Source organism: Anolis carolinensis, chromosome 5, assembly GCF_035594765.1.
Source record: "Anolis carolinensis isolate JA03-04 chromosome 5, rAnoCar3.1.pri, whole genome shotgun sequence".
Lineage (NCBI taxonomy): Eukaryota > Metazoa > Chordata > Lepidosauria > Squamata > Dactyloidae > Anolis > Anolis carolinensis.
The window spans coordinates 125,793,500-125,937,678 of NC_085845.1; the positions used below are offsets into that span (position 1 = coordinate 125,793,500).

The 144,179-nt window shown below is 41.9% G+C and overlaps 1 protein-coding gene and 1 long non-coding RNA gene across 4 annotated transcripts; one reads left to right on the forward strand and one right to left on the reverse strand.

The window, feature by feature from the left end:
* Positions 1 to 3,381: 3,381 nt before the first annotated feature.
* Positions 3,382 to 66,701, forward strand: fam114a1 (family with sequence similarity 114 member A1). 2 transcript variants are annotated; one of them, XM_062982227.1, is made up of 14 exons: positions 3,382 to 3,610; positions 18,252 to 18,571; positions 29,319 to 29,405; positions 39,224 to 39,338; positions 39,814 to 39,923; positions 41,361 to 41,495; positions 43,998 to 44,150; positions 48,385 to 48,508; positions 51,100 to 51,182; positions 52,822 to 52,995; positions 56,308 to 56,447; positions 57,702 to 57,774; positions 61,413 to 61,466; positions 63,437 to 66,701. In XM_062982227.1, exons 1-14 carry the CDS (start codon positions 3,397 to 3,399, stop codon positions 63,536 to 63,538), a joined length of 1,884 nt encoding a protein of 627 aa, XP_062838297.1. In that variant the 5' UTR covers positions 3,382 to 3,396; the 3' UTR covers positions 63,539 to 66,701. The 2 variants fall into 2 exon arrangements, with proteins under 2 accessions (XP_062838297.1, XP_062838298.1); XM_062982228.1 differs by lacking the exon at positions 3,382 to 3,610 and having other exon boundaries at positions 18,431 to 18,571; positions 39,225 to 39,338.
* Positions 66,702 to 108,764: 42,063 nt separating this feature from the next.
* LOC134299435 (uncharacterized) lies at positions 108,765 to 122,933 on the reverse strand. Of its 2 annotated transcripts, none has more exons than XR_010006650.1 (2): positions 122,043 to 122,933; positions 108,765 to 110,884 (listed from the first exon to the last, which is right to left on the reverse strand). It is a non-coding gene; the product is annotated as an uncharacterized LOC134299435 (long non-coding RNA). The 2 variants fall into 2 exon arrangements; XR_010006649.1 differs by lacking the exon at positions 108,765 to 110,884 and adding an exon at positions 120,959 to 121,944.
* Between the last annotated feature and the right edge of the window lie 21,246 nt (positions 122,934 to 144,179).

Consider the following 144,179-nt stretch of genomic DNA (forward strand, 5'->3'; position numbering starts at 1 on the left):
TGCAAAGCTGAGTGGTGCATCATTCTGCAGGGTGACCCTGGGTTCATGGGCATACGTAAGAGCTTCTATCTATCAACCACAATCCCCAACACAACTCATTATTACTTCCCAAGTGTCTAGGACTGTGTGATGTATCGGCGAATAATGTGAGCAGATCCCAGTAAGGTGGCCTTCTGCAGCTGGGAGGTGGTAATTTTGTCAGCGCCGATTGTGTTTAAGTGCAGGCCAAGGCCTTGAGGCACTGCACCCAGTGTGCCATTCACCACTGGGACCACCTTGACTGGCTTGTGCCAGAGTCTTTGCAATTCGATCTTTAAGTCCTCATATCGTGTCAGTTTTTCCAGTTGTTTTTCCTCAATCCTGCCATCACCTGGGATTGTGACATCGACAGTCCATACTTTGTCTTTTAACATGATCATGAGGTCAGGAGTATTGTGCTCCAAAACCCTGTCTGTCTGAATTTGGAAGTCCCAGAGTAACTTGACATGTTCATTCTCCGTAACTTTTTCCGGCTTGTGATCCCACCAGTTCTTTGTCGCAAGCAGATGGTATTTGTGGCACAAGTTCCAATGAATTATCTGAGCAACGGTGTTATGCCTCTGCTTGTAATCTGTCTGTGCGATCTTCTTGCAGCAGCTGAGGATGTGATCTATTGTTTCATATGCTTCCTTGTAGAGTCTACATTTGGGATCTGTTGTGGACTTTTCAATTTTGGCTTTGATGGCATTGGTTCTAATGGCTTGTTCTTGGGCTGCCAGAATCAGGCCCTCCGTCTCCTATTATTATTATTATTATTATTATTATTATTATTATTATTACAGTAGAGTCTCACTTATCCAAGCTAAACGGGCCGGCAGAATCTTGGATAAGCGAATATCTTGGATAATAAGGAGGGATTAAGGAAAAGCCTATTAAACGTCAAATTAGGTTATGATTTTACAAATTAAGCACCAAAACATCATGTTATACAACAAATTTGACAGAAAAAGTAGTTCAATACGCAGTAATGTTATGTTGTAATTACTGTATTTATTAATTTAGCACCAAAATATCACGATATATTGAAAACATTGACTACAAAAATGCCTTGGATAATCCAGAACCTTGAATAAGCGAGTCTTGGATAAGTGAGACTCTAGTGCAGTGATTCCCAAAGTGGGCGCTACCACCCCCTGGTGGGCGCTGGAGCGATCCAGGGGGGCGGTGATGGTACCTATTAGGACACAGGGGCGGGCCCAGGGGAGGGTCGGGGCCTCTTCCCAAGTGCTGGAGACAGAGCTGAGCACCAGAGGCGCCTGTTAAGATACACAGGGGGCGGAGCTAAAGGTGTGGGCGTGGCTTCTTCCCAAGAGCCCGAGACAGGACTGAGAATCTATACCTCTCCTGAGGCTCTTGTTTGGACACAGAGAGCGGAGCTAGGGAACAAGGTGGGGCATCCTTCCAAGAGCCCAAGACAGGGCTGAGCCTCTATACCAGGGGTCCTCAAACTTTTTAAGCCGAGGGCCGGTCCACAATCCTTCAGACTGCTGAGGGGCCGGATTTTCATTTGAAGAAAACAAACAAACAAATTCCGATGCACACTGCACATGTCTTATTTGTAGTGCAAAAACAATAACAACAACAATGAAAGAACAATACAATATTAAAAAATAAAAATAATTTTAACCAACATACATTTATCAGGATTTCAATGGGAAGTGTGGTCCTGCTTCTGGCCAATGAGATAGTCAAGTTAATTAGGGTTGTTGTTGTTGTTGTTGTTGTTGTGTGCCTTCAAGTCATTTCAAACTTTGGGCGAGCCTAAGTCTAAAATGTATTTATTTATTTATTATTTATTTACTGCATTTATTTACTACATTTGTATCACACCCTTCTCACCCCAAAGGGGACTCAGAGTGGCTTACAAATTATATTATATTATTGGCATAGCACAATATTAGCATTATGTATTACTATATTGAACTATACCACTATACTGTAATATTATTAGTAATATTATATGTAATATAGAATATATAATTAATATTATTATATGGTATTATTATCAGTGTTATATTGTATTATATTATAATATTACTAGCTATGCCCAGCCACGCGTTGCTGTGGCATTGTCTGGTGGTGTTGGTGAGAACTTGTTGAGGTAGTGGTGGTATTGAATGTCTGTTGTATGGTTGTCCTTATGTTGAGTATGCATTTGGTTGTTTGTGTACTGTGAAAGTGGTGAGGGTAGAGGGGGTCTATGTCCCTGTGTAGTATTGTATAATATTTATACGTTGTCCATGTGTTCCGAATGCTTGGATTGTGTCCTGCTGCATAGTAGAAAGGGTTGGGCTGGATGGCCCTTAGGGGTCTCTCCAAACTCTTGTGCCTGTCCCCTGGGCTGAGTGGGTTGCTAGGAGACCAAGTGGGTGGAATTTAGCCTTGTAACTGGCAACAATTGGATAAAAACAATTATTGCTCTCCCTCTAATTAGGACTTTATTTTTCTTTTCTTTTTGTTGTATCAACCTAGAGCCGTGGATGATGGGTTGTGTTGTCAAATTTCAAGGTTGGGGGGCCTGTAGTTTTGTTGTTTTGTCCGCTGCCCTGATGCCATCACTCTTTTATATATATAGATTATCAATATTATATGTATATACAATATATTCTATTATAAAACTGAGGGCGGGGGCCAGGTAAATGACCCCGGAGGGCCGCATCCGGCCCCCGGGCCTTAGTTTGGGGACCCCTGCTCTATACCTCTCCTGAGAGGCCTTTTAGGACTAAAGGGCAGGGCTAGGGGTGGGGGCGGGGCCTCTTCCCAAGAGCACGAGACAGGGCTGAGCCTCTGTATACCTCCCCTGAGGCACTTGTTAGAACACAGGGCGGGGTATAGAGGTTCAGTCCCCTCAGGCACTTGGGAAGAGCCCCCCCCCCTCCTGTTTCCTGGCAGGCGCTGCAGGACAGGGATAGAAGCTCAGCCCTGCCTCAGAGCTCGTAACTCCGCCCATCCCAGTCCTGGCCACCCATGTGTGGCCCCACTCACTTCTTCTCGCAGCCTTGCATCTTGGACTAGGGGAGAGGCTCAGCCCCACCCTCTTAAGCAAGAGCCACGCCCACCCCTCTAAGCCACACCCCCTTTCCAGGGGGCGCTGAGTCATATTTTTTCTGGAAAGGGGGCGGCAAGCCAAATAAGTTTGGGAACCACTGCTCTACTGTATCATTATTATTACTGTATTACCCTAGGCCAAGAGCTCGGGGAAACAGCCGAAGAACCTGATATTTCCCAAACGCTTGGTGCTGCCACATGTTTTGGACTCCATCTCCCAGAATTCCTCGCAGTTGGCCGAACTGGGCAGGGCTTCTGGGAGATGAAGTCCAAAACAGGCAGGACTGGAGTTTGGTCTCCCGGCAATGAATGAGGGAGGACTCCCCGCGGGTGCCTGGATGGGAGGGCCTAGGCCGAAGAGGGAGGCAGGGAAGGCGGGCCTGGCCCAGTCCCCGCCCTCGCTGCCGACGTGGCCGGAGGAAAGAGGGAGGGCAAGAGGGGGCGAAGTGCCGGGCGCGCCGCCGCTGCTCCCCTCAGACTCTTCTTCTCCCCGGAAGAGGGACGTCACAACTTTCCTTCAGAGGTAATGGGGTTTTTAAATCACAAAGAGCCAGGGGCAGGTTCTCATGGTGCAGCTTCAGAAGTTTTCACTTTACTTTCCCGCCCTGGGACGATTGTTGTGAAAGCAAGAATTGGTGACAAAGCTTCAGTGGATGGAGACCCCTTTCCCTCAGAATCACTCTTTCAAGAATAGGAGGCAGGTCTCTCTCACTTCCTGTTGTCTCACCCTTGTTCTTAACTAGGTGTATCTGCACTGAACTGGATTATATGAGTCTACACCAGGGTTATAGCCAAGGGGGGGGGGGGGGGTTAGGGCTTCAACCCCCCCCCCCTGAAAAAAAATTCAGTTGTTTTAAAACCTGGTTTACTCGACTTGATCTGGAATAAAGGTTTTTGTACAAGGTCTGGTGGACGAATGGCATAAGCACTTTGCATTATTTTAAATTTTGTATATTGTATATTATAATTCTTTTAACTGTTTTAATGTTTATTTTATTGTGCTATGGTGTATTGGCATAAATTGCCAGTCTGTAAGCCGCTCTGAGTTCCTGCAGGTAAGAAGGGCGGGGTAATAATAATAATAATAATAATAATAATAATAATCATCTTTATTTATATACCGCCCTATCTCCCGGATGGGACTCAGGGCGGTTTACAGTCATAAAAGCAACACAAAAATTACATAACAACATAATACACATTATTAAACAAAGTAAAATAATACAATTATAACAATAAATCACACATGACCAGATCAAGGGGACGGAAAATGATAGAAATAAATAAATAAATAAAACAAAACTCATTACAGTAGAGTCTCACTTATCCAACATAAACGGGCCAGCAGAATGTTGGATAAGCGAATATCTTGGATAATAAGGAGGGATTAAGGAAAAGCCTATTTAACATCAAATTAGGTTATGATTTTACAAATGAAGCACCAAAACATCATGTTAGACAACAAATTTGGCAGAAAAAGTAGTTCAATATGCAGTAGTGCTATGTAGTAATTACTGTATTTATGAATTTAGCACCAAAATATCACAATGTATTGAAAACATTGACTACAAAAATGCGTTGGATAATCCAGAACGTTGGATGAGACTCTACTGTAGTTTTAACTTTTTTTTCGTGTCAGGAGCAACCGGAGTTGCTTCTGGAGTGAAAGAATTGGCCATCTGCAAGGATGTTGCCCAGGGGACACCCGCATGTTTTTGATGTTTTACCATCCTTGTGGGAGGCTTCTCTCATGTCCCCGCATGGAGCTGGAGCTGATAGAGGGAGCTCATCCGCGCTCTCCCCAGGTGGGATTTGGACCTGGCAGCCTTCAGGTCAGCAACCCAACCTTCAAGTTACGAGGCTTTTATCCCCTAGGCCACCGGAGACTCCTAATTTTAACTAATTTTAACTGATTAACCCAACCCCCATGAGTGTCCACTGAGGTTTATCTGTCTTGAGTGTCCACTGAAGGTTATCAATGGAACGTGATTTCTAAATTATTTTGTCTTATAGAATTACTCTTCATGATTCGCTAACCACCCCCCCCCCCCCCCGAAATTTTTATTCTGGTCTTCACAGCCATATAATCCAGTTCAAAGCAGATCATTTGGATTTTCTATGGCACTGTAAATGGAGCCACATACACACTTGATTTGGGTGTGCACCGGCCCTAATTGGTACTAGAATGCATGTTAAGTCTGAAGAGCATTGCATGAAAGGCTATGCAGTCAGCAGATTTGTGGTCGAAGGTTTTCATGGCAGGAATCACTGGGTTGCTGTGATTTTTCCAGGCTGTATGGCCATATTCCTGAAGCATTCTCTCCTGATGTTTCGCCCACATCTATGGCAGTCATCCTCAGAGGTTGTGAGGTCTGTTGTAAACTAGGGGCCCTTCCATACAGCCCTATATCTCAAAATATCAAGGCAGAAAAGCCCACAATATATCTGCTTTGAGCTGGAATATTTGGCGGTGTGGACTCAGATAACCCAGTTCAAAGCAGATAGTGTGATATTCTGGGATATAGGGCTGTGTGGAAGGGCCCTAGGAAGTGAGATTTATATATCTGTGGAAGGTCTAAGGTGGGGGAAGAACTCTTGTCTGCTTATGGCAGGTGTGAATATTGCGATTGGCCACCTTGATTAGCATTGAATGGCCTTGCAGCTTCAAAGACTGGCTGATCCCTGCCTGGGGAAACTCTAAAATCAGGACAGTAAATAAAGAGCAACACTCAAAAAACAGGGACATTCCAAACATGAAACAATCAGGGCCAGCTAATCACCTCCCAACAAAGGATCCCCCCAGGCAGGAAGGAGCCAGGTGTTGATGCTGCAAGGTCATTCAATGCTAATCAAGGTGGCCAAGTGCACCATTCACATTTGACTCAAACAGACAAAAGTTCTTTTTCCCACCCTGGACATTTCATAGATATATAAACCTAACTTGCCTAGTTTCTAACAGACTTCACAACCTCCGAGGATGCCTGCCATAGATGTGGGAGAAACATTAGGAGAGAATGCTTCTGGAACATGGCCATACAGCCCAGAAAACTCATAGTAACCCAGTCAATGGATTTATTTATCTTGTCAGAAGCAAATTAACAAAACAGTTATAATGTGTAAAAAAACCCACAAAGTTAAAAACTTGGCATTATACTAAATTTCCTTTGACCAGAAGTTGGCCATTTCGAGTGCCTCTGATGTCGCTGTAAGGAGGTGCTCCATTGTGCATGTGGCAGGGCTCAGGTTGCATTGTAATAAGTGGTCTGTGGTTTGCTCTTCTCCGCACTCGCATGTTGTGGGCTCCACTTTGTGGACACATTTCTTAAGATTGGCTCTGCATCTCTTGGTGCTAGAGCACAGTCTGTTCAGTACTTTCCAAGTCACCCAGTCTTCTGTGTGCCTAAGAGGAGTTTCTCATGTGGTGTCAGTCCTGGTTTTAAACTTCCACTTTTGGACTCTCGCTTGATGATGTGTTTCTAAGAGTATCTCTGTAGATCTTAGAAAGCCATTTCTTGATTTAAGACGTTGGCAGATACAGAGGATGGGACAGAGATGTCAATGCCTTGGTCCTTCCATTACTGGCTGCTACTTCCCCACGGATATCAAGTGGTGCAATACCAGCTAGTCAGCAGATGTCAGTATAATACAAGTAACACACTCTTGTTAAATTGTGGTGCTTCTAGGCACAGATTTGATTATGTTGTCATCCTGTGTTTCACATAATCCCCACCTCTGCATTCTCAACATGAATTATGTTATTTATACAGTGCTATAAATACCACTTCTGGAGGTGTGGGATGTGTGGAATTGGTTATATTATCTGTAACTATTACATTGTTTGCAATCTTAAAATATCACTATGTAACAAAGTTTGGAAAAATATTCCTGGTTTGAAAGTGTTATTTCCTACTTAATTGTGTGGTACTTACTTGGAAAGTAATTGTTATACCCCAGAAACTTGGCTTTTGTGGCTGCCACAAACTATGTCGAATTGATTGAGACTCTGTAAGATATTCATTGACAAACTATAGCTAAATGTGCTGCAGGATGTCCCACAACAAACAAAGTTGTTGCAGTTTAATAAAAAAAAATTACATGTTTTTTATGATAGAACCAACTACAGGCCCCCTAACCTCAAAATTTGACAACACAACCCATCATCCACGGCTCTAGGTTGATACAACAAAAAGAAAAGAAAAATAAAGTCCTAATTACAGGGAGAGCAATAATTGTTTTTATCCAATTGCTGCCAGTTTAGAGGGCTAATCTCTGCCCACTTGGTCTCCTAGCAACCGTCTCAGCCCATGGGACAGGCAGAGTTAGGCTTCGCTTAGGCCTCTTCCACAGATTATCTAATTTGCACTGGATTATATGGCAGTGTAGACTCTACTTCCCTCCAACAGACAAAAAAAACCAATCAGAAATATTGTATATTCACAAGCTTTACAAAATAATATCCCCTGAAGGTATACGGGAAGGTAACAGCGCTCCATGCAGTCATGCCGGCCACATGACCTTGGAGGAGTCTATGGAGAACGCCGGCTCTTCGGCTTAGAAATGGAGATGAGCACCAACCCCCGGAGTCAGACACGACTGGACTTAATGTCAGGGGAAAACCTTTACCCTTGACCTTAACTACCACCAATTCCTCAATACTTTATTTCCCATACCACTAGACTTCGCCACAGCAACGCGTGGCCGGGCACAGCTAGTTACTTTATAAAAACTTCCCATTTCCAACTTCTACTCTTCTTTTTAGGGTTTCGTAAATGGGGAGGATGTGCAAATAGAGAAGCACAACTCATACATCTCATATCTTACATCACCATATTGCTTTGGGTACTTTTCTTCACTTACCATAAGTATTGGAACTACAGTAGAGTCTCACTAATCCAAGCCTCGCTTGTCCAAGCCTCTGGATAATCCAAACCATTTTTGTAGTCAGTGTTTCCAATATATCGTGATATTTTGGTGCTAAATTCGTAAATACAGTAATTACAACATAACATTACTGCGTATTGAACTACTTTTTCTGTCAAATTTGTTGTATAACATGAAGTTTTGGTGCTTAATTTGTAAAATCATAACCTAATTTGATGTTTAATAGGCTTTTCCTTGATCAGTCCTTATAATCCAAGATATTCGCTTATCCAAGCTTCTGCCGGCCCGTTTAGCTTGGATTAGTGAGACTCTACTGTACTTAGGACCTTTCAATGATAAAACCAGGGCAACGTTTGGAAAAGTATTTTTTTTCAGCTCCCAGAATCCCTCCGCTCATATGGCCACCGGGATTCTGGGAAGTGTAGTTTTCAAAAGTAACTATTGCTGAGCTTGAAGGACAAGAGATAGGATCTAGCTCTTATCATTTACATATACCTTTTATTGTAAAATGCATTTCTCTGGCTCAATCTCTTTCATATGAACAAGGCAGATTTGAATATCTCTTTCCTGTCTAGTTGGATCCTCGGAACACTGCTATATGCAACTGAATGCTCATAAATCTGATTTTTTTGTGTTGGAATTTGTGCTATGACATGGTGAGATGTTCCAGAAAGCAACATCTTATAGCACATTGCATTTATTATGGCATACATCTTTGTGGATCAGAGTCCATTTCGTGATAAGATACAATTCGTGTCACAACAGGTTAAACTTGTAAACAACTTTGAAAAAAAACCAGTTTAATCAAAAGTCAGGCATTCTGTGAACTTCATTTCAAACATAGTCTATCTGGTTAAGCCACAGTCTATACAGCTTTTTATGGTAGTGCTTTCTCAGTTTATATTCAGATCAATGTATATATAGGGATTGGAAAATGCGATGGGTCTGGCAGTAAATTTGTTACTTTTGGGCCTGTATGGACTGCTAAATATCCCTTTCCCCCTAAAAAATAATCATAATCAGAGTTTAATCCATTGTTGGTTTTGACAAGTATTGAAAGGGGGAATTGAATGAGCTTTAAATAAATCTATTATTATACAGTGCAGGGAGCTCTGCGACATGCCTTATTTAAAAGTTAATTCTTATTCCTGGGGGTTTACAAGAGAGGTCGTTTCTGAATCCATGCCCTCTTTTTTGGACAGAAAAGGGGCATATGAGATGGTAAGGGCTTCAAAAACATTTTTAGTGATTGTATGCGACCCCCGAAAGTGAGATGCAGAATCTCTTTAGATGTACATCATTTCTGTCCTCCCAAACTATGTTTATGTTTTATTCCACTGATTAACCCAGTCATTATCATTATTATATACATTGTGAATGATGTATTTATTTATTTACAGTATTTATATTCTGCCCATCTCACCCCAAAGGGGACTCAGGGCGAATTACAGAACACATATACGGCAAACATTCAATGCCATTATACAAAGACAGGACAGATGATAGTACAGATAGAGGTATATAGGCATTTCCTGGAGGTTGTGCTCGATTCCAGCTATTTTGGGGGGGGGGGGGGCTGCTGTTGTTCCATCCTCCATGTCAAAGAGCTCTGTTCACAGACTTCTTCCTTTTTTTTGTTTGCTGGCATTTTGCTGGCATTTCCTTATGGTGCCATTAAATTGCCTCCCTGCTTAAGTGGTACCTATCTATCTACTCATAGCTGTTTTTGATCTGCTAGATAGACAGTGAGCTGAGCTGAAAGTTGGGTGCTCACCCCCGACCCAGAATTCAAATTGCCAGCTTTTCGCTTAGCAAGATTTATTGCAGCTGGTGGTTAACCTGCTGTGCTAAAGCCCTGCAGCTGTTTGTGTGTAGTTAATTTGTATGATGAAAGCAAGGCCATATCATTAAAGGTTCTGAGAGCAGTGTTCACATTGAAGTAGGATGTCATCCATTTATTTTCAGTTCAGTGAAATTGCATTTGATCTGACATTCCACTCACTTCCTTCTCCCACTTCAAAATATTTTTTTCTCCCTTCCTTCTTGTTTGGAGACTCACTTAAAACATGTTCGTGTTTCTAATGTTCTATGTGACTGTTGTGACTGCGCCTTCGGGGATTATGGTTGATGGTGATGGAATTCGAAGAGGAAGAAAAAACCCTCGTGATGAGGGTTCACTGGAGGAGTTGCGCAGGAAGCGACTTAGAGAGCTATATGGGGGATCTTCTGAGGAAGATTCAGATGGGGAGATGGATGCTGAGGAACAGGTGGTGGCTGGGGAAGCGGGCACTGAATGGGCACAGCCACCGGAGATGTCTGGGGATTTGGGGCCTATGGATACTTCTGAACCTGGGGTTTCTGCAGGAGCTGATCCCAATTGGGATGCTTGGAGAAGGGAGGATGGTTCTTTAAGTGTTCATGGGGCTAAGTGTGGACAGGATGATTGTGTCAGGACCCAGGCTGCAAGGCACCAATAACCATACACAGAGACCAGAATCTATCTACTATCTTTATTGAAGGAGTATATAAAGTTGGTAAAAACAAATGTAAAAGTTAGTCCAGAAGCAGACCTTTCAGGAAAGGTCAAAATTAGTCCAAGAAACAATGTCCAATATGCAATATTAAGGGCCAAAGTTGTAATCCAGTAACCGAAACACTCACCTTGCCAGGCAAGGTGAGGGGAGATGACGAGGTCCTTTAGTCCATGAACTTGAGCAAGGCTAGGAATTAACTTGATACTTGAAAACAAGGCTTGAATCGTGACACAAGGTAACGAGGAACAAGAACAAGGTCCGTGGAATTACTTGGGAAAATCCGTGAAACAAGGCAAGGTTTAGTCCTGGAAGGCGAGGCAAGGTCCGAAGGTAAACAAGGCTGGGAAGCAGGAGCGAAGGCTTGAGAACAAGGACAAGGCTTGAACAGGAACGAGGCTTCGAACGGAGCGCGCTGTCCAGACACAACTCGCTCCGGAGGCTGACGAATTGACTCCGCGAAGTTACTTCGCGGTTAAAACACCTATATAGAGTCTAACTTTCCCGCCGAGAGCAGTTCTCTGGGAACCAGAAACAAAGCTAATCTCTGAGACCAGATGTTTGACTCCTTAAAGATTCTCACGGAAAGCAGGCTTAATTGGCTAAATTCTTAGCAGCTATTCTAGCACTCCTGCGCGAGGCCGCTTCCAAACCTCTCTGTTGTTTACAAAACTCATGGCGAGAAAACACAGGAGATGTAGGCTCTGGGTTTGTTTGACATACTTCTGGAACACAACTCTCTTGCAGGTGCAAGGTTCCCAGATCTGGCTGGGAAGAATCCAGTTCTGACTGGGAAGGTAAAAAACCCAAGTTTTCTTCTTCATCAGGCATCACAATGTCATGAGCAGGACTACAAGGCCCATGAGTCATCACACTATCCCCCTCCTCAAGCCCCCTCCCAAACCGGGACTCTCTCCCCGAGGCGCGAGGTCGTGGCTTGGCGGGATAGGTCTGATGAAAGCGACGGGTTAGATCAGGAGCATGGACTGTGGAGGCGTCTTCCCAAGAGCGTTCCTCAGGGCCAAAACCCACCCAGTCAATGAGATATTGCAGGCGGCGGCGGTGAAAGCGAGAATCCAAAATGTCCTGAACCTCGAACTCGTCCTCCCCATCCACCAAAACAGGGACGGGGGCCGGCCGGTTTACATCTGGCCGCACACCATCCGCCGGAAGGAGCAGGGAGCGGTGAAACACTGGGTGAATGCGCATTGAACGTGGAAGTTGGAGTTTGAAAGTCACGGGGTTTAATTGCGCCACCACTGGATAGGGGCCAATGAAACGGGCATCTAACTTCCGGCAAGGGCGATGGGAGGGCAGAAAGCGAGTGGACAGAAAAACCCGATCTCCTACCTTGATTTCGGGGCCCGGCTGGCGATGTTTGTCCGCGTGACGTTTATAATCCTCCTTGGCTTGGTCCAGTTGCTGGAGCAAAAGTTGTTGCACCGCTGTGAGTTCCTGCAGCCAATCCTCTGCTGCGGGAACTTCTGAAGTTTCAATGACAGGGGGAAAGAAACGTGGATGGAAACCGTAGTTTGCAAAGAACGGCGTTTCTTTTGTAGAAGCCTGGACTGCATTGTTGTAGGCAAACTCCGACAGTGGTAACAGAGAAGCCCAATTGTCCTGTTGGTAGTTTACATAACAGCGAAGGTACTGTTCCAAAGTGGCATTAGTGCGCTCCGTTTGCCCATCTGTTTGGGGATGATGAGCGGAAGATAAACGAGAGTCTATGCCCAATAGTTTTTGTAGTGCCTTCCAGAAACGAGAGGTGAATTGGGATCCACGGTCTGTGATCAAACTCTTGGGCAATCCATGTAATCTGAAAACATGTTGGAGGAATAGATCTGCAGTCTCTTTGGCCGTGGGAAGGCCTTCACAGGGAATGAAATGGGTTAACTTGGTGAAAAGGTCCACCACCACTAGGATCGTGGTAAATTCACAGGAAGGTGGTAAGTCAGTGATAAAATCCGCAGAAATTATTTCCCATGGGCGAGATGGGGTAGGAAGGGGGTGTAAAAGCCCTGAGGGCTTCTCCCTTCTTGTCTTGGAGCGCTGGCACACTGGGCAGGTGTTGACATATTTTTCCACATCCTTACGGATCTTGGGCCACCAGAAGTCTCTTAGGATCAAATGCATGGTTTTAAACAGTCCGAAATGCCCTGCTGGCTTGCAGTCATGACACAGACGAAGTGCTTTTTCCCTGCCCGGTCCTGGTGGGATATAAACATGATTTCTATAGCAAAGCAGTCCATCCTTAAGCGAAAAGGGAAAATGCAGTCCTTGACGAAGTTGGTCCTGCGCCCAGGCATCTGCTTGCTGACTAGCCCTGATTTCTTGAGCACAGAGGGGCCCTGGAGTAGAGGGAGTTGAATCAATGAGAGTGGATTTGGTGTTCCCCACTGTGAGCGTGGCAAAGTTCTCGGGTTGTAGTAGTTGGGATTCAAAGGTCTCCTTGCGTCCTGCAGCGTATTCCGGTTTACGTGACAGGGCGTCTGCTTGCTTGGTTTGGGCTGGGGTTACATAATGAATCTGGAAGTTAAAACGTTCAAAGAATAAAGCCCAACGTTGTTGCCTCTGATTTAGCTTGCGGGCAGTTCTTAGATGTTCTAGATTCCGATGATCAGTATGGACTTCAATGGGAAATTTGGCCCCTTCTAGCCAATGTCTCCAAGTTTCAAAAGCTGCCTTTATGGCTAATAGTTCTTTTTCCCAAATGGTATAGTTTCTTTCTGGTGCGGTTAGTTGACGAGAATAAAAGGCACAAGGATGAAGGTGATCTCCCACCGGTTGTAGGAGTACAGCTCCAATTGCCACATCAGAGGCGTCCGCTTGCACAACAAAAAGGGTTTCAGGATCTGGATGCTGAAGGATTGGCTGGGACGTGAATAATTTCTTTAGTTGCTGGAACCCTTTCTCTGCTTGATCAGTCCAGCGGAAGGGCTGTTTCCCACGGATGCAGCTGGTGATTGGGTCAGACCAGCGGGCAAAATCTGGAATGAACTTGCGGTAATAGTTCGCGAACCCCAAGAATCGCTGCACCTCTTTCTTGTTGGTTGGCGCCCGCCATTCCAATACTGCTGAAACTTTTGCCGGGTCCATGGAGAGCCCTAGAGGCGAGATGCGGTACCCCAGGAAATCTACCTCTTGTAGATCAAAAGCGCATTTTTCCAGCTTGGCATAAAGCCTATGATCCCGCAATCGTTGTAACACCATTTTAACGTGGTTCTCATGTTCTGATTGTGATCTAGAAAACACCAAAAAATCGTCCAGGTAGATGATCAAGAACCGATCTAGATAATCCTGAAAGATGTCATTGACAAAATGCTGGAACGTTGCGGGAGCTCCGCATAAACCATAATTCATAACTCGGGACTCGAATAATCCGAATTTAGTCTGGAAGGCGGTCTTCCACTCGTCCCCTTCTCTGATGCGAACTAGGTTATAAGCCCCCCGTAGGTCCAGCTTGGTGTAGACCTTGGCTCCTCGAAGTCGGTCTAGTAGATCCGAGATTAAGGGCAGGGGATAGCTGTTCCGCTTAGTGATATTGTTCAATGCTCTGTAGTCCACCACCAAGCGTAATTCCCCTGACTTCTTCTTCACAAACATCACTGGGGAGGCGGCTGGGGATTGAGAGGGTCTGATGAATCCCTTGCGAAGGTTTGTCTCTATGAATTCCCTGAGAGCTTCTTGCTCCGGTTCAGTCAGGGAGTAGAGATGCCCTCGCGGGATCGGGGCCCCCTCCACCAAGTCAATGGCACAGTCATAAGGTCTATGTGGGGGTAATTTTTCAGCTTCTTTTTCATTGAATACATCCCAATACTCGGAGTACTTCTTTGGCAAGGTGATAATGGGCTCGGTGTCTGTGGCATGGCAGACCTTGGCTACGAGGCAATGGTTTTGGCAGTACTTTGAAGCAAACTGCAGTTCTCTGTTGGACCAGGAGATGCTTGGGTCGTGAAGTGTCAGCCATGGAATCCCCAAAATCACAGGGAAATGGGGAACCTCAGTAACAAAGAAGGAAATCTCTTCCATATGTTCCCTTATCCACATCCTGGTGGGTTCCGACCACTGGCTTACGGGGCCCGTCTTGAGAGGGCGGCCATCGATGGCTTGCACCACACGGGCATTCTTGAAGTCATGATATTGTAATCCCAGAGAGTCGGCATACTCTCTATCAATGAAATTGTTGGTGGCTCCTGAGTCTATCATGGCGTGGATCATGACGGGTCCCTTTTTTGCTGACCATAAGGTGACCACTAGAAGGAACAGGACCCCGGTTGGCGGCTCTTGAATGGGTTTTTTGACCGGGTTGGCGAGCCTCTCTACGCCCGGTCGTTGGCTTCCCCCGCTGGCTGTGTGCCAGCCGCCTCAGACGCCTTCGTCTCTGTGGAGGACGCCGCCGCAAGACGGGCGGCGGGCTTCCCTTTGGCTGGGCACTCTCTAGCGAAGTGGCCCCCATTCCCACAATACCAACAGAGGTTTAGGCGTTGGCGGCGGGCCTTCTCGGCGGCATCTAATCTGGGACGCACATTGCCCAATTGCATCGGTACCTCCTCGCTCCCTCTGGGGTATGGGGATGGTGGTGGGGGTCTCCACACTGGACGTGGCTGAACGCTGGCGGGAGCGAGGGGTTTTGCCCCAGCTCTACCGCTCTGGCCTCGTACCCACTGTTTCCTGTTGGCAATCATGACTTCAGCCCGTAAACATTGATCAATGAGTGCTTCAAGAGTGTGGGGAGGATCCACCTTGGAGATTTCCTCCAGCATTTCAATGTTGAGACCCTCCCGAAATTGTCCTCTGAGGGCTACATCGTTCCAGCCGGTGTTGTGGGCCAGCACTCGGAACTCGGCTATGTACTGAGACATGGGTCTGTCTCCTTGAAAGAGGCGGCGGAGTTTGTGACCGGCTGCCTCCAAATTGTCCTCAATTCCCCAGGTCTCCTTAAGGTGGTCCAAGAAGTGTTGCGCTGATCTTAGGTGTGGAGAGGCTTGGTCGAACAGTGCCGTCGCCCAGTTGGCCGCTGGCCCGTCTAGAAGACTGTAAACCCACGCCACCTTGATGTCTTCTTGGGGAAACTCGGCGGCACGGGCCTCTAGGTAGGCCTGGCACTGGCGGCGGAAAACTTGGACCTTGGAGGCTTCTCCAGAAAACTTGGTTGGCAACGCCATGGCCGGGAGGCGGATTCCGCGCTCTCTCAACCCTTTTATTTCTCCATCCTGCGCGTTGAGTCTGTCACGGATGCGGTCCACTTCGTCCTTGCTGATGGTGTAGCTAAATGGCTGTCCACCCGGCGCGGCTCCGGTAGACATTCTGGCCTTGGTTAATTGGTGCTTATGGTGGCGGAGTCAAACTGTCAGGACCCAGGCTGCAAGGCACCAATAACCATACACAGAGACCAGAATCTATCTACTATCTTTATTGAAGGAGTATATAAAGTTGGTAAAAACAAATGTAAAAGTTAGTCCAGAAGCAGACCTTTCAGGAAAGGTCAAAATTAGTCCAAGAAACAATGTCCAATATGCAATATTAAGGGCCAAAGTTGTAATCCAGTAACCGAAACACTCACCTTGCCAGGCAAGGTGAGGGGAGATGACGAGGTCCTTTAGTCCATGAACTTGAGCAAGGCTAGGAATTAACTTGATACTTGAAAACAAGGCTTGAATCGTGACACAAGGTAACGAGGAACAAGAACAAGGTTCGTGGAATTACTTGGGAAAATCCGTGAAACAAGGCAAGGTTTAGTCCTGGAAGGCGAGGCAAGGTCCGAAGGTAAACAAGGCTGGGAAGCAGGAGCGAAGGCTTGAGAACAAGGACAAGGCTTGAACAGGAACGAGGCTTCGAACGGAGCGCGCTGTCCAGACACAACTCGCTCCGGAGGCTGACGAATTGACTCCGCGAAGTTACTTCGCGGTTAAAACACCTATATAGAGTCTAACTTTCCCGCCGAGAGCAGTTCTCTGGGAACCAGAAACAAAGCTAATCTCTGAGACCAGATGTTTGACTCCTTAAAGATTCTCACGGAAAGCAGGCTTAATTGGCTAAATTCTTAGCAGCTATTCTAGCACTCCTGCGCGAGGCCGCTTCCAAACCTCTCTGTTGTTTACAAAACTCATGGCGAGAAAACACAGGAGATGTAGGCTCTGGGTTTGTTTGACATACTTCTGGAACACAACTCTCTTGCAGGTGCAAGGTTCCCAGATCTGGCTGGGAAGAATCCAGTTCTGACTGGGAAGGTAAAAAACCCAAGTTTTCTTCTTCATCAGGCATCACAATGTCATGAGCAGGACTACAAGGCCCATGAGTCATCACAGATTGGGACTCCGACGAATTGCTAGGTACTCCAGATCCACGAGCTCTAGCTGTGTGGAGTTCAGACTCTGAGTAGATTTGGGACACCTGGTGTTTGGGTGTGAGTGTTTGGTCACCCAGGAGGAAGGGGAATAAAATGGGAATGTTTAGCCACTGCACTTTGCGTGTGGCAAGGTGTTGCTGAGGCGCCATTGGGATCTCTGTGTTTCCATGCTGACTGGACTTGGACTATGATTTGAATCTGCTGATATCACCTAGCTTGGCTCTCGCTGTGTCTTATCGTGGACCTGTTTTGGAAGACTGCACCCTCTTCGGACTTTGGATTGAATTTGACCTGGCTTCTGTCTACGCCCTCTGACTGACGGCTACTCCCGGCTTCTGACTATTGGTTTGTCTTTCGGAATTTCTGCTGCCTCCTGACCTGACCTTGGATTCTTCTGACGACGGCTATTCATCATCCCTTTGAGGCTTTCGGCTTATCTGCACCGTGGAAACAGCTTTATTGCTTTTCTAGTTTGTTTATTTTCCAGCAATTAACTCTATTTGTTTTCCAAAGCTGAATTGAAGCGTTATTTAGTTTTTTATTGAATGCCAGCATGGGAAATTAGCGTGGCTCGTTTTTGAGTTATTATTGTCCAATCTACTCTCGAAACACTGAAAAGTGAAGTGTTTCAAGGATATTTTCTGTGTTTATGTTATTTTCTGGCTTATCTTCGGAATAAACTCTGTTTTGTATGTTAACTGGCGTCTGACTCTTGACAGTGACAGAGTGAAACTCTCTGCCTCTGTGCCAAATAGTTTATTAGATAGATAGATAGATAGATAGGAACAGAAAAGGAAAATTTCTTAATATGTCAGACAGCAGCATCACCTTTTGTCATATTACACTGCAATAGTTGAAACAATTAAAAATCTACTCTGAACAGTTACTATCTTGCAAAGTACAGTAATGCTAATGTGAGAACTAGCTCAAACAAGTGGAGTATAATTTCTTTGCATAGTCAGCCTTTGCACTCCTTCCTTTGTTATGTTTAAACTCTAATTAATTGTAATTACTGATTTTGCATTCACTATGAAACTAGAGTAACCAGCTTCAGAAAAGTAACAGCAAGCCACAATCTGGAGTTGGTTTAACATCATGGCTTGACCCAGAGTTAGTAACTATAGTTTCCTGGTTTAGACAAGAGAAGAACTATATTTAGATATTTCCTGGTTTATTTTTTTAATAAGTGGTGAAGGGAGGGTGGAGTTGTGTGTGGAAACTTAGCACATATCTCAGTATATTATGCCGAATATAATAATGTCTTACAAACACAGCCTGTATAATTCTGAAATATTCCTTATTAGCTAAGATTGTAAGAGATGCACGAAGTAGGATAATTTTGTTTTGTTTTTATTTCAAATAGACTGCTAAAAATCTTTTGATTTCTTTTTGCCCCCCTGTAGAATTAAAAATGTCGGGTGCCACAAGCGACGGGTTAGTTGAAGAGAAAAATGAATTACTGAAACCTGGCAGTAATGTTTCCGCTTCTGATACAGTGATGCACAGTGAACCGACAGAACTAATGTCATCACAAGATGATGAGAGACAAGTTCCTAAACACTGCAAGAATGAACAGGAAGAGGATCTGATAGCTTTAGGGAATCTTTCAAATGAGGAACCCTCCAGTGGAGATGTAGCTGAGAGTGTTCTTCCTGAATTCAGCGAATCTGTGAGCCTTGAAACAGAACCTGGATCTGAGGGGCCAAATGAAGAGAGTGACTTGGTAAGAAACAGTCTTTTCTGCTGACAATTCATGTTGCTTATTTATGGCATCCAAGGTGTCCCAGTTATAATTGTCCTGCACATTTCTCAGATACAGAAAGAAGGTGGTTTTATCTCCTATTGCTATTCATTGAATTTGGCTGGCAGTTGAAAAACAAAAGTATGATCTCAAAGTACTCCCCCCCCCCATATTTCTGCATTCAGAGAATAAAAATGCTTATCTGTGTATCAAATGAATGTGCATTGCCATCTCTTAGTGAGGGTGCCATGAAGTTGTATAAAAGTTTTAATAGAAACAACAAACATATGTTTAACCCCCTTAACCCATAATACTGTAATATTATGTGGTTCTGCACAGTCACATAATGTGAGCCAACAGGGACACCCTGAGCTGCCTCTTTGATAAAAAGGCATCCCTATTGCCCAGCTACACTGAATCCAGTTTGGCACCACCATGCAGGGCCCAATTGCCACCCCCTCTTCCTCCCAGCTGCAGTGGTACCAGGGCTTCCTACCTCCCAATTGGGAATCTTTTTTCCTCCTTCTGTGCCAAGTGATTGGCAAAGGAACCTGAATGGAGCAAGGGGAGTGTGTTCACCTCTCCTTTCTCCCAGGCTCCTTTGGTAGTCACATGGCATGGGCAGAGAAATTGGGACTGTCAACAATGAGGTTGGAAACCTAGTTTCTACTGTCTCTGGCAGTGACAAAGAAAGAGAGAGAGGGATGGGACAGCCGTTCCATGCCCCCAGGCCATATGAGCTCAGGGAAAGTGGGCTAGCTGTTGCGACTGCAGGTGCCTACTGTTGGAAACCAATCTCACACTGCTCAAGTCTGCAGTTCTCAATGAGGAATAGTTTGCATTAGAATAAGCAGTGGGACTCCCTTTCTCCCTGACTCCTGAATGTCAGTTGAATTGTATCTACAGTGGAGTCCCCGTTATCCGACTTCCACTCATCTGACACTCTGGATTATCCAACGAGTCTTAGCAAGGAGGAGTGAGAGGGAAAAAGAGGGTGGGTGAATGAGTGTGTGAGAGATGGAGGGAGGCAGGCTGCAGAGGTGACAGCCATGGTAAAAGCAAAAGCCTGGCCACCACTTCCAGGCTCCTCTTTTTGCCGTCGCTGTCACCTTTGCAGCCTACCCTCTCTCACTCACTCATTCACCTGCCTTCTTTTCCCTCTATTTGCTAAGACCCCACCGATGAGTGAGAGAGGGAGGGAGGCAGGCTGCAAAGGTGACAGCTAGAAGCAGGAGCTGATAGATGGAAGCTCACCCTGCTCCCCGGATTCGAACCACCAACCTTTCAGTCAGCAGTCCTGCCAGCACAAGGGTTTAACCCATTGTGCCATCGGGGTTACAATCGAGGCACCTAATTTCACCACATCCAGGTGTCCCCTAGACAATGTCCTTGCAGATGGCCGATTCTCTCACACGAGAAGCAACTTGTAGTTTCTCAAGTCACTCCTGACACGATAAGAAGGTGCCTTGGCTTATATTTGGGTTGGCTTATACTCGAGTATATACAGTAAACCTTTTTGGTAACTTTAAAGATTGAACTCTGCATCTTTGCCTGCGAAGCTCAAAATTCCTTTGCAGCCACACAGCACTTCACCTTTCTGCTTGCTGTGAGCTGACTGCTCAATTAAGTATCCTGTTTGTATTTTTGGATGCTTTACTATTTTGGGAGAATTTCCTAACACCCACACTTGGTTCTTCATAAGAACCAGCTGCAAGTGCCTGCACTGCCAGAGTATTTAACACATACAAATGCACCTCTACTGTCACAGTGGCTGTGCCTAGCTATGTGCACATTCCCTTGTGTGTTTACCAGGGCCGGCCCAAGGTAATTTTCAGGTGTAAGCGAACAGAATTTTGGCGCCCCCCCAAAACAATCGGATATCGAATTGTTGGCAGTTGTGAGGCTACCCTGAGTCCTCTTCAGGGTGAGAAGGGCGGGACACAAGTATGGGAAATAAATAAATAAATAAATAAAATCAGGACAGTAAAAAAGAACACTCAAAAACAGGGGAATTTCAGACATGAAACAATCAGGGCCAGCTAACACCACCCAACAAAGATTCCCTCAGGCAGGAAGCAGCCAGGTTTTGAATATGTGAGGGACATTCAATGCTAATCAAGGTGGCCAACTGCAACATTCACACTTGCCTCAAAGAGTTCTTTATCCCACCCTGGACATCATTCCACAGATATATAAACCCCACTTGCCTAATTTCCAACAGACCTCACAACCTCTGAGGATGCCTGCCATAGATGTGGGTGAAATGTCAGGAGAGAATGCTTCTGGAGCATGGCCAGACAGCCCAGAAAACGCACAGCAACTCAATAATGATAATGATAATGATAATTTTATTTCTTACCCGCTCAAGACGGTTGACAACATTGCTAGAACACATAATAATTTAAAAACACTCCGTAAAATATACATATGGAAACATATTTCCATAAAATACACAAAACAAAAAGGAGCCCCGGTAGCGAAGTGTGTTAAAGCACTGAGCTGCTGAACTTGCAGACCGAAAGGTCCCAGGTTCAAATCCCGGGAGCGAAATGAGCGCCCGCTGTTAGCTCCAGCTTTTGCCAACCTAGTAGTTCGAAAACATGCCAATGTGAGTAGATCAATAGGTACCACTTCCGGCGGGAAGGTAACGGTGCTCCATGCAGTCATGCTGGCCACATGACCTTGGAGGTGTCTACGGACAACACTGGCTCTTTGGCTTAGAAATGGAGATGAGCACCAACCCCCAGAGTCAGACATGACTGGACTTAACGTCAGGGGAAACCTTTACCTTTACCTTACACAAAACAAAAATTAGACATAGAGTGGAAGTTTAAACAATATCATGAAAAGGGCGAGAAATCTGCCCCTCTCCATATGGTATGAATCAGGGGTCCCCAAACTAAGGCCCGGGGGCCGGATGCGGCCCATCAAAGCCATTTATCCAGCCCCACGGCACAAGGGCAGAAGGGGGTTGGGCTAAGTAACCCAAGGGGTCTCTTCTTCTCTTACAACCATTATTATTATTATTATTATTATTATTATTATTATTATTATTATTATTATTATTATTGAGGCTGGGTGGCCATCTATCAGGGATGCTTTGCTTGTGCTTTTGGTGCACAGAGGCAGAAGGTAGTTGGACTAAATGGCCCAAGGGGTCTCTTCCAATCCTATTATTATTATTATTATTATTATTATTATTATTATTATTATTGAGGCTGGGTGGCCATCTATCAGGGATGCTTTGCTTGTGCTTTTGGTGCACACAGGCAGAAGGGGGTTGGACTAAATGGCCCAAGGGGTCTCTTCCAAACCTCTTTCTTCTTCTTCTTCTTCTTCTTCTTCTTCTTCTTCTTCTTCACATTGACGCTGGGTGATCATCTGTCAGGGGTGCTTTGCTTGTGCTTTCGATGCACAAAGCAGAAGGGGATTGGTGACTCTGGGGGTTGGTGCTCATCTCAATTTCTAAGCCAATGGCCCAAAGGGTGTCTTCCAACCCTCTTTTTTATTGTTATTATTATTTATTTATATATTTATTTATTATTGCTCAGTGGCCAACTATAGTCTGGCCCTCCAACGGTCCAAAGGATCGTTAAAAAGTTTGTGGACCCCTGGTATGAATAAAGAAATCCACTGGACTTAACTGGCACTTGTATCTTTATTTCTCCATTGGAAGAAGTGAGGCACCGTGGAATTAACATAGTTTGGCTCCACTTTCACTGCCACGGCTCAATGCTATGGAATCCTGGGAGTTATAGTTCGGTGAGGCATCTAAACTATTTGGCAGAGAAGGTTTAAAGACCTTATAAAACTACAATTCCCAGGGTTTCATAGCATTGAGCCATGGCAATGAAATTGGAGTCAAACTGCATTAATTCCAAAGTGCAGCTGCCCTTTGGTGAGATATATGCATCCCTCTGAAGTACACCACTACAATATACACTACAATATACTCTTAGGCCCTTTCTGTATTGCCATATAAAATGCAGGTTATCTGCTTTGAACTGGATTATATGGCAGTGTAGACTCAGATAACCCAGTTCAAGGCAGATAATGTGGATTATCTGCGTTGATAATCTGAATTATATGGTTATGTAGAAGAACCCATACCCTGCCATATAAGATCCAGACTATCTGCTTTGAACTGGATTATATGGCTGTGTAGATGCATATAATCCGGTTCAGTGCATATGACCTGGATTATCTGCCTTCATAATCTCAATTATATGGTTATGTAGAAGAACCCATACCCTGCCATATAAAATCCAGACTATCTGCTCTGAACTGGATTATATGGCTGTGTGGATGCATATAATCTGGTTCAAAGCAGAAAATGTGGATTATCTGCCTTGATAATCTGTCTTCTATGGCTGTGAAGAAGGGGCCTTAGAAAACTATAAATCCTAGGAGTAGGCCCACATGTCCCAGCTTCTGGAACATGGCCAGGCAGCTGAAAAACCTACAGCAACCCAGCCTCAGGCCCCTCCATTTCCCCCTCAGTTGCCAAGTTGGCCCAGGCCTGCCCTGGAGACATGCCTGGCGAAATGCTAGGAACAGGGACGGGTTCCTACCTGCCCCGTCTTCATGGCTGAGAGGGTCCCCAAGGAGGTGCATGGCAGGGGCACAGGCCTGCTCGACCTGCCAGAGCTCCTTCCAGCCACGGAGGGCTGCCGGGCGTTGCGGGAGGAATCCAGGAAGGGTGCAGGTGGAGCAGCAGGCCCAGAGGCCTGGCCTCAGGTCTTGTTCAGGGGCAAGAGGGCTGCAAGGGCGAGAGGGCCGAGTGCGAGAGAGGCGTGAGTGGGCCGAGTGCGAGAGGGGCGTGAGTGGGCCAAGTGCGAGAGAGGCGTGAGTGGGCCGAGTGCGAGAGGGGCGCGAGTGGGCCGAGTGCAAGAGGGGTGTGAGTGGGCCGAGTGCGAGAGAGGCGCGAGTGGGCCGAGTGAGAGAGAGGTGCGAGTGGGCCGAGTGCGAGAGAGGCGTGAGTGGGCCGAGTGCGAGAGGGGTGTGAGTGGGCCGAGTGCGAGAGGGGCATGAGTGGGCCGAGTGCAAGAGGGGTGTGAGTGGGCCGAGTGCGAGAGAGGCGCGAGTGGGCCGAGTGAGAGAGAGGTGCGAGTGGGCCGAGTGCGAGAGAGGCGTGAGTGGGCCGAGTGCGAGAGGGGCGTGAGTGGGCCGAGTGAGAGAGATGCGTGAGTGGGCCGAGTGCGAGAGGGGCGCGAGTGGGCCGAGTGAGAGAGATGCGTGAGTGGGCCGAGTGCGAGAGAGGCGTGAGTGGGCCAAGTGAGAGAGAGGTGCGAGTGGGCCGAGTGCGAGAGAGGCGTGAGTGGGCCGAGTGCGAGAGGGGCGTGAGTGGGCCGAGTGAGAGAGATGCGTGAGTGGGCCGAGTGCGAGAGGGGCGCGAGTGGGCCGAGTGAGAGAGATGCGTGAGTGGGCCGAGTGCGAGAGAGGCGCGATTGAGCCGAGTGCGAGAGGGGCGCGATTGAGCCGAGTGCAAGAGGGCCGCGAGTGGGCCGAGTGCGAGAGATGCGCGAGTGGGCCGAGGAGTGCGAGAGGGAGCCTCAACAGCGCCCCCCTTGACGTGCGCCCGAAGCGGCCGCTTAAACGGCCTCCATTGTTGGACCGGCCCTGGTGTTTACTCACTCGCCTGTGTGGGCAGAAATAGAGGACAGGACAGAGGAGCAGGAGGAGCGAGGGCTATTGTTGCCCAGGTTTTGGGGACAGATAGAGGGAATGCCACTGCCATAAGAATAACTGCCTCTCCTCCTCTGTCTCACTCTTTCCCTCTGCCTCAGAGGCCCACACTATTCAGTTCTCCCCCCTCATGCTCCCCATACCATCCCCTTTCTATACCTCCCAACAAATGAATGCACATGGGAAGACTCCCTCATGTATGCCCCCCCTCATCTCTCAGCCCGTCTCACCCCCACCTGCATGACTGATCTGTGAGGAAACACACAACTTTCTCTGTGCTTCCGTTTCCCCATCCCATCACTTTTCCCCACTGCCCACCCATGCAAGCAAGAAAATGTGCAGAGGAACACATGCACCTCCCCTCCTTCCTTGCACTCTCTCATTCTATCCCCCACTACCCACATGAGGGAATTTATGCACCTCTTTGATTTCCTCACAGCAACTAAAAGATTTGCCCACTGATTAAACCTGAGTATCCAGGTAAAGCAAAGCTTTCCCCTGATGTTAAGTCCAGTCATGTCTGACTCTGGGGGTTGGTGCTCATCTCCATTTCTAAGCCGAAGAGCTGGCGTTGTCCGTAGACACCTCCAAGGTCATGTGGCCGGCATGACTTCATGGAGCACCGTTACCTTCCCGCCGGAGCGGTACCTATTGATCTACTCACATTGGCATGTTTTCGAACTGCTAGGTTGGCATAAGCTGGAGCTAACAGTGGGCGCTTACCCCGCTCCCGGGATTTGAACCTGCGACCTGAATATTCAGACCCAACCCAATATGGATACCGATGTTATCCAAGTCCCTATTAAAAATTATCTAGGATATCAGTGGAGGCGGCAGTGAATAAATCTGCAAATAGTCCAATCCATGAAGGCTAAACTGGAAAATGTGGATGACTGCTGTATGCGTCTGCATAATGTTCTTGCATTCTTCTAAGTGTGGGTTATTGTATGCCCTCGGTTTCTCTGAATAAGAATGTTTGGGAATAAACAATGAACACGCTCTGGTTATGATCTGTGAAGCTTTATGCAGTGCAGGTTTAGACTAAATGCATGACTATATTCTCTGATATGGGCCCATCCATATCCATACCTTCAAGCTAAAGGCTATTTGGTATACCGTATCTCCCTGTATGGATATGCCCAGACTCTGAGATCCTCATGAGATGACCTTTCTCTCAAGTACAGTTGATATGGATGTGAAAGAGGGCTTCCTCAGTGGTTGCTCCTCGGCTTTGAGTGGACTTTTCCCTGTTGGCAGGCTAAAATCTTCTTATTCAGGCAGGGTTTTAAAGAGGAGCCAGGGGGAAACTATAGGATTTTTAAAAGTAATTTTGACAGATTTATTTTAATGTTTTAAGTGTTTTAAGGGATTTTAAAAAACCGTTTTGTTTAATTCTATTTTGATATTTATATGTCATGGATTTTAAACTGCACTGTTTTTTAAACTTGTGAGCTGTCTTTGCATGTCAACTGAGTTAAAAGCGGGATAAGAATTTCAAAATGATGAACCCAGATTCAAAGCAGCATATTTCACAATGGCAACATGTTGCAATTACACAAGAAATTACCAACAGTTTATCAAGTTATCCAATTGTTTCGTTTTACTAACCATTTTGAGCAAGAAAAAAAATCTAAAAAATGATAAGAGTTGTATGCATGGGCAGTTCGTGGTTGGAGAGCTATATAGCAATTTTTAAACACCATGTATTATAAATACTCTGTATTAATATTATTAATATTATTATTATTATCATCGTCGTCGTCATCATCATCATCTGAGATCTTTGGGGGAGGGCCTTCTCTTGTCCCTGGTACTCCATAGTTACACCTGGTGCGGAACCAAGAGAAGGCCTTCTCAATGTCTGCTCTTATCTCCCGCAGCTTCATTCCTAGGGAAGCTAGATGAGCTCACTCTGTTTTCCTTCTGTCACCAATAGATTCTTTATCTATATATATCTTTAAACAGTATATTCTGCCTTTGCCTTTTAAAGAATATGATTTTTAGTTCAACACGTAATTTAATTGCATTTTTAGCATTACTTTTGTAATTCTATCTACCTACCTACCTATATCTCAAAGAAGAGATATGTGAATTTTATAAGCCATTTTGGGGGAAAGCCAAGGCATAAATAAATAAATCCAATATAATACACCATTAAGTACTTCTTTAGGAATAATCCTTACAAAGAAAGAAAAAGGATCATAAACAGCTGTTTTACTTAATTTAATTATTGTACAAATACATAATTTGGGAAATATTTATGAACTAACTAGAATTTTATTTCTCTAAATGCAGGGATGCAACCACACACCAAGACAAAGCAAGATACCTATTTATTTATTCAGATTAGGATAGGATAGATGTGTAGTCTATCCCCCTCATGGGTCTCAAAGCTGTTTAAATAATAGTATTTAATACATAATAATTGTTACCAGCCTTGCTTCAAAGCTCGAGGTAGAAATATAATAAATATAAATAAAACATAAGACCATTAGTATAAATAGGCCTGAGATTATAACATCTAGAGGAGCCCCCGGAGTGCAGTGGATTAAACCCCTGAGCTGCTGAATTTACTGACCAAAAGATTGGCGGGTCGAATATGGGAAGCGGGATGAGCTCCCGCTGTTAGCCCCAGCTTCTGCCAACTTAGCAGTTCAAAAACATGCAAATGTAAGAAGATCAATAGTACTGCTCTGGCAGGAAGGTAACGGCGCTCCATTCAGTCATGACCTTGGAGGTGTCTAATGACAAGGCTGGCTCTTCGGCTTAGAAACGGAGATGAGCGCCAACCCCCAGAGTCGGACACAACTAGACTTAATGTCAGGGAAAACCTTTACCTTAAAATCTAGAGAGGAAAAACCTTTAAAAGTATTTCATTGTTTGTATGTGTGTACTCCCTGCTTGCACCAAAAGTTAAGGAAGAAGAAAAATGCCCCTAGACTTTTCTAGCTAGCGGAAACTCATCTTCCTTCCATTGTAGTAGCCTGCTTTATCCTTTCACACCTTATGAAGTGATAATGTGGTTTGCCACTAGTTTGAATTAAAGCAATGTATTTCTGCATACTTCATTTCCAGAGATACATTGGTTAACATCAGGTTTGTAGTCACAACTAGATTAGGCCCATTGAATTAGAAGCTGAATGGAAAACCAACAGTTAATGTGTATCCCATTCCCCCCCCCCCCCCTAAATATATTTGACACTGGCAATTAAATTATCTCCCCATCTCACACTCAAACTCTGTGTCTCCTATGTAGGTATAGTTGGAACTTGAAAAGTTAACTTTTTGGATTACAAGTCCCTATTTCCCCCAACTGGGAATCTGGAAATTGCAGTCTCAGAAAAGTAACTTTTCTGAGTTGTTCAGGACTTTTCTTGGACTACACATCAAGAATCCATGTTGCACTTAGAGTCAAGAGTGGTCCAAAGGTGAAAAATAATAGCTTTAATTTATCTAGAACTGATGCTAGGATCTCATGAAAAGTAAAAATTTGCCAAGAGGTGGGCGCATAGGACTGGCAGCTTCATATAATTATTGCTTGAGCCTATCATAAATAATACAACTCTAGCCGCAATTGGTGTTTTTTTCTGGTCATCAGAATTTAATCAATTTTCAATCAGGCTGCATCCAGCTAATTTTTCATGTTAGAATGCAAGCTGAAAAGAAGCCTGATTGATTTCAAAGGGAAAGGGATATAAGCAAAGGCTTCGGGAAGAGGCCATTTATTTGCTCCATCTGACAGTGGGTGAAGAGAATCATGCACATAAATAACTAATAAATCAGCTTCTTTTCAAGCCAAAGTATCCAGCACCTATGAAAACTGGAGTTATAAAAAAAGGAACAAGTGGATGAAGGTTTTTTAAAGGCATCTGAATTTTTAGGCTCTGTAATAACATGTCTCAACAACTTTAAAACTTCTGTATATGTTTTCTCTGTTGGTATGTCTGCCAAGTAGACCCTGCATATTTCAATGGATTGCAGGAAGTGTTCTGGGCAGCACTTCTGCACAATGAAAGACACAAACCAGATCCATTGGGTTTTTTCAACTTGAGTGTTTGGCATAACAAAGTCTCTTCCAATTTGCTGCCCCCCTGATTATAATTTCAACCAACCTTCAATCACCATGGCTCCCTATATTGAAGTATCCTCCATATCCATGGGTTCAAATATTTTCCCCAAAATTAATCTGGGGTAAAACATCCTCAAGCTCTTTCTACCATGCATTTGAGTTGCTTTCCATGTTCTATAATGTACTAGCTGTACCTGGCCATGCGTTGCTGTGGCCTAGTCTGGTTAAATGTGAAAGAAAAGATTGAGAAAGAGCAGGTTTCAGATATATGTGATTTCACAATGCTTGTGGGTAGGCAATATTTGTGGTTGTTCCATTATTTTCCTGGCGGGAGAGGCCATAGGTCCCTCCCAGGGAGCAATTCCAGTGTTCCCTCCTCCCTATTATTGCTGTTGTAGTTCTTGTTAGTGGTTGGGTGGGGCCCCAAAGACATCCCCCCTCCCCAAGCATAAGGGGGGTTGGAGAATTCTAAAGATTGCCTCTGACTGTAAAGATAGATAGATAGATAGATAGATAGATAGATAGATAGATGGATATAGATCTCTTTCTTTCTCTGCCCCCCCCCCCCCTTGGGGAGAATGACAAGGGACATGGCTTCCTCATGGGCCACGTTCCCGTTTTATTTTCCTTTGCCCTCTCCTAGGGAGTGACCCCAGAGCCTCCTCCTAGGTATGTGAATACCTTAAAACCCTCACCAATTCAAATGTTAAACTGTGTCCAAATTTCAAAGCAATCAGTGAAATAGTTTGGGAGATGTGAGGTCCCTCATAAATGGACGTTATATTTTTATTTATATAGATTATGTTATCCTCCTGTATCTCATGGGGCTTTAGCATCCACAGATTTTGATATCTGGGACCAAACCTCAGTGGATACCAAGATCCCACTGTATTTGAATTGTTCTGTTCCAACAGCTGTCTATAACTTTATATGAAAAATACAAAATGACTAACATATAGTGTCCTTTTTTAACAGGGTACAGAGTCGGCACCTAAGGGAAGTGGATGGACAACTTGGGGATCGTGGGGCAAGTCTCTATTTTCAACAGCATCTGCCACAGTTGTTAAGTATCCAAATTGTGTCACTATGTAAAAATAATTAAATATGGTATCTTCTTGCTGTGAAAATCTCCTTAGGGTCGACAGTTTTCACACCGGCAGGTCCCATAAGATATATCCATCATTTTCTTTACAGCCAAACTAAAATTATAATGAAATTGTGTATAACATTGGTTTAGCAAGTTGGTTAACCTTTTTCATGCCACCTCATTTCTTACTAAGACGTCCTTTCAACCACACCGTTTACTTCTGTTATTGTTGTGTTCCTTCAAGGTGTTTCTGACTTGTAGCAACCCTAAGTTGAACCTTTCATGGGGATTTCTTGGCAAGATTTGTTTAGATAGAGATTGACTTTCCTTTCCTCTTTGGCTGAGAGAATGTGTCTTTCCCAAGGCGGCCCAGTGGGTTTCCAATTTCCAATTTAGCAGGGATTCCAACCTTGATCTCCAGAGCCATAGTACAGGTCTCAAACCAATACACCACATTACTCTCCTTTTCTTCTGTACACATTTTTACAGGTGGAATGAACTAAATCGGCAAAGTGTTGAACCTATTTTGGGAATCAGTTATAGCACATTGGATAGCTGCTTTTATATTCTGATTGCAACTGGAGTGGTGGGTTCACTGCCCAGTTGACATCAGAGCCACCAACCTCCTTGGAAGCAACTCCAAACGTTTATTTATCATGTACCCTGCCTATAGGGCCCCTGGTGGCCCTGGTGTGTTAAAGCGTTGAGCTGCTGAACTTGCGGACCAAGAGGTCCCAGGTTCAAATCCCGGGAGCGGAATGAGCGCCCACTGTTAGCCCCAGCTCCTGCCAACCTAGCAGTTAGAAAACATGCAAATGTGAGTAGATCAATAGGTACTGCTCTGGCGGGAAGGTAACGGTGCTCCATGCAGTCATACCGGCCACATGAACTTGGAGGTGTCTACGGACAACACCGGCTCTTCGGCTTAGAAGTGGAGATGAGCACCAACCCCCAGAGTCGGTCACGACTGGACTTAACGTCAGGGGAAAACCTTTACCTTTACTACCATGCCTATAAAGTGTAAAGAATTGTAAAAAGTAGTAGATGTATTTAGAGCAGTGGTTCTCAATTTCTGGGAGTTGAAGGTCAAAACATCTGGGGACCCACAGGTTGGGAACCACTGATTTAGAGGAAGGGCATGGGCGACTACTGTGCTAAATGATATAATATGCCCAATGTAACATCATATAAAAGTTAATGAAAATGCTTAGATTACTAAAATCATAACTAAGGCACTGGAGACCAAGGTTTGAATTCCTACTCAGCCATGAAACCCATTGGCAAACATTGGGCAAAGCACTCACTTAGCCTCAGAAGAAAGCAATGAGAAACCTCTTCTAAAGAAATACTGCCAAAAAAACCTCCTATGACAGGGTCGCCATAGGTCAAAAACAATCTAGAAGCCTTATATACTTTGTTTGAAAACATTTATTGCAATTTGCACCTCTATATACAACAGTTACTGCCATGTTGTCCTCGATAGTTTAATTTAGTAATCACTGCAACGATGTCTAGATTACAACATTATCACAACAGTGCTGCAACATTATCATAGCACTGCTACTTGCATACAAATGTTTACAGTTTCTTGCGTCATTTGTTAAAATTACACATGATGATCTGCCACTGTGCTCAACAATTAAAATTTGAAGGATACAAACAGAAAAAGAGAAGCTTGAATTTCATACAGATAAAACTGAAATGCAATGCAATAGCTTCATTAGCAATGCAGCAGTTTGTTTTCTCCCAGTTATCTTTCTCTGTTTAACTGTCTTTATTATGCACACTAAACAAATAAATCTTTTTCAGTGAAAGAACAAGCAGGTTTTCCCAAGGTAGTACTTAACCAAATTAGATGCATGCTTTTAGAAATTTGAGATGTCAGGAAAATGATCTATACGCTATACTATGTGCATATAAACTTTCTGGAATTAAGGACATTCATGGCAACTTTGTAGAGATCCCATTCTTTCTGAAAAAACTTGTGGGAGGAAAATTGCCCTGAGGATATGCTGGAAAAGCAGAGTTTTATAACATCTTGTTTTTCTCTTTTGTGTGTATGTTTATAGAAAGAGAGAATGAATATTACATTGTAGGAATGGGTAAGAAATCTTAGCTTGGGGACCCGGCGGTGTCGGGGTGATTTGAAAAAGGGATCACTTTAATTGCCCAAAATGCACGAGGGTATTCAACTGACATCATGCCGGGTTAACCCCGAGAAACTGCATCACTACTTAAAGTTTATGTTGGGCAAGTTTGCTCTAGATCTACCATCAGTGGGGTTCAGTGTACTCTCTAACTGTAGGATAAATTACAACTCCCACTATGGTGAGTCAGTCCCCTCAAACCCCTCCAGTAGGTTAGGTTCTTGGCAGGGGATTGGACTGGATGGCCCATGAAGTCTCTTCCAACTCTACTATTCTATGATTCTAGGTTAGTCATGGGGGTTCAGTGTGCCATTTTTGGTCCAGGTCCATCATCGGTGAAGGTCACGGTTTCTCTGGTTGTGGGTGAACTGCAACTCCCAGAAAGGAAGCCAGTTCCTATCCAAACAGCTCCAGTAATCAAATTTTAGCATATCAGGTATGTGTGCCAAATTTGATCCCGATCCATCCGTGTTTGGGTTCACAGTGCTTTCTGGATGTAGGTGAACTGCAACCCCCTCAAATCAAGGTGAATTTCCCCCAAAGACCTCTAGTATTTTTTGCTGGTCATGGGGGCTCTGTGTGGCAAGTTTGGTCCAATTCCATCTTTGGTGAAGTTCAGATTGCAGGTGAACTATAAATCCCAGTACCTACAACTCCAAAATGTCCAGGCCATTTCCCCTCAAACCCCACCAGTATTCAAATTTGGGCATATCGGGTATGCATGCCAAATTTGGTCCAGATCCACCATTGTTTGGGTTCATAGTGTGCACTCTGGATGTAGGTGAACTACAATTCCTATAAATCCCTCCAAAGACTTCCAGTATTTTTTGTTGGTCATGATGGTTCCATGTGCCAAATTAGTTCCAGGTCCATTTTTGGTGGAGTTTGGAATGCCCTTAGATTGCAGATGAACTGTAAATCCTAGTAACTACCACTCCTATAAATCAAGGTGAATTCCCCCGAAACCTCTCTGGTATGTTCAGTTACTGATCAATTCCTTTCTGTTTGCTGTGTGCCATAGAAAATAATAGGAAAGGGTTAAGGGAGAGGCAGTGGGCAGGATCATGCAAATTCCACACCAATGGAGAGAGTCAGAAACACTGGGATGTTTGAGGTGGAGGAAAAACAAATTCTAGGATGAAATTGTCCCTGTATGAAAGCCTTCACTTATGTGGTGGGCAGTATGGTGTTTATAGAGGACATTGGCAGGGCTCTTGGATATGTTCACGGCTCTCGCTATAGCCTGCAATGTCATTGAGGGAAGGGCTATTGGTATCTCCTGAGTAGTGGGAGTTATAGCCATTTGTGGAAGTGGGAGCTTGTCTACATAAGTAGTCACCCTAGCCACACACATATTTTCACTTTTATTATGTATATAGATGTGTCCATGAGGCAGGGCTTGAGTAAGGGGCTAGGGTTAATGGAACCATTCCTATCAATAGAATTAGGAAGGCTGTATAGGCCTTCATCCCCAAACCCAGAAGCACAGTTTTGGATTTGGGCATGTGTGTTTGTATGCAGAGAAACACACACACATATACTCATCATTTTGTGACCAATTAAGGATTTGTGCTTTTGCTAATGACTTATTCATCTTCTTTTAAAGTTTTGAAAGAATCTAATGCATGTATTAAGAAAAGATATTCCCCAGGGAAAATAAATAGATTATCATTTCAAAGGATACTCAAGATTATTGGAAATCAGTGGGGAATATCAATGGCAAATAATGAGCTCTTTTGAAGCGTTTGAAAGTCCAGAGAGGAGCAAACATTGAGATGACTTTTTTTGGTAGATGATTCAAAGTATCTTCAAGAAAAGAATTAAAAATAATCTGAGGGAATCCAGAACATTTTCATTGCACCTGGGACCAACAAATAATAATTTTAGAATTTAGTGGGTTGTAACTAGATTGTTATCTGAATTTAGGCCTTTTGAGTTCAGCCAAACTCCTTTGGTATACTTCTCCTGAATTCTCTGCTTCCATTAGAATTAGTACCCTCCTCTAGCCTTCCCCATGCACCCTCAAACTCTTCTCTAGAAATCTAGGAAACATACAGACTTGTCATAGGAGAGGATACAGAAGAAAGTCCCAATTCTTCAGGCATTGAATATTGAAGTATTTATTTGAAACATGGCTTCAACTTTTGTAAAAAAAAAAGTGAAAACAACAAAAGACAGTGGGAGCAAGGAAGTAGGAGAGGAGGAAGTGGAAGGGTGAAAATGACAATGACATGGATGAAGATTTAATTATCAAACAGTTCATGTGCTCAAAACAGTGTCCCTGTAAAAAGAACACATATAGGATATACACCCAGTATTCTTCAGAACATTGAGGGCTAGAGCTTTCCAGCCATAAACTGTCTTTGCAAGTATTATGGATGAGATAATCTATTTGTGTTGTCCTTCTCTTAAGACTTCACAGTGCTTGAATGGACATTAGCTGCATGTCAACATTGGGAAATTTCAAATGTTTGTTTCAACAAAACATGAGTCATTCCTTCCAGCTACAAAGAAGCCACCATAGGACACAACCACATAGAAGCATTATCTGTGTTTTATTATTTCACTATTTTATTTATTTACAATATTTATACCCTGCCTTTCTCACCCCAAAGGGGACTCAGGACAGTGAGAGTCTTTACGGAGGCACGACAGTGAAAGTTAGCAAAAAAACCTGTATACATTCTGCAAAACTGAATCCACAATTTAGAATGGACAAATATGATCTTGAATCACTTTGAGATAAAAATCAAGATAGGAAAGCCCCCTTCCCAGATTTCCTAAACACAACCTTTAAAAGACCTTGAGGAAGAAAATAAAAAGTACTATAAAGAATTAATGGCAAAAGATTAATCTTGATATGATGACTATCTCAAATGTCTGACTGATGTCTGCTTCTCTCTATCTAGAATTATTTCTGCCAACAATACGCCTCAAGCTCAGTTTGATCATTTCAAAATATACCTGGGGAGCAATATACATATGTAATAACATCTGGTCCCCAACAAAATTGCCGGCTAGTGAATAAAATGGATGACTTAATAGCACCTACAGGCATAACATTGGATAAAGACTAACTGAAAGCCAGAAAGTGCCTCTAAAGTATTAATTAGTTTTAAGACTTCTAGTACGGAAATTCACGCCTCCTGATAAATAGCAACAGGTCATTCAAATACAGAACTGTCCTGCTTTCAGCTTGTTTGTGTACAAAACTGAATCATGAGAGCACATAATAAAGATCCTCAACATACATTCAGTACCAGAATGGACAACCCTGTTTCGTGCAGTTCACTAAATGGTAGGAAATAGATAATTCCATTTTGTGAAGCCTTTTGATGTAGAAGAGAGATGCAGACTCTGAACCCATTCAAGGACTGGGAGAAGGAAACCATATTTTCCCAAATAACTGAAATGAAGCCAATGTTGTCTAGTGCTTTTTTAAAATGTTAGTTGTCAGCTAGCAACCTGTTAATAAGCATTCACAGACATACATTTACCCTATGCCTGTCTATGTCTATTTTGGATTCTGAAGCACCTGGGAAAGAACGCTAGGATCACAGAAACATCTGGCTATTTCAGTATAGCTAGATGCAAAATGATTACACCCCTGGGGGATCCCAGTGGAGCTCAGCAGATTAGGTAAGCATATCATGCCCAGCTACGGGGATATAGCAAGATGCTTCTGAGATCCTCCTCACTCTCTTCAAGATGAGGAATACCCACAGCAGAGGGCTTTATTAACTCTTTGGTGGGTCCAGAGGTGGTGAATGGCATTAGGGAAATTCCCCATAAGAGCAGAGTATTTAAAAATACAAAAACAGGATACTTAATAGAGTGTTCAGTTCACAGCAAGCAGCAGCGATAGCATGGCTGTAAGAATTCTTGAGGTTAAGGAAGCGAGATACAGAGTTCAGGTTTCAAAAGCTTTCTTAAAACATAAGAACTACATTGCTTGATAGAAAATATGGGTCTACGCCTTCTCTAATTCAGTGGTTCCCAACCAGTGGTCAGTGGACCACATGTGGTCCGTAAGAAACTTAAAAGTGGTCTATGCGGGTGGGGGGGGGGGGTCTTTCCCAGAAAACCTGTTCAGGAAGTGGCCCCACAGGTATAACCTCCCCCCCCCCCAAACACACACTCTTCTTCTGCTGACCCTCCCCTTCTTCTTCTTCCCAGAGCCCTGCCTCTTGTTAGCATTTGGGCTTAGAGCATTCCTCTCCCCTGGCACAAAGAGAGGCGAGAGCACCCACATGTTCCCTTCCATTGCTTCCTCACGAGGAACCAGTGATGATGGAGCTATTCCTGCCCCCATCTTCACTTCCTGAGGACTTTAACTGCCTCTTCCTCCTTGCAATCCAGTCTAAGAAAGGGGCTTCCTCCCTTGCCACAAGAGCAAGTAAGGAATCAAAAATACAACCCCTTCCCTTTTTCCCAATTTTCTTTCCTTCCTTCTCTGCTCTTGAGGAGGGTGCTGCCATCAGAACCCCCTTTGCAGTCTCCTCCTTGCAACCCAGCCCCCTGCCATCTGGGCTTGTAAGGAAAGATCCAACATCGGGCAAAGGGAGGAGGCAAGAATGGAAGTGCTGAATCCTTCCTTCCTTGCCTGGACTTGAAACTGCTGTTGCCAGAGCCCAGGTGGCAGGGGGCTGGGTTACAAGGAGATTGCAAATAGGATTCTGGCAGTAGTCTCCTTAAACGCAGGTAGAGAAGGATCCAACACTGAGTAAAGGGAGGGAGCAAGAATGGTGACATTGAATCCTTCATTCCTTACCTGCATTTGAGGCTAGGAAGCCCTGTTCACAGGCAGGATTGCAAGGAGGAGGAGGCAGTTCAGTGAAGGTGGGGGCCGAGGGAAGCTCCATCACTGGCTCCTCATGAGTAAGCAAGGGAAATGAAGGGAGCAAGTAGATCTGCTTTCTCCCTTTGTCTGAACAAGTTGAAGAGCTCTCAGGAGTCCATTCTCCCATACTGGATCTTGGAGCCCAAGAACAGGAGCCTAATATTTGGACTTCAAAAGCTAGTCTGGGAGTCTACTACTGTCAAGATCCTGTCTACTATTATTCAATGTCATGACATATGCATGGCATTGAGCAATATTATGGATCCAAGGATTCCCCATTTAGTGAAAGAAATGCAAACTCAAATATCCCATTCATTTTTTTTCATTAAGATTCATTATGGTGTTTTGTCTTTATTCTTCTTCTTCATTCACGCAGTCGTCTCCGACTCTTTGTGACCTCATGGACCAGTCCACACCAGAGCTTCCTGTTGGCCGTTGCTGCCCCCAGTTCCTTCAAGGTCAAGCCAGTCACTTCACTGATACCATCCGTCCATCTTGCCCTTGGTCGACCTTTCTTCCTTTTCCCTTACATTTTCCCCAGCATCATGATCTTTTCCAAGCTTTCCTGTCTTTTCATGATGTGGCCAAAATACTTCATCTTTGCCTCTAATATCCTTCCCTCCAGTGAGCAGCCGGGCATTATTTACTGGAGGATGGACTGGTTGGATCTTCTTGCGGTCCAAGGCACTCTCAGGATTTTCCTCCAGTTCAAAAGCATCTATCTTCCTTCGCTCAGCCTTCCTTATGGTCCAGCTCTCGCATCCATAGGTTACTATGGGGAATACCATTGCTTTAACTATACGGACCTTCGTTGCCAGTGTGATGTCTCTGCTTTTCACTATTTTATCGAGGTTGGCCGTTACTCTCCTCACAAGAAGTAAACGCCTTCTGGTTTCTTTTATATCACAAAATAAAAATATATGTGTGATTAATATGATTAAGACATTTTAGTTATTTAAAAACAAAAAAATATTTTTGTCCAAGTGGTGGGGAGAGGGGTTGATTGATCTTGATGGTCCACAATGTATCCAAATTTTTGTCTCAGTGGTCCATGGTCTCTCAACGGTTGGGAACCACTGTTCTAACTCCATTACCGCTAAGTTCAAACAAAAAAAAATATCTAAAGACTTCATTCTTGCATTCACACAGACTAGAGAGAGATCAGAATGAAAAGGAGGTCAATCAAGGAATTAATGACCACAAAGGGAACATGCATCCTGAAGAATTCCATTGGGATGGGAGGAGAAAGGTCAGAGAGTAAGAGAAAACAAAACAACTTGAATGGGATTCCCTCAGCCTAGCTTAATGATATCTATCTGCTTCTCATTGAGGACTGTTGACTTGAGCAGTTTAGGGTTGAAATCCAACAAATGATTCAGCATAATGTAGTTTCCCATGTAGAACTACGATGGTATTCTGAGCTAAACAGAATTGCTGCCCTTACATCCCATTGATTTAAATGTCAACTAGATCCAGAACCATGTCAACTCAATCCAGATTGCCATCTCCTGTGATTCTGTCTATTACACTGGAAAAAGACAGAGATTTACAACTTCTGACAGCCCCAGAACAACCAGTAGCCATCTGGAAATCCTTGCTATACACCAAAATTCTACAACCCTTCAGTGTACCATGCTGCTTATTAATTCCTGCTGCTGCTCTTGTTTTCTGCCAGAGTCAGTAGAAGGCGTTATCTGGGATTCTTTATTGTAGCCCATTTATTTTATTACATGAAACCTCTTTTGCTGCCAAAGCACTGGTATTGGGAGTAGGACCAACTCTAATAGAACATAATATCTGAGCACTGAACTCTACTCGTTCTGGCGACATTTTCCAATCCACTCAGTTTTGACTCCCTCGCATTGCTGTAGTGTTAAGGATGCAATGGTTTGCCCAGCATGCAGTCAGGAGTAGGATGAGAACACAATTCTTTCAGTCAGAAAGGTAAAGCCACATTTGTTACGCTGCATTTGGGTCCCGTCCTTCCCTCTCTCACGTTTTTGTCTGTGCACATTCTTTCTCAACCATGCTATTTCACAGCCTTACAGTATCTTATGTGGTATTACAGTCTTTGGTGACCAGTGATTATTGAAATCATGAGCATTTCAGATTGTGATCACAGAACCTTGAAGCTCTATGAGAAGTTCTTCTCATCCATATTCCATGTACTTTATTGCTTCTTGTTTAATTGAATATCACTGAAGCATAAAAAGATAAATAGTTTGCTCCGAATTAATATCCATCTATTTTAGCCCGGTAGCAGTTTCTCATAAAATGCTTATTTATTTTTTGATATATAAACTACACTAAATTAGCTACATTTTTCTGATTACAATAAAGGGGATGATCCAACTAAATTTAGAAATAACAACGTTCAAGGCAATTCTCAACATATTTATTCAGTTTTGTTCCTAGTAAGTCCATAGGATTGCTCGCAAAGAGCCTGCGGCTAATTTAGATTCTTCTAGATATAGATAAAGCTGGGTGGACAGAAATAATTCTGCATTAAGTAATCAAAGCAAATGTGTAAAATACCTTGAAAGATAAAGCTGAAAATGAAAATGCATAATCTTACTAAATAGATCAATACATACATTATCTTAGGGTAATATTTATAACAATCCAAACCAGTATTATTACTATACTGCAGACAGGGAGCAGGATCAACTGACGCTGAAAGGGAAGTGAAATATCTTGGCAGGTTTTTCACTGTTGCTCCTGGCCCGCTGGTGAACACTGCGTTGCTCTTTTAAAATAATCAATGTATGCAGAAGTGTTTCATATAAACCATATATGTTCTGCTGCAGGTCAAGGATTAACTGCAGTTAAAGAGAAAGCAGCCACCCTCAGAATTCATGTTCCTTCCTCTGGGCCATCAGAAGACCCACATCCCAGCACATCTGAAAACCTTGTCGCAAGTGGTAAGTGAGGCATTATCCTTCAAAATCTTTTGTCAATAGAAACATGAAATGGCTAGTCTTATATCAGTGCAAATCTTTAATCTGTGATCATGCTCTGACATTACTTACACCTGGGATTTTGGGGTTCTTTTTGTTGCACCCCAGCCGGAGTGCACCTTGCCCTCAGCACCAACTAGGAATCCAAAAATAATAGTAAAACAGTTTATTGATAAAAACACATATCAAAAGGGAAAATCACCACAGAAAAAAGGAAAGGCAAAATCCAAGGGATAATGATGAAAAATAGTCATACAAGCAATAAGCCAGACCAAACTGGCAATAGGAAAACAATCCAAAGGTAATCTCTGGCCCCTTTTCACAGGCAGAACCTTGTTCTAAAATCTCCTCATTTTCATCACTGGAAAACCCATCAGTCCTCACAACCATCCCCTCATCATCAGCTTCTGACTGAACTACAATTCTTTTTTCCTTTCAGACATGGAAGAGACCCTGCAACAAAACTCCCCAGAAGATGCAGCTTCACCTTCATCGCCGTCTGGGTCACGTGGAATGTTTTCAACCATTTCTAGCGCTGTACAAAATACGGTAAGCAATTCTCATGACAAAAAGAGCCTGGAAGAAGTCCAGTACAGAAAAAGCAAGGAAAACAGGTACACATAAAGAAAAGAAACCAAATAAACAAATAAATGAAAACACAGTTGAAAAGTATGAAATGCTTTATCTGCTCACGGGAAAATGAAATGCAGTTATCATTTAAAAAAATATACTCCAAAGGAATTATCACCAGTATATGGAGAAGCCATTTTTTTTCTTTGTATGACATATCAAACTGTCTCCATTTGCCTTGTAGACAGTTTTGGACTTTTGTATCAAAAGCTGAAAGCAGCTGGACCCCAGCTTCTCATCCTGAGTAGCAGATGCTACAGCTTTGTTGTGATAGATGATGTGTTGAAATGCTCCAGGCGCATACAGGGATTCATAAACTCCCAAACCATATTGACAGCAAGACAAGCTGTCAACATTTGTGAATAATTCAAATTTACTGCATGGTGGCAAGACTGTGGCGTGACCATGTCCAGAGCCTTAGGGCAGTAAGTGGGTTATTGCACTCGCTCCCTGCTTGCCTATAGGATTCCTGCAAAAAAGGACAGTTGTGTGTGAGCAGTTAATCTTCTTGGTGCAATGCAGTAAACTAAAATCAAAGAGCACATCCACAACATAGCTGTGTAAATTCCATGGAATCTTACGGTTTATTTGCTGCTTGTTGTTATTGTTTTGTTTATATTTTGCCATCTGCTGTGATTCAACTAAAGAAGAAAACATGATAGTATATACAGTATTTAGTCCCAAATGTATCCCCTAAGAATCGTATCCTTTCAGTATCCAACCTGTCAGCCAAGAAATGTCATCACATTTTCCTCAGAAGTTCTGCATTTTACGCAAAGTTTGTAGAGATGTGAGTGTTTTGGGACATACCTTCAGTTTGCAAGAAATGTTTTTACAAGTGTGATGGGTGCCTCACGCAAATTAAGCTACTTTCCTAGATAACCACTGCTCACTTGTGCTTTGGGAGGGATATTAATTCACATTGTCTGAGAAGATTTACCTCAGTTGCTGAATTTATTGCCAAAAAAATCAAGTGGAACCCCAGGGTGAAAAATACCTGCCCTAATACAAAATACTAAGAAAATTGTATATTTGTGTTGTTGACACTGACTTGTTTTTGTTTTGTTTTGTTTCAATTGATCTATTTCCTTTTAATTAACTGGAATCTGTGTATGATCTGATGAGTGAAGCCATAAGTCTGACATAAATCTGAAAAAAAAACAAGTATCTATAAATGATACATACAGTGCTCCTGTATAGCTTTGGCTACTAAGAGTTATAAAAAAAAAACAGCTGGAATCCAAAGCAAATTATTTCCAACCAAGGACTATTGAAATTGATGCGATTTTCTAACAGTTCAGTATATTTAGCTTTGTGATGCAAGTCCATAACAACATTGTTCTCTGAATTGCCTAGGGCAAAAGTGTCTTAACTGGTGGCCTCGGTGCTTTGGAGTTCATTGGCAAGAAAACCATGAATGTCCTTGCAGAAAATGATCCTGGATTTAAGAAAACAAAAATACTGATGGAGCGAACAGTTTCTTTATCTCAGGTAAAAATAGCCAATTCTGATAATATGATAATAAAAATGATGAAAGGAATACAACAGGGCTGCATAGTTGACCATGACAATAGTTTTCTAGAGCTTTCAGGGTATTCTTTCATTTCAAGTACATGGGGCATTCTTTCATTTCACACACCCCTCGCCCACCACAAGAAATCTTGGTATCTTGGTTTTTAGGCCTGTTCCTGGGGTTCTTTGAGGCATTGATTAAGAAAATTGAATTGGATAGACCACATCAACTGTAGTTTCTTAGATATGGTTACTATGGTTTTCTGTGGGCAAGCAGATGGCAACTGGTAGATGGCATATGTTCTGTGTCTCATAAACTAGCGCTCATAGGGGAAAACTGGAGCCACAGTTATAATCAGCAATTCAGAAACAGGTCTAACATTTGAGGCACCAAGATGTGTGTTAGCCAGTGTTATGTATTTAAAATGTTTATATACTGTAATAGGTTTGTGTGACTCAGCAAAACCCATGCTGTTTTCAGTCCCGTTTTTGGCTCCCCCCCCCCCCCAAATTCTGTTTACTGGGAAGTTCCCGAAATCGGGTGGGGGGGGGGGTTCTGTTTTCATTCTGGTAAGATTTAGTCCATTGGTGCCAACGGGGAAACTTTCAAGCCCGTTTCTCTGTCTTTTTTAGGCCTATCAGCATGAAACACACTTGTAGCCCACTTTTATGACTGTAAGTCTTCCAAGTTTCAGAATGTCTCACCAGTCCACTAATTCTTGAGATGTTTTTTAAAGTTTTTACCATAACATTAAAAAAAACACAGAAGAGGGGGTTCTGGGAATGAACACAGTCAGCCAGGTCTCTGATTTGCTGTGAAAGAAAGTAAGAAACACACAGAGAGAAAAACCTCAACTCCCATCATGCCCCGGGAGGAAGCCCAGAGGCTCCTTCAATGCCCACACCACACAAAGTGCTACTGGGAAAGCGAGTTCCCATTTGCCTCAAGCAGGAGCTGGGAGGGGGTCCTTCAGGAAGTGATGGAGGAGGCTGCTGGGGAAGAAAGAAGAGGAAAATCTGCAGCTTGCTTGATTTGCAAGTCTGTCCTGCCCACAGGCCATTGCCTCCACCTCGGGTAGAGTGCCGCTCAGCCCCATTAGCCAAAAAGATCCAACTTCAGTGATCCATGTCAGGCTTGTTTTCATGGATTTGGCAGCCGAATCACCCAAATCCAGTACACCAGAACGATATACAGTAGAGCTCCAGCAAGGGCCTATCCCTCCAAGAAACGAGGAGCATGCCACGGGTTTTCCTCAGCCAGGCCCTTGCTGGAGGAAACTCTTTCCTCCAGTAAGGGCCTGGCCGAGGGAGATCTGGGGAGGCATCCCTCGGCAAGCCCTCGCCCTATCCGAGCCGTTCGGTTATCCGATATTTGGCCCGCCCCTTTATCTCAGATAACCGGGGCTCTACTGTAATGCATATCCTTATTATATAATTCTGTCAAGAACCCTTCCTATATGATTTCTATTGGAATGAATGAAAGAAGCCAAAGCCTTATTCTAATAATAATGACCAGTGTACAAAAAGAGACCCTTTTATTTTACAGGTGACATTTTCATTTGAACTATTGTTTATGCTTGAACACCTAGCTTGAAGAACTGGCCCAAATGCCCTAAAGGCAGCTGATCCCATTTCAACTTAGAAGCAAAGCAGGGCAAACCCACAGTGGCACAATGAGTTAAACCATTGAGCTGCTGAACTTGCTGACCAAAAGGCTGGCAGTTAGAATCAGTGGGATGGGGTGAGCTCCCGCTGTTAACCCAAGCTTCTCCCAACCTAGCAGTTTGAAAACATTCAAATGTGAATAGATCAATAGGTACCGTCTCAACGGGAAGGTAAACAAGCTCCATGCAGTCATGCCAGCCACATAACCTAGGAGCTGTCTATGTGGGCTTAGAAATGGAAATGAGCACCACTCCTCAGAGCTGGAAGAGGAAGCCTTTACCTTTATCTCTGTTTCACTCTTTCTAGGCATTGAATGTCTGCCTTTGTGTTTGTGTATGCTGGAACCCCCTGACTTTCCTTGGGGAGATAGGGTGGAAAACAAATAATAATAATAATAATAATAATAATAATAATTATTATTATTATTATTATTATTATTATTATTATTATTATTATACTTGGATGGTAGAGCATCAGTGAATACCAGGTTCCATAGGATATATTTCCAATTAAGGCAAAAACTACCTTGATGTTTCCTTCCTACGAAATTTATGTTGCCACCATAATTTAAGAGCCAAGTTCAAAGCACAACAGTCCAAATGCCACTAATTGGAAAATATACATAGAGAATCTTGCGTAACATCTTTTACTAAAATTATTGTAATAGAATTATGAAAAACTTCACCTCTGCTAGTTTGATGTAACCCCAAATTTTACTGTTATTGCTTAGAAAAAGAGCTGAGTCGAAAGGTAATAAACTCTGTCAAATCTGCCACGCAACTAATAAACCTGTAGCAATGATCTATATTCCCACAGCTGTTGCGAGAAGCCAAAGAGAAGGAGAAGCAGAGGCTGGCGCAGCAAGTGTCATTTGAAAAGACGGCACATTATGGGCTGCTTTTTGATGAGTTTCAGGGTCTGTCTCATCTGGAAGCTCTGGAAATTCTATCTAATGAAAGTGAAGCCAAGGTACGGTAAATGGACTGCATAAATCAAGATAACAAGAAGTCTTCGTGTGGGATAGATTTCTCAAGAATAGCTCCCAGAAAGATTGAAACCCTACCTCTAAGAAAGTGCTTTGCCTCAGCAGGCACAACCCTTTGCCCTTATTTATTTGACTATTTGAATTTATATTTTACCCTAACTTGTAGACTCACTGACTTACACCATGTGAATCTTTTTCCATCATCTTTTGGTCACAGCTCCAAGGATCACTCCAGGAAAATAAATTTCCTGGTTGTATCTCTTTTTCAAAATAGTGTCCTCCTTGTTTACATGACATGCTTTAAAAATAATATTTAAAACAGGTTCTCATTGTTTCCTGCATTAATACATATCACATCAGTTAAGCTCTTCTCATTTTCATAATCATCCTTTAACTTGCCCCAGTTTTGTCTCTTCCTCATCCAATATATTTTCTCTCATTGAACGTTTGAAAACTAGAAAGAAAATAAACTTTCATGGCCCTAGATTCCCTGTCCATGGGCTAAAATATTTTGGCTTTGGTATTCAGTGATTGCCCAAAAAGTTTTTCTTGCAATATGTTTTGTGTAAATACACTGACTAGAACCAGATTTGTATGTACTTTACACATCCCTTCTGCTGATATCAGACCTATGTGAACTAAGAAATGGTAACATTTAAAGGCAGGCATATCTACAATGGATGTCAAATTATTTTTAAAAAGCAAAGATATGAGAAATATGGAATATGTGAGAAATTAATGCATTGCTATTTCCACACTAACAAAAACAAGAAAAGAAACTTCTGGTTTGGAAAAGCAAGAGTCTTCATTATCTGATGTTCATTGACCCAGCACATGCATTAATTTAATCTACATCATTTCAGAATTTTATGATAACCATTTAACACCTATACACATAATAAAAGTGAAAATATGTATGTGTGTGTGTGACTGGGGTATCCACTTACCCAGACAAGCTCTCACTTCCAAAAATAGCTATAGCTCCCACAGCTCAGGAGACACTAATGGCCTTCCCTCCAATGACATTACAGGTTGTAGAGAGTGCCATAAACACGTCCAAGAGCCCTGCCAATGTCTTCCACAAACACCATATTGCCCACCACTCAAGTGAAGGCTTTCATACGGGGACAATTTTATCATAGATTTTCTGCTTTTCCCCCACCACAGACATCCTAGTGTTTCTGACTCTCTCAATTGGTGTGGAATTTACATGACCCCGCCCACATCCTCTCTCATAACTCTTTCCTATTCCTTTCTATTGCGCATAGCTAACAGAGGAATTGATCAGCAACTGAACATACTAGAGAGGGTTGGGGATGATTTATAGGAGTTGTAGTTTACTGGGATGTATAGTTCACCTGCAGACTAAGAGCACCCTGAACTCCACCAACAATAGACCTGGAACAAACTTGGCACACAGAATTCTCATGGCCAACAAAAAATGCTGGAGGTCTTTGGAGGGATTTATAGGAGTTGTAGTTCACCTACATCCAGAGTGCACTATGAACCCAAACAATGATGGATCTGGACCAAATTTGGCAAGCATACCCAATATGACCAAATTTGAATACTGGTGGGTTTTGAGAGGAATTGGCCTGGAAATTTTGGAGTTGTAGGTATTGGGATGTATAGTTCAATTGCAATCAGTGAGCATTCTGGACTCCACCAGAGATGGAATTGGATCAAACTTGGCACACAGAGTCCCCACGACCAGCAAAAAATACTGAAGGTCTTCGTGGAAAATGCACCTTGATTTGGGGGAGTTGTAGTTCACCTACACCCAGAGAGCACTGTGAACCCAAACACCGATGGATCTGGACCAAACTTGGCACACAGAACCCCCATGACTAACTTAACCTACTGGAGGTGTTTGAGGGGTCTGACTCACCATAGTGGGAATTGAAGTTTACCCTACAGCCAGAGAGCACACAACCCCACCGATGATGCATCTAGAGCAAACTTGCCCAACTTTAAGTACTGATGGAGCTTCTCGGGGTTAACCTGGCATGATGTCAGTTGTAGTTAATCCACAGCCTTACACATTTTGTACAATTATAAATGGACTTTCTCAAATAACCCGGGCAATGCTGGATACCCAAGCTAGTTAATAGACTAAAATAGCTTTTATGAGATCTTCTAGATATTTTGTCCTATACTGAACTGACCTTTATTATACTGTCCCGCTATTCTTTATCATGTGTAGGTTTTGTACAGCTTTTGGTTTCACCCTATAAGATATTTTTGGATTTAAAAGGTTTATATGGCGAGTAACTCTCATCTCAGGGAGTTTATTAATCTAAGTAATCAGTAGTCACTCAGAACACTCAGCCATAAAAGAAAGCATGGAAACAACAACATGTACCCACTTTCCTTGAAGTAACTTCACTGAAATTGGTAAAACTTACAGATAAGATGTTACTGTAAGCACCATTGAACCCAGTTGGGATTACTTCCAGGAAAATACAAACCAGATTGTGCTACAAGTCATTTTTATAAGTTCACTACTTGAAATGAAATTGTATTTCTCTTCTGCAATCTTGAACTTGTAAATTGTTTTCCCCCTTCACTGCAAGCTCAAGAGCTTGGATATATCAGAGAGTGTGCCCTTTAACCAATACGTGTGTGTGTGTGTTTATATATGGTATTTGCTTTTCTCTCTCTTTTTTTTCTCTTTCTCCTCTGCAAATAACTAAATGTAGGCATGATTAAAATAGAAAGTCCTACTGCCATAATAATTGAATCAAAGAAATTAAAATTGAGATAATTTTCCCTGGAAACATAGCTGTATTAATGGAATGTAAGCATCAGCATAGGGTCCATCTGCACAGGCCACATGATGCACAGGGTTCATTCAGCCTAATGCTCCAGAGCTTACCTTAACTTTGTGACAGTGTTAGCAGTTGGGCTACTTTCCCCATGCTCAGGCAGCCCAGGAATTTGGGGGGGGGGGCACTTACTTCTCCCCTCTTGTCCTCAGCTTAGCAGCGGTTGCCAGGGACTAAACCAATGGTGATCACTATTCAGCATATCAACTAATGCTGACCAGAGTGAGAAAGTTATTGGAGAAGGGGAAGAGGAAGCAATTACCCCTTTCCTCCTCTCCTTCTCATGTCACTACTTACTCCTGACAGTGGATGTGACCAGTGATGGCCACTATCAGTTTCATGCCCAGTGGTTGCCACTAAGCCGAGGACAAGAGGGGGAAGGTAAGGATGGCAGTCCAGGCTGTGTGGACACCATCCAGCTACTAGAAGCTCAGTACCTTGCAGTGTGGACATCTGTCAGCTGCTGAGCAGGGTGGGAACTCCAGTAGTACGGATCAGTATCAATGTATGTGGCCCATGTAGATAGTCCCATAATTGTAGTCTGCAACTAGAATCCTTTACACATTCATCTCAGAGTGAGTGCTGTTGAATACAGTTATTATTATTATTATTATCATTATTATTATTACTATATTTCTTACCCAGCCTCTCCTTGTAGAACTTAATGCTGAGTCAACCTATGTAAGATTATTCAGGTTGATGAAATAAGTACAACTGAGATTGATTGTGATATGTAATTCTGAAGTTGCAGGGACTTTGCCTATAAAGTGCAACACATGATTTTTGGATTAAAAAGGTTCATATGACAGGTAGCTCTCCTCTCAGTTAGTTCGTAAGTAGTTAGTACGTAGTCACTTAGAACACTCAGCTATAAAATAAAGCATGGAAACAACAATCTTATGCTCACAAATGTAGCCCTGTGCCTTTATATTGGCGTGGGTGAAACCAGTGCAGTTGGCTAAATAGCAAAATACTTTTTAGTTGATTTAAAAAGTTGATTCTTTGATTCTTATCAAAGAATCAAAGAAGTTGATTCTTAGTTGATTCTTTGCCACACCATTTAAAGTATTTTTACTCAATAGAGATTCACATCAGGATCATAATGGATGTGCTATAACTCTGCTATTAAAGTTCGGCAAGTCTGACCCCAATTGGGAGACCCCTGTGATCTATTTGGAGAATGAGACACATGTAACGAAAAGCCATAAAATATTAAATCAAACTTAGATGTCTTATGATGTGGTATTCACTTCTCAATATAGGATTGTAACAAGTGTAGACTTGGAGAAAGATGTGCCTAATTTATTTCACACATGATGTGCTAAAGCTAAATTGGAATGCTCTGTCCCAGTTATTCATATCTTGTAATTTCAGTAATTGCTTCTTGTTTCAGATACAGTCATATTTGTCCTCACTTGAAGGAGAAGAATTGGAAACGATAAAAAATGCCTTAATTGCTATTAAGGCGATCTTCGTTCAACAGGAATCAGACAGTGAAGACAGTGAAGTGATGAAAGGTAGTTTCACAATTATCACTATACGGAGAATGTTGAGAGACTATGTTTAATTCAAAATAGTAAATTGGTTGGTTTCTATTTGTTCCGAATGACTTAATCTTCAAGTAATCTTTTTGAAGATTTTTCCATTAAAAACGTATCTGCCAGAGTTACTTCTAAAATGTGGACATCATTTTAATGTATGGAATGGTTTTCATAAAGGAACTTTCTCTTATGAATGTATCACTATAAAATGTTATCTGTAAGAGGTACAACATTTTAAAATTGGGTATGGTACCCAAGGTTAAAAATCACAAAATTACAATGACAGTACTCCACATTTGCAGTTTTGACTTTTGTCAAATTGATTATTCATGGATTTGATTTAAAGGTTCACCATAGGGATCTCCAGATTGTCCTCTGGAAGAATGGTGGCGGTGACCAAATTAAAACTTTTATGGGGAAATTTGACTTGGCCAGAGTAGTACACTACACACACTGGTTACATCCCGTTTAGACTACTGCAAGGTGCTCTACGTGGGACTGCCCTTAAAAAGTATCAGGAAACTGCAATTAGTCCAGCGTATGGTAGCTAGACTGATGATGGGAGCTGACTCCAGGGAGCACAACACCCCCCTGGTGAGACAGCTCCACTGGCTCCCGATTGCCTTCTGGGCCCAATTTGAGATGCTGGTTTTAACCTATAAAGCCCTGCACGGTTTCAGTCCAGGATACTTGAGACATTATGTCTTATCATACAAGCTGGCTAGATTATTAAGATCAAGTAATGAAGTGTTCCTCTCCACTCAGCTCAGGGACAGTCATCACTTAAAATTGGCTAGAGATGGCACATTCTTGAGTGTGGCACCAAAACTTTGAACCACTTTGCCAGAAGCGATAAGAGCAGCCCCCATCTTCTTGGCCTTTAGGAAAAACTTGAAAACTTTCCTGTGTGGTATAGTTTTTAACTAGGAGCCCCGGTGGCGAAGTGCGTTAAAGCACTGAGCTGGAGACCGAAAGGTCCCAGGTTCAAACCCTGGGAGCGGCATGAGCAGCCGCTGTTAGCTCCAGCTCCTACCAGCCTAGCAGTTCGAAACATGCCAATGTGAGTAGATCAATAGGTACCGCTCCGGCGGGAAGGTAATGGCGCTCCATGCAGTCATGCCGGCCATATGACCTTGGAGGTGTCTACAGACAACGCTGGCTCTTCGGCTTAGAAATGGAGATGAGCACCAACCCCCAGAGTCAGACATGACTGGACTTAACATCAGGGGAAACCTTTACCTTACCTATAGTTTTTAACTAAAGGTGACAGAAGCCTAGGACCTGCACTTTATAATTACATTTTATGTCTCTGGGTATGTTAGACTGTTTAATTAATTTTGATAATTTTACGCCTGCTATGGAGCCCCCAGTGGTGCAGCAGATTAAACCACTGAGCTGTTGAACTTTCTGACCGAAAGGTAAGTGGTTCAAATCTGGGGAGCGGCATGAGCAGCCGCTGTTTACTCCAGCTTCTGCCAACCTAGCAGTTCGAAAACTTGCAAATATGAGATCAATAGGTACCATTCCTACAGGAAGGTAACAGGGCTCCATGCAGTCATGCCAGCCACATGACCTTGGAGGTGTCTATGGACAATGCCGGCTCTTCAGCTTAGAAATTGAGATGAGCACCAATCCCCAGAGTTGGACATAACTAGACTTAATAGCAGAGGAAAACCTTTATCTTTACTTTATGGACCGACTTGGGGTTATTTTAATGGCTTATTTTATATTGTTATGTTTTAACTATGGTTGTAAACCATTTTGATTCCTTGCAGGAAGGCAATATAGAAATGTCCCAAATAATAAATAATATCACAGAATTACACTGGAAGACTTAGAGATTTCTAGAAAAGTATTCATCAGGTATAAAAACAACATTTTTATTCATGTTCATTATTTTCATAGGGATCCTGGGCCCCTAACCTTAATGAATATAGAGTACATTCATTAGATTTATTTGTATGTTGACTTACCATTCAGTAAATTATTAAATTAGTCATCTCCAGATGGAAATAACCAACAGGATGCTAGTCCTCATCTTCATAGCTGACTTGGGGACAAATAGAAAATAGAAAAAGTTGACAAATCTATTAATTATCGCAAGATCTGAAATTTGTTGTCATAGGCTTTCATGGCCAGGATTACAGGGTTGTTGTATGTTTTCCGGGCTGTATGGCCATGTTCCAGAAGTATTATCTCCTGACGTTTCACCCACATCTATGGCAGGCGCACCTCACAACCTCTGAGGATGCCTGCCATAGATGTGGGCGAAACGTCAGGAGAGAATACTTCTGGAACATGGCAATACAGCCTGGAAAACATACAACAACCAAGATCTGAAATTGCTTTGAAGTGCAAAATGACAACTGTTATCTAATGAAGAATGGCTAAACAACTGAAGATGTATAACAGGGAATCTTAACTCATTTGATAAAAATGGGGGAAAGGGAATGAAGCATTCAAAAATACATAAATAATTACAATCTGTGTTTTTAGGAATGGGAGATGCAGTTGAACGTTTCAAGAGATACTTTTCTCTTGATTTTTTCCCACTTTCTTTTCGGCAGATATGGGAGATGAATTTGTGACCATTCTTACTGAACTGCTGTTTGAACTGCATGTTGCTGCGGCTCCTGACAAACTTAACAAAGTGAGTGGCTTTGTTTACTAAATTACATAGGAAATCACAATTTTCCTTGTCATCTAGATTAGCAGATGAGCATGTAATATTTTTAGCAATTGAGATATGAAAGTTTGAAAAATCATAGTAGCAGACAACAAGGGTAGTGAATACAACTGTGGTTAAGCAATATCAATAGAGAGAGATGTGGTGAAAAATAGCCAGACCAGATTGGAAAACAGAGTTAGCCCTCCACATTCTTAACATGTCAGTTGATTATTCATAACCAAAAAAATCTGTTTAAAATGGCCTATGAAAGGTTAAAAATGGCACATTGAAAGATTAAAAATAGCAGCCACAAAAAAATCTCTGGAGTATAACAACTACTTTCAAAGTATGTGGCACACAATTAATCAGGAAATAACATTTTCAAACCAGGAACATAAAATGTTTCAAATTTTGTTACACAGTGCAATTTTTTCTCTTCCAAAATAGCTGAAACACTGTACGCAATTATTCATATAATGAGTGCTGAAAATGAAAGAAACAAAAAACAATGGAGCTAATTGAGAGGAAAATGCAAGCACTATTCTGTATACAATAGGCATGCATTACTATAGTTCTTATTACCTGGGACAGTGAAAATAATGGGCAGCTTCTTTATGCATGACTATAGATTAGGCTTGTGCATTTCGGGTGAATCGCTATCCGTTTCTGCTTGCCAGATACTGGAAGCCCCCATATCCATTTTCTAGAATCTCCTGAAAACGCACCTAAAAAAACTGTTATTTTTGTCCCATTGGTGGCAATGGGGAACTTACGAGGCTCCCCTTTCCACTGGGAGTCTTTTCTTTCTTTCCTTCAATGGAGCCTGGGTGTCAGCAATGGAATTAAGAAACTCTATCTAGCCCATTATTGGGGGGGGGGGGGACTTCCCACAGCCTTCCCTTCCATATTCTTCATTAAGCCTTGGATTTAAAAAAGCATCAGAGTTACCACTCTTTCTAGGGTCCTTTGTCCTTATATCTTTCATTAAGAACTCAATCTAAAGCATCAGGGTTAAGATACCATTCTTAGAGTTACCACTTTTTCTGTGGTCCTTTGTCCTTATATATTTAATTAAGAACTCAATTTAAAGCATCAGGGTTAAGATACCATTCTTAGAGTTACCCCTTTTTCTGTGGTCCTTTGTCGTTATATATTTAATTAAGAACTCAATTTAAAGCATCAGAGTTAAGATACCATTCTTAGAGTTACCACTCTTTCGGGTGTCCTTATATCTTTCATTAAGAACTCAATTTAAAGCATCAGAGTTAAGATACCATTCTTTCTGGGATTGTTAGATTGTATATCCTTCTTTAAGACATAGATTAAGAGCATCAGAGTTCAGCTCTCAAGGAAACCCTGTGCAAAGAGCACATGGAGCTCCCGAAAAGGAGCGGAAATTGGCTCCCGCTCGCTTTCGTGTTGAGCAGGTTTTCGTACTGGGAAGGCTCTTCCCATTACATGCTCCCAAAGGTACCAAAGGAAACAAGGGTACCAAAGGAAAACAGATCCACACACAACCCTACTGTAGATGTGCAGTTCTTATACATTACATATGGGAAGTCTGTATGGTACTCCATGCCAGAATACTAACCTTGTGTTTTTTGTTGGGATTTTCTCACAGGCTAGAAAGAAAGCATATGACAGCTTGGAGAAAGCTAGTCTCCCTGCATCAATAGAACCAGAAGAGAACCAAGCAGAAAAAAATGGAGAAAATGAAGAAAAACAAAAAGCTGAAGAAGAGTCTCACATAGATGAACCTGGAAACAGAGAAGAAATGAAGAAGAAAAATCTAGAGGTCAGAGATGAGCAGATTTCTGTTTGACTGTTTGTTGGGTTTCCTGTATTTGGTGCTGGGCCTGCCTTGATCACTTGTATCAGGAGAGAGATGTGGCGGGTCCTGTCAATGCTCCCTGGGCTCCTCACAACACTTATGGCATTCTTCTCAACTAGCTGAGTTAGGAGTCCTGATTGTACTATTTCAAGATAGAGGGGGTTGGGTTTTGGTCCTGTGGGACTAGTATGTGGTTTGCCAGGGTCCTGTCTTATCCCTTGTACCCATTAACATCTTCATCAGAGTTGGAAAAATGTTGGCCCTTCAGATGTTTCAGGTTGTAGCTCCCACGGTCCCTTACCATTGGCTGCGATGCTTGGGGTTTCTGGTAACACTGGTAACACTAATTTTGTTCCTGGGTTATAAATATCATTTCCTTTTTTAAAAAAATAATCTTTATTGAGTTGTTTTTTTTACACATAATAAAAATCGAAAGATAAATACGCACATGGGGAGGAAGGGGGAGTGAGTGGGGCTCTAACAAAGGAGGTGGGATGGTAGAAGAAAGAAGAGGGGGGGGGGAGAGGATGGGAAGGAAAAAAAGAAAGAAAAAAAGGGGGGGAGAAAAAGGAAGAGGGGAAGGGATCCACGCACACATAAAGGTTAAGGGGATAAATATCATTTCCTAATTGGTTCTGTCATAAAAACATGGAAAAGGTTTTTCTACCTTGCAACATTGTGTAACACATTTTACTATAGTTTTTCAAAAAATAGTTTATGGGAGCCACAAAAACAAAGTTTCTGAGTATAACAACTACAGTACTTTCAAAGTAAGTACAATTAAGCAGGAAATAACACTATACCAGGAACAGGAAAAAAAAATCAATTTTTTAAATATACTGTAATTGAAGTCCCAAACATCTGGAAGGCCAGGATTCCCTTATCCAGTTTATTGCCATTTGCTAATGGCTCGTCCTTCTAGGTAGAGAGGATGCACCATGTTCTGGGTGAGATTGAACTTCCCTAGAAAGGTCAAGTACACAGCCCTGGATATCTCTTTGATCCTTCTCTGTCAGCAGAGGATGGCTCGATGGCAATGGTTGTTTTGTAAATCTCTAAGTAACGTTTCTGCAATACATTGTACACTGGGCTATCCTTGAAGATGATTCAGAAATTGTAAATAGTGGAAAATGCAGCAGGGAGATTATAAACCGAGACAAGGCATTTTAAATACTTCCCTCTGTTCCCAGTTCAGCTATGCTGATTTTTTTGTTTGCTTCCAAACCCAAACTGTGTGGTTTTCATCTGAACCACCAATATTTCAAGAACATCAGCCTTAGAACCTCTGCTGCTGGCAGTTTGGGAACATTTTTTTTCTGAGATGATAAGACCATTTTTCTAGATGGTGTTCACAAGGAAATTTACATTGTATCAATAGTGTTCTCTTCTGAATGCCCAGGAAATATGCATTTATTTTGTAAGACTGTTGAAGTGTAAAGTATCAAAGGTGTTGTAAATTATTGTTTTCATTGTGATTATGGATTGGAAGGGTCTGTTGAATTTAGATGTGATACCTATATGTGAACACCTTTAGCATTGCAGATAAAAGCTTGTTAAACATGTTTTACTGATTATGTCTTTGTGTTTCTAAAATACCAAAATACTATATATTCTGAATTGGGGGTGGGGGAGCAAGAACTGTACACATTTAGCAAATAAATGACTAAATTGTGACTCCCAGACTAAGGTTGCAAACTTTGCACAGCATTTCTCTTCCCACATTTCATTATGGTACCAATGACCAATGCTGAGGATGCATTTTCAGTGTGTCAATCTTCTCAAAAGTTTTTTTAAAAAAAATCCTTAGTCCTTATACTTTGGAAATTTCTGGCACAGCAGGTTAAACCGCGAAGCTGCGGAACTTGCTGACCAGAAGGTCGGTGGTTTGAATTTGTGAGATGGGGTGAGCTCCCGTTGTTAGCCACAGCGTCTGCCAACCTATCAGTTTGTTAAAAATGCAAATTTGAGTAAGATAAATAGGTAGGCAGGAAAGTAATGGCACTCCATGCAGTCATGCCGGCCACATAACCTAGAAGACATCTACGGACAACCCCGGCTCTTTGGCCTAGAAATGGAGATGAGCACCACCCAGAGTTGGACTCAACTAGACTTAATATCAAGGGGAAACCTTTACCTTTACCAATGACTAATGCTGAAGATGGCCATTTGAATGTGTCAATATTCTCAAAAGATTTTTTAAATCCTTAGCCCTTATACTTTGGAAATTTCTAGAAACATATTCCTTAAAAATATCAAGCCGATCTGATTTCATCAGGAAGGTAGTACAACATGGTGCCTTCAAATGGGATACTTTTGGGGATTGTAGGTAAAGGTAAAGGTTTCCTCTGACATTAAGTTTAGTCGTGTCCAACTTAGAGGTTGGTGCTCATCTCCATTTCTAAGCTGAAGAGCCAGTGTTGTCCATGGACACTTCCAAGGTCATGTGGCCAGCATGACTGCATGGAGCGCCATTACCTTTCCGCAGAAGCGGTACCTTTTGATCTACTCATATTTGTATGTTTTCGAACTGCTAGGTTAGCAGAAGCTGGGGTTAATAGCAAGAGCTCACTCCACTCCTCGGATTCAAACTGCCAACCTTTTGGTCAGGCAGTTCAGCAGCTCAGCAGTTTAACCCGCTGCACCAGCGGAAGCTCCCATGGGAGCTCATCTGGGAGTTGTAGATGAGCATATACAGAGGGCACTATGTTACAGGAATCTGTCTTGCAATATATGAAGGTGTATATAAGTGATAATTCAGATTTGCTAAGTTTTTGGCGTGTTGAATGGTTCATGAGACCTATCTATCTATCAATCTATACGTGTGTGTGTGCGCGCGCGCATGCATATCAAGCTTGGGTCCACCGTTACTTGCAATTTCTGTCTTAGATCAAGACTTTATGATGAAAAAATGAAGGTGTTTGCATTTAAGGAGACATTTCTGTAATTTTGGGTAAATAATGTTATTTAAATCTGACTTTGGGTTCTAATATTGTGTAGGCCACCTTCAGATTATAAGAAGAATATAAATCATAAATGTACTAATAACAAGAAGAATGATTTCTTACCATTACCTGTAGGCTAAAATATATTTTATTACAATGTGCCGAAAGGATGGCTTTTTAATTATTAAAACAGAATGTTCTTATTTCGAGATGTGTAATAAATTATATTTGCAAGGCATTTACAATGATATTACAGTATCAGTATATTGCTTCTCTTAGAATTCATATCAACTGTAATAAACTCTAGTGCTGAGTCTTAAGTATTTCTTTCCAGGAAATATACATGCTGTCTATTGAAAGCCTTGCTGAGGTAACGGCCCGTTGCATCGAACAGCTTCATAAATTAGCAGAATTAATTCTTCATGGACAAGAAGTTGAAAAGCCTGCCTTGGATCAAGCAAAAGTTCTAACAAAGTGAATATATTTTTGTCCTCATTCCTTTAATGTGTGTGTACAGTCGGCCCTCCATATTTGCTGGGGTTAAGGGCACAGGATCCTGTGACAGTGAAAAACCACAAATAAAAAATAGAAAATATTGTATAACATTGTACACTGATGCAGACATTGATCCTATCTTAAGACCTTCAGCTTGTACAGCAGGTCACTGAATCATGTAACCCAAATTTCAAGCCCTATGTACACTACAGATTTGCTGCAGTTTATATCCCGGGAAGTGTTGAAATTGTAGTAGAAATACATATTTCCATTTCCTCTTAGACAAATTCTTGTCCATTTAAAATATAGGAACAAGGGAAGTTGTCTTATTTATTCTGACAGAGACTGTATGTCTATAGTGTTTTCTTATTGTGCCTTTTCAAGTTTTCTGATGAGACTTTAAAAATGATGGCACGAGTAAAACCTGGCATCTTTTCCATGCAATGCACATGTAATTATTATATGAGTTGTGTTGGATGTTGTAGATGTAAATAAATAGAAGCTTTACCACGGCTTCTGAACCAAAGTTTACCTTGCAGTGTAATAACGTGCCACTAAGGTTTGTGAAATAAGTAACAGCAACTTTACTTCAGTTCAATAAGTCAAACAGAACAACAATACATACAGTAGTCTCGCTGGCTTCTTACAGAGAACTGAGGGAATAAACAGTTCTTTTAAAACAGTCTTTAAATATGCCTCATTGTCTTATAAATGATCAGGCTTCGGAAAGTCAGCCGCCATTAATTCCCTGGCTGTTGCCTCTTTGCTCTCAGAGGTAAAAATTCCTGCTCAAACTGTTTCTCTCAGCAGCAAGCCAGAGACAGTAGCCAAGCAAAATGTTGGCTCCTGGCACGCTTAGCCAATCAGTTGCTGACACATGTCTTGCCAGACAACCCATTACATCATGGTGTCTTTTACAAATCCCCACAAGTTGTACCCAGTATAGCATGTTTCTTGATGTTGCAGAAGTGATTTTCATATTCCCTTACCATTATTATTTTATAACAACAAAATATGTGGCTAACAATTTCTTGACATAGCCTTGCTAATATGTAATACCCTCATGAAGATGCCAATTGTTGTGAGCTCTGATTAAATCAGTTAGTTACTTGCTACTCATCTATATACAATTAGTGAAATATTCACCAAAATGTTTGAGAATAGGCAAATGTGTATGTAAATGCATGCATGTATGTATGAGAAGGCATTGATTGTCCCATTTTTTCCCAACAGCTTAACCCATACAATGTGTAACGAAGTCTCCTCCTTATCAGAGAAATTTTCTGGTGTCTTAACTTCACTTGGGGTAAGCTCTTATTTATGTCACATCAAGCAAGTAAACTGGAATCCTGTTTCCTATGTGTATAACATAAAAAGTGTCTCCAACAAATCCAAAACTCTGCAACCATCTGATATATTTCAGGCTAATAATCCCTTTCTTTATACAGTGGATGGGTTTGCAGGAGGCTACAGAGATGTTACCATTAGTCAGCAGTCAACCTGAGGTGGTTAAACTATGATAGAAGTTGTGGAGAACGGATCCTAAAAAGATACCTGTGCTCTACATTGAATTCCAGTATCACTGGGATTACAGCAAGACAAGAGCATTTTTGTCTTAGACTTATGACACTTCCTTGCCTTCTGCTCCCCTGCTGGAAAACAGCCTGGAAAGTGTTTCCTTTCTGAAATCATCCATCCTTTTGTAAAAGAAATGGCTTCCAATAGTCTCCCACCAGAAGAGCTATGGAAAAGGAGCAAAGTTCTGTGATAAGTCCAAACAAAGACACTGTTATCCTTCCGTAATTGCCATTTTCCTGCCTCAACAGTTGTGAGGAAAGGCAACTGTTGATGGCAACAATGCTAAGGGGGAAAAGGTGAATCTTGGGAATGGATTGAAGAAATGTTAAGTTCACTAAAACAAAACAAAAAAAACCAAGGAAGTGCAAGCAACTAAGACTGGACCTAAAGTAAATATGGTTCAGATGTATAATGCCAACAGGATAAGGACTGAGCAAATGAGCTATCCCTCAAAAAAGAAAAAGAAAAAAAAGACTACCCCCCCTCCCCCGAAAATATACCGAGTAAAGAGCTGAAAAAATGTACAGCGGAACCTCGATTTAAGAGTGTCCCAAATTAAGAGTGTTTTGAGTTAAGAGCCATTGCTTGGCCTTGGTTTTGCTTTTACATACGAGTGAAGTTTTAAGTTAAGCGCAAATACCAGAGGGAGCATGAGCTCCAGAGTACAGGCTTTAGGGCTTCCATGCCTCGTGTTCTTGTCTGCTTTGGGAGAATACTGTCCGCTTTGCTCTTGTCCGCTTTGAGGAACTTTGGGTTAGTTGATATTGTGTGGTTTTTATTCCTGGTATGTTTGGCTTCATGAAGATAGAGAAAGAGAGAGAGCTAGAGAGGAGGGGGGCTGGAATGAGTACAGTATGGAGAAAATGATGCTTCTGCCTCTTCACTTTGTGCTTCCTTGCCACAACTTTGTACTTCTACCATTTTAAAATCGATCTTTCTTTTTTATTGTTCCATATGAATATACATTTATACATTATTCGTATAAAATTACATTTTCTTATTTAAAAACATGTAACAAAAATGGGGAAGGTTTTCTGAAGGCTGGAACAGATTAATAGTATTTCAGTGGGAAGTTTTGCTTTGAGTTAAGAGCTCAGTCGTGGAATGAATTAAACTCTTAACTCAAGGCATCACTGTGTTAATTCCAGAGAAAGAAAATTGACATGTCTCATTCCTATTCGATGATAACATTTGAAAGGGGGCTCTTACGAGTCCTTTTTCTGAGTTGATGTTCCTTCTGACTTTCTTTTTTCATTTTTTTAATCATATTGCTTTCACTTTGAATAATTTAAGTTAGTGTTACAGGAATTTGTCTGCTTCTGCATTTTTCCTCATATTTTATCAGATTTCTTTGAGGCAGTATCAATAAATATTTATAGCAAACTAAAAAAAAAAGATCGGCATGAAATATTAATATTATCCAGCTTCAAAACTAAGCATTTTACATGATTTCGAGCTTTGGCTGTGGCGTCTTTGCACTTCAGTAGTTTTGCTTGATATAACTATGCAGAATTTCAAAGGGATTCATCTGTGACATGCTTTGTGTTCATAGCAGCCAAATCCACACACAGCTGAACTATAGAAGTGGGAGTTCAAAGTAAAGAGCAGAGGTTTTGGCCTTGGAAGTTGTCACTTCCTTTCTGATAGGGATATGCATTCAAAATTGATTTTAAAATACTTCATTTTGTTTTAATACACTAGAGCACTTCAGAGCAAGAACCAATGTTGTGTAGTGATTTGAGTTTTAGACTATGGCTCTGGAGACCAGGGTTTGAATACATGCTTGGCCTTGGGCAAGTCAACATTTTCTCAGGCTCAGAGGAAGGCAAACCCTCTCTGAATAATTCTTGCCAAGGAAACCCATGGGAAGGTTACCTTAGGGTTGTGAACTGCTGACCTGAAGGTTGGGTTGCTGATCTGAAGGTTGCCGGTTTGCATTCGCGAGACAGGGTGAGTTTCTGTCTGTCTGTGAGTTTCTAGCTTGCGGGGACATGAGACAAGCCTCCCAGTAACATATCCGGTTGTCTCCTGGGCAATGTTTCTATAGATGGCCAATTCTCTCACACCAGAAGTGACTTGCAGTATGAAAAAAAAGCATAACAAATCAGATATATGAGAAATGGGATTGGATAATCCATATTTAAAACATACACACATATAGGTATGTATATAAATGCATTTTTCTTCAGATATATACTCACATTCAAATTGTACATTGCTAGAGAACCTCAATTCGCTCCAAGTCGGTTTCATTGCCATTGCCATTATTCATAATTTGGCTGAGGATAACACTGGTCATATTTTTTACAATTGCCTAATGAGAAACTGTGAGAAAATTATTTCTCATGAAATTATTTTAAGCATAGTAACAAGGTGTGGAATCAGCTGCGAGAGGATTATATTCACCAGTCATTATATGTCCATTTAGAGAAGTTGCAGCCTTCCAAATTAATAGCATCAACACAGAACTGCTAAAGATTTCAGCTATATAAATAATGACTCTGCTGTAATTCTGTCCTTGTCGCTAGAAGTCCACAATTAACTGAGAAGCTGCAATTTCTTTTCCTGCTTATTATTATAGATTTCCTTCATGCTGTTTGGCCCAACCGTTGATTACATCAATCAATATTGTTTAACAGACACTCATTTTATGTTTCATGGGTTTATATATACTGAAATAAAAAGGGAAGGGTAATGATTTTTTTAAATTATTGACTTCGAAATCGTTCTGTTATTTTTAAAGTCTTGTGTCCGTCTTCTTTCCCCCTGTTTTTACAATTTCTTGTCTTCGGAGCTGATGATGGTCATCATCATCATACTGACACTGATGATTACAGTATGAGAACTTGAAGCAACAGATAGGTCCCTGTCTCCAAAATCTTACAATGAAGGAGTGGGTGAATTTTGGGGCACAAAGTTGTTTGAACGATTTACATGCAGAGAGATTGAAAAGAAAGGCCAATTCATTCTATCATAAAAACATGGGGAAATGTATTAAACTGCAAAAACTTTGTTTTTGTGGGCCATCTTGCAGCACATTTTGCTATAGTTTTTCAATGACTATCTCATCGAGTCTCAACCAATTCAACATAGTTTGTGGCCACCACAGAATGAAGATTTTGGAGTATAACAACTTCTTTCAAAGTAGGTACCGCACAATTAAATAGAAAATAACACTTTCAAACCAGAAACAGAAAATCTTTCAAATTTTGCTACATAGTTTATTTCATGTTTTATATATTGTATTGGTATATTTTATTGCCATAGTAAGACCTTACTTTCAAAATGCATTATAATATCAAAGAAATGTTTCATTTTATTATAGTTTCCCTGTATTAAACTTTAACTGTGTCTTCATTTGAACAGAGTGACAGAAAGGCTGAATTCCTTAATCCGATGGTCAATGGTGTATTACTGGAGGTAAGATTTCAATTACCATACATAAGGAATCACTTTCTGTGTCTGTATATTTCTGTGAAGACACATCAAACTTAGTTGTTTCGCTCAAGTTCTAAGCCATTTCCACCTCAGCATCGGTTCATTTGTTTATCAGTCATCGGCAAATGCTTAGCAGGAGCAATCCTGCTACATTTTCTAAAGATTTTAAATGACATTTTAAAGCAGAAGTGAAAAGTGGCTGCTTATATGATGTATAAAAAAGCTGGGTTACTTCTTGAGATTTGTGATCTTTCTTGTGAAAAGACAGAAGCCTTAGATACAATGGAGACTTCTGGCTTCCAGGTCAATGAAGTAGTAAATCTATTTTCAATTTTAATTTGAACTTTAAATGAGCTATGTTAAGGATAAAATAATCTCCTTTAAAGTTTAAGCTAAAACTTGGAATGGCATAATTGCCTCAGTGATATGGAAACCACCAAACCTCACTGCCTAGAAATAGATCTTGATCAGTGTTTTCACCACTGCATATTATGAAATCCTTTCTCTGAACAAATATGTTAAGCTTAAACGTGGCTCTATTTTTAATTACATAATCCAACAAAAATGCTTGATGTCTTGGTTTTTAGGCCTGTTCCTAGTGATATTTGAGGCACTGCTTTGGATAGATCACATCAACCCTAGCTTCTTAGATATGATTATCATGATTCCTTGTGGGTTAGCAGATAAAGAGTGATATAGGGCATACATTTTGTATCTCAAAACTTATAGCTGCTAAGGGAAAACTGATGTCATTTTTTTAAACAGCAGGTCAAATATACCCAGAAGTAGTTCTAACATTTGAGGCATCAAAATATGTGTTAGCCAGTGTTATATTCAAAGATTGGAATATTTCATTGTTCTGCCATTAACCTAAAAGACTGGCTTACAAATTGAGAGGTTGTGGTTTGTAGGGTTGTGCATTAGTATAGAATTGCTTACCGTTTCTTTTTTCTCCATTCGTATGGCCCCATTTCCATTTCCGTCTGCTGCTTACGGAAATGAGCACCTATACAAATGGGATTTTCTGTCCAAGGTCCAAGAAAACTAAAAAATTCAGGCCTTGGGCGGCAAAGCACCAGGCCCAGAGAGCCAGGCCTACGAGCCATCGAGCGCTTGATGGCTAATAGGCCCAGCTCACAGGGCCTACAGGCGAGCGCCGAGTGCTCGATGTTCGTAGGCACTGCGAGCGCTCGATGGCTCATAGGCCTGGCTTTCAGGGCCTACAGTTGAGCTAAAGCCAGGCCTATGAGCCATCAACTGTAGCATCAAGCACCTGACGCTTGGCTGAAGGCCCTGCGAGCCAGGGCCTACAGCCAAGCGGCAAAAATCAGCCAACCAAACAGCTATAGTTCCCCTCTGCCTTTCATTTAACTGCTTCTTTTGTTCCCGTGGGGTTGTACCATTCAGTGAAATCCGAATGGACGAAATGATAGAAAACCACAAAAGAAACAGATGAAACAGAATTCGGGCCCAACCCTAGTGGTTTGGTTCTTGCCCCCATTGTAAACTCAGTGGATGTTTTTCAGTGAGTCTCTTTCCTCAGTCTTCATCTGCAGATCACAAGAAAATCATGTATGCCAAAATGTTTTGAATGCACCACATTTCTACCTGAGTGTGAAACAGCAATAATAATAGAATGACTTCAGCCTGCTCAGACATGTAACATGCTCATCTTCACGAATATAGTCATGCTTAATCATGCATTAGTTTGCAATATACAGCATCATTAATGGATATCATGTGTTAGTTGAGTGTGCGTATATGTCTGGGGATCAGATTGCTTGTACATATTTATATAACATCAACATAGTATTCATTTCCTGCATCCATTATAGTGCATGTCATTGCTCTCACTAGGAAACAAGTTTCATTGATTTCAAGGTAAGTGGGACTGAAGAATCAATGAAACCCATTACTACATATTGTTAACATACATTTTCTTTCTTCATTAGGGCTGCAACAGCACCACTTACATTCGAGATGCATTCCAGTTATTGCTTCCAGTTCTCCAGATCTCTCATATCCAGACTAATTGTTTGAAGACACAACAGTGACCTCTGTACCAGCAGCCTAGTCCTATATAAAATTCAAAACTATGTCCAAATCCATTGGGAAATCAAAGAGCCTTTGAAGGACACTAGATGCAGTTTTGCACATAGAGTAAAAAAACACTTTTGTATGTGGTTAACTATTTAAACACATTGTTATACAACAGGAAAAAATTCTTTCATATTGCTTGCGTTAATTTAAGATAAAACATGTTCATTGGTGGAAATTAATATGGGACACTGATGTACTAAAGAGAAAATCATCATATTTGAAACATTGCGCTGGCCTATTTGTCAGCAATGAAGGAATGAAAGCTTTTCCTGTAAAATTTACATCATATGTTTAGGTACACATTGGTGCTCTCTAAATTAAGTGCTTACTTGTTGCTGCAGATGTTTAGGATTTAACAAACCAGTAGGATTATACTGATGGGACACGAGGAGGCCTTGCTTCATAATATGACTGTCCTTTACAGAAATGTGACAGGCGGGCACCTGAGAAAAGGATTGGACCAAAGGATTGGATCATCCTGTTTTTTTCTTAAATCTTCTGCAACATAATTTTTCCCATTTCTAGACCAGTTGTAAATACAAGTTGCGTATCCCTTATCTGAAATGCTTGGGCCAAAAATACTTTGGATTTTTCTCATTTTGGAATTATTATATTTCTATATTCAGGCATAAGGAGATATATTGGATTTGGAACCCAATCTAAACACAGCATGCTTTTTATACATTTCACGTAGCCTGATGGCAATTTTAAATAATATTTTAAATAATTTTATGTGTGAAACAAAGTTAGTGTATGTTGAACCATCAGAAAGTAATGGTGTCATTGTATCAGCTACATAGGTAGAATATTTTGGATTTTGGAATGCTAGATAAGGGATGCTCAGTCTGTAACTTAAACATAACCAAAATATCTTTTTACCTTAACACGCCCATAACTTAATGAAAGTATTTTATTTCTAGATATGAAGTCATTTCAAATTAATCTCAGAGACCTTTGTGTTAATTTCTGAGGGCCATTCCACAAATGCATCATAGTGGGCCAGGAACTTTCTGGTCCAGGCTCTAATACTCCTGCTCTCTGATAGCATTTCCAATATAACATGAACACTATGCTAGGTTATTGCAGTAAAACTACAGATTTATTATGGCTTAAGCTTCCATAAGCTAGAGTTGTTTTCATCAAGGCCATTAAGTATTATCCTTCATAAATAGGTATATATATATATTAGGTTGCAGGGAAGGTAAGGATGGAAAATGTCAACAGTGCAATAGAACCAATTAAAGTTTAAATGCATATGGAGTAATCACAGTGCCCATTTACAGGTCACTGATGATGATACTACTACACATATTTTACATACATTATGTATTACCGATAGCTGCCAATCCATCAAGTTCCATGTCTATCTGTATTTTCTAAAACCTTGGCTGCGGGTAACACTGCTTTGAGTCTCCTTGTGGAGAGAAAAAGTGGGGTATCAATAAACATCATCATAATAATTAGTTTAGGTAATACAGCGTAGGCACAAAAATTGTGTTTTATTACTGAAGTATGGTGCTACAGTTAAGTGCCTTTATTTGCAAGACCAAAGCATAATGTATAGCAGAAGAGATTTCCAAGTAGCATATAGTGCAGTGCCATTTAAAGTGGTTCATTCTGGGTAAAGCTTGACCCGTTTTGTGTCCCCGCTTTTGTTGGAGGCCGTGATCCATTTTTTGGGAGCCTTCCGAAACTGGGAGGGCAGATATCTGTTTTCGATCTGGGGTGCTGAATGATCAGTTTTCGATAGGCCTATTATGTGTGTGTGTGGGGGGGGGGCTTCCCAGGCTCCCCTTCCCACGCACTTTAAGGAGGCTTCTTCTTACCTGCTCTTTCTTTCTATTCTAGAGGAGGCGCTCGGCTGCAAGCACTGGCAAGCATGCAAGCTTTCTGGGCCTGCATGCCACACCCACACTCTCTCTTCTTGGAAAGTGTGTGTGTGTGTGTGTGGCATACAGGCCCAGAAAGCAGCGCACATGCCTGCCAGTACCTGCAATCGAGAGTCTCCTCTAGAGTAAAAAATTCTTGCTTTAGAGGAGGCACTCAGCTTCAGGTGGGACTGGCAGGTGCCCACACTTTCTCTCCCAGGCTACAGCATGCTAACCAGCCATGCACTCTTTCCATTCAAAGGCATTTGCAGGAGGCTTCCACTTCCAAGTAAGGAAGAGTGATGACCTCCTGGAAGAGGAGAATAGTTTTCAGGGAATGAGGGTTTACTTTTTGTTTGCAGGGGATTAATAAAAAAGATTAAACTGTGATGCTGAAAAGCAGCTTGGAGTCGGTATCAGCTCCCGCTTGCTTTTGTGGCGAGCTGATTTTTGTAGCAGGAGGGGGTTCCCATTACGTGGTCCCAAAATACCGAAAGAAATGAAAGAAACACAGGAAACGGAAAAAATAGATTCCACATACAACTCTAGTGGCCCGTGAACTGTTGGCCATCAGCTGCTGCAGCCTAGGACAGAAAGAAACAATTGTAGCCAATGGGCACAAATACTGTAATGATCCCTCAGACAATGAAAAAAGAAAAACACCACTCTCTCTTATAGCTAATGAATAGCTGATACGCTGTTGTGCTGTCTGTTAATCTGATTCAATAGTGGGCTAACATTTTATTGAAATGTTGTGTATGGAAGCATTACACATAGAATTTTATAACAACATTAGTTGTATTAGCCATATGCTTGGAAATAAACCTTTGTTTCTAATGAGTTCCTCCAGTGCAGAATACTCAGAATGAATCCTGTGAGGAAATGACTGGAAGAAGTTATGGAAGTAGAGTGCCATAATAGAAGAGATCTTTTAGCTAAAGGTTGTACAGGAATATGTTGTATGCCTTGGGGAGATAATTTAAAAAGATGGTAGGAGAATCGTTTAAAGCACTAGATTGCTCATTTGAAGCCATCTTTACTGCAGATTTTGTTGAGTAACTTAAATTATGCATGTAGAGAGGGCTAGAGCTTTGTCCTTCAGGGAAATGAATAAGAAAGAAGCTACTAAATGAAATGCAGTGCAGACTGTCCCTGTTTGGTTCCTAAAATTGACTTTATATTGTTCTTTATGGATGTATTTGTACTGGCAGTGTTATATATTAAAATGAACTAATTCATTGAAAATCAATTTTCTCAGTGTATGGTTGTGTTGAAAATATTCCTGAAAGAGAATATCATACAGTACTAGATGTTGGAGTGAAGAGGCTATAGGGAAAGATAGGTGAAAAAGTGGTATGGGAAATTCCAATTATTTCAAATGCATTCAGGACTTCAGGGACAGATGAACAAGAATATTAAAGGAACTTGCAGATGTATTCTCATAGATTGTGTCTATAACTTTTGCAAACTCGTCAAAAACCAGTGGGGTTCTTAAAGCCTGGAAGTGAGCAGATGTTGTCCCATCTTCCAAATTGAGTTGGACAGTACTGGACAAGGACTAGTTGGTCAGATTCGTGTCAGTACCAACATCAAGAACAGATCATTATGCAGTCTATCTATGAACACTTAGAAAATAATGTGATGATTACTAAAATCCAGCATGGATTTATCAAAAACAAGTCATGCCAGACTATATATTTTCTTGACAGTGCAGAGCAGTACTGTAGATGTAATGCATCCTGATGTCAGTGAGGATATTGAGAAGTTTCCCCAAACCAGTGGTTCTCAACCTGTGGGTCCCCAAGTGCTTTGGCCTAAAACTCCCAGAAATCCCAGCCAGTTTACCAGTTGTTAGGATTTCTGGGAGTTGAAGGCCAAAACATCTGGGGGCCCACAGGTTGAGAACCACTGCCCTAAACTGAGGCTTCTTATATTACTGGCCCAAGGCAACCTTCTCCAAGCTCCACCATTTTCATCAAATAGGGAACTTTACAAGGGCAGCTATATCATGTCCCTTTGACAATTCCCCAAGAACCCCCACTGGTTGCACCTCAGGGAGGGTTCACCTTGCTCACAGCACCCACCAAGAAACCAAATGTGATAGTCAGAACCGTTTATTGAAGAAAACACACATAAAAAGGGGAAAACACCATGAAGGAAGTAAAGGGTGAAATCCACTAGTTAATATAGAAGGCAAGTCTCACAGGCAAAAAGCCGGGTCAAACTGACTACAGAAAAACAATCCAAAGGCAAGATAAATCCAAGAAACAAGGCTTGAAACATGAGCATGAATCCCAAAATATTCAATAAAACGAGAAGCCAAATCATGAATATGAATCTAAAAGTATATTCATAAAAGCAGCATCAAAACATGGCATGAATCTTGGATCTTGAGCTAAAGCCTGCACTGGGAACGAGACAGCAGTACTTCACATGGATAGTGACATTACTTGATCTAAAATCCCAACTGAGCTCTCTCTGCTTTAAGGACTGCAAAACATGGGCACTTTCCTTTGACCTTGAGGGACCCGCTTCTGCCTTTGTCTCTCATGGATTCTTTCTGATTTCCTGCATCTGAATCTCTCCCTCCTCAGAAGCAGTCTTGTATCTGTATCTAATCTAACTGCACCCTTGGATGAGCTAATGTTATCAGGATTGCTTGTAGGTGAAAGATCACCTCCCTGACTGTTGGATTCCAAAACAGCTCTATTTTCACATGGAGTCTCAGAGACAGCACCTTGCTCTAAAAACCCCTCCTTTTCCCCCTCCTCAACTGCATCTGGTTCCAGCACTCTCCCAAGCCCTGAAACCCCAAGCCCTTCATCTTTAACCAGCTGAACCACAACACCATCGGATTGCCATATCATATCTTGGGACTGTAGAGATTCTAGAAGATCCTTATCATAATGCTAGGCAAGGTTCAGGAGATGCCACAATGTCACAAGAATAAGATCTGAGGTGCTAAATCAGGCCAGCACCAGTTATTGTGGGCGTAAGGTGTCAAGTCTAGCAAGCTCTGAACCTCTTTGAGGTGTCAAGTCTTAGTGGCTCAGCTTTGGTCTACTCAGAGATGGAAGCCTTGGGTCACTCTGAGTGATGCCAAAGCCTTGTGCCTTCACCTTAGTGAATTTGCGCTAACATGTAAATTTGTGAAATGTAATTAAGAAATGCACGTTTCTTCATCTAACCAGGTAGGGAAATCACATGAAAAATTGTAGGAGGGATGAAACCTGGGTTGAATGTGTATACATGGAAAAAGGTCTAGGAGTCTTGGTAGACTACAAGCCTAACACAGGTGGAAAAAGCTAACACAATTCTGTACAGTGTCAACAGAACTGCAATGTCCAGATTTAGGGAAATAATGCTACCATTCTAATATGCATTGGTCAGACCTAACCAGTAGGCTTGAGCGATCCATGAAAAAATTGATTCTAAACTCGTTTCAAAAGTAGGGGGCGCCAGCGTTTCGTTTCTGATGTCATTTCCAAATTTTGCCCCCCAAAAAATTCGAAATTAACGAAAATTCGTTAGTTTCAAAAGTAATTCGTTAATGGCGGACGCGCATGCGCAGTGGCCAAAAAATAACAGCACGAGGGGAGATTTTACAGGACTCTCCCGCCCTCATTTTTTGAGTGATCTTCTTCAAACTTGGTACAGTGGTAGAACACATTTAACACTGATAGCTCACCAAAATTTGGAACGTTTCCCTTATCCTCTGATTTTTGGCGAATTTTCATAGCTTTTATAATAAACCATTTTTTAATAATTGCAGAAATCTGTTCCTGTTTTGAAAGTCTTATTTCCTGTTAAATTGGGTTGTCTTTACTGTGAAAGTCATTGTTCTACTTCAGAAACTTTGTTTTTGTGGCTGAAACTTTGTGAAATTGGTGTGTGTGTGATATATACTGTGTGTATATATATATAGTCCCTGCATGTGTGTGTGTGTGTGTGTGTGTGTGTAAAGGTAAAGGTATCCCTTGACGTTAAGTTCAGTCATGTCTGACTCTGGGGGTTGGTGCTCATCTCCATTTCTAAGCCCAAGAGCCAGTGTTGTCCATAGACACCTCCAAGGTCATGTGGCCGGCATGACTACATGGAGTGCCATTACCTTCCCGCCAGAGCGGTACCTATTGATCTACTCACATTGGCATGTTTTCAAGCTGCTAGGTTGGCAGAAGCTGGAGCTAACAGCGGGCACTCACTCTGCTACCGGGATTTGAACCTGGGACCTTTCGGTCTGCAAGTTCAGCAGCTCAGTGCTTTAACACACTTCGCCATCGGGGCTCATGTATATATAATATACATACACATACACACAATGTGGAGAATATGTGGAAAGGTAGATAGATAAGTTGGGAGCCACAGCGAAGGCACCTTCCTGGGAGCAAGGTCTAATAATAATAATAATAATAATAATAATAATAATAATAATAATAATAATAATAATAATTCCCTTACAATATCCAAGATGGCTCACTGCTACAGAATCTTGGGAGCTTTAGTTTGGTATGGTACCATTATTGGCAGAGAAAGCTAAGCTGTAGGAGTTGAAATCCAATCATTTATCCTCCCTATAGAATCAATTTTATATGCATTTTTAGCTACAGAAAAGCTAAAATCAGGACAGTAAAAGAACAACACCCAGAAAATGGGAATTCCAGACAGGAAACAATCAGGGCCAGCTAATACCTCCCAACAAAGGATTCCCCCAGGTAGGAAGCAGCCAGGCTTTGAAGCTGCAAGGCTATTCAATGCTAATCAAGGTGACCAATTGCAACATTCACACTTGCCTCCCACAGACAAGAGTTCTTTCTCCCACCCTGGACCTTCCACAGATATATAAACCCCACTTGCCTAGCTTCGCACAGACGTCAAAACCTCTGAGTATGTCTGCCACATATGTGGGTGAAACGTCAGGAGAGAATGCTTCTGGCACATGGCCATAGAGCCCGGAATACATACCACAACAGTGTGATCCCGGCCATGAAAGCTTTCGACAATACAACCACAGTATCCATTCAAGTTCATGTGGCGTCGTATGGAGACCTGTATTGGGGGGAGGGAGGGTGGGAATCTGGGTCCCTGGGAGTCGTAGTCCTCCCTCCCTCCCCGGGAGCAGCCGAGGACGGGCCTGGCCCACACCCCGTCGCATCCCGGGCCTCTTCCTCCTCACTGCCGGGCCCCGCGCCAGCCTCCATCTCTGCGTGTCTCTATACAGACCTCTGTCTCTCTCGGTCTCTCCATTCCCGGCTCCATCCGCCACCTTCCCGCCTCACAGAGAGACACCAGGCCTGAGCTGAGGCGAGGCGGCGGCGGCGGCCATTTTCCCCCTCCGTCTTCCTCCTCCTCCTCGGCCTCCTTCCCCCTCGCCCCCTCCCATTGGCTGAGCCCGTGATGCCCCTTTTGCTGAGGGGCAAAAGGAAAGGGCCTGAGGCTGTTAGGAATGGTGGGAGTTGGAGTCCAAAACACCCATAGGGAAGTCCCAGGTTTGTCCATGCCTGTGATAGAGTGTGTTGCATTGCAACTGTGCATTGTGAAATTTTGTCAGGAGACGTGGCAGACTGGTTTGCAACAACCAACGAGCCATGTCACCTGCAAGTTTCTTTTTAATTGATTGGCTGATCCAGTTATAGATAAGCTTCTTCTTTTAAAATCGATGGCCATGCCTCTCCCTCCCTCCCTCTTCCGCTCTGATTGGCTGAGAGGCATGCCAACATGGCTTCTCCTCTCAGAGGAGCTACAGCTACATCCGAAGACATCAGAAACAAACGAAAAAAAGGTATTTTTATTATTCAAATTCGTAATATTTGTAAGGCAGTGAGCAGATGGTTCAATATCAATTCAAAAGTAATTATGAAACGAATTTTAAACGAATTTAACGAACTAACGAAAAATTTGCTCAAGCCTACTAACCAGGAGTAGTATGCTGTTTGAGAAAATAAAGTATTCCATACAATTGTTAGGATTGGAACAGGAAATATTTGCTACTACAGTAGGCAGAGCTGGCCTGAGACATTTTTGCAGAGATGAAGAATTTTATATGGGATACTTTATATTCCAGGCAGAGAAGCTAACTGGGATAGGTAATAAATCTTCAATGCTTGGAACACAGATCCCAAACACTGTGCAGCAGTCTCCCAAAATCTCTTCTATGGTAAAGTCAGTTTTTGGAAGTAGGTAGAAAGGATTGTCTTAGCAGTGGTTCTCAATCTAGGAATCCCCAGGTGTTTTGGCTTACAACTCCCAGAAATCCCAGCCAATTTACCAGCTGTTAGGATTTCTGGGAGTTGAAGGCCAAAACATCTGGGGACCCACAGGTTGAGAACCACTGATCTATAGGCTTCAAGGATAAAGATCATGATTAGAGCTCAGAAGGTGTATGTGCCTTATGGATAAGTGCCATATCCACTTATGGTGACTCCATGAATTTCCATGAACTCCAGGTTCCAGTATAAACGAAAAAGGGAACTTTAAGGGCATCATAATTCTTGTTTTTCATCCTAATCCCATCAAGATCTTTCCGGCAATATAATCTTAGGTTTAGTCCCTGAGTCTGCAAGATCTGAACTGAGATGTTGATAATATGGGGATTTGGTGGGGTATCTGTCACTCATAGGGTCAAAGTCGATTGCAGTTACCAACAATAACAAAAAAGCTTAGGTTTAATGTAGGTTATTACAAATTCTTCTAAAAAGAAAGAAAGGACAACTGATGCATATATAGAGGCTTTCTTTTCTGGTTTAACCCAATACACCTGCAACACAAGCAGGTTGTGTGTGTGTGTTTTCAATTGAAAAGGAATTTCTTGTTATATAACCTGAAATCATATAAATCACTCACAGAAACAAGTGAAGTAGTTTTAATTAAATTGTAAAACCTGATATTTCTTGTTCTATTTGTAATAAATCAGATTTAAAATAGTTGTATTTTAGTTCTGTCTCTCCCACCTGTGCTTTGATTCCTATTGGTTTCCAACTGAGGTTTCGGTTGCACCATCAGTGAATTTGAATAACACTGGAATAGCACTAGAATCTTTTAACGCATTAGAGAACCACCGAACTTGAACAACTTCTGCTGCATCAAGCCCAAAATACCCACCAGATGTTAGTCATTTACAGAACTCAATTAACTTGTTCTGCTTTTTGCCTGGTGGCTACATAAACAAAGACTGCCAAGCAGGCAGTTCAGCTCTGTGGGTCACTAGCTGTTCACATGTATTAAACATGCCTAAATCAAAACATCCTCAGGAACAGAAGTGGGAAAATACAGAACTGTAAACATGACGTTTCAATGTAGAGCAGAGGGAGGAAACTAAAACAGAAAGGAAGCTCTTTTTCCCATCTAAATGGTACAGTTCAGGAGGAAGGTCTAGGTGTGTCTACATTAGAGGTCTCCAAACTAAGGCCCACGGGCTGCAAGATCATTTACTCGTCCCCCATCCTTAACTTTAGATCTAGTATTGTCCTAAGCCTGAAACAACTTGAAAGCACACACCAACAACAATCCTAATTAATTTGACTATCTCATCAATCAAAAGCAGGTGCACACTAATTGAAATATCAGAAAGGAATTGCATGTGGAAAACATTTAAGAAGCCTTAATATAGACACCCCACCCACTCTCATGCAAACCAACAATCCAGGAGGCTTTTTCTCAGGTCCTTTCTACGCTGCCATATAAAATCCATTATCCTTCACAATTGACTATGCTGGCTACAGGTAATGAATTGCAGGAAAGCAACACCAGAAGAACAACAAATTGTCCATCAGTAGTCTACATAGTCTTGTATGTGAGTGTGAGGAGGGGGACAAAAAAAACTTCTTCATGCTCATCTTAGATGCTTTTTTAGTCTCAAAGAAATGTTTTTAATTTTGAGCATTGTTGAAAACGAGAGGTAGCATTTCATTATATTCCACTGATCAACTGATCTTCAGTGTCAACATTCTGCAATAAAACGATCAATATTTAGAAAAGTTTCCGTACATGTCTAATATGTAGTAAGCCCACTCGCATATATTGCTTAATATTAAACACATAGTAATGTAAATAAATTGACCTCTGAGTAGTAGTATATGTGCGTGAGAGAGGATCATGAGTTTGAAGCCCGGGTCAGGTTAAGCCCCCGACCATTAAATAGCCCAGCTTGCTCTTTACCTAAGCAGCCCAAAAGACAGTTGCATCTGTCAACTAGGAAATTTAGGTACGCTTTATGCGGGAAAAGGAGCCCCGGTGGCGAAGTGCGTTAAAGCACTGAGCTGCTGAACTTGCAGACCGAAAGGTCCCAGGTTCAAATCCTGGGAGCGGCTTAAGTGCCTGCTGTTAGCTACAGCTCCTGCCAACCTAGCAGTTTGAAAACATGCAAATGTGAGTAGATCAATAGGTACCACTCCGGCGGGAAGGAAACGGCGTTCCATGCAGTCATGCCGGCCACATGACCTTGGAGGTGTCTACGGACAACGCCGGCTCTTCGGCTTAGAAATGGAGATGAGCACCAATCCCCAGAGTCAGACATGACAGGACTTCACGTCAGGGGAAACCTTTTCCTTTACTTTTATGTGGGCTAATTTAACTCATTTACAACACCATAAAAGGAATGAGGAAGTACAGTACTCGGTGTCACTAATGGATGGTGAAGCAACAGCTCCCCCTGTGGCTGGAATTGAGCATACCCTCATGAAGCTGGAAATGTTAAATTGCTTCTGTGTGTGTCTATACTGTATGTTGTTTGTCTGATGGCATTGAACATTTGCCATATATATGTGCATTGTAATCCACCTTGAGGCCCCTTCGGGGTGAGAAGGGCGGAATATAAATTCTATAAATAAATAAATACATACATACATACATAAAATGATGTGTACAAAATTTCAAAAACCTTTAAACAATAGTTTGGTGAAAACACAAAATATAAAACCCAATTAAAATATGTGGAATCCTGTTAAAAGCCCTAACTGCCCCATAAATTATAATTCAGTCCTGCCAGTATAAAGATGTCTTTGCTATTCAAAGCAAAGCAACAGCTTGTCAACTGAATCTCCTGTGGGATAAAATCCCTATAAGCAGCCACCAAGAAGGCTCTCTCTTGTGTCCTCAGAAAACATGCATGCAATGGTAGTAGGATCAAAAGAAAGCTTTCCCTAGAAAATCTTAAGATTTAGGGAGGCTCATACAGAGAGACTGACAAGTGTCCACTAATGAAATAAAAACAATGTATTAAATATCATTAAACATTGTATTATGTACAATGAATGAATATAAATTTCAGATAAATGGTAACAAATGACAATTAAACTGTTGCATTTACAGTATGATGAATGGTACTAGTTACATTCACAATGGAGTAAACTTTCTTGTTTCTTCATAAAAGATGAGTAGACCCCTGATCCACAACCGGTTTCGACTACTTATAGTCTTCGTCTGGTGGTAGAATCTGCAAGTATTGGGTAATATTAATACAATTTTACAAAGTGTTTTCTGGCTTAGTAAAATTGACAACTATTAATACATACTACTTACTTTTGTTATTTAGTTCAAAACAATTCCAGAATGTACTCAATGAACCATAAAGATTTTCATACATATTGTGGAACCTATTGAACCTACAGTGGCTTACAAGTTGTTCTCTTGATATATTAAACACAGAGTAGATAGAAATAAAATAATGAAAATTATGTTTATACTTACAAAGCGTTCTGTTTAATGTATCAAGAGAACAACTTGTAAGCCAGTGTATGTTCCCAATAGCTCATTACATGATGCAGGGCTACTTCTGACAGGACTCCACAAGGCTTCATTTCAGCAGTGGCGAGAAGCGGAGACGAGAAGAAGTGGGGAAAGACAGCGAAATGACATGGGAAGAAAGAAGACGGATCCCGATGGGAGGGAACAGAGCCTGATGGTTCCCTTTGCTGTCCCGCAATTTCTCTCACTGTCCCCCACTTTATCCCTGCCTGTGTGATAAGATCCTTAGACAGTTTGGGATGAAGGTACTATTGTTGCTGAGCATTGCTTCCTATATCTTGGCTAAGATTATAGAAACAAGGTACACAGTTGTACTTCTATTTGACATAGATCTCAGAAAACAAAACAAGTGCTGACAATCTGATTTCATCCTAGTTATTTCAGTGACACCCCAGGTTTGAATGGGACGGGATGTCTTGGCTGTTATCCACATTACAAAGTAACTTTTTTTAAAAAAAAAATTCGTGTCAGGAGCAACCGGAGTTGCTTCTGGAGTGAGAGAACTGGCCATCTGCAAGGACGTTGCCCAGGGGACGCCTGGATGTTTTGATGTTTTACCATCTTTGTGGGAGGCTTCTCTCATGTCTCTGCATGGAGCTGGAACTGATAGAGGGAGCTCATCCACGCTCTCCCCGGGTGAGATTCGAACCTGGCAGCCTTCAGGTCAGCAACCCAACCTATAAGTCACAAGGCTTTTATCCCCTAGGCCACCGGAGGCTCCACTTTTTTTAATGTAGAGAGGTTCAAAATAGGATCAGGTAGAAAGGATAAATATCTCCCAGGACAACTAGCCCCATAAAAGAATCTCATGGCACTGCCATCTTTCCCTTAATTCCAGAATAGAAGATCAGTGGCAGAGTGGGAAATTTTTCAGTTTGCTCAACTTATTCCTTTCACATTAGCTGCTCTCCTGAAGTTTCTTTATCCAAACACTTTGTCGAAGAATTTCCACAGTTGAGTGAATTAAGAGTTTATTGTGATATAGCTCAAGAGGAGTTGATTTCAGTAAGGCCTTCAACAAGGTCCCCCATGACCTTCTGGAAAACAAAGTAGTCAAATGTGAGCTAGCAAAACTACAGTTAGGTGGATCTGTAATTGGCTAAGTGAACAAACCCAAAGGGTGCTCACCAATGTGTTTTCTTCCTCCTGGAAAAAAATCATGAGTGGAGTGCCGCAGGGTTCCGTCCTGGGCCCGGTTCTGTTCAACATCTTTATTAATGACTTAGATGAAGGGTTAGAAGGCATGGTCATCAAGTTTGCAAATGACATCAAATTGGGAGGGATAGCTAATATTCCTGAAGACAGGAGAAGAATTCAAAATCATATTAACAGATTAGAGAATTGGGCCCAAACTAACAAAATGAAGTTCAATAGGGACAAATGCAAGATACTCCACTTAGGTAGAAAAAAATGACATGCAAAGATACAGAATGCGGGATGTCTGGCTTGACAGCGGTACGTGTAAAAAAGATCTTGTAGTCCTCGTGGACAGTAAGTTGAACAAGAGCCAACAATGCGATGAGGCGGCTAAAAATGCCAATGGGATTTTGGCCTGCATAAATAGAAGTATAGTGTCTAGATCCACGGAAGTTATACTACCCCTCTATTCCGCCTTGGTCAGACCACAACTGGAATATTGTGTCCAATTCTGGGCACCACAATTGAAGAGAGATGTTGACAAGCTGGAATGTGTCCAAAGGAGATGATCAAGGGTCTGGAGAACAAGCCCTATGAGGATCAGCTTAAAGAGCTGGGCCTGTTTAGCCTGCAGAAGAGAAGGCTGAGAGGAGACATGATGACCATGTATAAATATGTGAGAGGAAGTCATAGGGAGGAGGGAGCAAGCTTGTTTTCTGCTGCCCTGGAGACTAGGATGCGGAACAATGGCTTTAAACTCCAAAAAATGAGATTCCAGCTGCACATCAGGTAGAACTTCCTAACTGTGAGAGGTGTTCAGCAGTGGAACTCTCTGCCCTGGAGTATGGTGGAGGCTCCTTCTTTGGAGGCTTTTAAACAGAGGCTGGATGTCCATCGGTCGGGGGTGATTTGAATGCAATTTCCCTGCTTCTTGGCAGGGGATTGGACTAGATGGCCCATGAGGTCTCCTCCAACTCTAGGATTCTATGACCAAAAACCCTTAAGTGTACACACCAAGTCCATACAAGTTTATAAAATAAATATAGATGGTTGGTTCTTACTCCTCCAGACACATTATTTTTATAAGAAAATACAAAATGGGGAAACTACCATTACAAGCTTGCCTGTACATTTTTTTATGATGCCCATTTAGGCAAAAATATTTTCAGAACTCAGTAGTCACTCTTCTTATTAAATCTGAACTGTTGGGCATGGTATATAGCAATGAGAGAAGCAATTTTCAAAGCTGCTGGGGATGGGGGAGCCATATAAATGGAAGGGTTTGACGTTATGAAGTATTAAAGGGATGCTAAATCGCTGCATATCATATTTGCAATGGGCAGTTTACAATCTGTTCATCCTGATGGATTTAGCACTAGGGAGTCTGAAGCCCTGGCTCGGCAATTTCTGTCTGCTGTTGGTAATTTATGGAGAAATTGTATCCACAAATAATGTGTCAGCAACACAGAATGAATTTGGGTCCTAGCTCTGCCCGAACAGCTTCATTATGTCCTCTGGAGCAATAATGAATGTGAAGGAAGGAAAAGTTGCAGTGGAGATAATGAGGTGGAATGCTAATGGCTTTTACTTGTGCAAAAAATAGGATTGCAATTTATCAGGTAATACGAAATCCATTTGGTCCCATTTGGTTTACGGGGGGAGGTTGCTACCAAGAGCCGAATCAGGCTTAGTTCTCCATTAAGGTATGTATGCAAAACTTAGAAGGAAGTATCTCCCAGGGACACTCGTATCTCTGGAGAACCTTTAGCCCTTCAAATGGTTTGCTGCCCTGGCAAGGAACTACAATAAGTCAAAAAGAATCAAAGCAGAATAAGCTAATCTCAAATGCAGTGATTCAATTAGTGTAGCCTAGTAAAATATCATACTTATCCTGCTGTTGTCTTTGTGTGCGTGTATACATACACCAGCAGAATAAGTATGTTGTTTTTTTACGAGGCCACAATAATATATGCACCTTTTTCTCATGAAAACTGCTTCACTTAAATTGCTTTCATTAAAGTTGGGAAGGATCTTTCAAAGCATTTAAAAAAGAAATTACACCACAGATAATTCCCTGCAAGATATATGGAGAAGAGGCACCTGCTATATGATTTCACTTGAAATGCATACATAATTTCTCCTAGCAAAAGGTTTCAGTATAATGCTGTCCAAAGTTGATGACAGTGTTATGTTGTTTCCATAAATGAAGAATCCTCAAACTATAGGTTGAAATGCAATGGCTACAGAGTAAGATTGTGCATTTGGGGTAAACCTTGACCTGTTTCATGTCCCGGCTTTCGTTGGGAGGCCCGATCTGTTTTTTCCGAGCCTCCCAAAATCGGGAGGGCAGATTTCTGTTTTCGGTTTTGGGCCCCAAAATATCTGTTTTATATGGGACTATTGTGGGGGGAGCTTCTCACCCAGGCTCCCCTTCCTAAGAAGGATTACCTGCTGTTTCTACTCTAGAGAAGGCGCTCGGCTGCAGACACTGGCAGGTGCACGCACCTTCCAGGCCTGCCTACACACACACACTCTTCTTGAAAGAGGGTATGTGTGTGGCATGGCATGTAGGCCCAGAAAGCATGCACACCTGTCAGTACCTGCAGTTGAGCACCTCTTACTCTAGAGTAAGGGGTGCTCAGCTGCAGGCACTGTAGGCACACACACTTTCCAGGCTTGCACAAATGCCACATATGTACTCTCCTTGGAAAGAGATAGTGTATGTGGCTTGCAGACTCAGAAAGCACACTTACCTGCCAGTGCTTCAGCTGAGCGCCTCTTACTCCAAAGTAAGAGGCGTTGGCTGCAGGTACTGGCAGAAGCACATGCTTTCTGGACCTGCATGCCACACATGCACTCTCTTTTCAAGGCAGGGCAAGGAGGCAAGTTCTGGGAGGCACTTGGCTGTAGATGAAAGCAGGCTCCAGCTTGCTTCCATGTCAAGCTGATTTGTATGCAAGGAGGTGGCTTCCCATTTTGTGCTCCCAAAGAAATGGTAGAAACAATAGAAACGAATTCCGCACATAACCTTAAATTGGGGTGTATTATACATGTCTATTTTCAGTATGGTTTGTATCATTTTGACTCAACTTACAAATAGAGCACTAGATAGTTCTTTTCTATTTATTTTTATAAGAAGAAATAAGACAGCATAGCATCAAGATATACTACCTAAAGCAAACAGAGGGAACTCCAGGATTACCTGAAGAAGGTCTACCTGAAGAAAGTCGCCGAAACTGAATGCATACCCGGGAGACCAGTCGTATCAACCAGATTTGATTGACCACATCATCTCCGGGATCCATATACTGTATAAACTCTGGAATCCACCAATATACTCCTTTAACCAGGGAGTTATCTTTCTTTGTTACTATTGACATGGAACTTTGATTTACTTTGAATGATTGATTTTAAAGAAAAGTGTTACAAACCTTGAGAATATTATCAAGACTTTAATAAGACTACTTTATGTACCAATAATTATATTTGTTAAAATTGGACATTGGATTATATGTGGTTTGTTATATTGATATTGATACTATACATAAGTCTACCATTATTCATTGTGTAAACCACAGGAACAGAGTTATGGTCAATCAGGTTTATTTAAACCCGATTCAGATTTGAGACAATTTTGAATTATATGTACTTATCTGTACAGTTGGAATATATAAACTGATACTACAATCATAATATATAAGTGACTATATCACTATAGAAGTATGGAACTATAACATAACTTACTTTATATTATATTATATACCTTTTTTCCGTTTTGCTGTATACAATAGACATCTGTGCATATAGATGGAAAATAACTAGAACAATGATCAGAAATGGGACTACAGCGGAAGAGAAAATGTGATTGCCTATTGCATTGGCTTTGTGGCTTTTCTGCAATATTTAATTTCACATCTGCCATGTTTTGTACACCTGGGTCTTCCAAATCGTCCTACTTTCTTACAAAGGCTTGGAGCACATAAATATGCAATTTATGTTTTAATTTAGAAACAATGGCTCAGGAATAGAATCTTGATTTCCCTCTCTACCTTCAGGGTGACTAGACATGCATAGCAGCTCAAACCAAGAATATTGTTTATTGAGTGAGTTGCCCAGTGAAGCATCGAAGGAATCCCAAGAACCTATTATGCATAAAGCAACAAGTGACTGTGCCATTCTGAACTGCTTCTTCTTAAGATTATCAGTAGCTGTCATGCATCCCCAAAGGAAACATTTGCATTTCTGCTGATTTCTGCAGTTTTAATTAGTTTCCAACAACTTCTCTAATTTATCAAAATACATACTGGAGGATTATGGAGAGAATATGTTTCCACTTGCAGTCAACAGCGGTAAGAGAAACATTATCCAAATTGGGTCACATAGTACAGGTTTGGGAAGAGCCTGCAGGGAATCGTAAAAGATTGAAGATGAATCAGATCCTAGCTTTCTGTTAACCGAGCATTTGAACAATTGCAATATTGATGTAGGATTATTAATTACCAATTTAGGTGCTCGGAGATGCTCGGTTAGGTTTTTTGTAATGTTATTTATTAGAAATAATCATTGTTTGGTTTTGGATTTTAGAAATAGATATGGCTCTCTGGATTTGGATAAAAATGGACCTTCAGATGTGGGTGGAGTACAACTCCTATTATGTTTGGTCATCCCCTTTCAAAACCCTGCCAGTATTTTAAGTTGGTCATGATGGGTATGTGTGTCAAGTTTAGTCCAGATCCATTTTCTGTTGAGTTCATATGACTGTTTGGATGTGGGTCTACTGCCAGTATTTTAAGTTGGTCATGATGGGTATGTGTGCCAAGTTGAGTCCAGATCCATTGTCTGTGGGTTCATATGACTGTTTGGATGTGGGTCTACTACAACTCTTATCATGCTGGGCCAATTCCCCAAAGCCCTGCCAGTATTTCAAGATAGTCATGATGGGTATATGTGCCAAGTTTGGTCCAAACCCATCATCGGTGGAATTCACAGTGCTCTCTGGATGCGGTATGAGCTACAAATCCCATCATCCTGGACCAAGTCCTCACAAACCCTTTCCAGTATTTTAAGTTTGTCATGGTGGGTGTGCCAGGCTTGGTTCAGCTCTATGTAAATCAAATGATGACTGTTTCAGAGACCATGTCTATTATTACGAGGGTTGAATGAAAAGTAATGCCTCCACCTTCGTAATTCCTCAACAGATGGCAGTACTGGTATGTGGCAGGTACTGGTTTGTTCAGTAGACTCTCCTCTACAGTTCCATTTGGCAGGAAACCTTAGCATTGAATGGTTGTGTTGTTAAAGTGCGAATTATGGAACCCTGCGCAGACGGTCAGTCAATGCGACTTAAGCAACATGCAGTCATTGAATTCTTGACAGCAGAAGGTGTCACCCCAAAGGAGCTTCATCAGAGAATGCAAGCTATTTATGGTGATTGTGTTGATGTGAGTACTGTGCATTGTTGGGTAAGTAAATTTAAAGATGTTGAGGTGGGAATATCTGACTTGCATGACAAACAACGAGTTGGACTTCCTGTGTCAGCAACCACCAAGGTTCACAAGCAAAAGGTTGACAGATTGATCCAGGACGATCGTCGTATCACTCAGAGAGAAATTTCAAGCATAATCTGCATTTCACAAGAACGTGTGGGTCACATTATTGCTTTGCTTGGCTATCAGAAAATCTGTGCTCAATGGGTACTGTGAGATGCTGGTTGCGGAAACAGAGTGTCGACTTCTTCTGTGATGGCTTCAGAAAACTTTTTCATCATTGGCAGAAATGTATCCAATTATTTGGTGATTATATGGAAAAGTGAATAGTGGTAGTTAAAGAGCACATTCTAAGGATTATTTCTGCGTTTGATTTATTAAAATATTCCCATCCAAACCTAAGTAACGAAAGTGGAGGCATTACTTTTCATTCAACCCTTGTATTTCTGAATGCCAGATCTATCAATGAAATGAAAAATCTGTACCAATTGGATTTCATAGAATCATAGAGTTGGAAGATACCATATGAGCCATCTAGTCCAGATCCCTGCCACGCAAGAAAAGCACAAAGTACCTCTGACAGTTGGCCATTCAGCCTCTGTCATTTCTCAGTAAATTGGCTTGGTGTTTAGATCTTTCAGCATGCAATTAAAATTCTCAGTTCTATCCTTGGTTCCCTTTAATCATCTGCTGATAAAACTGACTTCACAGCTCTGCCACTGCATTGTCCTTCCAGGAACATAAATAACAAAACTGGGCTGTTTAGCATTGGATTATTTTATAGCAGTGTTTCCCAACCTTTGGGCCTCCAGGTGTTTTGGACTTCAGCTCCCACAGTTCCTAGAAGCTGGTAAACTGGCTGGGATTTCTGGGAGCTGAAGTCTAAAACACCTAGAGACCCAAAGGTTGGGAAACACTGCTTTACAGGGTTGTCATAAACTAGAACTCGGTTTCCTGGATTTCATCTGCATGAATTGGAAGAGCATTTTCTGTAATGTTTGTCGTTTCAGGGGTAAAATGTTTACTAAGATCTGAATAAGAAAGATCATATGTTCCTACTTTTGCTGCTAGCATGTGTAGAGAATTTAACAGACATGCTGCAGCTATCTTGCACTTTTTGTTTTCTGAATATTATATTTTTTTTCCCAATGTGTACTAGAATCACTTCCGACCAGCAAATACTAAAACAATGGCTTTAAAAAGAACAAGGACATTCTTCCTCCAGGGAGAAGGTGTGTGAATCATTGTTACAGCTGAATTTATAACTTATGTCTAACACCCACATTCTCAAGAAGAATTGTTATAGAGATTATTCTAGGAACTTTATTACATGGAGGTGGCAAACCGGCATAGAAGCTGGACTGTCACCTTTGGGGAAAGTTCCTTTTGCACAGCATTGTATAATATCTGCTGCTGGCCTACTGCTTCCCTGCAATGAAGCCATCCCCAGCTATTGGGGTACTGTGTCACAACCATCCATACTTCCTAGTTCTGATAAAGTGTCACAACCTATTTAGTGTGATGATCCTGGAGATTCTGGAAAAGATAATTAAGGAAGTGGTCTGCAAACACTTAGAAATGAATGTGGTCATCACTAATAAACAACATGGATTTTTCAAAAACAATTAATGCCAGACTAATCTGATCACTTTTTTTGGCAGAGTTACAAGCTGGGTAGACGCAGGGAATGCCATGGATGTAGCATATCTGGATTTCAGTAAAGCCTTTGTCAAGGTCCCCCATAACCTTCTGGCAAACAAACTTGTCAAAAGTGGGCTAGGCAAAACTACAGTTAGGTGGATCTGTAACTGGCTAAGTGAACGAACCCAAAGGGTGCTCACCAATGCTTCCTCTTCATCCTGGAAAGAAGTGACAAGTGGAGTGCAGCAGGGTTGTGTCCTGAGCCCGGTTCTGTTCAACATCTTTATTAATTACTTTGATGAAGAGTTAGAAGGCATGATCATCAAGTTTGCAGACAACACCAAATTGGGAAGGATAGCTAATACTCCAGAAGACATGAGAAGAATTCAAAACGATCTTAACAGATTAAAGAAATGGACTGAAACTAACAAAATGAACTTCAACAGGAACAAATGCAAGATACTCCAAATGCAAATGCAAAGATACAGAATGGGGGATGCCTCATTCAATAGCAGTACATGTGAAAAAGATCTTGGAGTCCTCATGGACAAGTTGAACATGAGCCAACAATGTTGACGTGGCGGCTAAAAAAGCCAATGCGATTTTAGCCTGCATAAAAGGAGTATAGTGTCTCATGTCCCCGCATGGAGCTGGAGCTGATAGAGGGGGCTCATCCGCGCTCTCCCCGGGTTGTATTCAAACCTGGCAGCCTTCAGGTCAGCAACCCAACCTTCAAGTCACAAGGCTTTAACCCACTACGCCATCGGGGGCAAGGTGTTCTTATCATATATCAAGGGAACCACTGACCACATAGGGAAGCTGATGAAGAAACACAACCTACAAACTATCTACAAACCCACTAAGAAAATCCAACAAATGCTACATTCAGCAAAGGACAAGAGATCCTCTCATCTCCTGCCGTGGATGCGGGTGAAACGTCGGGAGAGAGTGCTTCTGGAGAATGGCCAGACATCCCGGAAAACTCACAGCAACCCAATAAACATAATAATAACATAATAATAATAAGAATAAGAATAAGAATAAGAAGAAGAAGAAGAAGAAGAAGAAGAAATAGAAGAAGTATGGTATGATACTTAGGCATTAAAATTGGAATGCACAGATACAGAACAAATGACATTTGGGTTGACAACAATAATATATGTGAAAGGGACCTAGTAAATCACAAACTGAACATGAGCCAACAGTGTGATGCAGCAGCTGAAAAAGCCAATGCGATTCTAAGCTGCATCAATGGGAGAATAGTATCTGGATCAGGCATGGAGGAATGTCTATGTTAATTGCATGTTTCATGCATATGCTTATGTTTGATGTTTTTATAGTTTTAATGGTTTTAATCTACAGTTGTATGTATTTTATTTAGATATGTGATATATTTTTATGTATTTGTAAGGCATTGAATTTTGCCATTTATTATGCTGTAAACTGCTTTGAGTCCCCCCCAGGGGTGAGAAAAGCGGTATAGAAATGCAGTTAATAATAATAATAATAATAATAATAATAATAATAATAATAATAATAATAATAATAATAATAAAAATTCTGTAGGAGTCTACCATATACCATGCAGCTGTGGACAACTCTACATAGGGACCACCAAACACAGCATTGCCTAAACACGAATCAAGGAACATGAAAGGCACTTCAACCAGGGAAGTCAGCCATAGCAGAGCACTTGATGAACCAACCTGGATACAGCATATTATTTGAGAACACAGAAATGCTGGACCACTCCAACAACCATGTCAGACTATACATAGAAGCCATTGAAATCCATAAGAATGTGGACAGTTTCACCAGAAAGGAGGAAATATTCCACAGATATATAAACCCCACTTTCTTAGTTTTCAACAGACCTCACAATCTCTGAGAATGCCTACCATAGATGTGGGAGAAACATCAGGAGAGAATGCTTTTGGAACATGGCTATACAGACTGGAAAACTCACAGCAACCTAACAATATTAATTATATGCAAAATCTTTTGTGCATATGTTTATGTGAGTGCAATGAGTCGACATCATAAGCTCCTGCCCTCTCTGGCATTACATGGGATGGGGGTTCAGTTTTGTTCCCATTCTCTTAGAACCTGGGATAGTCCCAATCTGGAAACCCTTGTTCAGTCTTCCCTGTAATTGTAGCAAGCATCCGATTCTTAATGAGCAAACAGTGCATCCAAACCAACCTTAAAATACTACTGTTATAAAAAATCTTTTTCATGTTTATTCTTTTCCTTAGATAAGAATGATTAATGCCTGCCTGTGTTTATAGCTCAAGTTATTAGGACAAGTGATAGTAGGCAGTATTTCATAATCCGCACACAGCAGAGTTGCCTGTGGAAAGCTCGTTGTACATACGAACTTGGCTGCTTATCTTAGCTTGCCCAAAGAAAGGTCACCATAAATTATTTTGCCTCTTTTAAGCAGTTTCTAATGGTGGTTATCAAACATTTAGAAGGGCGCCTGGCAATCTGTGACTTTAAAAGTCAAATGGCAACGTTGAAAGTAATTTATTTATGTCTCACGATTACAATTATATCCCATATCAGGCGAAAGGGAGCAGCATAACTTTTTTTGGTCTGACATTAAGAAACAATCATGCAATGGTATCTCTGAAATATCACAATTATGGAATACGGGGCCACATGCAAACCCGATCCATGCCAAACACATTACAAATTGGGGCCTAAGGACAATGGAGAAGGTTGGAGAAGGGGGATGTAATACTACAACATCAACTGACTGGCACATCCAATTTTACATTGCTTGTAAAAGTAACGCTTCAGTGCATACGGCTGTGACTATATATAACATGAAGCATACCATGGGTCTCCCCAGAGTCTGACATTTTATGTTTTCTCATCAAAAATGTCTCCAGCTTCAAAAGCATATTTCGCTCTGTGTTTATTCCTCCTTGTTATTTGTACCTATTAAGTTTAATTTCACTATAATACAGGTCACAGCAGGGACTTTTCTCTCTCTCTCTTGTTCTCTTACCTTTTCTGTATTCTTACTTTTTCTGAATCAGAGAATGTTCAGGTCAGGTCGTCACTTTTCTAGAGGACAATGAGGGCAGGTTTACCTCCTGATCACACACCATTTTATTAGGAGGAAACCAACCCCATTGTGTTCAATAGAATATACTTCCAAGACAATGCATTGAGGACAAGGCAAGTACAAAAATGACAAAAGAAAGCAGCATTACTGGTGTATCTGTTGTGACTCAGCCTTTGCCTTTGTGTGACTCTGATTTGCCTACTCTCATTTGCATGTTTTTGAATTTTAGGGTTGGCAGAAGCTGGGGCTAACAGTGGGGGCTCTCTCTGCTCCCCCAATTCAAACTGCAACCTTTCAGTCCAGCAGTTCAGCAGTTCAGTGCTTTAACATGCTGCGCCATCAGGGGATATTATTTCATAGAGGTTGTGAATATACAATATTGTGATTGGTTTTTTTTGTCTGTTGGAGGCAAGTATGAATGCTGCAATTAGGCAAAATGATTAGCATGTAATGGCCTTGCAGCTTTAAAGCCTGGCTGCTTCCTCCCTGAGTGAATTTTTTGTTGGGAGGTGTTAGCTGGCCCTGATTGTTTCCTGTCTGGAATGCCCTTGTTTTCAGAGTGGTGTTCTTTATTTACTGTCCTGGTTTTAGAGATTATATTGCTCTGTATTATTCTACCACAGTAATTATTTCATATTACAGTAGAATCTCACTTATCCAACATTCGCTTATCCAGTGTTCTGGATTATCCAACGCAGTCTGCCTTTTAGTAGTCAATGTTTTTGTAGTCAGTGTTTTAAATTCATTGTGATATTTTGGTGGTAAATTTGTAAATACAGTAATTACTGCATAGCATTACTACGCATGGAACTACTTTTTCTGTCAAATTTGTTATACAACATGATGTTTTGGTGCTTAATTTGTATAATGATTACCTAATTTGATATGTAATCGGCTTTTCCTGAATCCCTTCTTATTATCCAACATATTCACTTATCCTGCTGGCCTGTTTATGTTGGATAAGTGAGACTCTACTGTATATTGATAATCCTATATTATCTGCTTAGAACTGGATTATATGAGGCCCCTTCTTCACAGCTGTATAAAATGCACACTGAAGTGGATTATATGGCAGTGTGGAGTCAAGATAATCCAGTTCAAAGCATGTAAGATTCTAAATGGGTTATATAGCTATGTGGAAGGACCTTGAGTCTACACTGCCCTATAATCCAGTTTAAATCAGATAATCTGTATTTTATAGGCAGTGTGGAAGAGGCCTAAGTGAGGCCTAACTCTGCCTGTCCCCTGGGCTGAGTGGGTTGCTAGGAGACCAAGTGGGCAGAGCTTAGCCTTCTAACTGGCAGCAATTGGATAAAAACAATTAGTCCTCTCCCTCTAATTAGGACTTTATTTTTCTTTTCTTTTTGTTGTATGAATGTAGAGGCATGGATGATGGGTTGTGCTGCCAAGTTTAGTGTTTCTGGGATGTGTAGTTTTGTTGTTTTGTCCTAGGCCGAAATTTCATTACCCTTTTATATATATATAGATTACCTGCACTTTGAATTGGGACTGGAAACTTATCTGTTCCCACCAAACGCACTTGAAAGAGTGGTGGGACAGAGAGAAGACCCTCTCCAGGGGATCTTCATGTTCTAACAGGCTCATAGAGAGAGAGAGATGGTCTTTCAAATAACCTGGACCCAAGCCATATAGGGTTTTATAGGTCACAATTTGCACTTTGAATTGTATGCAGAATTTTTAAGTGCCTTTTCCTAAAAGCCAGGCAACATGTTGCTGAAAAATAAGTACTTAAAAAAACAAATAATCAATGCTAACACATTTGTTTTTACAAATTATTTCCCAAGCTATGACAGACAGTTATTTGACAGCTGGAGCTGATGGTCCTTATGTCAGTGAATTAATGAATCCAAGGTTCTGAAGTTCAAGATCAGTACCTTGGACAGTTCATTTAAAGGCTGTTCTAAAACCTGAGAGGCCCCAACAAATATGAAAGTCAGCAGCTGACAGTGGATAAGAGCAAAGCTGATCTTTCTTTTCTTTTCTTTTTGAAATTATTTTACTAATTATTTGACACAAACAATCTAATATACAATCAGAAAATATACATTCAAAAATAATGAAACGTGTCTAGATCTGTATTCAAATGGTAACTTGTGCAAAATAAGTATAACATACTTTACCATTCACTAGAATTCGAGATGTTTTCAAAACAAAATCCATGTAAACTATTCCTAACTATAGTTATTGGTTACTATGTTTTAGGAAAAACTGTTTCCATCTGGATAATAGCAATAGTGCCACCAGCTATTTCTCGCCCCCTCCATATCATATTCAAAAATCCTAATGTAATTTTTTAAGGAAACTCCTTGCAAGGTGGAGAATATATCTTCATGATCAAGAGAATTTCAGAATATTTCTAAACACATCACGGTACCACATAAATAAAAAAAAGCAACCCCATAAGAATGGGAACTGGCAATAAAATATTTTCTTGTGATTTGAGCTTTCTGACTGTTTTACATACACAAGTATAGATAATTATTAAAAACCCAATTTGCATAAATTGAAAGATGTTTAAAATCATAATCAAAAGTTTCATTAACATTATTCCAACGAGGCCGGGCTGTGGCGCAGACTGGTTAGCAGCCAGCTGCAATAAATCACTCTGACTAAGAGGTCATGAATTCGAGGCCAGCCCGTGTCGGGGTAAGCACCCGACAATTAAAAAAATATATATAGCCCCTGCTCGTTGCTAACATAAGCAACCCAAAAGATAGTTGCATCTATCAAGTAGGAAATTTAGGTACCACCTATATGTGGGGAGGCTAATTTACAACACCATAAAAATCATCCAGCCGCTGTTGGAATGAGGAAGTTGCTGTCGCAGTGGATGATGAAGCAGCTGCTCGCCCTGTGGCCGGAATCAAGCATACTCTCAGGAAGCTGGAAGCTGGAGAAGGTTTAAATTGCCTCTGCGTCTGTCTCTGTCTCTGTTCTATGTTATATGGCATTGAATGTTTGCCTTATATGTGTACAATGTGATCCGCCCTGAGTCCCCTTCAGGGTGAGAAGGGCGGAATATAAATACTGTAAATAAATAAGTAAACATATTTAACCATTTCAAGAATCACATATTTATAATTTTGCAAATTGATCTTACTGTTAACCTGAAGCTGTCTCAAACAACAGGTTCGGAATGTCATGGAAAGGAAACAATTTGTAAATTGTTAAATTTGTCCGTCATCCCATCCCATCCCCCTTTTGCTTGTGATGGTTAGTTGTGCTTTAGTGATTCTCTGCTTCCTGTGCCAAAGAAAACCGTGTAGAAGCCTAACTAATGATCCAACTAATAAGCATTATTTTGACATAAAAGATAACTAGTTTTTGGTATTGTGTCCTATGACTAGGGATGGGGTGGGGGGCCTTTCTTGCTCTCCTTCAGGCAGCTAGTGCCTTCAACCAGCCCTAAATGTTTCACTAGCAACAAAACCATGAATATTGTATATTCTTTCTGTATACATTACAGTAGCAATGTCAAACTAATGCTCATTAGTTGGATCATTAATACATTCCTGCTCAGTCGTCTTCCTCTTGGGAGCTCACTTCCTATCAAATAAAATTGTCAGTAGTATGCTGATGACCAGGTCATGCTACTATAGTCCTGAAAAATCGAGCCAGGACGTGTGCTGGGGGTCCACAGGTTTAACAGACTCAAAGGATGAGTTTATTGATTAACTCTACTGCCTTGGAACAATATCGATCGGTATTTTCTTCTCGTAATTGCTTCTGAAACATATTTTCAAGTTACTTATCTTCACTGCCCTGGCTAGAAGATGCTATGGATACATAATGCATCAGTCCATTTGAATGATAAATGATCAAAGCGTTGGCATTGGGGGTGATAACACTTAATGTACCAGTTCAGGCAGATTAATAGCAGAGGAGGTTCCTGTTCAAGAACTAGAGAAAATGTCTCTGATATTTGTCTTAAAACAGAGGATGATTTTGGATAGCTCCAGCTAGAATATGTCCATTGAACTAACAAGTAGATATATCCTATTGATTCTACTCTATTTGGACTTCCAAGGCTATAATTGGGCTTCCAAGTTAAATGAATGAAACCCTACATATGTGACCTAGAGAAACAATGTCTGTGAAATCACTGTGATTATTCAAGGTAGCATTCACATGTACACTGATGAGGCTTCAGATGAAAGTGACTTGCCAGATAAGGGATGTTGAGATTGTAGTAGAATACACAGACAACAAACTGAAGGGCTGCACTGACAAGTCCGTACAGTGCAATAATAATAATAATAATAATAATAATAATAATAATAATAACAACAACAACTTTATTTATACCCCCCCACCATCTCCCCACGGGGACTCGGGGTGGCCCACATGGGGCAAGGTCTGACCAGCTCAATTTACAAAAACAACAGCATAAATACATTGCACAATATACAAAAAATAAAACACAGTAAGACAATAAAACAGGAGTAAATACAGCGGTAAGAATATCAATCAACCAAGTACAATTCAGTCGACTTCATTGCTGGGGGGGGGGGGCAGCAGCAGCAATAAAAAAAATAACATCATTAGTTAAAATACCCGAATAAAAGGGACCTAATAAAATTCAGGACAGAGTTATAATGCCAATTAAGGCTGGTCATCCAGTGACTGTAGCCCCTTCATATCTACTTTCTAAACATGAAGGAGAATTACTATGGGGCTTTGGGGAAACATTTCAAGCGACGGTTCTCAACTGAACAAGCCAGATGGCACCCAAATGCGGTAAAGTTGCCTTACCATATTTTGGAGTAATAAAGAAATATGTATTGCTGTGTCAGAGGGTGGACCACCAACTATGACCACCAACTATGAAGTTTAAAAATTCCCTAATTACAACTGTATAGTAACCCAAATACCCTGAAGATACCAGATCCAACCTGATCTTGCAACTAAGCAGGGTTGTCCTGATCAATACTTGGATGGGTAGCTGTCAAGGACTACCAAATGTTGTATGCAGGTGGAAGAAGACAACAGTAAACCAGCTTTAAGTACTTCTGACCTAAGAAAACAGTGTGTCACCATTCATGGGGTCACCATAGATCAGCAGGCAACTTAAAGGCATACATGCATACACATGTCTGCATGTGACACACAGTATTCCAAAGCAGTTTTCTCCAGTTTAATTTGAAGTCAAGCCCCATAGGTTGATGCCCAGTAGCTCTTGGAAATGTCTGCTGACTTATGGTAAAAAGGTAAAGGTTTCCGCTGACGTTAAGTCGAGTCGTGACCGACTCTGAGGGTTGGTGCTCATCTCCATTTCTAAGCCGAAGAGCCGACGTTGTCCATAGACACCTCCAAGGCCATGTGGCCAGCATGACTGCATGGAGTGCCATTACCTTCCCACCAGAGCGGTACCTATTGATCTACTCACATTTGCATGTTTTCGAACTGCTAGGTTGGCAGGAGCTGGGGCTAGCAGCGGGCACTCATTCCACTCCCGGGATTTGAACCTGGGACCTTTCGGTCTGCAAGTTCAGCAGCTCAGCGCTTTAACACACTGTGCCACCAAGGGCCCCTAATTTATGGTGACCTCATGAATTTCATGCAGTTTTCCTAGACTAGAAGTACTAAGAATGGTTTACTATTGTCCTCCTCCAAGTGCATGTTCAGCAGCACAAGTGATTCCTTTAATTTTTATTCATGACCTTCCCCACATAGAATGAAAGGAGTGGACTCAAGACTTTTATTTAGCAAGTCCTCTTACTAAATCATTAATAGTTCTTAAAGGGCACAGCAAAGGATTTCATTTTTCAAGGACTTTAGCAATCTCTAGATCAGCCAGTGCAACACTGGAGTTGTGTTGGAGGACATAAGGGCAGTCTTCGGTGGCATATAATGTGAGTTCAACATAGCTCAAAACTAGGGTTTCCACATGGTGCATAGTATGATCATATCTCTTTCTATGAACCTGGTAGACATTTACAATCTCTCTGTCCCAAGAGAGACCAGTGTGGCCCCATCCCTGCTGGTCTTCTGAAAGCAGGTTGTTGAGACTCAGATGCAGTACCCCTTTTTAAAGAATGCAAACCTTGCAGAACTCCCTAGTGCCGGCTTTCCAATAAAGGAACTAGGAGGCAGAGGAGATAGAAATACACAGATTTATTTGCAAATAGAGCTGCGGGTGACCATCATGAAAAGGAGTGGCACACCGACTGAGATTTCACATGGGGTATTTATAATATTCTTGCGGGTACAATTCACTTCACAAACATCCTTGTTCTCACACCCCTTCCTTCTTTCATCTTGTTTCATCTTGCACATGGCACCATTTGGTCAGATGTTTATCAAAACAAAAAAAACAACAAATGTCCATCTATCAAACTACATCAAAATGCCATCTCTGACTCTTACATCTAAGGCTGTTGTTTCTAAGGTTTTATTGCCCTGCCTGCATGTGTGAGTTCCTGGTCAATTGATTTCCTTTGCATCCCCAGGAAGGTGATGGGCTTGTTTTAGGTAAAGGTAAAGGTTTTCCCCTGACGTTAAGTCCAGTCGTGACCGACTCTGGGGGTTAGTGCTCATCTCCATTTCTAAGCCGAAGAGCCGGCGTTGTCCGTAGACACCTCCAATGTCATGTGGCCGGCATGACTGCATGGAGCGCTGTTACCTTCCCGCTGGAGCAGTACCTATTTATCTACTCACATTTGCATGTTTTCGAACTGCTAGGTTGGCAGGAGCTGGAGCTAACAGCGGGCGCTCATTCCACTCCCAGGATTTGAACCTGGGACCTTTCTGTCTGCAAGTTCAGCAGCTCAGCGCTTTAACACACTGTGCCGCCACCACGGGCCCGGGGCTTGTTTTATTGCTGGCCATTTGGTGGTGTTTGTGACAAACATTTCTTACTGACATCTTCTAACTATTAAGAAGACTATTTATTTAATTAAACCATTCTGAATACCATTGCTATTTATGAATCAGATTGTATCAAATTAAATCAGGCCCCTTGTGTCCCTTCAAGGTCAAGACCATTCTCATTTAGGAGACATTTAGGGAAGGATAAGGGACATGTTGCTCAGGAGGTTGTGGATGGGATTTTTGGGGGAGCATGTTTTTTAAAATGCATTTTAATACAGTAGAGTCTCACTTATCCAAGCTAAACGGGCTGGCAGAAGCTTGGATAAGTGAATATGTTGGATAATAAGGAGGGATTAAGGAAAAGCCTATTAAACATCAAATTAGGTTCTGATTTTACAAATTAAGCACCAAAACATCATGTTATACAACAAATTTGACAGAAAAAGCAGTTCAATATGCAGTAATGTTATGTTGTAATTACTGTATTTACAAATTTAGCACCAAAATATCACGATATATTGAAAACATTGACTACAAAAATGGCTTGGATAATCCAGAAGCTTGGATAAGCGAGGCTTGGATAAGTGAGACTCTACTGTAGTATTTATTATATTTTAACTGTATTTTTAACTTAACACACTATCACGATGCCAGGGCTCTGCCGCTACACAGGCAGAGGTGAACCAAAACAAACACCCTTGTGTTTGTGTCAAACTGTTTTATTAAAGCAGCACTTACTGTCTGGCTGTTTTCATAGTCCAAATATAAAACTTAAAGATTGCACTCAACCACAGAATATAAAACAAAGACTGATAGCAAATGCCAAGGCAGGTTCAGGAGAACACCATAGTCAAAAGGTCAAGTCCAGTAGTCAAATGCTGAGAGTTCAATAATTAAAGTCCAAGAATCAAGAGTCTATAACATACTAAGTAGCCAGTCCAGAGATTCAAGGTTCCAGAGTTCAATGAGTTTGGGAAACAGGTCAGAATACTGAAAATTCACAAACCTGGGGGACAAACCAGCAGCATCCACAGCCAAATAGGACAAATACTTATCTCCCGAAGATCAGTCTCCAGGCTAGCTCCTTATCTCCAGTTAAACCCAGCTGCATCCTATCTCTTGCAAGCCTCCACCCTTAATTGCTTTTGCCTGTAACTTCTTACTTACAGATTACTCTGCCCTTTCAGAACTAGGATTGACATTAACCCCTTCCATCACCAACGGCTAAGGCTGACACCACCAACCACCATCATCTATGGAACATGACATGACACACACACAACTAATTGTTTAATTGTTTTGTTAGTATTGTAATACTTTGTTTTAAATTAATCACAGTGCGTGGCTATTAGTTGCCTCGGGGAGAAAAGCGGGCTATACTCAAGTATAAGCCGACCCGAATATAAGCCGAGGCACCTAATTTTACCACAAAAAAACTGGGAAAATATTGACTCCAGTATAAGCCGAGATACTAAGAAAATTACATGAATTGAGGCATCAGTAGTTTAAATGTTTTTGAATCATCTAACTGTAATTTAAGATATTACATCTAACTGTAATTTAAGATATGACTGTTCAACTCTGATTAAATCATTATTTTCATCTTCTTCAATGTAAATGTGCTTATGTATCCTTTTAATAATAATAGAGTGAAATAATAAGTGTAATAATAATAATAATAATAATAATAAATGCAGTAAAATAATAAATGTAATTTTTTTTTCGTGTCAGGAGCAACCAGAGTTGCTTCTGGAGTGAGAGAATTGGCCGTCTGCAAGGACGTTGCCCAGGGGACGCCTGGATGTTTTGATGTTTTTACCATCCTTGTGGGAGGCTTCTCTCATGTCCCCGCATGGAGCTGGAGCTGATAGAGGGAGCTCATCCGTGCTCTCCCTGGGTGGGATTCGAACCTGGCAGCTTTCAGGTCAGCAACCCAACCTTCAAGTCACGAGGCTTTTATCCCCTAGGCCACCGGAGGCTCCAATAAATGTAATAATAAATAGAGTAAAATAATAAATGTATTAATAATAATAATAATAATAAAGTAACAATAATAACAACAATAATAACAACAATAACAACAATAATAGAGTACAATAATAAATGTAATAATAATAATTAATAGAGTCAAATAATAAATTTAACAATACCAATAATAATAGAGAAAAATAATAAATATACCATATATACTTGAGTATAAGCCAACCTGAATATAAGCCCACTAGGACCCTCAACTGAGTATAAGCCGAGGAGGTTTATAAAAAAGGGCTGAAAAACTAGGCTTATACTCGAGTATATACAGTAAATAAATTAAATCATCATCATTATGTGAAATCATGCTCCCAACTCTTTAAATAATAATAATTAAAAAAAACTTTATTTATACCCCGCCACCATCACCCTGCGGAGAGTCGGGCCGGTTTACATGGGGAAGAGGCCCAAACAACATAAGGACAAAATAAAGCAAAATAATACAAATCACAATGTAAAAAAGATTAAACAGTAATACAATATATCAATTAAAACAACAATACAAGGATAAAAAATTGCATCTAAAACACATAAATGGTAAGACCGTAATAAATACAGAATAGATTATTAATTAATGACTGTCTCACCAGGATAACAGAATCTATGCAATACTCTGACTTAGGCCTGATAATGTACTTCAGTGCCTTCACATATAATAAAAATTGCAAGGCTAATTCAAATCAAGGATGGGGGAGGAACTTAAAGGGAAAAGCACATAATATCAGGACTTCATCCCAGCATGAAACAGGATCAGAAATGAAGGAGGAGCCGTGGACCAGCCAGAAGGACCTCCCTGCAGGGGACCCAAAAGTGAAAGGTCCAAGTGTCCTTTCCCACCAATGAATTCATTATGTGCCTGAACAACTTTTACTTTCTGAACTTTTGTTTCATGGTGTGACTGATCAAAACAAATACACACACACGCACAAACAGCAGAGCAGTTGTGGAGGAAAATAAACAAATACTGGGCTGCAGATTTACAAATTGCATGGATGGCAAACACAGCAATACATATAAATACCTTCCAGATTTCGGTTCATTTTTACATGTGTGTGAGGACATTTGGATGTTCACTTCACATTGACTCCTGCCCCATTTCATTCGCTTTATGAGTCATGTATAGATGCACTCGAGACTTCTGTCAAAAACTAACTACAGAGGATGCTGGAAGACTGAAGAGATTTCTAGTAAGAACATCTCCCCATGAATCTCTAGTTCCTACAACATCATTCTATAATTAACTTCCAACAGAAGTCTCTAGGTTGAAGATCTTGCAGCACAACTCTAGAGTCACGCTCACTGTTTTAGCGTGAATTCATTCCAAGCAAGCAAAGGAAAAGGGATTTCTTTTCACTAAAACTGGTTTCCTTATGTTTGATTTTGTGGTGTTCTGCTCCTGAAGCAGGATTACAGAAGCAGCTATATTTTTTTGAAAAATCACAATTGAATTCATACCTCAGAGACTTTTATTAGGGTAATTTACCAATTCAGATGAAAATAAGGCCAGGCATTTATAGAGCTGAAGCCATTCTAAATCATCGACTCCTTTGTTTTTATAAACTGCTCAAGCCCAGGAGCATACGTATTATAAATTGCACCCCAAAGTATGAGACAGCTCCATTTTCTCATGCTCTCTGGATTCAGATGAACCACGGCACTTCATTTCACAGGGGGAAAAAAGGCCCTGTTAACTATCTTCTTGAATGATTGTTTCAACTCAGTCAAATTAGTTTTCTCACCCATATTTTATAGAGTGGGAGAAGATGTTTGAACCATTGTATTTTGCTTAATAAGCAACAACACAAATGAGAATTTTGCTCATTCATGCGCTCACTGTGCTCTTCTTATGTCAAGTAAGCAAATCAAGGCGTATATAATTAAGGTGTCATTAAGTACTTTAAAAATTGAAAGTGCAGACCCACAGGGCATCATTGTACATAATGCAATATATATTAATACACATAAGAAAATAATGGCTATGGTTTATGTAAAAATAACAGAAACAGAAAATAAAGCCTTTTTTGTTGTGAATGAGCCTTTGGAGGCTGTGAATGATAGTGGTGGAATCAGGAGAGGAAGGAAAAACCCTCGCGAGGAGGGCTCGTTGGAGGATTTGCATAGGAAGAGGATCAGGGAAATTGATGGGGAGTCTTCTGAGGGTGATTCATGTGGGGATCTTGAAGTGGAAATGGATGCTGGGGAACAGGTGGTAACGGAGGAAGTGGGCACAGATTGGGCACGGGCACCGGAGGTGCTTGGGGAGGAATCGGGGCCCATGGATGCTGCTGATTCTGGAGAGGCGTGGGTATCTTCAGAAGCAGATCCCACTTGGTCTGTTTGGAGGAATGAGGGTGGGTCCACAGGTGTGGATAGAGTTGGGCGTGGGCAAGATGATTGGAACTCTGATGAAGAATTTGGGATGCCTGACCCAGCTCTGATTCGGATTAAGAAGTTGGGACACCTGTTCCTTGGGCGTTAGAGGTTTGGATGCCCAGGGAGACCTGGATAAATTGGGGATGTTTGGCCATTATACTTTGCCTGTGGCAAGGTGTTACTGGGCGCCATTGGGTTTTCTGTGCGTGTTACTGAAGACTGGACTGGGACTTTGCAACTGATGTAAGTTTGATCCAGGTTATTCTGCAACGGAGGGCTAGAATTGTGTGGGATTTCCTGGACTGCACTGTTATTACTATTTTGCATTAGCTGCTGTTCGCCCTTGTTGCTTTGGCTCTCTGTGCCATTCCGTGTTGTGGATCTCCTTTTGATGACTTCAATCCCTGGACCTTGGACTGGAACTCGACTCGGCTCTCCTCTTTGCCCCTAAAAGCTGCTTGGCATCGCTCTCTATTCCGTGGCTGCCTTCTGCTCCAAACTCCTGGCTTGTTTCCTGACCCTGACGCTGTCTCCCCATCCCGACCTCGGACCGGCTTGACGACGCTTCTCTCTCTGCTCCTTTAACTCCTGGCTTGCATTTGCTCTGCAGCGGTTGCTGTTGGCTTGCCAGTGTTCTTCAGCTTCGCTTGCTTAGCTGCTCTCAGTTGGGAACTTTTCTGCCCAGTTTGAGTTCCTGTTTGGGTTCAAAGTTGCTTCTGTACTTCTGGGCTTTAGGAAGTTTTTTGGGGGCTTCGAAGCTGTGTACTTTACTTTGTATGTTCATTCTAAGCCCGCTCTGAACTTTTGGGCTCATTTGGAGGACTTTTAGTTTAATCCGGATTATATTCCTGGTTAATCCGGATTATTCGCCAATTCACGTTTTTTGGGCATTTCTTCGTTTAGACTGCTTAATAACACTGAATGTTAAGTGTTTTAAGCTATTTTAAAAGTTGTTGAATTGTTTTTGGGCTATATCTTAATTAAACTCTGTTTTGCTCTCCATTGGCATCTGACTTTTGACATTTTTTGTCAGGATTTCCTCAAATGAAACAACTACTTATGTTTATTTTCACCCCCTTCCTAGATCATGCTAAATCAGGTAGCTAAGTTATTCAAGTTTACTTCCCACGCATGGATTCAGTACAGAAGCAGTAACCGAAATCCCACATGGGGATACGTACATGTGATACAGCTTTGTGTCCATAGTTGCATCTCCCTACTCCCAAACTCACTTTTGTAAGCACCACAATGAATGGGGAAGGTCACAAGCAGCCATTTCTGTTTTGTCAGAGAGCAGGAATTGAATGGAGATACATTCAACAGTTTTTCTGTCATTGGATATTCCCTGGGATGTCCCCGTAGATGGCATCCTTGGAGCACATCCAGTTGTAGGAAAATAGATGATGATCCTCCCGCTTTCCAACAACAGACAAATAGTCATGTTGCAGGGGTTGCTTTAGCTTGAAAAGCAAATTCTGGAGAGGATTTTAGTAACTGCACCATCAGTAAATATTGAACTATTGGATTATGACCTGTTAGGATCATAACCTATTGTGGTTTATGACCTGCTAGGATCATAACCTATTGTGGATTATGACCTGTTAGCATCATAACCTATTGTGGATTATGACCTGTTAGGATCATAACCTATTGTGGATTATGATCTGTTAGGATCATAACCTATTGTGGGTTATGACCTGTTAGCATCATAACCTATTGTGGATTATGACCTGTTAGGATCATAACCTATTGCGGATTATGACCTGTTAGGATCATAACCTATTGTGGATTATGACCTGTTAGCATCATAACCTATTGGGTAGCAGAGTTTCTTTAATTTATTGGGTAATAGAAGATTACTGGGCACAGGTTTTATAATTGACCATGTCTACCTTGAAATCGTTTTTACTGGCATTTGAATCCTTGATTGAGTATATTGATTTGGATTTGTAATTTTATGTCTGTTTTTAATAGAATTGTTTTGGTTTCTGTCTTATGATGTTTTTACTATGTTTACTATGTTTAACTTTGTTGTACAATGTTTTTGGACAGCTGAATGTTTTTATGTTCATGTTGGAAACCTCCCTGAGACCTCTCGAGGAGATGGCGCAGTATATAAATAAAGTATTATTATTATTATTAATATTAATATTTTGTTTCTATTTTAGGCTCGCAGCAGACAAAGATTCAAGTAGACTTCTTCAAAATTACATGTTTGTTTTACTCACAACTTCATGTATTTAAATATACAGGTACATTTCCTGTCAAGTTTGGCTTTAAAACATTTCAGTTTGTATTTTTATATTGCTCTGTACAGCTCTCTTTAATAACAGTCTGCTTCCAAGGAACTCAAGCCTCAACTGACTTCTAACTTCCTACACTGCCTTCTGTACTCAAACAGACTCAAGCCTCAACTGACATTCTTCAACTGTCATCCTTCTTAAACTGTATTCTAAACAGTCACGTGGTCTGAAGCCCCTCCCACAGCCTTAAGTACATAGTTAAGAAAAACTGCAAACCAAAGAAAAGATACACTTCAGGAAATAAACGACACATTATAAACAGACAAAACATTAGATAGAGGAGGTTTGAGAAGGTTGCTATCTTCAACAGTAAAGAATTCCAATCTCTGCAAAAAAAAAAAAAAATGAGTTGCAAAGCCAACCTTGGCCATGAAAATTCCTCACTAGAATTTTAGCTCATGTTCCCTTTCAGAAATAAATTCTATACCCATTCAAAAATTATCATCACTCCCTGAAAATCATATTTAAAATACATAAAATATGTATGATTCTATCCAATCTTTTGTGATATGTTGGGATTATCAAAGATGGTAATCTCTCAGGAAAGAATGCAATATAGAAACTGTATCCTGAATAGTAAAAAAAAAAAATCTTAATTTTTGCTGTTTTATTTATAAATTAAACTGTCTGCCCACTTATCACTTCTGGACCAGTTCTCTAGCCCAGGGGTTCTCAAACTTTTTCAGTTGTGGAGCCCTTTTTGAAGCAAAAGTTTCTCATGGAACCCCAAGAAATGTTTATATATTACATATTATATTATATTATATTATATTATATTATATTATATTATATTATATTATATATGGTAAAGGTAAAGGTTTCCCCTGACATTAAGTCCAGTCGTGTCTGACTCTGGGGGTTGGTGCGGCTTACAAGAAAGGCTAAAATGTAACAATTTAAAAACATCTTTAAAATATCTTTTAAAAAAATCTTAAAAACACTCCCCCAGGGCTCGGAGTGGCTTACAAAAACAGCTAAAATCTAAGCAATTTAGAAACAGCAACAGCGGAGATCAAAAGCCTGCTGAAACAGGTGTGTCTTACATGCCCTGCGGAAGACTGATAAGTCCTGCAGGGCACAAACTTCAGGTGGCAGAGTGTTCCAGATTGATGGCACCACTGATGTAAAAGCTCTACGTCTAGTTGCGGTTAGGCGCAAGGGCTTAAAACTGGGAACTTCCAATAGATCTTGATCCTCCGAACGAAGGGATCTCTGGGTTTGGTAGGGGGTGAGGCGGTCCCTCAGGTACATTGGCCCTAGACCATGTAAGGCCTTAAAGGTAAGCACCATCACTTTGAAAGTGATCCGGTGCTCAATTGGTAACCAGTACAGCTGTAGTAGGATTGGTGTTATATGACATCTCATCGGGACTCCCGCAAGAAGTCGAGCAGCTGCATTTTGTACCAACTTGAGCTTCCGGATCACCGACAGAGGAAGGCCAATGTAGAGGGCGTTATAGTAGTCCAGTCTTGAGATAACCGTGGCCTGGATCACTGTAGCTAGGTCGTCCCTTGACAGATAGGGGGCCAGCCGTCTGGCCTGCCGCAGGTGAAAGAAGGCGATTCTACAAATGGCGGAGACCTGGGCTTCCATCATCAGCAGAGGGTCCAAAAGGACTCCCAGACTCTTTACCAATGATGACGGGCATAGCGCCTCGCCATCCAGGGTAGGCAACTGGATATTCCCACTGCCCGGTCAACCCAGCCATAAGATCTCCGTCTTTGCTGGATTCACCCTCAACCTGCTGGCACGCAGCCATCCAGTAACAGCCTCGAGGCATTGATTAAAGTTATCGGGTACAGAGTCCGGTCGGCCTTCCATCTTCAACATAAGCTGAGTGTCATCAGCGTACTGGTAGCACTCGAGTCCGAAATCTCGAACCAGCTGAGCAAGTGGTCGCATATAGATGTTAAACAACAGAGGGGAGAGAATGGCCCCTTGAGGCACCCCATAAAGTAGAGGGGACCTTTCAGAGACAAGGCCTCCCCTCTCCACTCGCTGTCCACAGTTGTGAAGAAAGGAGGCCAGCCAATTTAAAGCTGTCCCCCTGACTCCAACAACGGCAAGGCAGTGGGTCAAAAGATTATATTCCACTGTATCAAATGCTGCAGTGAGGTCCAAAAACATGAGCAGCACCGACCCGCCCTGATCACGCTGGCATCAAAGATGATCCATGATGGAGACCAGCACAGTCTCTGTCCCGTGCCCCGCATGAAAGCCGGACTGGAAGGGATCTAATCTGGTTGTGTTGTCTAGGAACTGTTGCATCTGCTCTGCTACTGCCCTCCCAATCACCTTGCCCAGGAACGAGAGGTTCGAAACTGGGCGATAGCTGGAGGGAACCGAATGATCTAAATCTGGTTTCTTCAGCAGGGGAGAGACCACCGCCTCTTTTAAACCCTCTGGAAAGACTCCTTGCTCAAGGGAGCTGTTTATTATCTTTAACAGAGGGTCACGTAATCCCTCCAAGCAGGATTTTACCAACCAGGAGGGACACGGATCGAGGGAGCAAGTGGTCGGTCTAGCTGCAGCTATGAGCCTATCGACAGCCTCTGCGTCCAGTGGGATGAACCGGCCGATGGTGGGACCAGCAAGTGGCCATGGAGTCTCAAGTTCTCTCCTTGTATCAATTGTGGCGGGGAGGTCCTGGCGTAGTAGTGAGATCTTGTCAGCAAAATAGCTTTGAAAAGCCTCAGCTGAAGGGGCCTGATCATGAGGCATAAGTTCCAATGAATCATTTGGGCCACATAGTTGTGCCTCTGTTTGTAGTCTGTCTTTTCTTACAGCAGCTGAGGATATGATCAGTGGTTTCATCGGTTTCTTTGCACAGTCTGCATTTTGGGTCATCAGCTGATTTTTCGATCTTGGCCTTAATTGCATTTGTTCTGATGGCTTGCTCCTGGGCTGCAAGGATCAGGCCTTCTGGCTTCTTCTTCAGGGTCCCATTCATGAACCATAGCCAGGTCTTCTCCTTACCAGCTATTATCATTATTATTATTATTATTATTATTATTATTATTATTATTATTATTATTATTTTATTGTTGATACCATATTGTTTTTGTTGCCCCTACTTTTCCACTTATATTGTTTATTGTTTTTCTTTGAAATACGGTAAATATTCAAAAACATTTAACCTACTGATGCCTTGATTAATGAAATTTTATTGGTATCTATTTTTATTTTGAAATTTACCCGTAGCTGCTGCATTTCCCACCCTCGACTTATACTTTAGTCAATAAGTTATCCCAGTTTTTTGGGGATAAAATTAGGTGTCTCAGCTTATATTCGGGTCGGCTTATACTCGCGTATATACGATAATGAACCAGAGCAGGAAAGCAGTCACAATATGTAATGAACAAACTAGCATCCTTTCTCTTTTCTTTCCAGTGATTTTCATAAATCTTGACCATCAAAGGAGCCTTCAGACACACAAGAGCATCTGATGCTATTATGGGCTGAGTGATAAAGCAAGGGCATTATTAGTTGGGGCTACTAAAGACAAAAGGATTGAAGCGAGAGACAGATTCTTTCCTGAGGGGATGAAAATAATGGTCTCATAAATACATCTTCCAATGTTAGCTACCACTTTAAAACTTGTGAGTATAAATCGCGTTCCCTGGAGTGCTCAGCCAGACAAGGAGCTATCGACTCTTCCCCCCAAGTAAAGATTGAAATGCCACAAGTTACTCAGTTGTAGAGAGGAATTATTGAGAAGCCTGCAACTCTCAAAAGAAATTGACAAGACAAGGCTATTGGTAATATACCAAATGAACAGTGAGCTGCCCAACCCTGGACAGGTTAAAAACTGCCTTCCCATTTGCTGACTATGTAATTGGTTTTGGGGGCCAGGGATTGTGCTTCGTTTGAAGCTATCGCTCAGTCTGGCTCACAGTAATCTATATATTTTTTCACAGATAAGGATTTTTCAGCAAAACTACATTACCCAAGATTTATTAAATATTGTGCACAGAGGTGTATGTTCCATTAGTACCGAGCAAATTATTGACAATCCTTTATGTTTGATCACTTTTGACAGGACAGAAAGTTATGTCAGGAAGCAATCAGAAGTCAAGGTCATTGCAGCGGAGTTCAACCAGAAGCCAAGTTGGATTTAGTGCATTTTAAAAGGAAAGAGCGTAGTAAACAGATGCATCTACCTACACAAGCTCTCAGTTAACCAGCACCCAAGGGGATTAGTAGGTGCCGGATAAAAGTTGTTTCTGGTTGTTTGAAAGTCACTATTAAAAATAGGCCTAACAAATGCTATAGCCCATATTACACATACCATGAACTCTGTATTGACTTGATATTGATACTGAAATCCAGTAATTAAAAGCCAATAAAGACAAACTTAATTTAATGTAACACAGTTTTATTGTACTTAAAAACAACTTTTTAAAATTTTAATATTATTTCTTTGATTTTTGGTTAGTTGCTTGAGAGTTCCAGTTGCTTGAACTCAGGTTAACTAAGAGTCTGTTGTACATATTATTTTATGTGTTGATTGATGGCTTCTATGTCAATAGGAAGAATGCTAAACTGGGTTTTAATCCAGACTTTAATGGAGCTATACAAATTGGTCTTTTGTGCCCATCAAAATATAGTCCCCGCTCAAAAAAATACAAAAAGCAATCCTAAATGTGGCCATTTTGTATAAGGTATGCCATTTTCCTTATTTATTTATTCATTCAAATAATTATTCATTATTAATTTGAATAATTTATTCAAATAATTATTTATTATTTAAATTTAAATATTCAAATATTTTTGTTTCTTGCATACAGTGCAATACTTTCCAGCTATTAGTCTTCCATAATAATTTCTCGGATAATATATAATATATTTCTTCTATTTAAGTAGTACATATAAATAGGAGCTCCGGTGGCGAAGTGCGTTAAAGCGCTGAGCTGCTGAACTTGCAGACCGAAAGGTCCCATGTTCAAATCCCGGGAGCGGCTCGAGCGCCCTCTGTTAGCTCCAGCTCCTGCCAACCTAGCAGTTCGAAAACATGCCAATGTGAGTAGATCAATAGGTACCGCTCCGGCGGGAAGGTAACGGCGCTCCAAGCAGTCATGCCGGCCACATGACCTTGGAGGTGTCTACGGACAACGCCAGCTCTTCGGCTTAGAAATGGAGATGAGCACCACACCCCAGAGTCAGACATGACTCGACTTAATGTCAGGGGAAATCTTTACCTTTTACCTTTATATAGGTATACCTTTATATAGGAGCCCCCAGATGGCATAGTGGACTAAGTGACTTGAAGGTTGGGTTGCTGACCTGAAAGCTGCCAGGTTCGAATCCCACCTGGGGAGAGTGTGGATGAGCTCCCTCTATCAGCTCCAGCTCCATGCAGGGACATGAGAGAAGCCTCCCACAAGGATGGTAAAAACATCAAAACATCCGGGCGTCCCCTGGGCAACGTCCTTGCAGACGGCCAATTCTCTCACTCCAGAAGCAACTCCGGTTGCTCCTGACACGAAAAAAAACAAAAAACCTTTATATAAAGGTATCATAGGCTGCAAATTAATATCTGCTTCCTCCTTGTCTACAGTGTTATAGGTTCCCTGATGTATATTTTTAGATTAATTTTACATTGAGATGTTGAATCATTGGTTCATTAACTAAATTCTCGAAAGGTTCTCCTCTTAAGAGTACAGTTATTTTATCCATTACCAGCAAATCTGTAATGTATTTTTCCCATTCTTTTAAGGGAATTTCTTTTCTTCATAGGGCATGTTCAAAAGGTACATTTGTAGTGTCGTTTTGAAATGTGTGGTTAACATCTTTTCGAGATATACATGAATCTGTGTCCAATAGTTATTTACTTTGTTGCATCACCACTACATGTGGTGCCTTTTTCTTTCCCACACTTCCAATATTTGTCAGTGCCATTTTCCTATGCCTTAAGCATCTATGGATATTGGTATGCCAGAGGGTACTTGAACTCCAACAGACATCAAGGACCTGCTGTAAATTGTGGTGGGGTTCAGTACCTTGGATAGCTCCTTTAAATTTTTGAACCTTTCCAGGAGCACCTTGTTACGTATTCTTGGTTCTCTTTGAAAGGAGGTCATTAAAGACATATTGCTAATGTGTATTATTGTTGTTTGCCTTATTGTGGGACTGTAAGTGCCCCAACCAGTCATAGAAATCCTCTAAATTAATTAAAAGGAGGTGACACCAACAGAGTTAGTGAGATCCAGGCCAGTGAGCTCCAGAGTTAGTAAAATCACTTTAAATATGAAATGTGATGCTGGAGAAGAGTTGTACAGAGACCATGGACTGATAAAAATGCAAAAAAAGGAGGGAGGGGTTTCCTAAGAAAATCAAATCTGGATTCTCCCTAGAAGCCAAGATATCTAATTTGAAGCTATCTTATTTTAACCATATAATTAAAAGATGACTTATCAGAAAAGATAATGATGCACCCCAGACTCAATCAAGAAAGCCACAGACTTTGTAAAACCAATATAAAGCAGTTGATGATAGGGAGACTTGAAGGTTTCTCATTTCTATAGTGAACTCAATGGCAATTAACAAAAACAGACAAGCTGAGTTCAAAAAGCCAGTGTCTAATTGGGTCATGTTTCAGGAAGACAAGAAAGCTAAAGTGGTGTCAAGTAACTGTGCCAAGGTCAAAGATCCAAGACTTAGGAGAAAGTTTAGGAGTGATGAGAAAGAGAAGTCACAGTATAGAAAGAACTATCTGTTTATGCTGCCATTCCCCCACATCACAGCTTGTGATATAGCTGAAATAGTGATCAATCACATTATCTAAGGAAGGGGAGTGCTTTAGTGCAGCTATATCTTATCCTTATGGCTTATGAGATGTTTTCTCTCTCTTGGACTTGGGAGCCTGTTTGTCTCTGAGGATTCTTTCACACTACACAATTATACTGTAGCACTATGATCAGGGGTGGTTCAACCGCGAGGCAAACTAGGCAGTTGCCTGTGGCGCCAACCTGTAGGAGGTGCCGTTGAGGCAACTCCTGCCTCCGCAAGGAAGGAGGTCGCCGCTTTGGGGAGCAGAGAAACACCGCTTCTCTGCTCCCGAAAGCGGCAAACACCTTCCTTCTTGCAAGGAAGGTGTTCGCTTCTTTGCAGAGCACAGAAGCAGTGCTTCTCTGCTTTGCAAAGTGGTGAATGCCTTCTTGGTGAGAAGGAAGACGTCCGCCACTTTGCAGACCAGAGAGGCGGTGCTTCTATGCTTTGCAAAGTGGCAAACGCCTTCCTTCTCGCCCCTTCCTTGAGGCCAGGTCTCCGGGCTGCATGGCCATGTTCCAGAAGCATTCTCTCCTGACGTTTCACCCACATCTATGGCACGCATCCTCAGAGGTTCTGAGGTCTGTTGGAAGCTAGGTAAGTGGGGTTTATATAGCTGTGGAAAGTCCAAGGTGGGAGAAAGAGCTCTTGTCTGTTTGGGGCTAGTGTGAATATTGCAATTGGTCAGCTTGATTAGCATATAATGGCCTTGCAGATTCAAAGCCTGGCTGCTTCCTCCCTGGGGGCATCCTTGGTTGGGAGGTGTTAGCTGGCCCTGATTGTTTCCTGTCTGGATTTCCCGTTTTCAGAGTGTTGTTCTTTATTTAGGCTTTTCCTTAATCCCTCCTTATTATCCAACATTTTTGCTTATCCAACTCTTTAATTTTTCAGTGATTGGTTTGGGGGGGACGTGCAAAAATTCTGTTTGCCTATACAGTAGAGTCTCACTTATCCAACGTTCTGGATTATCCAACGCATTTTTGTAGTCAATGTTTTCAAAACATCATGATATTTTGGTGCTAAATTCGTTAATATAGTAATTACTACATAGCATTACTGTGTACTGAACTACTTTTTCTGTCAAATTTGTTGTATAACATGATGTTTTGGTGCTTAATTTATAAAATCATAACCTATTTTGATGTTTATTAGGCTTTTTCTTAATCTCTCCTTATTATCCAACATATTCGCTTATCCAATGTTCTGCCGGCCCGTTTATGTTGGATAAGTGAGACTCTACTGTACTTGAAAATTACCTTGGGCTGGCCCTGCACGTGTGGAAACTTTGGCATGTGTTTCAGGAAAGCAATGGCTCTTCAGACCGGTTGCCTTCCTTCTGCGATACTTCCAGGAAAGCGGGAAGCATGGCCCCCAAAATGGCATCACAGAAGGGACACGAAGTGTCTCTTCCTCCCTATTGCTCTTCTGTCCAGATATCTGTATTTGTGATATCCAACCATTGCACTTATTACCTGTGGTTGTATGCAGTTCCATCAAAACAGAAAGGGCACCAAACACATGAGACTCTCAGTAAACCAGAACCCATCGGGATTGGAAGGTGCAGAATAAATGGGTCTTCTGGCCTAGCTAAACCTATCCCCGATACCATCCCATCCTATATCATTCCATGTATTTATCATCCTCATCATTCCTCTGGATTGTATTAATTACTGTAATATTACAATCAATACAGTAATTAAAAGACAAACAGAGGCCTGCTCCTTCTGCCCTGCCATGCAACCCGGATTATTGAAGCAGAGAATCCACATTATCTGCTCTGATCTGGATTATAGGAGGCCATGCTGCCATATAATCTGGTTCAAAGCAAACAATCTGGATTATATACGTTAGTGCAGAAGGGGCCTGGGTGCCTCTTGTACACACTTCATAGGACAACAATGAAGAAGAAGAAAAAGAGACAAAGGCAGTTTCCAGATTCATGGCATTTATTTCAATTGGCTTGCATTTGTTGGTTAGGTCAAGATGGGCCTGCTGTGGCCTGAGAGTGCGTCTGAGCCTGACATGGTGAGGCCTTTGCCGGATGCCCTGAGGAAGGCGAAAAACCTCCAGGACCAGGGCCCAATCCGCCCTGGAGGAAAATTCCTTCCCGACCCCAAAAGTGGCGGTCAGTGCTACCCAGGGCATGGCCGAAAAGACCTTTCCTTCCCTTTCTCTCCTCTCCTCTCCTCTCCTCTCCTCTCCTCTCCTCTCCTCTCCTTTCCTTTTCTGTCAAGTGGAGGGTGATGCTCTTCAGGACTGGGCATCTATCTTTCTCTAGTCATCCAACACTTTCTTGCTGTTTGGTTGTTTGCATTCAATTGTATCCAGCAGTGTGCCATCTTCCATTTCCAAATGGTGACAGTTTCCTTCTTCTTTGTTCCCCTAAAGACCTTGCCTTCCTACTTTCTCTGGACACAGATTTTCCATTTCAAAGCTTCCATATCCACGTGCTTTCTTAATTTTCCCTCACAAAGACATCACCTTTTCCTGAGCTGAGCCTAGTGAGTTGTATCTAGTGAACCTTCCTACCCGGCGGCCGCTGCCGGATGCCCAGAGGAAGGCGAAAAACCTCCCAGATCCTCGGCTAATCGGTCCCGGAGGAAAATTCCTTCCCGGCCCCAAAAGTGGCGGCCAGTGCGACCCTGGGCATGGTGGAAAGGGCCCTCGGGACTTACCCGCCTGAGCCTCTCCTTCTGACACCCACTTGCCGGGATGTCTCCTTCCACATGGCAAGGTGGCCAAAGACTCCTTGGAAGAGGGACTCTTCTCCGTTGGAGATCTCTGCATGGAAATGGGTCACCCGCTTCTCAAGGCTGCGTTAGTCATGGCTTCCTGGCATTCGGACTCAGGCAGGAAGGTCTTTGTGGTCTCTTCTCAATAGGATTCTTAGTTTTCCAAGAGAAAACACGGCTCTCCTTTGGGTGCAAAGGAAAACCATTCCTTTTGGCTTCTTCCAACAGCCGTGCGTTTCCAGAGTCACCTGTGCCTGGCAAGTGTCGCCTTTTCTCCCAGGGCGCTCCTCCTCCTTCGGGGCCCGTCTTCAGTCCACATCAAGACCTGGTTCTTCCCAACTGTCTCTTGCTGCACACAGGCGTTTGACTGTGAGATACATACATGTATTCCTCACTTCTCTAGGGCACACCTGCTTTTCTCCTGCCTACCTTGGTTTTCCTCCCAATCAAATCAACTTTCTTTCTTTCTTTCTTTCTTTCTGTCTTCCTTCCTTCCTTCCTTCCTTCCTTCCTTCCTTCCTTCCTTCCTTCCTTCCTTCCTTCGATTTTATTTCTTCCTTCCTTATTGATTTCTCTTCATGCAGACCCATTTCATTGGATGCTTCCAGAGAATAGATTTTAAAAACGCCTCTTCACTTACCTGATGATTGGGTGTCTTTCCTCTTCGTCACTTTCCTGATAATTTGGCATTTTCCTCTTCATTCCTTACCTGATGTGATATCTTTCCTCTTCTCTTACCTGGTTATTGAATATACTTCCTCTTCTCTTACCTGATAATAGGGTGACCTTCCCCTTCATCACTTACCTGATTATTAGGCATTTTTCCTCTTCATCCCTTACCTGATATTTATGTTTGCCTTCCTCTTCTCTTACCTGATCATTGGATATACTTCCTCTTCAACACTTACCTGATCATTGTGTATTCTTCCTCTTCATCACTTACCTGATCATTGTGTATTCTTCCTCTTCATCACTTACCTGATCATTGTGTATTCTTCCTCTTCATCACGTACCTGATTAGAATGTATGTTTCCTCTTCAATCCTTACCTGATGATTTGGTAGCCTTCCTCTTCTCTTTCCCAATTGTTGAGTATTCTTCCTCTTCATCACTTTCTTGATTATTAGGTATGTTTCCTCTTCATCCTTACCTGATAATTTTGTGGCCTTCCTCTTCTCTTACCTGATAATTGTGTGACCTTCCTCTTCATCCCTTACCTGATTATTGGGAATTTTCCTCTTCATCCTTACCTGATCATTTGGTGGCCTTCCTCTTCTCTTACCTGATCATTGGGTGTCTTTCCTCTTCATCCCTTACCTGACTGCAGGCTCTCCTCCCTCCCCTCCATCTCTTACCTGGTTGGATCTCCATCCTCTGCTTCCCTTACCTGGTGATGGGACATCCTTCTCCCGCTTCTCTTTCTGGCCATGGGAAGCCCCTCTTGGCCCCTTTCTGGACCCTTTTGCCCCAGGCATGGGGCTCCTCAACTGTAAACCTCAAATATGACAGCCTCAACTATCATAGAACCATGCGCGCATCACAATCGAAGGAAAATTCAGCAGCTCAGCAATTTAACTCACTGCGCCACTGGGGGCTCCTGTGATACCTTAGGGTCACCCTAAATCAGAAATGACTTGAAGACACACATCAACATAATAAACAAAAACAAAAGGAGCTGGTGCAGTGCTCATAAAATCAAAGGCAAAAGTAGACTTGTTTGTTGCTATCAAGGATTTTACGCAACAAGAAGAAAGTAAGCAATGTTATTAGTTTACAAAGATTGTACACAAAAGCACCCTCTCAACTTTCTTGTGTTACTTTATATTCTTCATTTCACTTATCAGCCGCAGTAATTCTTGGTCTCTTAAGGGTAATTCTTTCTGTACTGTACCTTGATCAGGTTATGTCCTACTCTGTAGACAGCTCTTTCCTGCCTCTCTCCAGGTGCATGAATCCCTGTGCCAACTAGGTAAGGATTATGGATCGTAATCCAGTATTTAACCTGATCTCAAAATTCTTGGAAGCAAAAAGTGGCATAGTCATTGAAAATATCCACCAGAGACCCATTTTTCCATCCCCCATATTTCTCTTGCAAAGCCCAAGGCAAATCCCAGTGAAAAAGAATGACTATAGGCTCAATGCGTCTGTAAATCAGAGCATCTAGGAGACTGTTGTAGTAGCGGAGTCCTTTTTCATTGACAGTGGTGACTAATCCAGTAGCGAAGAGCCTTGGCCATGAAATGGAAAAATGGTAAGAAGAAACTCCCAAAAAATCCAGAGCGGACAAATCCTTTTCCAGGAAAGTGTAGCTGTCGCTGAACTCATCTGTCCGGGAAGACAGTGCAGAATGGATAAAAAGGTCCCATATTGAAAGTCCCTTTCCATCCTTCCTGTTGTTGCCCTCCACCTGAAATGCACCGGTCCCGACACCCCACAGGAATGCCGGGGGGAACGTGTCATGCACAAACATCTGGGTTTCATTCACCGGACTTAAACCAGCGTCTTTTTCCCACACAGACTTTCCGTTCCTGTCAAATCCAGCAACTGCCTGCATCAAAACTAATGCCCATAAGGCTATAGATCCTCGGAGTTGCCGTGTAGGCATGGTGTCTTTCTGGAGCATATGCTAGAAGTCACATATCATTTTGAAGGCTGAAGAAAATCCATTCACTGCCCGGGCTCCCTGCTGCATAGCTTGTCTCTCTGTTTGCCACTCACAGTCATAGTGACTTATCGGAGCTTCAGCTTTAAAAGGCTTGTGACTGTTAAAACTCCTGTTAATGATTAGCTTGAACTACAGGACTTAGGATCCGTCACAAAAATGCAACGTAATCCCAGGGAGGTCCCCTTCTTATAGCTGCTGGGACACATTTCATTTTATTGGAGAGGAAAAATAATGCATCTCAATCGACGTAGTGACTACATTTTAGCTGATGTTTTGAACATCTGAGGCAGAGCTGGCTATCAGATGACGCCAACTGCTGATTTGATTACAGTTGAAGGGAATAGAGAAAAATGATGTTATTGACACAATTTATATATAACAATAACATATATCCAAAAAACAGGACTGTTCCAATCGCATAGAAGTAGAAACCAGCGGTTCTTCTCTTGAAGTATAAGGCCAAGTTTTTCATGTGAGCAAATGTCCTCTTCTTTATTACATATGAGTAGACTCCAGTTCTCATATAACTTGACTCAAACCTGCAACCGGTTTCGACTCACAGGAGTCTTCGTCAGGCGGTTGGGTCTACAAATAATACATATCATAAATATATACATGCAATTAATTAATTTGTACAGAAAGTTTATGAAAAAGTTTACAAAAAAGTATATTCAGGCACTCTACTTACTTCAATAATCAACAAAGGTTCAACTTTTTGAGGTGAGAAATTCACCATCAGTTTTCTGAATGGGTGGATCCTAAGGGGACATAGATAGTGGCTAAACGTAGTATTACATTATGACGTGAATAATAGAACATATATAGAAGAATGTAAAATCTGTGAACCCAAAAAAGGCTATGATACTCACAGTTTGTCTTTATTAAACCATGTACTCTGCAAGGAGTTTTATTCTGTGGCGAGTATAGGATAGAAATGGCTCAATGGTTATTGTTATATATACATTGAGTTTATTTGGTTATTTTCATATTACCACAAGCAGTGGATTTTGGTCTCCACAGTCAATTTTAGGGGAACCCATTGTTCGTTTAGATTGACACAATTTACCCAGCTATAGAACAAGCTACCATTGCTTAACAAATAGTCTGCAATTATATGTAGCAAAGACCAGAAGTGTTTCTCTTGCACTGTGTTTCACATAAGGCTAACCCATTTATGGTGGCATTATGAGCTTTCATATGTAAGGTTTTGGTTCTTCTATTATTATTATTATTATTATTATTATTATTATTATTATTATTATTATTATCATCATCATCAACATCATTATCATGATTATTATTTTTATATGCCACTTTCTCTCTTCCAAAGGAGACTCTAACACAGGAATAGTTTGTTTCTTTGGAACCACTGGCACAAAAGCAGATGTGAACCACTGTGGCCTTGCTGTCAAGGATGTATTCGCTATTTTCTTACCATATTAAAAACACTATACAGACAGTCCCCGCGTTACAAATGTCCAACTTACAAATGACTCATAGTTAAGAGAAATATATCCCTCAGCAGGGAAATTCACACCTGAAAAACTTATGATGGGGAAAAAATGTCTCCACTGAAGTTTTCTCACCAATCCTTGTTTCCACAACAAGCCAAATTTGTCAAAATCTAATTATCACAAGAACAGAAAGTGAGGTGAAATTATCTGAACAGGGGCACAGACAGCAAAACAAACACCACAGAAGTATTAACCCTTACCTATTACATGCGTGTGTGTGGAGTCACACTTTAACAATGTACCTGTTCCAACTTATATACAAATTCAACTTAAGAACAAACCTTGTTTGTAACTTGGGGACTGTCTGTATATACAATAACATCATGATGATTACCTATGAAACTGCATTTGAGTTTACACTGACCAATGACTTACCTACATCGCCATATAATGTATATAATGCAGTTTGAAACTGCATTATATGGTCAGTGTAGACTCATATAATGCAGTTCAATGCAGTTGTATACTACGTAACTGCCATGGCAACATCGTATGGAATCCTGGGATCTGCAGTTTATGAAGAGGCATTTAAAATAGCTAGTTAAAGTGGAATATAGTGCTGTAACTGTGTCATCTAAACAGTATAATTAGGGTACAGAACTAGGAAAAATGGTCACGCCAAGTTGGAAATTCTGGGATTTGTAGTCCAACAAAGTAACTTTCCCATATTCTGCTAGACTCTAGCAACTTGTGACAAAAAAGTATGCATTCAGTACTCTTTAAATCACTAATGAAGGGTTCTAATTCATCAAATAGGAAAGGAATGGGTTGCCTATGGATGTTTGCTGATTCAGCAAAGGGACTGGGAGATAGAAGGGAGGATGCCTTGAGTCGTAGCTGCAAAGTCTGCTTTGTAATGTCTCCTGTAATTTTCTCACAATTTACAAAGTGCAGTTGAAAGCCAGAGTGCATTTTCTTGCATTTTCCAGTAGCACAAATACAAGAACTTGTTGGCAACAAATACAGTAGAGTCTCACTTATCCAACATAAATGGGCCGGCAGAACGCTGGACAAAGCTAATATGTTGGATAATAAGGAGGGATTAAGGAAAAGCCTATTAAACATCAAATTAGGTTATGCTTTTACAAATTGATCACCAAAACATCGTGTTATACCACAAATTCGACAGAAAAAGTAGTTCAATACACAGTAATGCTATGTAGAAATTACTGTATTTACGAATTTAGCACCAAAATATCACGATGTATTGAAAACATTGACTACAAAAATGCATTGGATAATCCAGAATGTTGGATAAGCGAGTGTTGGATAAGTGAGACTCTACTGTATTTCTGTATTCCAGCAATAGTATTGATGTAACAAGAAAGATCAATAGTTCCTTTTAAAACGTAACATTCCACTTCCTGCTCAGCCAGGTAAGAATGTGCAAGGTTTCTTTTGACCAGGTTTGACTATTTGATCACTTGAGTTATTCTCTTATTCAAACCATAGCTAGAAAATATAGATATTATTCTATCTATTATGATGTTTTGAATTAATCGTTTGATTCACATATGGCATCTTTCATTATCATTCCATAGTACTTGTTACATTACACTCACACTTATTTATTCTTTATGCTTTCATTGTCAACAACACTACTCCTGTTCTAGTGGAGAGCATCTTAATGGATACAGCTCATTTCCTAATGATCCCGGACATTTCCCAGAATGTCCAAAAGCAAGTAATGTAATGTATGTGAATCAGCTGTGTCTCAAGGGTAATCATTGTATCAATACTCTTTCTTCTCAATTTTTATAAAATTCATCCCAGGTCCAAGTTGGATCTAAAATGGGGTTCGTAAACTGTGGCCATGAGCTGCCCATGGTCCTTAGGGTCCCATTTTGTGACCTTCAAATCCCCTCCAGGGTTTGAAACACAGTATAAAATCACTGAACCACTACACAAATGTGGTAATTTAGGACTCCTTGGCCCCCACTACTGCTTCACATCTCAAAATCATTGGTAAAGGTTGTAAAAGCTGATGACCAGATATAAACAAGGAAAACAATATATATTTTTAAACTTCCTGTTCTCCATTATTACTCTTTGTATCATGTATCTGTCTTCATCTTACCCACATCTTTCTATATAGATAAAATGTATATAGCAGACTAGTTTTTTAAAAAAAGAGAAAAGGGAAGGCAAAATAAGAGTGAGAGAAAAAGAGGAATTGATCAGTAATATATTTTCTCCGTTGGGAATAACTAGACACATTTATATGCCCCAGTTGGCAAGGGGAACCAGAACGTCATGTTTTTCCCAGTAGGATTTTACTTTGTTGCATAACTCATGCATAAGGTTGCCAGTTTGGTATCATCCCAGACCCTGAAGTTTCCAGGACAAAACCTGAGGCCGAGGGATGGCCCCTGATGATACTATTAAGCATTATGCACCATTCAGTCATCTCAGCTTCTCAAGCTTGCATACACATAGAGAATACACTTTCCTGTTTGGAAATTAAGGGAGAAATCTTACCTAAAGGAGTGATCTCAAAACAAGGGGAAGTGAGAGAATTATTATTTCTCATGGAGGGAAAAGGAACATTTCATCTAATTGCTCCTAGCTAGAAAATTGCTCCTAGCTAGGGGCCCCTGGTGGCACAGTGTGTTAAAGCACTGCGCTGCTAAACTTGCGGACCGAAAGGTGCCAGGTTCAAATCCTCTTGTAACATCATGGCTGCTCTCTGTGAAACCCTAGATGTCAAGTTTGAAATTTCAGTGGCTGGCAACCCTATTGTTATATTTTAACCATTTTAATAATAGCTTTGTTGTTTTTATAACAGAGTTGTTATTATTTTTGTATTTTAATAACCTTTAAAAACTGTTTTAAATGGATGATTTTATGGATTTTTGACCTCTGGACTAGTCATAATTTTAACTGTACTTGAATTTACATTCAAATTGTTATCCACCTTGAATTCCATATTGGAGAAAGGCAAAATAAAATATAATTTAAAATAATTGAAACACCACATCCAAGTATTTTTATTTGAATTTATAGCCATATTTTCTTACAAGGAGCCCAAGGTTCATTACCTTATCCAAGTAATGACAATCTTACTACTAACAAGGATGGGCAACTGTGTATGGTCTTAGAGACCAATATCCTCAGGGATCCGTGTATCTATGTGGTCTGCAAAAAGAATTTAAAAAGCAAAACTGTAAGTGGTTAGAATATGGTTACATAGTCATTGTTTCATGTTGAAACAGTGCACTTGGGCATGCCCCTGGTGGCACAGTGTGTTAAAGCGCTGAGCTGCTGAACTTGTGGACCAAAAGGTCCCAGGTTCAAACCCGGGGAGCGGAGTGAGCGCCCGCTGTTAGCCCCAGCTCCTGCCAACCTAGCAGTTCGAAAACATGCAAATGTGAGTAGATCAATAGGTACCACTTTGGCAGGAAGGTAACGGCACTCCATGCAGTCATGCTGCCCATGTGACCTTGGAGGTGTCTATGGACAACGCCGGCTCTTCGGCTTAGAAATGGAGATGAGCACCAACCCCCAGAGTCGGTCACGACTGGACTTAACGTCAGTTTTACCTTTACCTACTATTTAAAAGGTGAAATATCATACTTGGAGACTTGTATCCAGACACACTGGGATCCTTGAAACCAGAGAAGCTGTAGCAGTCAAAACCACCTGAACAGCCTTGGGAGCAGCTACGTGGCTCAAGAGCTGCCTTTTGATCAGCCTTGTTCTAATATTTGTGTAAGTTCTCTGCTTTTATCTTATTTTCTTATGCATGCTTCTTTGTCAAAGTCCTGAACTTCTTTTAGGGCGTCTTTAGAATGCAAGATCATGGTTGGATCGGCTCAAAGATCTATTTACTTCATGTAGCATTCTGTTTTCCAAGGCAGCCAACCCAGGGCCCATTCACACTGTACTATTAGCACTATTATTCCACTTTAAATGCTAAGTTTCCATTCTATAGTTCTGTCTCACCAGTATTTCCCAGCTAATGGTGTTCAGATGAATTTTTATTCTGAAAGTAGAAGGAACACATAACTGTCACAAGGCTGAATCGCTGTTTTTATTACTAATGACTGTGATATTATCTGTCTTCCCATTGCCACTTAGGCAATTTAACTGTAATCCCCATAGTAGGTGCTGAGAGGAATAATATACCATCCTTGGTATAATGCAGAATATTGTGGGGTGCCTTGCTCTTGAATGGGTAATTCAAGATTTGTAAGCTTTACAAATGAATAGTTCCTAGCATTATAAAAACATTCTAAACTAATTTGTTGATATGGACCAATGCATCTGCTTGCACTGCCAAGTCATAGTTAGAGGCAGGGCCAAGGCACGCTGGGCGGGGGGGGGAGCGGCGTCAGAGCTGGCTCCGCCTCCGCTACTCCCGCTCGCCCGTCTGGCCTTTCCTACCAGGCCAGAAAGCAGCGGAGGTCCCTCCAGGCCGCAATCGCGGCCTGGAGGGACCTCCGCTGCTTTCTGGCCTGCTAGGAAGGCCAGACGGGCGAGCGGGAGTAGCGTGGGAGGCGGAGCCAGCTCTGACGCCGCTCCCCCCCCCGCCCAGCGTGCCCTGGCCCCGTCTCCCACGCAGCGTGGGAGGCGGGGCCAGGGCACGCTGGGCGGGGGGCGGGGCCAACTGTGGCCCCGCCCCCCTCACTAATCGCCCTGGCCCCGCCTCCCACGCAGCGTGGGAGGCGGGGCCAGGGCGCGGGAGGCGGGGCCGGTGGCGGGGGCGCTTTTCAGCACCCCCGCTTCCCATTAAAAATTATCTCCGGCCGGCCCTGCCACCATCCCTGCCAATTTTATAACTTTTTAACTGTGTGCAGTGGCTGGGAGCAAAATTAGGCACAACAGTTAACAGGAAATGGAGAGTGAAGCTGAGCACAGTTGTTGCTCCTCCACCTGTGAACTGTATTACAAGGATCAGCTGTTTCATTCTGACTGCCAACCAGCCATTTTTGGCAAGTCCTTCTTTCTGGGCAATTCCTTTTGGCTTTCAGCCTATCAGTCCTACCCAGTCATTGATCCACTGTTCTCCCTCCCCACTTTTCTCCCCGTCATCTTGGTCACACCCTCTTGCATTGACAGGGTGTTTTGCCCTTTTTGGAGATAGCTACAAACTGAATTTATTCCCACTTGCCATGAATCAGTCTTGGTGATACTATTCTGGTGTAGCCTGCTGTTCACACATTTTAATTCCCACTATGGGGCTCTTCAAGTATTATATTGTGGGACTGGGGGACTTATGTCATCGTGATGGCCGGGTGCTCTTCAAGTGTTGCTGACCTCTTTTGAAAAATTGTTGATAATTAGGGGGTTCTGCCCTTTATGATCTCTGCCACAGATAATAAAGAGCAGCCACTGAATATTTATAATCCCTTTTCAGATATCTGTATTTGTGATATCCAACCATTGCACTTATTACCTGTGGTTGTATGCAGTTCCATCAAAACAGAAAGATGTGTCCCATCAAGGGCACCAAACACACGAGACTCTCAGTAAACCAGAATCCATCGGGATTGGAAGGTGCAGAATAAATGGATCTTCTGGTTGCCTGGGAGTTCCTTTTAAAGGAGGCCTAGCTAGTCCTATCCCCAATACCATACCATCCTATATCATTCCATGTATTGATCATCCTCATCATTCTTCTGGATTTTATTAATTACTGGAATATTGCAATCAATACAGTAATTAAAAGACAAACAGAGGAGGCCTGCTCCTTCTGCCCTGCCATGCAATCCGGATTATCGAAGTAGAGAATCCACATTATCTGCTCTGAACTGGATTATAGGAGTCCATGCTGCCATATAATCTGGTTCAAAGCAAACAACCTGGATTATATAAGTCATTGCAGAAGGGTCCTGGATACCTGTTGTACACACTTTCTATGACAACAATGAAGGAGGAGAAGAAAAAGAGACAAAGGCAGTTTCCAGATTCATTCCAATTTATTCCAATTGGCTTGCATTTGTTGGTTAGGTTAAGATGGGCCTGCTGTGGTCTGAGAGTGCGTCTGAGCCTGACTTGGTGAGGCCTTTGCCGGATGCCCCGAGGAAGGCGAAAAACCTCCAGGACCAGGGCCCAATCCGCCCTGGAGGAAAATTCCTTCCTGACCCCAAACGTGGCGGTCAGTGCTACCCAGGGCATGGCCGAAAAGACCTTTCCTTCCCTTTCCCCTTTCCTTTCCTTCCCTTCCCTTCCCTTCCCTTCCCTTCCCTTCCCTTCCCTTCCCTTCCCTTCCCTTCCCTTCCCTTCCCTTTTCTGTCAAGTGGAGGGTGATGCTCTTCAGGACTGGGCATCTATCTTTCTCCAGACATCCAACACTTTCTTGCTGTTTGGTTGTTTGCATTCAATTGTATCCAGCATTGTGCCATCTTCCGTTTCCAAATGGTGACAGTTTCCTTCTTCTTTGTTCCCCTGAAAACCTTGCCTTCCTACTTCCTCTGGACACGGATTTTCCATTTCAAAGTTTCCATATCCATGTGCTTTCTTAATTTTCCCTCACGAAAACATCACCTTTTCCTGAGTTGAGCTTAGTGAGTTGTATCTAGTGAACCTTCCTACCCAGCAGCCGCTGCCGGATGCCCAGAGGAAGGCGAAAAACCTCCCAGGTCCTCGGCCAATTGGTCCTGGAGGAAAATTCCTTCCCGGCCCCAAAAGTGGCGGCCAGTGCGACCCTGGGCATGGCGGAAAGGGCCCTCGGGACTTACCCGCCTGAGCCTCTCCTTCTGACACCCGCTTGCCGGGATGTCTCCTTCCACATGGCAAGGTGGCCAAAGACTCCTTGGGAGAGGGACTCTTCTCCGTTGGAGATCTCTGCATGGAAATGGGTCACCCGCTTCTCAAGGCTGCGGTAGTCATGGGTTCCTGGCATTCGGACTCAGGCAGGAAGGTCTTTGTGGTCTCTTCTCAATAGGATTCTTAGTTTTCCAAGAGAAAACGCGGCTCTCCTTTGGGTGCAAAAGGAAAACCATTCCTTTTGGCTTCTCCCAACAGCCGTGCGTTTTCACCTGTGCCTGGCAAGTGTCGCCTTTTCTCCCAGGGCGTTCCTCCTCCTTTGGGGCCCATCTTCAGTCCACATCAAGACCTGGTTCTTCCCAACTGTCTCTTGTTGCACACAGGCATTTGACTCTGAGATACATACATGTATTCTGCATTTCTCTAGGGCACACCTGCTTTTCTCCTGCCTATCTTGGTTTTCCTCCCAATCAAATCAACTTTCATTCTTCCTTTCATTCTTCCTTTCATTCTTCCTTTCATTCTTCCTTTCTCCCTTCCTTCCTTCCTTCCTTCCTTCCTTCCTTCCTTCCTTCCTTCCTTACTTACTTACTTACTTATTGATTTCTCCTCATGCAGATCCATTTCATTGGATGCTTCCGGAGAATAGATTTTAAAAATGCCTCTTCACTTACGTGATGATTGGGTGTCCTTCCTCTTCATCGCTTTCCTGATAATTTGGCATTTTCCTCTTCATCCCTTACCTGGTAATGCGCTATCCTTCCTCTTCTCTTACCTGGTTACTGAATATACTTCCTCTTCTCTTACCTGATAATAGGGTGACCTTCCTCTTCATCACTTACCTGATTATTAGGCATTTTTCCTCTTCATACCTTACCTGATATTTTTGTTTGCCTTCCTCTTCTCTTACCTGATCATTGGATATACTTCCTCTTCATCACCTACCTGATAATTGTGTATTCTTCCTCTTCATCACTTACCTGATAATTGTGTATTCTTCCTCTTCATCACTTACCTGATCATTGTGTATTCTTCCTCTTCATCACGTACCTGATTAGAATGTATGTTTCCTCTTCAATCCTTACCTGATGATTTGGTAGCCTTCCTCTTCTCTTTCCCAATTGTTGAGTATTCTTCCTCTTCATCCCTTTCCGGATTATTAGGTATGTTTCCTCTTCATCCTTACCTGATAATTTTGTGGCCTTCCTCTTCGCTTACCTGATAATTGTGTGACCTTCCTCTTCATCCCTTACCTGATTGGGAATTTTCCTCTTCATTCCTTACCTGATAATTTGGTAGCCTTCCTCTTCTCTTACCTGATCATTGAATATACTTCCTCTTCATCCCTTACCTGATTATTGGTTGTTTTTCCTCTTCAGTCCTTACCTGTTTATTAGGTATTTTCCTCTTCATCCCTTACCTGATTGTTTGGTTGCCTTCTTCTTCATCACCTACCTGACTATTGGGTATTTTTCCTCTTCATCCCTTACCTGATGACTTTGCTTTCCTCTTCCCTTACCTGATGATTGGGTGTCTTTCCTCTTCACCACTGACATTATAATAGAGTGCAATTCCTCTTCATCCTTACCTGATCATTTTGTGGCCTTCCTCTTCTCTTACCTGATCATTAGGTGTCTTTCCTCTTCATCCCTTACCTGATCATTTTGTGACCTTCCTCTTCTCTTACCTGATGATTAGGTATTTTTCCTCTTCATCCCTTACCTGATCATTTGGTGGCCTTCCTCTTCTCTTACCTGATCATTGGGTGTCTTTCCTCTTCATCCCTTACCTGAACATGGACTCTCCTTCCTCTTCATCCCTTACCTGACTGCTGGCTCTCCTCCCTCCCCTCCGTCTCTTACCTGGTTGGATCTCCATCCTCTGCTTCCCTTACCTGGTGATGGGACATCCTTCTCCCGCTTCTCTTTCTGGCCATGGGAAGCCCCTCTCAGCACCTTTTGCCCCAGGGCTGGGGCTCCTCAACTGTCAGCCTGAACTGTCAGCCTCAACTATGACAGCTTCAACTGTCATAGAACCATGTGCGCATCACAATCGAAGGCAGGGTGCATCATCCCAGCCTTGTGTGGGCCTCGCTGGCCTTGCTAAAGTATAAACTGAAGTGGGGCTCCCGTACCTTTTTAAAAGAGGCGTCAATAGGAGGGATTTCAGTTCCTTGTACAACCAGGGAACAGGCAAAGAAATCCCCTTTTGCGCCCATTTAAAGAGACAGGGATCCTTTTCCCATTCCTATTCGGGAACCGAACCTTAAAGTGATCCCTTTAAGTGTTCTGATGGATATTATTGTGACACTCCAAGCAATCATAGTCTATATTTACCATATTTTTAAAAAACTGGGGTTGTTATGTGTTTTCCAGGCTGTACAGCCATGTTCCAGAAGCATTCTCTCCTGACGTTCTGCCCACATCTATTACCGCTTTCATTTAAATTCAGTCATTTCTCCAACATCACTATGTAACAAAATTTGGGGGGGGGGGGGGGGGAAATGTTCTGTTCCTGATTTGAAAGTGTTATTTCCTGTGTAATGGTGCGGTCCCGACTTGGACTAACCATCACTGTCACATCAGTTTCATATCGGTTTGACTCACATGACTCCATCTCGTGGGAGCCAGGATTTGTAGTTTGATGAAATGTTCGCAATTATGTACTAAAGAACTCTAGTGCTGTGATTCAAGGAAATTGCTTTGAACAGTGCTGATGGAAGACTATCTTGAGCTGCACCAACAGGCAACATGCTGGATTAGGAGGCATGTACAGTAGAGTCTCACTTATCTAAGCCTTGCTTATCCAAGCCTCTGGATTATCCAAGCCATTTTTGTAGTCAATGTTTTCCATATATCATGATAGTTTGGTGCTAAATTCATAAATACAGTAATTACAACATAACATTACTGCGTATTGAACTACTTTTTCTGTCCAATTTGTTGTATAACATGAAGTTTTGGTGCTTAATTTGTAAAATCATAACCTAATTTGATGTTTAATAGGCTTTTCCTTAATCCCTCCTTATTATCCAAGATATTCGCTTATCCAAGCTTCTGCTGGCCCGTTTAGCTTGGATAAGTGAGACTCTACTGTACCACTGTTGGGACCCAGAAGCAGGTGATGTTGTGCACAGGATTTTCATAACAACTGCAATGCATTCACTCTTCCTTAATCCCCATCCTTCATATGTAACACAGAATGCCACTGGGTATCTATTTTATCTAGTACCAATTGAATGCTTTTGGTAATTTTGGACACTTGTGTTTTCTTTTCTTTCTATTGAAGTTGAACCCAGATTCTTTGACAGAATGACAAGGGAGCAAGTGAGAACAAAAGGCTGAGCAGCACTGACTACTCACTTGCTTCTCTTCTCCAACATCTTGTTCCTACCTCCAAGCAACTGTCGCAATGAAACTTGGATATTGGAGAGGCAATTGATTTGCAACTGACCACCTCATTCTGCCTAATGAGGTACCAGTTGCAATTCAATTGCCTCTCCAGTTTCCAAGCTTCGGTTAATGAGAGATTTTAGTCTATTCTGTCGGTATTCTTTCTCAGGAGAGCTGCTGAGTTAAGAGTACTTTAAATTAATTTCTTTTTCAGACCCAGAGCTAGCATGCCCAACTCTATTGATGACTGGGCATTGATTTAATTTGGATAATGCATTACTTTCAAGAAGCAGAAACAGCACATAAATCTTCTCCATTTGCTCAAGTGCTGGACCTATTAAGCCTGGTTTCGGGCCAGAATATGCTACTGAAACAGCTTTTGTAGCTCTGACCACTAACCTACCTGAACAAAACAAACATGGGCTGTCATTCTATTAGTGGGATCATTCTCTTTTGGTCAGTGCAGTGGTTTGTGTTCCCTCCTCCCTATTGACCAAATCCACCCACTGTACTTACTGTGGGGCCACTTCAGTCCCCTCCTGTCTCCCATGTGGGAGGTGATCTGGAGAAGCATCTGAATGTATGCCAATGGTCAGACATGAAATGATTACATCATCTGTCAGGACCTTTAGAGGACTTCAATTGACCTCAGTGAATGATGTAATAATTTTTACCTGGGATATAGGGATATAGGAGGAACAATTACACTAGATGAATGGGAAATAATTTGGAAAAAAAGTTAAATTACACATACGCCTATGACCTAAAAGAAAATTGGTCAATGATGTTTTACCAATGGCATATGACACCGAAGAAAATAATAAAATTCGCAAAAGATAAGAATATCAAATGCTGGAAATGTGGGAAAAGCGATGGTACCTATCTACATATGTGGTGGTCCTGTGAAAAAATAAAACCCTATTGGAAAGAGATACATAACAAGTGTCAGAAGATTCTAAAAATTCTAATTCCTTTAGTCCCAGAATACTTCCTATTGGGGATGTCTAACATGCAATGGGGAAAGAATGAAGATAAAGTATTTACATATTTAACAACCACAGCCAGAATAGTGCTTGCCAGACAAAAAGTAATACCAAATAAAGAGGATTGGATAAAGAAAATATAGGATGTAATGAATATGGACCAATTAACCTTTCTACTATCAAGAACACAGAACAAACCAAAGACGATGACAGACTGGACGCCAGTAAAGGATTGGATGAAGAACGAAAAAATTAAAGTACGGATATAATGCCCATTAACAGACTGTGACAAGTCAACTATTGAAGACAAAAGCAGTAAAGACGGAAAACAATAGATGAAAACATCATTTGATAACACACCATTATAGAGAAGAAGGGAAGTTAAGAAAGAAAAGACTCCCCCCCCCTTTTTTTTTTCTTCTTTTCTTTTCATTTCCGCTTTGTACAAATCTTTCCCTTCCCCCCCAATCCACTAAGGTGGTTTTTCTTTTTAAGCTATTTTATGTATGTAATATTCAATAAAATTTATTATATGGGATAATTTGTACCTGGCTCCAGGGACAACCAGACTCTTCTCCAATTCCTCCCAACTCTCCACCACCAAACACAGAATGACTGTGAGAGGGAGAGTATGTTGCATTGACTGTGGATTGGTAAAAAAATTAGCTGTAACAGTCTGTTCCAGCAGACCTATCTAGATTATTTTAGATTTATGAGTATGATTCCTTTGTTTTAAATATGTGTTAATGTTATAAGGTAAGGTAAAGGTTTCCCCTGACGTTAAGTCCAGTCGTGACCGACTCAGGAGATTGGTGCTCATCTCCATTTCTAAGCCAACGTTGTCCATGGACATCTCCAAGGTCATGTGGCCGGCATGACTGCATGGAGCACCGTTACCTTCCCGCCGGAGCGGTACCTATTGATCTACTCACATTTGCATGTTTTCGAACTGCTAGGTTGGCAGGAGCTGGGGCTAACAGCAGGTGCTCATTCCGCTCCCAGAATTTGAACCTGGGACCTTTTGGTCCGCAAGTTCAGCAGCTCAGCGCTTTAACACACTGTGCCACCAGGGGCCCCTATTAATGTTATATACTCTTTTAAATGAAGTAATATGGGTTTTTTAAATAGTGGTGTGTGTCCAATCTGTTGTTGTTCCCTGCCTCAGCCCATAGGGAGAGGAGGGTAAAAATTAAATACCGTATTTTGTGGCATAAAAGTCACCATTGCTTAATAGTTTCACCCCCTTTTTGGGGTCCCAATTTTGGTATTTTAGGTTTCCTCAAATAACAGCCACACCCTTGATTTACTACGATGTAAACAATCTAGCGTTCCCTTTCACGTGTCTTGCTGCCCTGTGCTAATGTGCAACAGTGCTCCATGGTTTGTGTCATCACAAAACAGGCATCACATTGGTTTCAGGATTTCCAGTGTTACAATCTGCACAGTGAAACCACTTTCTTCAATACCCCTTTGAAACTGTATTAAATGGTGTAGATGGGACCTGAGACCTTTTTAAGGCAGTATAAATATTTTAATAATAAATAATACATAGTATCCTCTATCGAAAGTTCATCGTGAAGGAAAACCCCTAAAGATGTGCACGTTGAATCACTTGCTTGTCCACCATTTAGGGCTGAATACATTATATTTTTGCATCTGTGTACCTGGAACAAAACGGAATAAAAATCTATGTTGGATTTCATTCTGAGATTTTTTTTTTCCTGCAAATCAGAGACTGCAAACGTCTATTTTCCCCCTACATATGCAGATGCGGCATGTGGTGCCATTTGACAGCCTGAGACTACCAAGCAATTCAACATAGCTGTGAAACATCTCTGCTGACTGACAGCTTGTTTAGTAGCTGAACAATAGATTTTGTCAGGGGAAATGAAGCCTCAAACCAGATCTGTCTGTCTAGAGTGTTTTTGTTTTTAGGGGTAGCTATGCTCAAAACCTAGGCAATAAAATAGCACAGAAGAAAATAAGAGATTTCTCTTGGATCCCTAGGGTTTCATGTTTTCAGCTTGAAAGTTCCTTTTCAAGGAAAAATCTATTACAGTTAAAATTCCAAGGTCCTGCCAATATTTAGTTGCTATCATGATTGCAAACTTCAAAACTTCTCAAAAGTAACTGGGATATTTGGGGCTACATTCTGAATTTAGTTTCACACAGAAACAACTAAATCCAGTCACTGTCTGATTTGCATCCATAAATAAATTTTCTTGAGCACAAACAAGTAAAAGTTAAGCACTTACTGTATATATTCGAGTATAAGCCTAGTTTTTCAGCCCTTTTTTTCAGACTGAAAAACCCCCCTCGGCTTATACTCGGGTGAGGGTCCTGGTCGGCTTATATTCGGGTTGGCTTATACTCGAGAATATATGGTACATTTATTATTTTTCTCTATTATTATTGGTATTACAGTAGAGTCTTGCTTATCCAACGTAAACGGACGGACAGAATGTTGGATAAGCAAATATGTTGGATAATAAGGAGAGATTAAGGAAAAGCCTATTAAACATCAAATTAGGTTATAATTTTACAAATTAAGCACCAAAACATCATGTTATACAACAAATTTTACAGAAAAAGTAGTTCAACACACAGTAATGCTATGTAGTAATTACTGTATTTACGAATTTAGCACCAAAATATCATGATATATTGAAAACATTGACTACAAAAATGTGTTGGATAATCCAGAACATTGGATAAGTGAGTGTTGGATAAGTGAGACTCTACTGTATTACATTTATTTTTTCTCTATTATTGTTGCTACTATTACATTTATTTTACTCTATTTTTATTATTATTAATACATTTATTATTTCACTCTGATCTTATTATTATTATATTTATTATTTTACTCTATTTATTATTACATGTATTTTCCTGTATTTATTATTATTATTATTACATGTATTATGTTACTCTATTATTATTAAAAGGATACATAAGCACATTTACATTGAAGAAGACGAGAATAATGATTTAATCAGAGTTGAATAGTCTATCTTAAATTTGAGCTTTATCTAAACATTCAAAAACATTTAACCTACTGATGCCTCAATTAATGTAATTTTATTGGGCCTGGGCTGTGGCTCAGGCGGGAGAGCAAGCCAGTGTAATTAACTGCAATGAATCACTCTGACCAGGAGGTCATGAGTTCGAGCCCCGCTCGGAGCCTATGTTTGTTTGTCTTTGTTCTATGTTAAAAGGCATTGAATGTTTGCCTATATGTGTAATGTGATCCGCCCTGAGTCCCCTTCGGGGTGAGAAGGGTGGAATATAAATGCTGTAAATAAATAAATAAATAAATCTATTTTTATTTCTGAAATTTACCACCCTCGGCTTATACTTGAGTCAATGTTTTCCCAGTTTTTTGTGGTAAAATTAGGTGCCTCGGTTTATATTCGGGTTGGCTTATACTCGAGTATATATGGTAATTCTGATTGACTTCAGTTGGAGTTAAACAATCCCTCTCCCCAAATGAAATGCAAAAAAATAAGTAATGCAATCCTCTCCCATTTAAACCAATGGAATGCAAATTTGTTCAATATTCGCAAGCTCATTCCCAGTGTTTATGATATGCATATTGCCTCTTTTATCGATTGCAAAAGTTCTTTCTTTCATTTACACGAAATAATTTGGAAAGCACATCCTCTACTTCTAGTACAAAATATGAGAGGGAACTGAATAGTCTTCAGTACGGATAGCAAATCTGTTATGAAATGCAACACAGATGTGATAAAGCAGGAAATGAATTCTCCCCTCTTTCATCTGCCTCCCTCAGAATGCCATTCACATCATCTGTGATATCCAAATGCCTTACACATTTTGAGGAGCGTGTCTTCAAAAGACTTAAATGTGTTACTGCTTTTCTCTCTCCCTCTCCCCCGCCTGAACTCAGGCTTCAGACAGCAGCCAGACAAGTTGGCAATTTCGCTGCATTGTGATCTGAAAGCGTGACACTCCAAACAGAACAGGCAAAGCAAAATGAAGACAGAAACGCTGCTGGTGCGGTTATCTTCAGCTCCCAGCTAGCATTCCTTGGTGCATTCTAAATGACTGACAATCCCCTCTGGAAAATTATTTCCTTAAACAGAATTGTAAAAGAGGCCCTGTTTATGACTTGGAGGCACCCAAGCTCCACTCAGCCCTGCAAATTAAAACTGCAGTTTTGGTGTTCTGTTTTTTCAATAAAAATATTTCGTGCCAAATTTTGACTATTAGAAAATACAGTACAGTTATGCAAAACTGCAGAAAATATCGAACACAATTGAAATGAAGGGCTCCCAGCCAGTGTGCTTTTTTCGTGTCAGAAGTGACTTGAGAAACTGCAAGTCGCTTCTGGTGTGAGAGAATTGGCCATCTGCAAGGACGTTGCCCAGGGGACGCCCGGATGTTTTTGATGTTTTTATCATCCTTTGTGGGAGGCTTTTCTCATGTCCCCGCATGGAGCTGGAGCTGATAAAGGGAGCTCATCTGCGCTCTCCCCAGGTGGCAGAGGCGGTTCAACCACCAGGCCAACTAGGCAGTTGCCTGTGGCGCCATCTTGTTGGGGGCGCCATCAAGGCAACTCCTGTCTCCTGCGGCCTGCCTCCGCAAGGTATTGAACTGCTTTTTCTGTTGATTTGTTGTAAAACATGATGTTTTAGTGCTTAATTTGTAAAATCTTAATGTAATTTGATGTTTAATAGGCTTTTTCCTATTCCCTCCTTATTATCAAACATTTTCGCTTATCCAACACTTTTATTTTTCAGTGATTGGTTTGGGGAGGGGCACCAAAATTCTGTTCGCCTACACTTGAAAAATACCTAGGGCTGGCTCTGCCGGGTGGAATTCGAACCTGGCAGCTTTGAGATCAGCAACCCAACCGTCAAAGTCACAAGGCTTTAATCCACTACGCCACCGGGGACTGTAAGATTCAGAAAATGCCCAAAGAGGATGTATTTTGTCAGACGTAGATAAATGAAACTACAGATTCCGATCTTGTGGATATGGGTGCCGCCCTCTATGTGCAGAATAGGGTTTCCAGTTCAAGAGTATCCTACATCCTGAGGTTTCGGGACCAAATCATGAGACATAATCTCCCCAGGGAAATTAGATTAGCCCCCACTCTATCCACCTTCCCTAAAGACTTGAAAACTTGGATGTTTCAATGTGCCTTTATATGACGGTTTAGCTCCTGATCAGCCTGTCCATCCCTAAGTTATTGTTTTGGTTTTTTCAACACATTACTTGCAGTCTCGGCCTTTTAGTCTGTGTTTTTCATAAGCCCTTGCCTTGCCCTCTCGAATCTGAACATGCCCACTTTTCCAGCTACTGGTTGTTGATATCGGTTGCTTATGTATTTTTATGATGTTTTTACTTTTCTTGATTTAATTGTTTAAATTATATTGTTTATTTGTTATATACATATTTTACCTTGTAATTTTTATTTACGCTGGGCTTGGTCCCCATGTAAGCCGCCCCGAGTCCCTTCAAGGAGATGGTGGCGGGAAATCAGAATAAAGTTGTTGTTGTTGTTGTTGTTGTTGTTGTTACTCCTGGTGATGCCCTTTAGTGTTACACATCAAATATTTATTTATTTACTTTATTTGTATTCCGTCTTTCTCCCAATATGGTACCAACCAGAGACGCTCCAAGACAGCCTATTTGTTGTGACTCAGCTGGAACCTCAGCTTGACTCTGATGAGGATGATGGGATTCAGGTTCACAATCAGGTTCAAAATGTCCCTGTTGTAGAAGATGAGGAACAGGGAGAGCTAGTTCATTTTCCCACAGCAAGGAATGATGTTGTTGATACTGAAACTAGCCAGGTGCAAATGGACTTGGAAAAGGAGGACAGTTCTCAGTCTAATAATGAGGCTCAGCAAACTAACAAGCTGGCTGATCTTGACGAAACAGGTTCCTTAGATTGAGCTGACCGTTTGGAATTCAGGGTTTGGAGGAGTGTGAGAATTGCAAACAAGAGGGAGGCTAGAGGTCATAGAAATGCTTTCATACTTTGCCAAGGGTATTAAAGCAATGCGTTTGGAGACAAACCTTTGTCAAAGCAACTTTCGTTCAACCAAGAAGCAAGCTCTCATTTTCCTGGATTATCTTGCAGCTTTTGTGTTCATGTTCTTGAGACTTTGTCATGCTCTATTGGGACCTTGTTTATTCCTCGTGATTTCTGGATTTATTCTCTATGGCTTTATTTTGAAACCATTTTTGGAACTTTACTTTTGCTTTTAAAGAACCTTTTATCTTCTAATTTCTAATAAACAAAAAAGACTTCAACCTGTGTGCAGTTTGGTGTATATAGTAAGGTGAAGCTAACCTGAGGTGCGACACTATTCTACTGTCATTCTAGCAGTTTGCTAAAGTTACAAACAAGGACTTCATCACATGCAGCAAAATCAGTGTTTCCACACACTTAAGAAACTCCAACCGCTGGTGCTCTTCACACGACACAATTTTCAAATGTGGGGTAGAGATATCTTGCTGTTTCTAAAGTATGGGTTTTCCTGATGATTCCTAAGTCGGTTGGCAAGCAACTTATTCTTCATTCCCCCGCGCAGACATGTAAAAACGCTCAATTTAACATGCGATGGGAATTCCTCCTTGCTTGCTTGTAAAGATAACAACGATGTTATTGTGGAGGGAGGCACTGAGATGGGCAGTATGGATGCCTTTCTTCCACCATTACTGTTTTGGGATTAAAGAGGAAGGAATGGTAATTTATATCTCTTTTTAAATGTAAAATAAATAGACTTGCCTTTTGAATTAAGAGCTATCTATACGTATAAAGAGAAATTTTAATATCCAAAGAAAACGGGGGAGGAGACAATGGGAGGAGAAATATGTCTCCTGTGTGATGAGAAAGCAAATGGATAATTAGAAAAGAAAGCGAAAAGAGGGAAACCATGTGATGGAAGTAGGAAAATCATCCATTTAATTTCAAAATGGGGCTTTGTGAAGTTTAAGGAGAAAATAACTATCCCAAGTACTTCACTTATCCCATGTGATGAAGTCCCAAGTCTTTTCATAGTGGACCTTGTAGATTTTCAGCTGTTGCCTTTCAAACCATACAGAGAAACTGTCTTTAAAAGTTTATCTAAGTAACCAGAAAACAGAAAGCAGTAATATTTCTCTATAACTTCAATTTTTGTCATATCCATGCAGAATCCTTTGAGATGGTTGCTTATAGCAGCAAATTCTTTAGTGCAAATTACATATTATTTCCAAGTGTAATTTCCCATCTGATCTTGCCTTATATAACTTCCTTCAAGCGTAAGCCTTATGTTGCCGTGTAGTATTGATATAGTTATTTTGGCCATCCTTCACTGCTGTTATTAATGTGTGATTCCTGTTTTCTTCTCCAGAGTTTTCCCCGTAGAATTTCTAAGATGATTTCTTCAGTCCTTCTCATTTTCTTCATTGAAATTATAGCTCCATTGATATTGAAATGTTTGTGGAACGATATATAGCCCTTTCTTCTTTTTCTCCTCACAAGCCTCCCTCTTACTGAACTGAAAGCAAGTAAAAAACACTAAGCACAGTCTCATCTGTCTCATCAAAGAAAGAGACAATAATTCACGACTTATGCTTCCATTTATTCAAACAAACAGCAGGGAGCCTATTTTTTGGAAAAGAAATGTAGGTCGTGAATACAAAAGGGATCTTAGCTATTATTATGGATGAAGGGAGTCTGGTTTTATGTAAGCATCTTATTGAATGATTTTGGGTAGGATCCAAAGAGCTACTTTGGCTCTCCCAAGGGGATTGTGCAAAGTTAATGGATCTCCATCCCCATATATATATATATATATATATATATATATATATATATATATATATACACACACACACACACACACACACACACACACACATGGTGAAACCATTGAGCTGCTGAACTTGCTGACCGAAAGGTCGGCGGTTTGAGTCCAGGGAGCAGAGTGAGCTCCCACTATTAGCCCCAGCTTCTGCCAACCTAGCAGTTCGAAAATATACAAATGTGAGTAGATCAATAGGTACTGCTCCAGCAGGAAGGTAACAGCACTCCATGCAATCATGCCAGCCACATGACCTTGGAGATATCTACAGACAACGCTGGCTCTTCGGCTTAGAAATGGAGATGATCTCCAACCCCCAGAGTTGGACATGACTAGATTTAATGTCAGGGAAAAACCTTTACCTTTACTACACACACACACACACACACACATATTGCTGACTTTTAAAATAGCTGGTCCTTGTGTATAGTAGCAAACTGCTTCTTGAATTTCAAAAATAGTTTGCTTTGTAGCATGAGGGAGGCTGAGGCCCCATCTACACTGCCATATGATTGTATTCTATAAGTCTACACTGACCATATAATTCAGTTTGAAACTGTGGCAGTGTAGAAGGGGCCTAAATCAGCATTAACAGCAGTATTAGTATTACCTGCCTTTCCCCTACTTTTGGGATTTGAGGCGGTTTACAAAAATTAAAACAGATACAGATAAAAGTTCTCGTCACTATAGCTTGCATTGCTATCTTCTATCTTGTATTCAGATACATGTCTTACAGTGCTATGCCTCCTGATGTTACCACTCCTATGCCCAACCACAAGATGGCAATTTCTGAGAGAATGTATCCAGGTACTTTCCTTTAGCTCAGTGTTTCCCAACCTTTGGTCTTTCAAGTGTTTTGAACTTCAGCTCCCACCATTTCTAAACTGGCTTTTACTACTTTAACTGGAATAGTCCCCCTGCAGGGACCTCCATGGGTCCTGGAGATGTCCCTGCTAAAGGAAAATAACTGAACTTGTTGCTGATGATCCTTCAGCTTTCTAATAACATAACCCTGTTCGGCAAGTTGTTTGGCACACAAGGTCGGTCAGAGAGGGCTTTAGTTGATGCATAGTTGGAAGATAATTTTGACCTATAGCCAAAAAAGTGAATTGCAATGCACCATTGCAAATTACTAGCAGAATGCCAGCCAATATTATTTTATTAAGCATTCTTTTTCATGAGGCATACTGAAGATAAGGTGATTGCAAGGGCTCACTAGATGCAGCTATGGCCTAAATCCACACAACATTATTCAGAGAAATTCCATCATACTGTATAATACATAAGTATTATAAGAACAAGGAGAAATGTTAGTCAAAAAATTGACCCAAAATTCTGGATTGACTTATCCACAGACCAATGTAAGTATTGTACCTTAACTCTTATCCCTTTTCTCAGTAGAAATGGCAAAAGGCAGGTTTACTGTATGTACAACCTAAAAGAAGCACTGGTTCCCTCTCCTCTCCACCCTGATGCTGCTTCTGGTCTTTTTGAATGTCTGATTGAAAAAATGGCGGTAGCAGCCATTTGTTTGGCATTGTTTTCCTTTGCTTCATCCTCTATATCAGTGATTCCTAACTTCTTCTTTTTTTAAACCAGGGGCCACTTTGACCAGATCTCCAACATTAGTACCAAAAGGGTTACTGTGCCGTCACACCCGGACACCTGTGGTAAATTAAGATGTGCTCCTTTCTTTGCCGGGTGAACTGCGGGGGCCTTACTTTGAAACTCAGGAGCCCCAGCAACTAAGGCCACTCTAGATCGAACATCAAACAATTTTTTTTATTTTCTGAAAGTTCTTAACAGGCTTGGCACAAGTTGTTGAGGTTACAAATACAAACAGTCAACTTAAAAAATCATGCAGATGTTCCTTTTTGTTTTTCCTTTTAGCTGCTGAGTTAACTTCCTCCAAAGGTGAAGCGATCCTGGGATGCTCTTTACCCTAACCCTGAGTTGCTATATCAGAAAGAGCTGGTCTTTCCCTATCTAAACTCAAAATTAGTTTGGAGACGAAGTGGTTAGAGCTTCTTCCAGTGGCAGAAAAATCCTGGGATACTTTCTGCCCCAGTGCTGAGTTACTATTTTTAGAAAGAGCAGGTCTTTCTCTATCTAAACCCAGAACCAGTTTTAAAGGCAAGAGGTTAGTGTAGCGGAACCTTTGTGCTACGGTCCTTGTTGAGCGCAGTGGAGGAATTGGAGACGAACAACTGAAGGAATTCCAAGAAAGCAGTTTTATTCCGCTAATGGCCACTAGGGTTCCCCCTCGCACAAAATAAGTGCTTTTCCAGGGAGAACCCCCAGTGGCGGGCTGAGTAAATATTTATACACACTACAGGGTTCGGGTTATGCCCGCCCACAAGCAAATTCATTGGCTTAGAGTTGTGACGCTGCCTGACTTGGACCCAATCAGTGCTGACCAGCGGGCCGGCCGCACTCTTTCTGTGCCGTGCTCACAATCATTCAGAGCGCCTGCGTACGCATGCGCTGTTTGTTTATCTTTAGCTTTCATTTCTTCAGAAACACATGATTTCCCAGAAGTCACATGTTTCTGTGAGTTTATGCACCCGGGTCGCTAGCTGTCGCCATCTCTGCCCATATATGGTATTTCCTGGGGTTCTTTAACCTCCCGCCTCACTCCCCCATTTTCTTTTTGCGAAACGCATGTACAAAAGCTGAAGCAAAGCATTATGGTTCCATCCAATCCCGCTTGGCTTGGAGTATGGCTATCTTTTCTCCAGGTAAAGATTGTGTGACACACCTAGTACACATTTGCATCATTATTGGAGTGCAGCACATAACTATGAGAACAATGAACAATCCTAAAATCCCTACCAACAATATGTCCTTCAACCATTCTATTGAGGGTAACCAGCTAGTCATCCAGGAGAAGGGAGACCAACCTTCTACCTCCTGGACATTATTGTAAATTAACTTTTGTAATGACTCGATGTCATCTTCAATAGTACTATTCAAGTTATGAAATTTCACTACACAACGCCCTCTAACCATGGCGCATAACCCCCCCCTGGCCGCCAGTAGGTAGTCAAGGGCCAACTTATGCTGTAGGGCCATCTGGCTGATTTCTTCTACTTCAGACTGGATTTCCCGGAAAATTTTACCAGTGGCATTTATGGACTTTTCAAGGCGGCAAGTCAGGCCTAGAACACTTCTACGATTTGCTTGAGCTACAATCCCTGGGTAAGCACCCAGGGTCAACAAGCCTGTGATCAGGCCTCCTCCTACACGGGAGGCTTCTGAACCTGACAGGGCCTTGTTAATAATGACCTCATCCGAGCATTCTGGTCCTAGAGGGCCTGTTTGCACAATGTCCCGTTTCAGGCGCTGATGCCTTTTGTGTAAGACCTGAACTGGGAATGTCAGATAACCCACACCGACACACTGGTAGTTGCCGGGGTGATAATTTGTGGCCCATTTATCAAAGAAAAACCATAGATTTGGATCCCTAATTTGCCATAACGGACAGAGGCTTTTACCTAGGCTCAGTTGGGTTAATTGTTGCAGTATGTTCATATAAGATTTTAGGCCCTCAATAGAATCATTCACACTAAATGTAGGATAATCTGGATACATGCTAGCCCACTCAGTTGTGGTTAGATTTAATCGTGAGACATAAGATGTATTAAATCGTCCATGTAGATAGAACCGGTCTCGACAATGGGAGTAATTGCCTAATCGGGAAAAGAACGCCTGCCTAGTTCCCCAGTGTTTCCACTCAGAATTCCATATTCCCGATCCTCCACAACAGAAGCACAAACCCCTGGTGGAGGTATGGTATCTAAACCGTCGAAACCGAGTTTTATTTATTTTTTGCGGTATGCTAGAAAACACGGTAGGTGGACCCTCCTGAGCCTTGGACAATCCCTCCAACACAATCTGTGGTTCATCAATTAAATCGGGAAGAAATGAAAAATCTCCTATGGTGAGGGGGTGTTCATATATTAATGCTACCTCTTTCCCGTGCTGCTCAAACATATAATTGACATGTTCTTTTATCCAATTCCCATGTGCTCTTTTTCCAAAAGAGAGAATAAAACTCAGCACAAATAATATACCAAACACAGTGCGCTTTCCTCCCCTCCTCATAACTTGTCTCCCACTTTTTCCTCTCAAAATGTCTAGCCACCATCTCCCAGAGAGCGCCTTTGTTGGGCCATGCTGCGACATACTTGACCACCGACGCTCCGTTGCACCCGAAGGGATCAGCTTCATGGCCTTGTTGACCCCTTAGGGAGTTGCCGGATGATCCTGAGTCTCAGGTCCTCACCAGGAACTCGCTCCGTCCGCCACTCCTGAGGTGCTAGTTTTACACGGGTGTAATGTATCCACGGCTTAATCTCCTTCACCTTCACTGCAGTGGGGGTAGACAGGAGCACAACATAGGGTCCTCGCCACTTGGGTCCCAATGGCTCAATCTTCCAATCCTTGACCAGAACCTCGTCACCTGGTGAAAAACAATGTAGAGGTGTGGTAGGGAATGGTGGGTTCAATTCAGAAATGTATTTTTCTAACTGCTGCATTTGTCTGCCCAAAGCCTGAACCTGGGCCAATGTCTGTTTCTCTCCTATGAGGTGTTGCTCAGCTCCTGTCTCTAAGGCTCCCTTCAAGTTCAAAGGGGGTCGTCCATAGAGTCTTTCGAAAGGGGAGAGTCCTGTCCGTTTGTGTGGTGTACATCTGATTCCTAATAATGCCATGGGCAAAACCACCGTCCACGGCAATCCTGTCTCTTGGCAAAGTTTTCCAAGCTGAGCCTTTAATGTCCTATTCATTCTTTCCACTTTGCCAGAAGATTGGGGTCTATATGCACAATGTAACTTCCATTTTATGCCCAAAATTCTACATAATCCTTGCACAGCCTGTTGAATATATGCGGGGCCATTATCTGATCCAATTTCTAAGGGTATGCCAAATCTGGGAATAACATCTTTCATTAGAGCTGTTGAAACCTCTACAGCCTTCTCAGTCCTTGTAGGGTAAGCCTCCACCCATCCTGTGTATGTGTCCTCGAACACCAGTAAATATTTGTATCCTTTGTATGGGGGCATTTCTGTAAAGTCAGTGACTAAAGCTTCAAAGGGTACCCCACCCACATGTTGGACTCCTGGTGGCTTGAGGGGTCCTTCTCTGGGGTTATTTTTTATACATGTCCAGCATCTTCGGGCTGCTGCCGCCGTTAGGCTATGTAATCCATCGATATACAACTGTCGTCCTAGCAGATTTGCCAATGCCATTTTTCCTAAATGTGTGTTTTGGTGCATGTGTTGGACTAAGTGCCATGCCAAGTCCTTAGGGACGTAGACACGGGCGTCTGGCATCACTATGAGTTCTCCTGACCACTGACCTTTCTCCTTTAAGGCCCATTCTTCTTCCTCTGGTGTATATGTAATGTTATGTTCAGTTAATTCTACCTGTAGGGCCATTACCTGATGTTCAATATAGGGCAGCCTAGCTGCCTCTTTGGCTGCCAGATCAGCCTGCCTATTTCCTTGCACTACGGGATCGTCTCCATGTTGGTGCCCCTTTACAATGCATCACAGCCACCTGCCTTGGCTTCCAAACCGCCTCCAGGAGATCCACAATCTCTCCAGCATGTTTCACGCACTTTCCTCCAGACGTGAGGAGCCCGCGCTCCTTGTACAGTGCTCCGTGTGCGTGGAGGGTAGTGAAGGCATATTTTGAGTCTGTGTAGACGTTAACCCGCTTTCCGCTTGACAATTCCAACGCTCGGGTCAGGGCAATCAATTCGGCCTTCTGGGCAGAAGTCCCCGGGGGCAGTGACCCTGCTTCCAGCGTCTCTCCCCCCCACCGGACAACCGCATAACCTGAGTGTCTTTGATTATTTTCCATAAAGGAGCTTCCATCTGTGAACAGAGTGTCGTCCACCTTAGTTAGTGGCACATCCTTCAAATCCGGTCGACTGGAGAATACCTCATCCATCACCTGGGCACACTGATGGATCTTGGTGTCTCCTGGAGTCGGGAGCAAGGTGGCCGGATTCAGAGTGGAGCAAGTCTCCAGGGTCACCAGTGGGTTGTCACACAACAATCCCTCATATTTCATTAACCTCTCACTTGTGAGCCAGCGCGGTCCCTTAGTGTCTAGCAGTGCCTTAACGCTATGGGGCACCTTAACTGTCAGTGGCTGTCCTAGGGTCAATTTATTCGCTTCTTTGATTAAATCTACTGATGCTGCCACAGCCCTCAGGCAAGGTGGCAATCCACGAGCCACTGTGTCCAATTGCTTTGACAAGTAGGCAATCGGCCTTTGCCATGAACCTAGTGGTTGGGTCAATACCCCAACCGCTGTTCCTTCCCGCTCTGCAGCGAACAGAGTGAATGGTTTTTCCAAATCGGGCAGTCCTAATGCTGGAGATGACATCAATGCTTCTTTTAATGCCTTAAATGCCTGTTGACATTCTTCTGTCCACTCAAATGGATCTTCTCTTCCACCTCTCGTAGCCTGGTACAGTGGCTTAGCCAACACGGCGTAGTTGGGGATCCACTGTCTGCAATATCCTGCTGATCCCAAAAATTCCCGCACCTGTCGCCGGGTACTGGGAGTGGGAATGGCACAAACAACTTCCTTTCTACCAGCTCCTAACATCTTCTTTCCTTCGGTCAGATGGAACCCCAAATATTTCACTGTGGGACAGCACAACTGGGCCTTTTTCTTTGACACTTTGTAACCCTTCTCTTCCAATGTCTTGAGTAACCTCAAAGTATGCTCTCTAGTGCCCCCTAGTGTCCGGCAAGCGATAAGCAGATCATCTACGTACTGAAGCCAAATTCCTTCTTCTTTAGGTATTACAAAATCCTGTAAGTCTTTGGCCAGGGCTTGACCAAAAATGGTCGGGCTGTCCCGGAACCCCTGAGGAAGGCGTGTCCAAACATATTGGGTCCTTTGCCCTGACTGCTGAGATTCCCATTGGAAAGCAAAGATCGGTTGGGATACAGGGGCCAATCGAATGCAAAAGAATGCATCCTTTAAATCCAATACAGTAAACCATTTGGCAAATGCTGGTACTAGACTCATCATGATGTATGGATTTGGCACTACCGGGGTTAGGGGAACGGTGGCTTGATTTACAGCCCGCAAATCTTGAACTGGGCGATATTCTCCTTGTCCTCCAGGTTTCTTGACTGGGAGCAGGGGCGTGTTCCACGGGGAACTGCATGGTACCAATATCCCATGCTGCAGAAGTCGCTCTAGATGCTTTCTGATCCCCTGCACCGCCTCTCGACTGACGGGATACTGTGGCTTACATATGGGTCCCATTCCTCTTTTCACTTCCACCACCACCGGTGGAACATATTTAGCTAATCCTGGAGGATTATCTTCTGCCCACACTAAAGGAGTCTCATGCCATGGCCATTGTATTTCTTCAGTAAAAATCCTAACTTGAAACAGTCTCCATTCCTCTTCCATGGGAAATGATAGTTCCATTTGTCCATTCTTCATGAACTGGAGTTGTGCTTGTAATTTTGATAAAATGTCCCTTCCCAATAAAGGGACTGGGCAGTCTGGGAGATATAACATCTTATGCTTGACCTGATGTCCGGCCAGATTGCAGGTGCGTTCCTTAAGGAAGGGGCACTTCTGGGTCTTCCCAGACACCCCTATTACTTTCGTAGTTTCCCGAGTTGGTGGACTAATTTTTGTATTTACTACTGATTTTTCGGCACCTGTGTCCACTAAAAAGTCCAATTGTTGGTCCCCGATTTCAAGTGTGACCATCGGCTCCCCGGGGTCCAACAAAACAAGAGCCTGGCTTCCTCATTCCTCTCCTCCATCCATATCTTCCCATTCTTCTTCCATCACAGCTGCTGCAGCTATCACCTCTCTTGCAGGAAAAGGTACGTAGTTCCCACGTCCTCTTCCCCTTCCTGGGTTTCTTCCTCTCTCAGGCCTTCCTCTTTCTCTCAGTCCTTCCTGACTTCCTTCTCTTCCTTCTGGGCATTCACCTTTCCAGTGTCCAAACTTCTTACATTTAGCACATTGGTCTCGACCTAACCTCCGAGGGGGCCCTCTTCTTCCTCCTTGTCCCCCTCTGGCATATCCTCCTCTTCCTCTCTGTCCACTTGCACTTTGTTCCATCATGGTAACTAATGCTTGGTATTCCTGCTTCTTCTTCCTGTCCTTCTTCTCTTCTTCTACCTGGTCTCTTGCCATATAAACTTGATCTGCGAGTGCCAACAATTCATTCATAGTCTTTCCTAGAAATCCTGGTTGCTTTTGAATCTTTCTCCGGATGTCAGGAGCCGCTTGACTGATAAAAGACTGTTGAATCGCCCTCCTACCGTTTTCATCCTCCAAATTATACGAGCTATACTTTCTATATGCTGCCTCCAGCCTTTCCAAAAAGGCTGTTGGTGACTCAGATTTTTCCTGTACCACTCCCTGAATTTTTATAATGTTAACGGGTCGCGGCGGGCCCCTCTTTACCGCTTCTACCAATATACGCTGGAATCCTCTCAGTCTCTGCAAATGTCCTTCTTCTGCGGTGTCCCATTGGGGATCTATTTCCACAGGAAACCTCTGTGCTCCCCACTCGGCTGCATCACCATCTTGTGGGGCCCCAACCTGGGCTATGGCTACCCCATTATTCAACACTGCTCTTCTCTCTTCTGATGTGAACAACATATTCAACAATTGTCTGCAATCTTGCCAGGTGGGATTATGGGTTGCCATAATCCCTTCCAATAGCCTAGCCATAGCTTGGGGTTCTTCACTATAAGGTGGAGTATTATTTTTCCAGTTCAAAATGTCACTACTACTGAAAGGCACTACCTGGTATGCTTGAACTATCTCATTCCTGTTGTTTATCACAGGCACCGTTCTTAAGGGCATCTGGAGGGCCGGGCCAGTCGGTGAATCACCAGGCCACACCGGAGCTCCATGTCTCCGAGTTTGTGCCGGAGAAGCATCACTGGGCATCCGTTGTGACCTCTTCTTTTCCTTTGTTTCCTCCTGATATTTTTCTAGGCTAGGATAGTGTTTCTTGGCCGCTTCGGTTGACTCTGGAGAGTAGGGTGGGGGTCTCGTTCCTAGTGTAGGTGCACCGGGGGCTGTTCCCTGGGGTGGGGGGGGGGGCGGTGGCAAGGGTGGCGGCAATAATTCCTGTTGTCTAGCCTGTACACTCAACTGTAAATCTGGGTAGTCCTCCTCATTGGATTGGAAAACTTCCTTCTTTTTCCCTTCCTTCTTCACCACCATACATTTGCCATTCCTGCACTGTCGAACCCAACCTGGATCTTCTCTAACTACCCGTTCCCAAGTAGCAATATAGACCCACTGGTTCGGATGATTCACAGCACAATATTCTTCCACTGTTCGGATCAGTTTCAGATCCCACGTTCCTTCTACTTGCCAACCTAACCCAAACTCTGGCCATTCTCCCTGACACAAATTCCTCAGTCTATAATCTCTCAGGTCCCTTGGGTTGCCTGCTACGGCTCTGATAGCAAAAGAGCCAAAATTATCTAAGATGCATTGTAAGGGAGTGGAGCTCTTTGAATTTTTCCCTCCCATCCTGCCTAATAGAGGGGACTGTCCTGGCCTGGGCACCCGGCCACTCAACGGCATGCGTCAGGAAACACAAGACAGAGCCCCTTTCTACCTCCCTGGGAACTTTTTTGTGTCCCTCCCGGCGCTGGTGTTCCCTTAATGTCTCATGCAACCACTATACTTGCCAGATTTCTGTAGACGTCGGACCAACCTTCGCCCCTGGGCTTTTTCCCTGGATCCTTTTCCTCCTAGCTGGTTTCTATGGAACCTCGCTGGTGTTGCAGCTCCCACCGTCAGTCGGCGTTGGCATCAGAGGCAAGCACCGCAGCCGGTCTTGTAATATTCAGGGGCCCCTTCTCGTCTCACGGTAGTTGCCTCAGGCCCCCACCGCTGAGTTGGGGCCGTCCCGCCAACGGGATCCGTCTCCAATCTCCTGGCCCGTCTTATAGGAAATCACGTCGGGGTCACCAGAAAATGTAGCGGAACCTTTGTGCTACGGTCCTTGTTGAGCGCAGTGGAGGAATTGGAGACGAACAACTGAAGGAATTCCAAGAAAGCAGTTTTATTCCGCTAATGGCCACTAGGGTTCCCCCTCGCACAAAATAAGTGCTTTTCCAGGGAGAACCCCCAGTGGCGGGCTGAGTAAATATTTATACACACTACAGGGTTCGGGTTATGCCCGCCCACAAGCAAATTCATTGGCTTAGAGTTGTGACGCTGCCTGACTTGGACCCAATCAGTGCTGACCAGCGGGCCGGCCGCACTCTTTCTGTGCCGTGCTCACAATCATTCAGAGCGCCTGCGTACGCATGCGCTGTTTGTTTATCTTTAGCTTTCATTTCTTCAGAAACACATGATTTCCCAGAAGTCACATGTTTCTGTGAGTTTATGCACCCGGGTCGCTAGCTGTCGCCATCTCTGCCCATATATGGTATTTCCTGGGGTTCTTTAACCTCCCGCCTCAGTTAGTACTTATGATGGTTTGTCTGAGCTGGCCTGGCTTGACCACACAAGCACATCTGAGTTCTTTTTTCTTCAGTAAAAAGGCAAAAAAAGGTTTCTCAAAATGGAGATTTCATCCCCAGAAAAAAGGGGTGGTTTCAAGAACAAAAGGATACTTTTGCAGGCCAAAAGCAGCAAAGGTTTTGCTGGCTGGTTACAAACCTCTGTTAATAATTAACTATCAGGGTGCTGCTGAACCTGTAGCAACCCTGGAAGAAATGCAAAAAAAGGGTGCTATTTCCTACAACTATGGGACAATGCAAGTCAAACTCCTGGGAGATGGAACAGTTACGAATCAGTTTTTGGTCAACTTTAGATTCGGTTTGGTTATTTGGGTTACTGATTTAGAAAATTGCATTGGATAGACCACATCAGCTCTAGTTTCTGATACAGAACATATGCCATCCAGTAGTCGCCATCTCCTCGCCCACAGAAAGCCATATTTAATAATCTAGAGCTGATGTGGTCTATCCAAATGCAATGGTCAGTTCTGCAGAAAGGAGCAGAAATAAAATAAATAAATAAACAAATAAAGAGGGAGGAGGTTTGCAGACCGGATTTTCTTTCTCGCGGCCTACTGTTGGGCCATGGCCCACAGGTTGAGAACCACTGCTCTACATCTTGATATGTGCTGTATTGCATTCCTCCCAGATAATTTTTCTGGCTTCAGTCCAGATTTCTGTTGTTCTTCAGGTTATTAGAAAATACAATCATGCCTAGGAAAGACTATAGGAAAAGAGGAAGCTCATATTACAGAAGGATTGATTGAATAAAAGGAGCCATAAATCCCAGATTGCAAGGCCTACATCGAACTATTGCTGGGCTCTTGGAGATCTCTTGTTCATACAGCTGCCAGAAGTCAAAGCCAACTTGATGGTAAATAGAAACAATCTTATTCGCTGGATTCAGGTTACTTGACTGCAAAACATTATTATTTACACCATAATATGACACCATAATATCTATTGTGGGAGCTATAACACAAAAGAAAAAAATTATTGTG

Excerpts from the sequence above, each read along its gene's own strand:
- fam114a1 (XM_062982227.1), top strand. The coding sequence starts at position 3,397 with ATGAGGGAGGACTCCCCGCGGGTGCCTGGATGGGAGGGCCTAGGCCGA. Across the intron at positions 48,509-51,099 it reads AGACAGTGAAGTGATGAAAG|ATATGGGAGATGAATTTGTG; the intron begins GTAGTTTCACAA and ends TCTTTTCGGCAG. Across the intron at positions 56,448-57,701 it reads CAAGCAAAAGTTCTAACAAA|CTTAACCCATACAATGTGTA; the intron begins GTGAATATATTT and ends TTTTCCCAACAG.